Source organism: Arvicola amphibius, chromosome 10 (assembly GCF_903992535.2).
Source record: "Arvicola amphibius chromosome 10, mArvAmp1.2, whole genome shotgun sequence".
Classification (NCBI taxonomy): Eukaryota; Metazoa; Chordata; class Mammalia; order Rodentia; family Cricetidae; genus Arvicola; species Arvicola amphibius.
Window position 1 is genome coordinate 58,156 of NC_052056.1, and position 144,179 is coordinate 202,334.

Here is a 144,179-nt window from a genome sequence, read left to right on the forward strand (position 1 = left end):
AAGTGTTGTCAGAAAGCAAGAGGACCATGTTTGTGTCAACAGCAGCAGCGTCAATGCCAAGTGAGCCTGCCAGCCTTGCTGTAATTCCTGATTCAGACAGAGGAGGCCGAGGGAGGGACCAGGAGCATGCTGCTTAGGGGGACAAACTGTATCAATGAACTCTGGGTTTGTTTGGAAGACTCTGTCTCGAGACCCACATTGGAGCACTGGACTGAGCTCCCAAGGTCCATATGAAGAGCAGAAGGAGGGAGAACATGAGAAAAAAAGTCAGGACTGCGAGGGGTGTGTCCACCCACTGAGACGGTGGGACTGATCTAATGGGAGATCACCAAAGCCAGTTGGAATGGGACTGATGGAGCATGTGACCAAACCAGACTCTCTGAATGTGACTGACAGTGGAGGCTAACAGAGAAGCCAAGGACAGTGGCACTGGGTTTAGATTCTACTGCATGGATGGAATCTTTGTGGGAGCCTATTCTGTTTGGATGTTCACATTTCCTGGACCTCGGGGAAACAGGGAAGACCTTGGACTTCCTACAGGGTAGGGAACCCTGACTGCTCCTTGGACTGGAGAGGGAGGGGATGGGGAGTGGGAGAGGGGAGGGAAGTGGGAGGAGGGAAGGAGGTGGAAATTTTCTTTCTTTTTTTGTTTTTTCGAGACAGGGTTTCTCTGTGGCTTTGGGGCCTGTCCTGGAACTAGCTCTGTAGACCAGGCTGGTCTCGAACTCACAGAGATCCACCTGCCTCTGCCTCCTGAGTGCTGGGATTAAAGGCATGGGCCACCATCGCCCGGCCTGGAAATTTTCAATGAAAAAATAAATAAATTTTTTTAAAAAAAAAGACTGTCAACGGAATAAGGTCGAAGAAGATTATAAGACAATTTCAACAACGACATCTTTGTTCTACGAGTACACATACACACACACACACACAAAAAATACCATACTGAAATTGGCATGCTTACATTTATGTATTATAGGGGTCAGAGGCTCGTCAGAAAAAGGTACTTGCTATTAAGCCTGATGACCTGAATTTATTTCCTGAGACTTCAAAGAAAACAACAGACTTCAAGTTTAACTCAGACCCACATGGACTACAAGCCTTGGCAAAGAAACATACCACATACAATGAATAAAAGCTACTACATGTAGCTAAATACTAGCCAGATTCCTGATTATGTAATGTGAGATGGCTATGTCCCCGTGTGCACTGTACAGAATGGTGAGCTGCAGCGCCACAGCTAAGTGAAAACTCCCACCACTATGAGCACCCCCCATATTCAATCATAAACTAGTATAAGAAATATAAGGCTAACAGTGCTCATGAGAACTGAGAAGCAAAACAAAGCAAATAAATAAAAAGAAATGGAATTTAATTCCCTCCTTTGCTGACATATTTACTTTTTTTGTTTGTTTCTGTATTTGTTTTTATTTTTCCAAGACAGGATTTCTCTGTGTAGCCCTAGCTATCCTATGCTCTGCTCTGTAGACCAGGCTGGCCTCCAATTCACAGTGATCTGCCTGCATCTGCCTCCCTAGTGCTAAGATTAAAGGCATGTGCCACCACTGCCTGCCTCACATATTTGTAAAACCCATTTTCAAAATACTTTTTTTCAAAGGAAAAAAATCAACATTGTAAGTTTAGCGAGGTTTGGGATTTTTTTTTCTTCCTTATGAAGAACTGAAGGAGGGTGAGAAATGCATCTGCCAGGTGGGCTTTTTCCAAGTCTTGATTATTAAATGGTAATTTCCATCAGATATCAAAAGTCCCTATCAATAGCAAGGCTGTGGGAAGATGATACAGCTAACACACTGCTGGTAGACAATTAATGAAGTCTGCCATCTCAAGCCAAGATTGGCCGGCTCCACGGCTCTACTAATCAAATTCCTCAGCCTTCAATGCAGGAGGACTGAGTTTCCCTGTTAATGCTATAAGGCAGTGACTAACAAATACAAATGGCTTAATCTTCTTTAGCAGTCACAGCCTCCCAAATGAGTCTATATAATTTGGAAAATACTAAAACTCATGTCCTGAATTATGAGTATAGCAGATTGTTCATCAGTATATTTACATGGCTTGTACAAAAGTATTTAAATTTGTGAGCACTCTAAGATTTCTTTCAAAGAATATCAACACAAGGACAATACCTGGATGTGTGTTACCAGGTCTGTGGCTTCTTGGTGTGTTTACAGTATTGCTTTGAGAATTGTTCTATGAAAAATTCTGCTACAGCAAAAGTTGAAAGACAGACAGACAGAAACACACACACACACATTGTTATCCATATCTGATTGTCCATCCATATATGAAAAATAAGCGTGGAGTCCACAGAATCTTGAGAAAAAGGCCTGTTCACAAGCACACTAAAATGCAACCCCTAACTCAACTAAAAGTGAGATCTATTAAAATGCAACAAAAAGCATGTCGCGTAATGCAAGTGTATGAAAACTCATTGCTTGCTGCTCCTTATGCTTTGCACCAACATAACAGTGACTTTTGACAAAACACACTGAATGAAAGATTGATAAGAAGTGTAACAGATCTCATTTGGCCAACAAACCATAACCCTTCTCTGTCTGCCTCACGCACAGGAGCAAAACGATGGTGACGCTTCAGCATGTCAGTGTGTAGTGACTCGCTGGACTCACAGTTTCAACAATGGTGACGCTTCAGTATGTCGGTCTTTAGTGACTCACTGGACTCCCTGTTTAAACAATGGTGACGCTTCAGCATGTCAGTGTTTAGTGACTCGCTGGGCTCACTGTTTAAACAATGGTGACGCTTCAGCATGTCAGTCTTTAGTGACTCACTGGACTCACTGTTTAAACAGTGGTGACACTTCAGCGTTTCAGTCTTTAGTGACTCGCTGGACTCGCTGTTTAAACAGTGGTGACACTTCAGCGTGTCAGTGTTTAGTGACTCGCTGGACTCCTCACTGTTTAAAAATTATTAAGAGAATAAGAATAGCACTTGACTAACAGTGTGATTTGTTTTACTCCCTGTCACTCATGCAAACAACAAACACGTGTCTTTATAGTATCTTTGTACATATGCGAAGGGATGTGTGCCTGTACTTTCAAGGATATGTTTGCAGATGATATAGAAGAAAATTATGAACATGACTTCTTAAATAAAGTGGGTTTTATTTCATAATTAAAGGCATATCAAGGAATGGCAATGGCCTAAATATTACAAAGCAGAGAAGTCTGACCCTGCAAGAAGAGCTTGTAGGTCTTACAAGTAAAAAGGATGCAAATCTTTAAGAAACCCTGGCAGAGGCTGGAAGAGCTGGGCTAGGAAGCAGGAACCTGGTCCTTTTTTCTCTATAACCTGCACCTTCTCTTTTACCTTCCAAAGTTGTCACCATGGATTGAGACAACAATCAGGAGACTCCCAAAGCTGTCCTTTCTCCTAATCTATTCTTTCACATAATTAACTGCCTGACTCGTTTGTCCTCTGATTTTATCTGAGAAACTGGCAGGTTTTGCTAGTTTCTACAGTTACCACATAACAGTGTTAGGGAAATATTTCATTTCCCAAATGAAAAGCAAACACTCAGAGCACAATAAGAAAGGCTGAGACACTGGGAACTTAATGAGCTTTGGAATCATTCTCCTCCCAACCACTCACCTTGCTTACATGCCTGTGATAGAAGTTAATGACATTTACTGTTCTAAGCCAGGCATCATTGTGATCAAGGTGACAAGTCTCTGCTACAATTGGAAATGGTGTGAAAGGTCCAGGATGTTCATAGCAAAGATACTCTGAACCATGAGAACACAGAATTGTGGAAGGAACTGAGACAGTTACACAGTGAGTATCCACAAGAGTGTTGTCCCTGTGTGACATGCACCTAGCAAAGAGCATTGAGTGCAACAAGTCAGTGAAAACATGTAACAGACTTTCCAATCTACTACAGTGATTGAACGTTCCAGAAAACACGAGGAAATTCAACAGTTATTTGGCAAAGCACACACCAAATAAAGACTGGGGCAAGGGACTTAGTTTGCATGGATCTGATTTCTGTTCCTCTGGTTCTTTCTTCTTTGAAAGACACCAACTGTTTTTTGCATCCCTCTCCTATATCAAGATACTCGCAGTTAGATATATCTTATATACAAATGCATGGAATTTTAGTACAAAAATAAATTTTCATCTATTAAACTGTTTAACAATGTTATTTGCAAATAAACACAGAGAATTTTTTTGAAGGGAGGAGTTTTTAAGAGAATACTATAGCTGTGTGTAGTTGTACATACCTTAACACCAGCACTTGGGAGATAGTCAGGTGTACCTTGAGGCCATCTTGATCTGTATAAGTTCCAGGATAGGCAGAGCTACATAGTAATATCCTGTAATAAAATAAAATAAAATATTATTTCAGTTTCTAAGATTGCAACACAATTGTATCTTTTCTGCTTTGGGGAGGTCTAACAGGGACTATTTTGACTAGGCTATTTACTGTAAATGCACATTGAACTAAAACCTAAATTTTCATTTCACTATCAATTACTAAACAATTTTACAAGGCATTGTTTAATTTTTAGAGACATAAGGAAGACATGTAAAATGTAAACTCAATTGCTATATTGACTCTGATGTACAAAAGGAAATAAGCTTTGATGTATTAGGGGGCTGGTGATGAGGAAGCACACCTGTGTGCCTAGACATGGGCTTAAAGAAGTCCTAACCAGAGAAGGATCTAATACATTACTAAGGTGAAATATTAATAGAACATTTGCCCGCTTGAAGGCTGCCACACATCTGCAGGGTCAGATGGGGAGGCTGCAGCCAGCAAGCATGGTAATGAAGTGATCTTGCCACACAAGAGGGACCCCCACCCTTCTGTGGCCAGTAGAAACTGGTAACCCAGGACATCTGGTTATCGGAAGGATCAAACGAGGGGCAGTTCGAACTGGCATAAAGAGAGGGCTGAAGCAGGACAGTTATCTCACTTCTCACAATGGCTCTGGCATCAGGTCCCCGTGGAAAGCGAGATCCTCCAAGCCTGCCTCCCGAAAAGCAGAAATATTAAACGCCTTGCCTAAACATTTAATGCTCTGTCTCCCAAGTACAGAGCTTCATCTCCCGAAAACAGACATTTAACGCCTTGCATCCTGAATGCAAAGCCACATTTCCTGGGAGTGGACATTGAAGGTCTGTCTCCCAAGAGCAGACAAGATACTCTCCCTTTCAGAACACTATGCCATCCAGAGAGCAAAGCTTCGTCTTCTGAGCAGACAGGAGAGCAAAGCTTTGTCTTCGAGAGTAGAGAACTTAAAGCCTTGTCTCCCGAGACTCAGTCACCGGAAAAGCCAAGTCCAAAAGCCCTACATTCTGAGATAGACTAGCACCAGGCCAAAGACCACATGGTCAAGAATTGATTCAGCACCCGGTACCAGCCTGGAACAGGACATCGGAACCTTATCTCCCGAGCACAGACTACGGGGTCAAGAATAAAGCCTCGCTATCCAGCCCCCAGTGTGGTCAGGCATCCAGCCTGAAGAAATTCAAAAGCCCTTTTTAAGCTGAAAAAAACCAGGTAGTATGACGCTATTTCATGTATGTATGAGATATTAAGAGAAGATCATAGGCATGTTAATACATATGTTTAGTGTGTGAAATGTTAAGAGATATCTTATGAATAATTGATAAGATTAGGAAATGTTAATGGATAAGTTAAGATTAAGAAGTGTTTTATAGATAAAGTAATGGAGAAGTTGTATTAAGAAGTGTTTTATGGATAAGTGATGCTAGATTAAGGTTATGAATTGCTTTTATGTTTCAGGATTAGTAGAATTAATAATTGTGATATTGTATTGTCTGTGTGTTGCCCATTATCAATCCCCCATGCCTTTTAAGATTGTAAACCGCATTGATGCATTGGATATTGAAGTTGCTTAGTAAAGAATCATTATAAAAACAATTGTCTTGCTTGGTCTTCTCTTGGGAGAAGGGCATAGAGTCCTCATAGATATTACTCGAAAAGAACCAGAAGATAAAGTCCCCCAACTCATAACAGATATCAATAATTGTTTGGCCTTTTGTTTTAAATAAGGAATTTTCTTTTTCTTCCCTTCCTCCTGACATCTCTTTCTCTTCCTCATTTTTCTTTCCGAAATTGTTGAGGTTTCCACATTTGCGGAGTTCTACACTTTCATAACGATGCACAAAATATTTAATTTGTACTTACCAATTCTTGTGTTTTTTTAAAAAATGCTGCAAGGTCCCTGGCGGAAGTAGGCAGCAGAAATGCTGGAGGTCTCCAAATGGTTGTAACCGGTCATGTAGCAGCAGGCAGTGGGCCCTAGGAGCAACTAGTTCCAGCAAAAGACGCTGCCGCTTCCCGGAGCGGTGGCTGGGGCCAGTCAGAGAGACATGTGGCTCCCAGCTAGCTCAGTGGTGTGAGGTAGAAGGCACATGGAAAGCATACAGAACTGGATATTTATCACTTAGGAGAGAGAGAGAGAGAGAGAGAGAGAGAGAGAGAGAGAGAGAGAGAGAGAGAAGGGGGAAGCAGGGGAGACAAAAGCGAAGCTGCCTCTCTGGGAGGCAGAAGGAAAAGAGCAGGAACTGGGAAGAGCAAACTGGGAAGAGCTCAAACTCAGGCAGGAAGCTGAAGATCAGCCTGCCTCAGCGGCTTGGGGAGGGATTGGGCGTGGCTTGGGATGCCTCTCTGGGAGGCAGAAGGAAAAGAGTGGGAACTGGGAAGGGTGGGAACCGGGAAGGGCGGGATCCGGGAAGGGCGGGAAACGGGAAGGGCGGGAACTGGGAAGGGCGGGAACTCAGGCTGGAAGCTGAAGATCAGCCTGCCTCAGCTGATGGGGGATGGAGTGGGTGTGGCTTGCCACTAGACCTGCTATCAGCATTTGGTCACCTACAGCATTTCCGCTGCCTCCTGCTGCCAGGGATCTTGCAGCAGTGTTTTAAAAAAATCATAACACTATTTATTACAAAGTTCCACTGGCGCTTGGTCAACATTCTCTCAAACTATGTGTTATTTTCATTTTGGGATACTTTCATTAAGGTTTTATATGAAGACTAATCTCTTTTATTTTTCATTCAATTTTGGCATTGTTAATATTGGGAACAGGACTTGCCAGGTAGAATAATTGTATCTATTCTTTCTCAACATTTTTTTAGACATTTTTTTCTTGGTTTTTTGAGAAAGAATTTTTCTGTAGCTTTGGAGCCTATCCTGGAACTAACTAGCTCTTGTACACTGGGCTGCCCTCAAACTCACAGAGATATGCCTGTGTTTGCCTCCCAAGTGCTGGGACTGCTTGGCCCCTCTTCTTAACTCCTGTAGCACCATTGCATTAGCTTTTTAAACTGTACTTTAGCTAGTTTATTGTTTTTAAATTAGCAGGCACCATTTTGATTTCTCAGTCCCTTATATTTTGTGTCTCCTTCATATTGTCTCATGTATATTTTTAATGACGATATTTTCAGGTTATTCTAGACATTTTTTAAATTTCCTTGTTGAGAGAATTTTCACAGGAGAAAATTCTATTTCTGTTGGGCAAAAATTTTTCCCATTTTTCCTTATTTTTATTTACATCTCTCTCCTTGTAAGCTTTCATCAAATGACAAATGAGTTCCTCAATTCAATAAACAGGCATTTGACCCTTGAGGCCTGAGTTCAATCCTCAGAACGCCTATAGTGGAGAGAGGGGCCGACTTCTGCAAATTGTGTTCTTTGACTCCACGTGTCTGTAGAGGTGTGTACCCCTGACACACACACACACACACGCACACACACACACAAACACACACACACACACACACACACACACACACGGCTTGTAAGTTTTTAAGTCTATGTGCTGAGGCAGATGTAAACCGCTCTCCAGACTGGTGAGGTTTATTGGCTGGCGCAGCAGGTGCAGTGTGAAGATCTGCAATGCTGTCGGGGTCCAGTGCTTCAGTTTTCTCTAAGAAGGTTGTGTAGTGGGGCGAGGAAGAGAGTTGGGGAGAAAGATGTAAAGACCTTTTTGTTTTTCTGCTCTACCTCAGTCCCAACCTGACCTCCTCCTGTCTACAGGGAAAGGACACTAGGGAGCCATGTTCCCTGAATTCAGACTTACACCCACAGGGAGTCCGGGGGCGGGGGGCAGGCTCCAATAGTGCTCTGCTTGATCAGTTCTTATTTCCCATCACCTGCCTTGCTTCAACATACTGAAAATTCTAATAATTTCCTGACTGTCTACATGTTCTGTCTCTTATGATGGGACATCGTCTTTTAAACATCCTTTACTGATGTCATGCTACCACATACTAAACCTGAGAGGAAATGAAAAGATTCTATACTCAGACTGCACTCACTTCCTGAAGTTTATTGCTAGTACATCCGACATTAGGACATTTCGTATCCTTTATTACAATTGATGATTTGATGTCTTTTAGACTCTCGAGGCATGATTTTGAAAAATGTTCTTAATTTTAACTGGCACATAGTAATTGTCCAGAAGAGCGAGTTTGACATTTAAATACATACATATAATGCACCATAATCACCTGTGACTCTGGACACTGAGCCTTTCTGTGGGAACATTCTACATGTACTCTTGAAAATTCTCTAGTGGTTTGTTATACAAAATCCTGTAAAATGCATGATTGAGCATGAACCTAACTATTAAAATACTTAAACAACAATACATAGAAAGCCATCTCACCAGCTGACTGGAGTGGTTGTGAAACAAAATTAGTAACCAGAATTGGGTTACTAAGAGCAACAGAATTACTCATTCCTTGGAACACTTTAAGAAGTTCCCCCAAAATCTCTCCTCACACAGTACCTTTCCTAAACTAAGAGATGTGCAGTGTGCTCTGATTGGCTTATACAATCTGAAAGCTGGCCTCTGTAGACTGGGCCAATGAGGGGTCCCCCTACCTCACAAGTCAAGCTGGGGACCTCAGCACACACACACACAAACACACACACACACACACACCAAAACAACAAAATATCAAAAGAGGTGCTTGGAAAAGGAATGCTGAAGAGGTAACCAAAATATTCATTTATCTTCCACCTATTTATAGCAACTAATTAATTAATGGTGATGTATTCAGGCTACCGCATCACAGAAAGTATTTAGTTAATGTCACAGGATCAGTCGTGATAGTGAAAACGTTTATATTAAGACAGTGACCTTGGATACAGGGCAGGATCATCAAGAGGGACCTGGATATCTCCACATCAAAACTCGCTAAAAACTTTCTGTAATGAAGTGTGACACTGTACTTTCAACTTGGAAAACTATCGCCATGCAGCTGCTTGGTGGCAGAACCTGCTCAGCCCAGGAAGAACTGAGAAGAACCCAGATGCCCTTGCTTGTTGACAGAAACTGCTCAGCCCAGGAAGAACTGATAAGCACCCAGATGCCCTTGCTTGGTGACAGGAACTGCTCAGCCCAGGAAGAACTGAGAAGCACCCAGATGCCCTGTTTGGTGGCAGGACCTACTCAGTCCATGCAGGACTGAGGAACCCCCAGGGTGCCCCTGCATAGCTTACCCTCAGGTCCTGTACTTAATCTCTGTGCATCTATTGTTCTCATTACTTTGGCTCAGTACTAATGGCAAACATAGGAACCCAGATGACAAAAATTAATTTTAATACACTGTAAAGAAAAGAAAGAGGGGATGACAATCAGCCTATTTGGAAGTGTTTTCTCTTCACAGATATAAGCAATTCTGATACTTTGGGCTGTTACAGATAATGTATCCACCTTTGCCTTGCTTTCGTTTCCTGGGGCACAGGCTGTTTAATCTATATTTGGATCTCCAGTATGATTAGTTTCACACATAGTATATTATATATCCTTCTTTCTATCATATTTTTGTTAAAATTATTCACTAATTTAGACTTCTAATTTTAGGTATTTTTGAAAGAAAAATACAAACTAACATAAATAAGTATGCCTGAAATCATGAGGTTCTTCTGAACTCCCACTATGAGTTTTACACAGCCTAATTATTTTCTAAAGTGTATCTGCTTAGAGTTTTGCAACACTCCCATAAACTGGCATTCTGTATTTTGATACGGTTGTCTGAAATTTAAACTTGACTTCTGCCCATGAAAAAATTAAAAACCTCCAAAGACAACAGCCTCCTCTTATCGCATATTACAAAGTCGCTGCTAATGGCTCATGAAATTCAACCAATTATACACAGTGACAGAGGGACAGACCCAGACAGGAAGCCCATGTTAAAACTGTGCAGAACAGTTTTGCAGGAGACCCTGCAAAGGAATGCCTTCTGGGGATCATAGATTTTATTCTGATTAGCCCATGCAAAATATATAGCCCCAGATAATCTGTAAATACAGACAAAATAATATTTTTTGTTTTTGTTTTGTTTTTTTTGTTTTTGAGACAGGGTTTCTCTGCAGCTTTTTTAGAGCCTGGCCTGGAACTAGCTCTTGTAGACCAGGCTGGCCTCGAACTCACAGAGATCCGCCTGCCTTTGCCTCCTGAGTGCTGGGATTAAAGGTGTGCACCACCGAATTTTTTTGTGAGACACTGCCAGAAACGTTCACATGCATCTTCATGCTAGGCTCCTCAGTGCCAGCTCTGTCTGGCGGTCCAGGGCACATAAGGCTGTCAGCCCAGGTGCCAGGGGAAGATGATTGTTGGGGGGGTGGATTTGCTGCTCTTTCTATTTGCCTAATAGGAAGGCTTGTGCTCAGCATCTCCTAAAGCAAAAGAGGAGAAATGAAATCTCTGGGCACCTCACTGCCCCTGCCTCTCAAAGATTTCCTGTCAAAATGAGCCTATATTCAAATAAAAGTGAGATCTATTAAAATGCAACAGAAAGCACATCGCGTAATGCAAGTGTATAAAAACTCATTGCTTCCTGCACCTTATGCTTTGCACCAACATAATAGTGACTTTTGACAAAACACACTGAATGAAAGATTGATAAGAAGTGTAACAGATCTCATTTGGCCAACAAACCATAACCCTTCTCTGTCTGCCTCACGCACAGAAGCAAAACGATGGTGACGCTTCAGCACGTCAGTGTTTAGTGACTCACTGGACTCACTGTTTAAACAATGGTGATGCTTCAGCATGTCAGTCTTTAGTGACTCCCTGGGCTCACTGTTTAAACAATGGTGACACTTCAGCACGTCAGTCTTTAGTGACTCACTGGACTCCTCACTGTTTAAAAATTATTAAGAGAATAAGAATAGCACTTGACTAACAGTGTGATTTGTTTCTCCCTGTCACTCATGCAAACAACAAAATTACACGTGTATTTATAGCGTCTTTGTACATATGCGAAGGGATGTGTGCCTGTACATTCAAGGATATGTTTGCAGATGATATAGAAGAAAATTATGAACATGACTTCTTAAATAAAGTGGGTTTTATTTCATAATTAAAGGCATATCAAGGAATGGCAATGGCCTAAAGATTACAAAGCAGAGAAGTCTGACCCTGCAGGAAGAGCTTGTAGGTCTTGCAAGTAAAAAGGATGCAAATCTTTAAGAAATCCTGGCAGAGGCTGGAAGAGCTGTGCTAGGAAGCAGGAACCTGGTCCTTTTATCTCTACAACCTGCACCTTCTCTTTTACCTTCCAAAGTTGTCACCATGGATTGAGACAACAATCAGGAGACTCCCAAAGCTGTCCTTTCTCCTAATCTATTCTTTCACATAATTAACTGCCTGACTCGTTTGTCCTCTGATTTTATCTGAGAAACTGGCAGGTTTCGCTAGTTTCTACAGTTACCACATATCAGTGTTAAGGAAATATTTCATTTCCCAAATGAAAAGCAAACACTCAGAGCACAATAAGAAAGGCTGAGACACTGGGAACTTAATGAGCTTTGGAATCATTCTCCTCCCAACCACTCACCTTGCTTAAATGCCTGTGATAGAAGTTAATGACATTTACTGTTCTAAGGCAGGCATCATTGTGATCAAGGTGACAAGTCTCTGCTACAATTAGAAATGGTGTGAAAGGTCCAGGATGTTCATAGCAAAGATACTCTGAACCATGAGAACACAGAATTGTGGAGGGAACCGAGACAGCTACTCAGTGAGTCTACAAGAGTGTTGTCCCTGTGTGACATGCACCAAGCTAAGAGCACTGAGTGCAACAAGTCAGTGAAAACATGTAACAGACTTTCCAATCTACTACAGTGATTGAACGTTCCAGAAAACGCAAGGAAATTGAACAGTTATTTGGCAAAGCACACACCAAATAAAGACTGGGACAAAGGGCTTAGGTTGCATGGATCTGATTTCTGTTCCTCTGGTTCTTTCTTCTTTAAAAGACACCGACTGATTTTTGCATCCCTCTTCTATATCAAGATACTAGCAGTTAGATATATCTTTAATACAAATGCATGGAATTTTAGTACAAAAATGAATTTTCATCTATTAAACTGTTTAACAATGTTATTTGCAAGTATGAACACAAACACAGAGAAAGAAATTTTTTTGAAGGGAGGAGTTTTTAAGAGAATATTATAGCCAAGTGTAGTTGTACATACCTTAACACCAGCACTTGGGAGATAGTCAGGTGTACCTTGAGGCCATCTTGATCTGTATAAGTTCCAGGATAGGCAGAGCTACATAGTAATATCCTGTAATAAAATAAAATATTATTTCAGTTTCTAAGATTACAACACAATTGTATCTTTTCTGCTTTGGGGAGGTCTAACAGGGACTATTTTGACTAGGCTATTTACTATAAATGCACATTGAACTAAAACCTAAGTTTTCATTTCACTATCAATTACTAAACAATTTACAAGGCATTGTTTAAATTTTATCGATGTAAGGAGGACATGTAAAATGTAAACTCAATTGCTATACTGACTCTAAGGTACAAAAGAAAATAAGCTTTGATGTATTAGGAGGCTGGTGATGAAGAAGCACACCTGTGTACCTAGACATGGGCTTAAAGAAGTCCTAACCAGAGAAGGCTCTAATGCATCATGGAATGTACTCCGCTGAACAGGTGTCATCCCTCCTCTTAGGGTGGTCGGAGGCAAAGGTCATTTGTTTGCCTCATCAGTCCGTGATGTCATGATCATCATCACCCCTAGTTCTTATGGCTATTGGTTGGATTATAATACTTTGGACTTCCTACTTAGACTCCCAGTGTATTTTCTGATACAGGGAAATGGTTTGATTATTTGAGTGGTACTAATGTATGAATAAAACCTGGGAAGTGTTTGTTATATCTGGAAGCTAGGTCTTGAACACCTGAAGACCTGAAACTGACCAAGCCTTTGCTTCATTCACAGCAGCAGCCATAGGAAGATGATTATTTTTGTACTGCTACCCAGAGATGTCCATCATTCAGGGTAGCATGACAATTGTCAAATAATAGACATACAACCAGTGGGTAATGTTACTGGGAATTGACTAGTTCATATTTGTCCTTTGCTCCAGACATAGACACAGTCTCCACTTTCTGATGTAAAATTTACACCTATTCTTTGATAAGCAAAAAAAAATAGTATACTCATGGAGACCCATCATCAAAAGCATAAAAAATACATCACAAATGGATGTGTGGCCAAAATGTGTATTTTAAATACATACTCCCTATCTGGAAAGCAGTATAAGTCTATCTCATCATTTTTCAGTGCTTAAGGGTAGATTTAATTCTTTAGAAGCTTTGGTATCTAGACTCAAGTTATCTTATCATTTGATGAGAATGTAATCATTAGCTGTGGAGTCGTCAGAACTGGGCATTCTTTTGAGCAGCATATATGCTGAACAAAGACACCAAGGCATTAAAAAAGAGTTTTGTCCATCAGAAATGGAAACCGTGAATTTAAGGCTACTATTACAGGATTCTACACAGTTAGACATTGCCATATGGGAAATGGATTTGAGTGGTGGACTGTCTCAGGAGACACCCTTACACTGATAAGCTTACACTTTTCTCTTTTGGATACTTTCTCAGATTATACTCCTGTTTTTCTGCTCTTTCCACTGCCAACCTGTAAAAGGAAGGGTTTACAGTGATCCCCTTAGCTTCTTCGAGAACTCATTTATTCATGCCCTAATCTCTTAACGCCACACTGTTATTAATGAACCCAATGAACCTCTTAAAAATCAACAGTGAAGTTTAAATAATCAAATTCAGTGGTTCTCTGAGTCTTCCTCCACTTGGAATTTCAGCTATATTCTTTGCCTCAGGAATGTATATACCTTGCTGTTTCTCTATTCATTGAAAATTAGACTTCCAATGTCTCTCACTTGGTCCTATCTCTCATCCCACCTCTTAAATGTGAGTCTCTTTAAGGTCTTTTATCTTTCCTTTTTATGCTTCCTCAATCAATGATCCCAGGGTTTAAGTCTTAAATCTACATGGACAATGTTGAGAGGTATATCGTGGGGCAAAGGAGATGGCTAAGTCATTAAATTACTTGCCACACAGCCATAAGGATCTGATTTGGGATCATTAGAACCTACAAAAAGATGAGTGCAGCATTATGACCCTGCAATCCCAGCACAGGCAAGGTAGGTATATCCCTCAAGTTCACTGGCCAGTCTAGTCAGTCTGTGAGCTATTGGGCCAGTGAGATCATCTCCAAAAACAATACTCTGGCCAACACACACACACACACACACACACACACACATCCACATCTAACCACATATCACACACACACAAGAAAAACAAGCCTCCATATAGATTTTTTTCACCCAACTTATTCTCTGGTTTCCAGAGCTCTAGAAGGCTCTCCTGAATGTCCTAAGGCTATCCCAGACTCAGCTATGAGCCACTTGTCCCCTCCATCCATCCCTCCAAATTTTCATTTCTCTGGCTACTCAGTTCCAAGTGCACTCTTGTACCACGGCCTCTCTCCTGGCATCTTCTCTAAACCCTGCTACCACTTTCTTCCATGTTAGTACTGCCCTGGTTAACTGCACTTCAGCCCACTCTGGGGCCTGTGCAGCAATTTCCCAACAGCGTCCCTGTTCTTCAGGTTTGAGGGAGACACTCCCCGTAGCCCTCTGCTGCCTGTTGGACAAGCACATGGCTGTTAGCTTCGTCCCTTATTTGTTGTTTAACACATATTTAACAAATTAATAATGTGATCTTTGGTACAGGGAGAAGCGGAGAACTGACACTAGATTATTAATAACATATTATTTTTATGTGTTCTATGGTCATCTCCTGGCATGCTCCACCGCATACTGAATGTTCTAGACAGGTTAGACTGCTAGAGATCTACCTTCTGTTTCCTTCTCCTCTCCCAAGAATTGTATGGTGTGTCCTTTCTACCTTCCTTTTCTTCCTGACTGTCTCTGAAGTGTTTCCTGTACACGAGGCCCAGCTCCAGTGCAATGACTCCTCAATTCGTTCACTATTTTCAATACTCCTGAACTAACTGGAGTTCTTTGTCTATGAAACTCACTGCAGCACACTCTTCTGGAGCCACTGCACAAGGAGCCCTTCCCTGGCCCATTGGGAAAAAGCTTGGGGGCTGGCCCCATGTTTTAACATTTAGCTGTATGCTTTAGAGCGGTGGTTCTGAACCTTCCTAAGGCTGCGAAGTTTTAATGATTCCCATGTGGTGCTGATCCCCAACCATAAATTACTCCATTGCTACTTTATAACTGTGAGTTTGCTACTGTTATGAATTTAATGTAAATATCTGATATGCATGATATTTGTTATGTGAAGGGTCAGGACCCGCAGGTTGAGAAATAACTGCTCTAAAAGCTTAAAATAGTAGCTAGCTCATAGCATATCTTCAATATTTGTTGTTTAAGTGAACAAATTAATAAAGCATGCCTAATTGCTGGCGTGTTTTTCTGACAATCTTGCTTCCCATAAAAGGGCTCCCTTGCTGGTGTGAGGAGAGAGGGACTCTCTGCCAGTAAAGATGTTAACAAGGTATTCCTGGAGACATTAATTTCATCTGGAAAAATCTCCATCCAGACTCACCCAATTCCTCCCAGATCTGTTTGAAATAGATCAATATTCCAATGAATTGGTGGCGGGGGAGGGGGCTGGGGCAAGGGCATGAAGTTCACTAGAGCAAGAGAAGCCTGTAACATAGCATTATCACCTCCCTGGGAACCCAGGATTTCTAGAAAGAATAGTATCAAAATCAATTGCTGAGCAATCCAGCTCTTCCCATACGATTCTAGGAGAAGCTATTTGCAGGAACATTAAAGTAGAGAAAGCTTTGCTTGGTCTCCAGACAGTCTTATCCGAAACCAGAGGCCTCCAATTTTTTAAGCTCATTGAATCACTCTCTAATTTTATGCCTGTGACATACTGCATATGTAGTTTAAAACAATCGTAAGATTTAGCATATTTCATCTTCAAAGCTCTTTGCACACATCAAGTAATTATCCATATAATACCCTTGTGAGGTGGGTGTTATTATTCCCATTTTGTAGATAAGGATATTGAGACACTAGAGAACTAATAATTTGCCCACAGCAGTATAGTCGACCAGCTGCAGAAACAGAATTAAAACCGAATTTTCAGAGTCTTTGCCCTGATTTCCCAACTCAAGAATACACAGGGCACGGATCACGCTTCTGTTTACACACATTACAACGGCTACATGGATGTGTACTAAATGCCATGTAAGCTTGGGAGAACAAGCATCATGACTATGCCAGAGACATGTCCGATTTCATATGGTACACTCTTCCAGTGCACGATAAATAGCACTGTCCCCATGTGCGTGGAATTGTGCACCAGCTGCACAATTCTATTTAATAATCTGCTGCTCTTGAAGACATATCATTCCACACTGCTAGGAATTTTAGCACATTTGCAATGAGTTTGTGTGTTACACAAGGCAAAGCAGCCTCACAGAGCATCACCGAACACCCTTTATAGGAAGTTAGCAGGTGCGTGCATCTCTCAGTTCCAGAAGTCTCTGCTACTATTTTTCTAACACTTATCTTGGGTAGTGACAGAGGCCAGGACCACTCTGACAAAGAAACACCTACACCTAAACATCTGTCTGACCCAGGCCCCAGCACCCCAGCCTGCGGGTGGTCAGAATATGATGACAGAAATTAAAGACACCTGTCCTGCAGTAACAGCCCACACAGGTGGGAGGACGCTGGGAAGATGCAAGGGCCTCCTCGCAGGAGCTCTGCCCCGCAGGAAAGGAAGGATCCAGGCCTCTATCTATTTGCATCAAATTCTTTCACCTTAACTCTGTTCCAAAGTCATAAGAAAACTCTTCCGTCTTAACCTTGGCACAAGGTCAGGAGAAAAGACATTAGAGCGGCACATTTATGATTTGCATCCCTAGGTCGCAGGGGCCTGTGCATTCTCTCACCAGCTGTACCCTTTGAAGTCTCACAGAGGCTCGGAACTTTTCCTAGTTACAATTTCCTTGTTTGTCCTTTTCTTTTCTCTCTTTCGCTTTTTAAGAACCAAACTGATTAGTTAGCAGTTGCTAGTTACTTTTGAAAATGTGTGTGTGTGTGTGCGCGTACGTGTGTGTGTGTGTGCGTGTGTGTGTGTATTTTACCTGAAGCAAGTGCTTTAAAGCTTAAACTGAACTGTCTGCTCTCAGGTCTCCTTTTCACACCAATAGCATCATCTTTTCTGCAAACCTACCTCTGCTAACTTCCCAGTGCCCTGCACTTCCCGTGTAGTGCTATACAATGGTAGGTAGTCAGACCCATTACACAGGGAAGTGAATCCATTCACAGTTAAAGTAAATGAGTCAGAGAGGAGAAAAGATGTTTTCTGGTTTCAGGGTGAAGGAGAATATCTAGATATTTCTGTATTTCATTCACGATACTTTTTGAAGCAAGAAACATTTAGTGCCATTCAAAAGACCTGGCCATATTTCAAACATATTTTGCATGAGCTGTAATGTTTATAGTATATATTCTTATTTGAGCATGTATTCTTTCATCATGCATGAAGGATGAGACAATAATTCTAAAAATCCATCCAAAAGATTGTATTTCATTCACCATTGTTTTTAAGGAAGGGTGTTCCTTTCTGACTCAGTCTTAGGTAGCTGTCAGGCTGAGTGAGGCTGTGAACCTTCTGGACAATGGTGTCAGCTTCTACTGGGCTCTCCAGCAGCAATCTGCAATTACGCAAGACTAACCCTCTGCAGTGATGTTCCTAGGAGTAAGTAAATCTTTATGTGACTTTATAAAATAACTGAACAGACAAAAAACTAAAGAGCAATTTACAGTGTCTAAGGAATGAAACCCCCCTCGATTCACTTATCTGTGTACTAGGAGGACGATGTAGCCAACTGACAATGTGTGCCATTTAATGTTTGTTTTCTTTGCTTAATTTCAATATCCTAAAGCAAGAAAACATTAGAATCACAAAATTCTCAAAACAACAAAAATGATAGTCCCCATAAGCAATTATCACTTTAAATTTGATTTGGGGTAATTATAAAAAATTATCTAGAAAAGTGCCACAGGACTCTACAAACCAGAAACACAAAGGAGAACACGCTCGCGAGCGCGCGCACGCACGCACGCACACACGCACGCACGCACGCGCACACACACACACACACACACACACACACTGTTTAAACGGCTTTTGGTTTATGTAACAAAGACTTGTGATTTCCCTAACAGAAACTTAGCAGCGAAAAGAAGTAAGAAAGAGAAGGGCTTTAATCTTCTCGGTTTCCGTCAGGGTGGACTTCTTCAGAATATCTTTTCTGACATAACCTCAGGGCTATGAAAGTCTAACCTCTTCAGGGACTGGTAAATGTGGAGCTGGGACACACTGCCACACTGGAAGCAGCAGCCAAGTCAAGCTTGCGGACTCGGGAACGAGGTGCCCCAGGGGCGTCCACCAGAGTCTGAGTTACCCGTTCTTTAGTACGGTCCATACAGTCAGAAATGAAGTAAGCTGCATTGTGAGCATGGCTTCCAGCTATCAGTGGGCTGGATTTTCTCTGGAAAGGGTGTATTTGAGTAATAAATTATAAAAAAAAAAAAATCTCTCTCCCACTCTCACTGTTAAAATGCAGACACCCGATCTGCATCCTCTGACTCCCTAAACTCACACAGGACTCTGTTGCAGACGTCTCTGATCTATTCCGATAGTTACAAACATGTTTTCCCACCTACATGAACACAAATGAACTGGGGCAAGAGCAGAGCTTGGCCTGGACAGCCCCTCGCTGTTTATAGAACCTGGCGAGGTGAGGACCTTTACATTTGGCTTAATTCATCTGATAATAATAAAGTATTTGTTTCATAAGTGGAGTAAAACAGTGAGGATACAGAGTCTGGGATTGCAGGTAATACAAAACATGTGTTCCTCTCGAACACTCTGCAATGAATCTTCCTTTTTTTTTTTTTTTTTTTTTTTGGTTTTTCGAGACAGGGTTTCTCTGCAGCTTTTTTTAGAGCCTTGTCCTGGAACTAGCTCTTGTAGACCAGGCTGGCCTCGAACTCACAGAGATCCGCCTGCCTCTGCCTCCCGAGTGCTGGGATTAAAGGCGTGCGCCACCACCGCCCGGCTGAATCTTCCATTTTTAAAGGATTGTTTGATCAAGAACAAGAGCATCTTATTCTCTGATTTGTTTCTATTAATTTTTTGATGTTAGAAGAACTATGAATAAATAAAAACTAAAATGCTAAATACATAGATAAGTAATTAGTATATTTTAAAACAGAAACGAAAGGCCATATTTGGAGAATGTAAGGCATCTGATGGGATTATTTCAATAGTAGTTAAAATACACAACTTAAACACCAGAAAAGCAACTTTGTTAATGGTTTAGCATTCTGTGAAACAGATACCATATCATAAAATCAGATTAATGGGATTTACTAAAGCCACAAACAGATTTCTTTGTTCCTAACATGAAATTTAATCGGTATGAAGCTTTCGAATTTGGACCAATCTGAAATTATCTGGTAACAAAATAAGTGGGATTTTTTTTTATTACTAGTTGTGTAAGTAAGAAGCTATCTATGTTTTTAAAATATGGGGCAATCCTCAGACTAGGAATAAAATTGACAAGATTCCAAAATCCTGCTCGAGGCTGTGGAAGCAAATAAAAAACAAATGAAGTGAAAGAATGTGTGAAAGAACACAAGAACTAGAAAAGCGTCTAGAAGCTGCAGGTTGATCTTTCAGTGCAGAAGGGGGGAACACTTAGAAGTGATTTCCTCCGGTTCCTTGAATCTTGTGTCCTCCCTAATGTAGATCACCTTCCCAGGCTCACACAATCAGTTTCCCAAAAGGAAAAGAACGAGTTTAACTGTGAGACTCTTGCTGAGAATCACTGGACTAAGAATACATATGTATTTTACTTATTTTTTGGTGTCACAGGCAGGCTGGTTATTTGTACTTTTTTTTTTTTTTTTAGAAAAGAGACAGTTTGAATGTACGTAAACTCATGCTTTTCAATTTCGAGGTTTACTTAACATAGCTATACTGTTTTCATTTACATTTCTATATTTTAAAAATTCCAGATTTTACAGGAGAATTAGTCTCTACAAATTAGCCTTGTGTTAAAAGTCTTTGTCGGTACAGACTAAAACAAAGAAAATGTGCCATCCACAGTACTTAAAAACATTGATACACTTAATTGTTAAAATGCTGGAACCACAAGAAATAGCATTCAAATTATATTAAAGAAGAAAGTAAAAATCATTCAACCACACATCTCTCCAATGTATCTGAAAGGCAGAGTATATTACAAAGGAGTTCCTCTTTCTAAAACCCTCTGTGCCAAGCCAACACCAGCAAGAAGGGATTCTCTCTCAATTCTGACTACTTTCAACAATTGGTGGGTTTCCGGGGATGGGGAGGTATGGTTGTTCGTGTTTAACAGACTTCATTTCATGTATATCTCAAAATTATTAAACCCAAAGCCTAAATACATCAAAGTCTGATTTGAATGAAATCAGAACATTGTCTGTGTCACCGAAAAACAAAACATCTGATCAGATATTAGCAGTAAGGCACAAACGCCACCCGCCTTGTTCGCAGAGGACCCGAAGACGCTGAACTGTTTCCAGCTTATGGGACAGGCGCACAAATCATTGAAGCAACAGCTTTAACAACATTCCCTGGAGCCCTTAGCCCTGTTTCCTATACACCAGCATCTCTCTTTCCTATCACATCAAATCCAAACAGGTAAACGGGTCCCATCCACCTTAAACACCAGTGAACTCTGGTATTGTTTGTCGCCGACATCTGCTTTTACCATGTATCCCTTCACTCTGGGGACACTAGAAGCAGGTTCACTTCAGCATGCAAAGGAGCCAGGGCATACCTTCCTTCCTGTGTATGAACATTTCACTGAAAATAAGAAACAACACCCCGGCACCTTGTCATTTCAGTTCTTCACACTGTGGCCTGTATTTATTTTATGTCACAACAAAGACTTATCTCCCCAAATCACTACCACAGGATAATTCTCTGTGACAAAGCTCAGTCTGAGACTCCAACAAAATGAAAAGGCCAAATCCCCAAAGAGAAAAGTCACAGTCACAGCCATTAATATGGGTCCCAATCAATCACACGGAACCAATCAGAGTTCAGGACGACCAGAACTGAGCAGGGGAGACCTCAGAGGCTTTGGCAGCTCTGTAAGGGGATTTGGTGTGAAGAATATCTTTCTGAGCCCTCCAACAGAGACAAGCATTTCTTACAAGTGAGGAAGCTGTGTTACCACAACAGACAATATTTTCCAGCTGGGCAGAGATGCAAATAGCCACCCCTGTGAGAATCTTAGTGCCTGTAGCAACAGGGCCTCCTGACCATTCCTTCTCTATCTTTCATGTGACAGCCTTTCCATGGGGAAAGAAGGCAACATCTGGGAGACACATTCTCTAGGTAGTTTTACAGCACTCCAAACATCGAGTCCTCAGAACCACTCCATGCCCTTCTCCTTTCCTGACATCTAGGATGCCCTTGCTTTCAAATGCCTTTCTAAATCTTGCTTGCCAGTAGGGCTGTGTAGTGAGCACATTTACAACCTCGGACACACTATTTCCAGCCACATCCCATTTGTACCCACACCACACAAAGTGCACAGAACATCAGCAACAGTACTTCCGTGTGCTAATAACGTCTCTGTGTTTCAAAGTTACCAAAAGACCAAAAGTAAACACCCCACTGAAAAATCCCTTTGAGACCATCATCCAAGTTTCAAAAATAATGTAGTCTGACTGCTTAAATCAGTAAAAAGGGATAGTTTGAGTATATGAACTTTATGAACGGTAATTAAATCATTTCCCGTCTATGGTAGTTGTGTACAAACTCAACACCATGAGATTAGGAAAGGAAAGTGTGGCTAGACATTAACCCCGCGTGCTCCTGAGTGGAGAACTCATTTCAGCACCTGTCTTACCCCGGGAGCAGGAGAGTAGACCTGTGATCAGCCTGGACTTTCTAGGACCCTGGATGCAACCTAGCCTACTTAGCATACTCTTTTGCATGTAAAAAGAGATACAAATTGTAACCTGAGGCCAGGCCCATCTTAATTAACATTTCAAATCAAGGACTCAGAGCTGCTATTTTAAGGGGGGGGGACACCACACACAACACACAAACCCAGTAAAAACCACCCCCGATGGGGTAAAGCCAAGCCTATGGAGGCCTAACTTAAAAGTTAAAGTTCGATCTGAAAACCGTCTAAATCAGTCGCCATCTGTTCTTGGATAAATTGGGATTACACCAGCTGGGAACTGGTCTAATCAAACCAAAATGGACATAACCGACATCCCAGCACAGAAGTACAAATGAAGGCAGCGGTAACAGACTCTGAGCACATCCAAGTGCAGACTCACTTTTATAGACTCAATTCTCTGCCATGTGAATTCACTAGAGCAGAGGCCTTGCTTTTGAAGCTAGGTGGAACACTGCCTTGGTATCACTGGGCAACCCTGGCTCCCAAGGCAGTTTCAGGTCATTGTAGTAAGAGCTGCGGGCAGGCCTGCTTTTTTTTGTCCTGCCCGGCTCCCGGACACCTGGCTAGCTTATGCCCTGAAATAACAACACACAAACTGTATTCTTTTAAACACTGCCTGGCCCATTCATTTCAGCTTCTTACTCATATCTTGACTAACCCATATCTAATAATCTTTGTAACAACACAAGAGGTGTCTTACCGGGAAAGATTCAGCATGTCTAACCTGGAGGCTGGCTCCATTGCCTCCGTCCCAGAGAGGAGAGGCACTGCATCTGCCTGAGGCATCTGCCTCACTCCCAGCATTCTGTTCTCTTTACTCCACCCACCTAAGGGCTAGCCTATCAAATGGGCCAAGGCAGTTTCTTTATTAACCAATGAGAGTCCTCCATCAGGTTGTAGTCCCACCTCAGTAGAAACTTTATTCCTTGGTCATGTACCTACAGCCATCTTGGAGTAGAAGTTCATTTTTGTTCATCTATTAGTCTGAAAACTAAGTCAATCCCAAGGTGGCTTCCTGGGTGGGTTCTGTGGCTCACAGGGAGATCTGCTGAAAGCTTCTAGCGGGAGGCAGCAGCATTGACCCCCAGGTGCTAGAAGAAGCTTCCACCTCCCCCCCAGAGCTCCTTGGAACTATGCCTGAAGCAATGCAGAAACTCCATAACAGTATGATAAGCTGAGTAATAAGGAGTTGAGGAGGGCAGGGCAATAAAGGGCAATAAATGCTCGGGCCCCTTCCTTTGAAACAATTGTCAAGTCCTGGCTGCTTGAGGTATGATGTGTGGCAATGGTGAGCATCCCTGAGAAGTGTGTATGGTCACTTTGCTCTATGTTTCTGAAGAGCTGCTAGCCCACACTTACTAATAATCTCAGCACCAGATAGCTGACTGACCATACTTGGTATTTGCTTCCCAACATTCTCTCATTTTTTTGTACTATTAAGCTAAGAACCCCTGTTGTATTCTAATTAAGAACTCTGGCTGGGCGATGGTGGCTCACGCCTTTAATCCCAGCACTCGGGAGGCAGAGGCAGGCAGATCTCTGTGAGCTCGAGACCAGCCTGGTCTACAGAGCTAGTTCCAGGACAGGGTCCAAAGCCACAGAGAAACCCTGTCACGGAAAAAAAAAAACAAAAAAACTCTGTCTTTGAGTGTTTTTCTATCTTTCTGCATTTTACTATAGACATTCAGGAGAAACGTGAACCATTTTAGAAACATCTCCATGCAAATATCCAATCCTTTATCACTCTGAAGGCTGGTACTCAGAGAAAATACTGGAACACAGGAACAATGTTGTCAAGGTCATTGACTCTGTGTGACAGAACCTTTTCCAGTTCCCAGTAATGTGTCCCTCACCTGCATGGCTTCTACCATCCATGTTTCTGCCCATAGTCTTATCACAAGCATTTGGACAGTCTCTAAGGTGATTGAGTCTTTGTGCCTTTCTCCATCTATGTTAGTCTGGGTCCACGTTAGAGCTTCCCTCAGTGGTCTGTCCATGGAGAGGTACGCTGTTCACAATACCATAAAACATTGTTCTACATCTACGTATTAACCCAGTCTCAAAAAACGCTCTTAGGCTTTGGGGTTCTGGCTAAAGCAATATTCTCACTCTGTGGTGCCGGTTTATCTTTCTCTCAGACTATTAGGAATGCTTTAGTAACTGGGTGGTGTGTGTGTGTGTGTGTGTGTGTGTGTGTGTGTGTGTGTGTGTGTTCTGAAGGCTGGGTCATTCAAGTGCAAATGCCTGCGTATTTGCTGTTTCCTAATAACCTCAGTCCTGGTTCATAAATGGCCCTCTCACGTGATTATTTTATGAGGCCCCTAACAGCGTTTACAAGGTCTCCTCCACCCCATGACCTAAACACCTCCCCAAAGGCTCCAACTGTTCTCCCATTGCCCCCAGGATTAAGACTCCACCAGCTGACTGAGAGAAGCAGCCCCTTCACACCACAGCCTCTGCTCGGGCTTATCTGTGGAGAACTGAGAGAACCAGAGTGACTCCCCACCCCTGTCAGCCTCACACTCAGTGAATTCAAGCAGCTCACACACCTACGGACAGATGGAAACCATCCCTTTGAAAAGTTAATTGCATGCCGTTTCGATATCGAGGACTTCTTTTTTCAATTTACCTTTAAGGAAGAGGGATAAGAAGCAGGGGGTATATTCTTTGAAAATATATTAAAAGGGTGGTTGTGAAATTTTTATGGAAATATCTCATATCATTTAAATAGAGGAACGGACTGTGTGAAAAAATATTAAAATATTCTTTTACTTAATGGCTGTTCATATCAATCTTCTGGGTTATACCAGGGTCACAGAGTGAGTATTTTCTTATAGATCTAATACAACAATTTCTGATGACACATTCTTAGGATGCAACTAAATATAGAACTGTCTAAGTTCACAATAAGGTCACTTTTCATAAATCCGTAAAAACAAAGCAAACCTGAGGATTAGTTCCATATGAGCAGTAAGCACTACCAGAGGCAAACCTTAGTTACACATTGCTAGTGCTCTCAGTGGTGCTCTCCTCAGCTGTGCCAGGAAACTACAGACTGCGTAATTTATAAAGAGCGGATATCCATTCAGTTCATAGTTTTGCACACTGGAAATTTCAAAAGCATGGTGCTGGCATCTCAGGAGAGTCTTCGTATTATATCACCTCACTGCCAGGGCAAAAGGTCAGGAGAGGTCAAAGGTGAGGCAGGCAGTGAGGGAGCTCCCTTGTTTTATGGAAATCCACCCCCTGCAAAGAGCATTCTTGAGGGCAGAGATCTCTTGATCAAATCAGCCTTCTCTGCCTCTGTCCAGGTCTCAGCACAGCCAGCCCTGCTGGGGATGAAGTTTCCAACACAGGAATGTATGGAACACTCAAATTCTAGAAAACTCTTTTTCCTTCCAGCTGAGGAAGAAAGACTCCTAAACATATGATTCTACCACTGCCAGGAAGCTGTTACCATTTCAAAGTAAAGTCACTCTGTAAATCTGCAGACATTTACAAATGCAATGGATCTGCTTTAAAAAGGTACCAGCAAGTAATGAATTAATGTTCAGCCACAATAGTGTTGTTTGTTAGTATAACCCACTGGGGCAAATGTTATCTTCATTTTACAAATGAGGATGCCGAGACCATTAGCAATTAAACAACTTGCTCAAGATAGCATCAAATGGGCCAAACTCAAACTCAAATGCAGGAAATGGACACAGCTGAAGGGCTCGCGGACTAGAAGAGTCTTTTCTGTGCAAGCAAGGGTAGCTGCAAATGATCGTGGGAGATTTGTCCACTAATGCATGGCTTACTCTCTAGGAGATTCTGTCTACTAACGTGGAGCATAGTTTTTAATTCTTCTTTAGAACTTCTAAACCTGCAGGTTGTAGCATCCATCGTGACTCAAAACAAGGCGAATGTAGTCCGTCATGAAACTGCTAACCTACAAAAATTTCATGATTGTTTAAGTCATTGGTAGAGTGCTGTGAGAGTCAATTGTGTGGCTCTTGAGCATTAATCTGTAGAGAATAGATAGCACTGTGCAATTTCAAAAGGTTGGACACACCTGAATATGATTTCTTTTAGCAAGCTAAGGATCTGGCATATAGAAAGATTCTGAGTGGCACTTAGAGCCCCAAGTTTCATACACTAAAACATGAAACAGACACCAGATGTGACTGCAGAAATTGACTTAGGTATGAAAACCTTTCATTTCCTTTGTATTTTAGTCAAATTTGAGAATGGTGTTTAAAATTGGCTATGTTTCCTATAGGTTCAACTGAAGAATCCAGAAGTTTCTGTTTCTGTCCTAAAGTCAGATCCTGGTTCAGTCAACTACTCACCTGCTGCCCGATACTTGGGTTCTCTCCAGGTAAGTTACAATAATGTTGTCATGTGCTGTTGTGTTGTTGAAAGCAGACTTTGGGAGTAAGAAAAGACTCCTTTCCCCTCCTCCAGCATGTTGATTTCAAATGTCCTCCCTTAGAATGTACTGTTTCTGAAATAGGTCACTGACTTTTACCCTCACAGCATCAAAGGGTCTGCCGTGGGAACAAGAAGCCCATCCATGAAGGAACCTAAGTTCTCTGCCCATCCCTCAGTTCGGAACCCCAGCCTGATTGTTTAGGTGGAATTCCCTCACTGGTTTTTGTTGGATGTGGCAAATGTCTGTCTCAATGGTATCGCTACTGTTTGCTCTCTCAGTCAGCTTACTACATCTTATCTGATAGATGTTGGATGTGACCCATTTGGTGATTTTCTGCTCTCTTTCTGCTATTAGCTGTTTGTTCTAACATTTTTACTTGGTACACACTTAAAAAAAACTTTGAGACTGAAAATATACTACTCATAGGTCCCTACCAGATAGGATAACACTTCTTATTATCTGTAAATGGGCTTCTCTTCAGGGTGATTATAACAGTCCAATTAAATACACTTTGAAATGTTCAGAATAATTCCTGGAGAATGGCCTTCCTGACCAATACTGGCTCTCTTTAGTAATTCACACTGTAGTGAAGACCTTTCTCTGAGAGCTATTAGTGTCAGTTACTACACTCTTACCTGAATGAGGAGATTAAGTATCTTCAGGTACCATTAAATGTTATAAAATCTACAGATCTCAAATCAGATAAGGAATTGATAAGTGACACTTGCTAATTTCATCATTTTTTTTCTGAGTATGAAGTAGTCAAATGTATTTCATTCCCGTCATAGTATGTGAAGAGAACCCACAATGAGCAAACAAGGGAACTCATCAGAAACAACACTCTGTGATGATAAGAAAACTTGCTTCCCACAGACTCTTCTTGATCAAAAATTAAGTGCTGTGCCCGGCGGTGGTGGCGCACGCCTTTAATCCCAGCACTCGGGAGGCAGAGGCAAGCGGATCTCTGTGAGTTCGAGACCAGTCTGGTCTACAAGAGCTAGCTCCAGGACAGGCTCTAAAGCTGAAGAGAAACCCTCTCTCGAAAAACCAAAAAAAAAAAATAAGTGCTGTGAATAGAATTTCATAAAATTTTACAAGAATAACTTAAAAGGCCGGGCGGTGGTGGCGCACGCCTTTAATCCCAGCACTCGGGAGGCAGAGGCAGGCAGATCTCTGAGAGTTCGAGACCAGCCTGGTCTACAAGAGCTAGTTCCAGGACAGGCTCCAAAGCTACAGAGAAACCCTGTCTCGAAAAAAAAAGAATAACTTAAAAGTAAAAGAATTAAGAATAAAGAGGATAAACGTATAAAAGTAAGATTTTCAAAGTTCTAATTATGAGCAGTAAACACTTAAGTAGAAGTAGCAGAAGAGATAAAAAAGAAATATGATTCACAAATCTATAAAAGTTTCCTTATAATCAGAGTATTTATCATGCTTCAGTTGAACAAAAAACTGAAACCATATTCAGAAATTTCAGTTGGATTGAATCTGAATGGCCTAATTTTTAGTTCTAAGGTGCTTAAGAACTCAATAAAACCTCCAGTAACAAGAAAATACACACACACACACACACACACACACACACACACACAAACACACACACACGCACACAAGGCCTAGAGAAAGTATAAACTCCAAGTAGAATTATATGAACTTCTAGGAATCAAACCAACAACATCTGTATTAGAAAAAAGAAATCCAGCCATGATTTTATATTGGTGGAACTCAAAAGCATAAAATAAAATGGAGAGAATACTGCAGCATCCTAAAGAAAAGCATTTCAGCCCTTCTCTTTCTATCTGTTTTACATTTATTTATGTGTGTGCACTCCCTTGCTGGAGTGCCCATCAAACTGGACAGGCAGCAAGTAACCTTTTCCACTGACTCATCTCATGAGACCCCTAAAAATTATGCTTCTAAGAAATTCCCATCCTTTTGTAAGTGTGTGAAATAAAACCTTTCCTAGGGAGATACAACATATGCATGTCTACTCACCCCACATCAGAACCCACAACAGACCAAAGTACAGATAACACCAAAACCCAACTTGGTGAACCCATTAGTTTTACTGGGGTTACTTACAGGAATATGGGTGAGGGGTTACCCACACAAGTTTGGGTGACACCTCATGAAGCTGGGGACCTGGAGCATGCTGCACAGCCTGCAGGCAGCTCAACAGGTTGCAAAGCATCCTTTCCAGGTGCCTCAGTTTGTCCAAGCCTTTTCCGGGCTGCTCTGCTGATTTCTGCCTCTTCTTGAGAGCTGGTGTGGTTCGAGAGTCTTCTTTATAGCTTAGCTCTGTTCAGTTTGAGAAAAACTACCATTTTTTATTACGTCCTCTGGCATTGAGAGACTCAGAGAATCTGGGTGGTTTCAGGAACTTCCTGAAGCTATTTTGAGTTGTTTATCTACCTGATTAAGGAGCTTCCTTGCAGAATGCAATGTTTCAATCTCAGGGGAAACTGCTACACAACACCAATTGCAAGAGAAAGGAGTGCCTTGTTATATGATGGCTTCAAACTATGCTATCCTGTTGTGTTCTTTGTAAACTATTAACCTTCCAGATCTACTTCAAACTGATTAAAATAAAATAAGAATCAAATTATAAGGAAGACATTTTGGTTGAAAATATAATCTAGCTGTATTGAGATCAAGTGTAGTGGTTCTTGACTATGACTAAGAATTTTAAGACAGTTTTTATTCTCAATAAGAAAAGAGAAAGCTAAAGTTGCAAAGTTCAAAATCTCAACTGAGAAACAAGTGTGAGAAAGTATATTAGACAGGGCTGAGTTAGAAAAAACTCTAAAGTCCTTATATTTACAAGACAAAATAGAAAACAAGATCAAAGTGATTCCAATTATCAAAGTAAGCACTTTAAATTTAAAATAAACATCATTAGAATTAAAAGGGGATGTTATTGAAGGAAAATCAACTAAAGGACAGGATAGATAGATGAGCGGTTGAGAGCTGCTCTTGCAGAAGACCTGAATTCACTTCTGAGCATCTACATCCATCAGGGTGTTCACAGCCACCTATAACACTGGTTCCAGGAGTATCCAATATCCTCTTCCGGCCCCTGTGGCCAGCTTCAAGCATGCATATGCACACCTCACCACACATGCACATATAATATACACCTATAATTAAAAGCTAAAAATAAATCTTAAAAAGGCAAAAATAAGTCTATCTAGATTACTTGCCCTAGGCCTTGGGAGAGCTGAGAGCTTTGTTACAGGCAAGCCACCATGCCACTGTGTTTTACCTTGGGCTCTGGGACTCTGAACTCTGTGCTCCTCCTTTAACGGCAAGCATTTTATCCATCAAGAAGTGTCTGCAGCCCTGACATAACTATTAAGAAGGGAAGACAACAGGAGCTAAAACACAGATAGAAATGAACATGTGTAAGGCAAAATATAAATAAGCAAGTCAGCTATTTCCATAATCAGCATAAGGAAGGAATCATATTTCCTCACTCTTTGTGAAGCAGTTCAAACAATAGGCAGGAGATATTTTCAGATATTGGAGAAACTATTCTCAGTAATAATAGAGTCATGGTTCAAAGTGTGACCCAAACCATGATTCAGCTTTGAGTCGTTGGTCAAAGCCTGGTCCCTGGTTGAGTCATGTTTCCCATGAAAATACATGGTTATTCTGTTTTTGTCAATGTCGATAACATGCTCATTTTCTGTAACGACAACCGGCCATCACTTTATCAAAATCTTATATCAGTCTCCATCATTCTTTTCATTCTTCTACAGAAGGATTCTAGGCATTGCCAGCAGGAGAGGATATAGGGTAACTAATCTGAGCAGTGTTTGTTTTTAACTGATAATACTTACTCATTTTCCAGCAACACTAACAGATCAGTAAGCTTTTTATTCCTTATCTGTATATTCTAATTTTACTAGGCATAAAACATAACAGAGGGACTATAATTTTTCCATAATGAAACAGAAAAAGCAAAGACCAAATTGCTCCTTTAGGCCTAAATTAGGAAAGGCCCTACTTCTTTAGTGGGAGACACAGCACACCGATCATATTCGCAGGCCCTAGCTTCAGGGATCTGGAATTGTCTGGAAATTGATAACATTAAACCAACCATGCCTGTTTAAAGCCCAAATGACAACTGGGCCTGGTGGCAGTGACTTGCCATCCAAGATAATTGGTTTTTTTTGTTTTGTTTTGTTTTGTTTTTTTTTGTTTTTTTTTTTTTGGTTTTTCGAGGCAGGGTTTCTCTGTGGCTTTGGAGCCTGTTCTGGAACTAGCTCTTGTAGACCAGGCTGGTCTCGAACTCACAGAGATCCGCCTGCCTCTGCCTGCCGAGTGCTGGGATTAAAGGCGTGCGCCACCATCGCCCGGCTCATCCAAGATAATTGTATGCTGAGGGAGAAACAGTGTAGATGCAACACCAGTTTGGGCTAGTCAGTAACACCCTGTCTCTGAGTTTTGTTCCGTTTTCATTTTAATCTATGGCTGTAGTACAGTGGTAGCACTTACATAGGCAATGATCTACTCTCAGTCCCCAGTACTGTGGGAAAACAAGTCCATGGAGCCTTTCAACAATGAGAGGAAGAATTTGTTGGGTTTTGATGACCAGTTGTACCTACAAAATATGCCCTGAGACTGGGGTGCACTGTCGTTGGTGACATAAACTTTGATAAGGAAGAAAATATAATCAGAAACTTTGTACTTGCTATGCTCAAATGCAAATATGATAAAGTCCCGATTTCATTTTCTTTAATATTTAAAAAATTGATTGATCGCCATTTTCTTTTAGTTATACGTAAGTGTCTGCGTGTGGGTATGTGACACACATATGTGTGAGTGCAAGTGCTCATGGAGACTGATGTGTCTGGTATCATTTGAGCTGGATTTTTAACAATAATTGCCTTTAAGAGTCTCTGAGTCCCTTAATCTGGAATTTAAACTCGGGCCCTCCACAAGGCAGCACAAAATCTTAATCCCTAAACCATCTTTACTGCCCAGGGAGTCCAGTAGTCTGGTCTTTGGCTTTGTGTGATCTGTATTCAAGTTACTTAAATATGCTTCGCAGTTTGGGGGTTGGTAATGGGAACTCTAACTAAGACTTAGTTCCTAGATACACTGAAAATTTAGAGAGACAAAATATTAAAACTTTAAAACAATTTTTACATGAATGTAACAAAATCCCAATAGTGTCCACTAATGCTCGTAGTTATTTGGGCATAAACTGCCACTTGCGTTTTGGCCTCCGTCTTCTGTGAGATAGATAAGCGTGACAGAAGTCACTTGACCATGTTATAGAATATCACTTAAAGTTATTCAGGCAAAATGACAGAAGAATCATTTATAGTAAGGTATAACCTGAGGTGCCTTAGCCCTGGGGTGGCAAAATGTGTCACAAAGGCAGATCCACAAGACACAAATTATCTGGTTCCTTCTCGCATTTGCACCAGTGGGAAGTAATTGTGTTACGTGGATATTGATAGCATTCAGGCACCTGCTCTGGCCTGCCCTAGGGACCTGGCAGGATACACACATGTGCTTGCCAGTCCTCAAGATCCTGACTACTTGGACTTGTGCATGCATTATGCCCCCCTTTAAGAGAGAAGCTTCCCCCTCTCTTTCCCACCACTCCTCCAAAAAGGTGGGCAGGTCTCTGTCCTCCCCTCTTGTTCTCTGCCGCCCCTTTCCATTTCTCTCTCCCAATAAACCTTCCACATTGAGCCCTGTCACATAATGGTGTCTGTCTCTCTCTCTCTAGTGCCATTTTTAAAAATTATATCAGTTTGAGTTTTGGTTAAATCCAAGTTATAAGTAATCAGCTGGAGAGAACCATGAAGGGTTGGTGGGACTTCAATAGTACAAAGATGTTGTAGAAGGTCAGTCATCCTCAGGTGACATTTGGCTCACTCATTCATACAAGAGAATGTAAACTTAATCTATAGACAATTCTCATGGGCAAGGCTGATATGCACTTATGGAGGAAAGAGGTATTTTCATACACTCCAGTTTGTCCAGTCAGTAAGATACATGACTCCGATTAAATTAAGCTGGTAAGATCTTAAGTGGTGCAGATCTTCAGTGCTTTTCCATGGAAATCTATCTTCCCCCAATCCTCTAATAATAAGAGTGGCCGTTCCAGAGTCTTTTGTAGATAATATATTCCCGCAGATGCAGTGAAAGTGTGCGGATCCCACGTCATTCCTGAGCTGGGATGAAGATATAGGGCTGCCCAGATACAGCAGACACATCCCGAATACAAGGCTTACACCTGAAGCTCAGGGACCATCACAGAAGTGGGAGGACAAAGATGGTAAAACCACAAGGACCAGGCTGTCTGCTGCTTGATGCTGTGTTCTGGACAGGACTGAGATGTGGCTCCCATGAACAGCCAACAATATGGGTGTCTACACCAGACCTGCATAGCCTGCACCAGTCAAGACATCGACATGAACGTGGGAAACCGTCACAGCACCCAATCTGCAGGGAAAGAGCTGTGGACAGAACTGGCTGCTGAAGAAGGAAGACTCGACATGAACGGGGGAAGCCTTCACAGCGCCCAATCTGCAGGGAAAGAGCTGTGGACAGAACTGGCTGCTGAAGAAGGAAGACTCGACATGAACGGGGGAAACCGTCACAGCGCCCAATCTGCAGGGAAAGAGCTGTGCACAGAACTGGCTGCTGAAGAAGGAAGACTCGACATGAACGGGGGAAGCCTTCACAGCGCCCAATCTGCAGGGAAAGAGCTGTGGACAGAACTGGCTGCTGAAGAAGGAAGACTCGACATGAACGGGGGAAACCGTCACAGCGCCCAATCTGCAGGGAAAGAGCTGTGCACAGAACTGGCTGCTGAAGAAGGAAGACTCCACAGTTTTGGTTCATTTTGTTTTATTTGCTTTTTTCAGGAACCCCAATCTTTACTCTTCAGCCCCAAACACATGCACTTAAGGGCAGTGTTGGGGGGATACATGGAGTGTCAGAAGAGAGAGGAGAGTAGATTTGACTTACATGTAGTGTGCTCTCGTGTAAAATCCTCAAACGACAAGCCGCTTCACACTACAGCCCGCCGCTTCACACTACAGATTGGCGCTCCAACGTGGTGCTAAATCCACTTAAAAACCTTGCCCGCTTGGGATCGGAAAGAAAGTACTCTGAGACCATGCCAATGGCTCACTGCTCCCTGCCTGCACCTGGGCAGATGGCGGAATCAGGCTTAGGCGAGCGGGACAGCATTTGCGGATTCCTGCCGCCATAGAGAGAGAGATGTTTTCAGACTGCACGGTGCTCTGCATGTCAGATTTGGCTGTAACTTGGATGAAAAGAGTTTTTGTGCTGCACGCTCAGTCTCAGAGTTAAAGTGCTGAGTGCGGCTCCTACCTGGCGGCCCCAGAGCTAGTAGAAAATGGTACATCCTCCATTTTGAAATTGGAGAGAGGTGGAGCCAACATCCAGAGCAGCCCGCAGCTCTGCAGCTCAGAGCTGCAACCGATTCAGAGTCACAAGCGGCTCAGCTATGTTGGACTGGGCGTGGCAAGCTCACAGTACCTGTTTTTTGACCTAGGAATGTCACAGCTTAGAGTCTTAAGCGCTTAGCAATGTAAAGGCTCAAATCAAACAAGTTTCTCGACAGTAAAAAAGTTACAGATTCACAATAGGACAGATTCAGACATAAAAGACTTTTAAATGAGTCACAATGTTGGATGACTGTACGTAGGCTTGAGAGAGAGAAAAAAATAAATATATAGAGAATAAAGTTAATGCCTTAAAAAAAAAAAAGGTTAAAGTCTTTAAAGAGACAGAGTACAGATAGTTATAGATTAAAAGAAGTAAAGTGATAGAGTAAAAATAAGCCACGTAAAAATGGAAAATTCACAGAGAGTCTGGATTATGTATTTTGTTGTGTTTTCTTTGATTTTTTTGACTGTAAAGGAGCTAAGTACAGAGAGACATTTCATTATATGGGCTGCCAGGCTAGACCAGAATGGACATCTTAACGGTATGACTTCAGGATTTGGATCTAAGAACATGATGCTTTGGAAGAGTTTCTTCTTTTGTTTTCACAGAGGACGAGACTCTGTGGATTGCTTCTATCCCAATATGGTATGATAGACCACGCCCTCCTGAAAGGTTGCTGTGAACATCTTCAAAAAATTACTTCACTCAACTGCCAACTGAGAGGAACCTAGCACACAGGTTATACCATGAAAGACCTAAATAACAACGCCCCCACTCAGCAGGAAGCAGTTTGGAGAGAAATAACTGCGCCCACATTCCCAAATATTGTTTATAAATGTTCTTTTACATTTAAAGGGGGAGATGATATAGATATGAATTTGCATTGGTATAGATTTTAAGGTCAATTTTGTTATATGTATATGTATTTCTGATCTTGATTAAGCTATTGTGATTGTAGTTCATTTTAAAAACTGTAATGTATAATTAGGAAATATAGGTTGTTAATGGATAATCATTGATAATAGTTAAGCTTGTAGTCATGTTATTAGATTTTCTAGATATGTAGAGATATATTTCAGTTAGATAGACATTCTTCATATCTTTCAAAGACTACAGAACATGGCATTTAATGTTTTAATAACTTAGGGTTTTTCATGACAATGAGTCACGTCTGCTCCTGGCAGCACCAATCTACTTCGAGAGGAAGATGGGCATCGAAGAGGCTACTTATGGAGTTTGTTAGCCATTTGGGCAAGAAACTGCTCTTGCCTGGACTGTTGCATAGACTGGACACAAAGAACCCGCAGAGAGAGGACTGCTGAACTTGCCTAAAGGTGAGATGGTCTTTCGGGGTTCCTGATTCATGAAAGAGTCTTCGAGACGTTCTGCAGGACACAGCAGAAAGTGACTGAACTGTCTTTGGAATTTCCTGCTTCATGAAAAAGTCTGCTGGACACTATGGGCCTGAAGGCTGAAGATGGATGCCCCAACGGTACAGAGGAACTTTGGGTGACTGTCCAGGCAGCGAGTTGTCTCTGTCATTTCTAGAGTTTTATAAGTTACTTATTTCTTATTTACTTAGGTAGCATTATATCCTTCTGGAGTCTTTGATGGAGTTGAAGAATAAATAGATAGTTATAGCTTTCCTTAGTTATGATAAAAGATAAAATAGATTTAAATATTGTAACTGTAATACTTGCTTGATAACTGTTTTGTTATGTGTAATTTTGCTATGTTGAAGTTGAAGCCTTTCTTTTTTGTTTAAACAGAAAAAGGGGAAATGATGGAGGAGAGTTATCTGTCTGTGTTTCTTTCATTGGTTAATTAATAAAGAAAACTGCCTTGGCCCTTTAAGAGAAAATTAGGTAGGTGGAGTAGACAGAACAGAATTGTGGGAACAAGGAAGTAGAGTGGGAGAGACGCTTCAGGCAGTCGCGTGGTGAGTCTCCATGCTGCTCCTCTCCGAGATGGACGCAGGTTAAGATCTCTCCTGGTAAGCCACAACTCGTGGTGCTACCCAAATTACTAAATATGGGTTAAAGGAAGATGTGAGAGTTAACCAATAAGAGGCTGAAACTATGGGCCAGGCAGTGTTTTAAAAGAATACAGTTTCCGTGTAATTATTTCGGGTGTAAAGCTAGCCAGCGGCGGGTGGCAGCCCGCCGCTTCACACTACAAAAAAGAAATGAGACTGGCTCACACACCTTCATACCCACATGCTCTTGACAAGCTGTAGATAGCTCAGCTTGAACAAGGCAAGTGTAGACGACATTCTCATGTACTGGGGAAAACCAAGCTGGAGAAACCCTGGATCCTTCCACGAGCCTGAAGTCCAGACTGGCACCTTTAACCTAGCTGCACACGTAGGACTTGTTGTAAAATAATTAATGCCTTCTTTCCCTCCCCAACTGTATCTTTTACACTGCTGATTGGTCCTACTGGGCAGAGGTAAGATTTCTAATGCACAGGAGCCGTATGTGCTGATTTCTGCTCTGGATGACATAAAAGCACCTCTGTGTTCTCAGAAACGTAGGAAGGAGGCTCCTGTGGGAAGCCCACTTTAGCTCCTGCACTTCTCTTGTGCAACTACAAAATAATGTGCCCCACATCGAGCAGGGTTTTTTAATGAATTTCTAAGATGATGGAAATGGAGCATGTGTGGATGACATTGAGTGGCTGGTATTGCTTACATCTCGGGAGCCAGGAATAGTTCAGTGCGAGCTTGATAAATTAGGGAAATTGGCAGGGAAAACCCGAGGAACACAAACAGGGCAAGGGCAAGGGCAAGGGCAAGGGCAAGGGCAAGTTGTGACCATCAGAAGCCAGGTACGAGCAGCAGAGATTAAAGAGCAGCTGTCTACATCAACACAACCACATCAGGAACTCCGGAGCTACTGAAGAATTAGGACTGAAGACCAGTCAGCAAAACGAGGTTGTTCTTTAAGGGAAAAAAACAAAACAAACAAAAAAAAAGGGCCTACGATGCTTATATATTAAGAGGAGCATGACATTTCAGGTCCAGCACATCGTGTTTCTTCTCTGCTGGCAATGCTGAAGACCTTATTAAGGAAGGTGCCTAGTTTTATTCTGAGTGCTTTAAGAGCAATGTGGCAGAACCAGAGGAAGTCCAACACAGAGCAACAAAAATGATAAAAGAGTGGGAAAATAAAGGCTGAGAGGAAAGGTTAATATCTATGATTGTTTAGCCTGGAGAAGCAGGAAGGCTGAAGGGTGACTTGCCGTCTGTTTGAATACATGCTTGGCTATTATAATGAGCATGCTGAGTTCCACGTGGACATAATGAGGAAAAGGAAGCAAATTTACCCCGCAGTTTTGGATTAGTATGGTATCAGGAAATATTGGGGGTGGGGGTTTTTACACAGAACACATGAAGAGAATTGGCACAATAATTTTTCCTAGAGATGTAAAAAAGACTGCAATGCCGTGGGCACTCACTTGCCTTAGAGGCAGAGAAGAAGCCGAACTGAAACAGACAGGGTGAATTACCTAGCCACTGTTACTTAAAAAATAGATATATTTCATAAGGTTCAATGGTCATGTTTTGTAGAACTTCTATGATGGGGTGGAAACGGATTTTTATGGCCATTAACAAATTTTCTTGGATTTGTACATTTAGTCCATTTTGTAGCTGTAATTCAAATCACAAAGAATAGTTAGAATTTTAGTCTATACCCTCTCATTAGCCCTGATGAAGGAAGAAACTCAATACCCATCATTACTAAGATAATGCTTTTTACCCTCAAGCCAATATGGTCTAGCACAATAGATCTTAAGATGTAATTTACCCATTCCTAGGCACAGCTGAGACATTTTCAGTTTTCAAAGTCATAACTTTTTATGCAAAAAGCAAGATTATATTTCCTAATTTTTCTGTGCTTGATTTTGTGACAAAAAAGAAAAAGTGATGGAGAATGAAAGACTTCATGGTCTAGCACACAAAAACCAGGATCCCAAGCCACAATAATGGTCCTTTCATTTCTCATGGGCGGGGAGGGTGTTATTGGTACAATAATAAAGTGCTTATTTCACTCCAAAATACCAATGCAGTGGTACAAATGAATTTAACTAAATCAGCCCCTTTTTGTTGTGCTCTCTTTTAGAGTGTTGTATGACAAAATGTCACATCCTATTGTGTACTGTCTGATGGCTACCTCGTGAAGACAAACTCAAGAGACTGAGTTGTGGGCAGAACCTATGTCATTTGTCCTGGAATGTCGTTTTTGTTTAAGAGAATGATTGGCAGACAAATCTTGTTGTTCACACTTGGATATTTGGCAGATGTTCTGTCAGAAAGGAATGTGGTAAACCTGTCACTCAAGGGAATAGTACAGTATACTTGGCAGTCAATACCACCAGGGCTTTCGTGGAAAATTTAGAATTAGGACAGATTCCCAACCATCACTTCTCTGTTGAAGTATGTAGTGGTATTCTTGAATTCTTCTATTTTTAAAGTAAGAAAATCTGTCAGTGATTAGGAAATTGGTACTAGTAGATATACCAATATTTGACAATCCACCAATGTATATTTAAAAATGTATACATTGGGGGCTGGAGAGATGGTTCAGAGGTTAAGAGCATTGCCTGCTCTTCCAAAGGTCCTGAGTTCAATTCACAGCAACCACATGGTGGCTCACAACCATCTATAATGAGGTCTGGTGCTCTCTTCTGGCCAGCAGGCATACACACAGACAGAATATTGTATATATAATAAATAAATATTTAAAAAATAAAAATGTATACATTGAATAAAAGACATATTCAAAATTTATCAAGCCAAATAATTTTCAATAGCATAAAATATGAAAAATTCCCAATAAGGTTTTGGACTTTACATTAAAACTAGAATTTAAAAACTAATATAGCGCCGGGCAGTGGTGGTGCACGCCTTTAATCCCAGCACTCGGGAGGCAGAGGCAGGTGGATCTCTTAGTTCGAGGTCAGCCTGGTCTACAATAGCTAGTTCCAGGACAGGCTCTAAAAACTACAGGGAAACCCTGTCTCAAAAATAAATAAATAAATAAATAAATAAATAAATAAATACTAATATAGCATTGCAACATAATATCAAAGAAACAGTATTGACAGATAGTTAGATATTAAAACACTCCTACACTCCCAGCTGCCTCTTGGCATTAGGCAAGGTTGGCTATATACATTTCAAAACAAGGGATCGGAAAGAATTAAACACAAAAGTCAAATATGCCACCTTCTCAAAATCTTTTCTTGTCTTAGAAAATACTTTTACTTTTGAATGCATGGATTTATTACTATAATTTTAGAGAAACAAATATTTTTGAAATGTATGATTTCATTTCCAGCACAGGAAATATTAACTCATTTAACTTCCATCAAATGTTATTTCAATTCCTTCTTTTTTTTTCTTTTTCCACTGTAAAGGTGCCTGGAAATAAAGAATTTTGTTTTTGTGAGTCAGGATTTCTCTCTCCTAGAACTTGCTTTGTAGATCATGCCGGCCTTGAACTCACAGAGATCTGTCTGCCTCTGCTGAGTGCTGGAATTAAAGGTGTGCACCACCTGGCTTTTGGAACCAATAATAAAGAACTGATTGCCCAGACAATTACTTGGTTTTATCTTTTTGACTATATTACTGGACTGTTTTCTTTAGTTGGAGTGTGCATTGTATGTGTGTGTGTGTGTGTGTGTGTGTGTGTGTGTGCGTGTGTGTTAAACATATATTTGCTTGTGTGTGCCCATGTGCAGGTCAGAGGTTGTCCTCAGATGTCTTTTTCTATCATCTTTTACATTATTATTTGAGGCAAATTCTCTCCTTGAGCCTAAAGCTCATCAATTTGCCGTGGTTTGCTGGCCTTCCAATGAAAGGATTGTCCTGTCTCCACTCAACATTTCTGGGGTTAGAGAAAGGTGTAAAGGCCACCACTAGCCAGCTTTTGTGTGTTTGAAAGAGATCCAAAGTCAGACAGTTATGCCTATTCAGCAAGCACTTTACTGGCCAAGATGTCTCCTCAGGCCCTGGGCTATTATTCTTTTTTCTTTCTCATTTTTTTATTAAAAATTTCCATCTCCTCCCCTCCTTCCCCTTCCCTCCCCTCCCCTCCACCCATACCCCTACTCCCTCCCTCTCCAGGCCAAAGAGCCATCAGGGTTCCCTACACTATGTTAAGACCAAGGTCCTCCCAACTCCCCCCAGGTCCAGGAAGGTGAGCATCCCAACTGACAAGGCTCACACAGAGCCCGTCCATGCTTTAGCATCAAAGCCCATTGCCATTGTCCTTGGCTTCTCAGTCAGCCTCCACCGTCAGCCACATTCAGAGAGTCCGGTTTGATCGCATGTCTTAAATACCTTCATTGTTGTTGTTGAACTGTATTCTCTCTGGAAGAACTCATACAGTTGTATGAGGGAAGCTAAATGCTTTGGTAATGTTTTGATCTAAACTTTATTTATTTGATAATAGGTGGCATCTCTCTGCACTCAGGCTTTTAGATGATTGGTTACTTGACAAATAGAAAGGCAGCTGATTTCATCAAGATAGAGAATGACTTGAAGGAAGAATATGAGTTAATTAACTTTCTGGACGTTCTACTTACCCATAATACTCAACCTACTGCTGCCAGTTTTCTTTGACATTATCATATAGAAGTTGTAGAACTTGTGAACTATATATCACTATGGACGATCTGAGTGCATTCCCTAAGAGATCATGTATTGGAAGATTCATTGGTCCCCACTGTGATGGTAACTACAGGTAGTGCTTAGTGGGAAGTCCCAGGCTACTTAAGGGAGCGGCTTGTGGATGTACCTCGGGGGTAGAGCACTTCTCTAGCGCATGTGAGTTCAATTCTAAGTTCTGTAAAACCAATTAAGAAGCAAACAAATGTAAAACATGCCTCATATCCTCAGGAGTGAGTAACAGTTCCCAGTGTACCTCTGAGTTGGTTATTGGGAGAGACTGGTTATGAAAGGGCAAGGGTGGCATTCCCCAGCCTCATCATCTTCCCATCTGGCAATGATTTCTTCTCTTGCAAGAACTCTGGTCATTGTGGTGTCACTGGCCAGGAGACTCTCACCAGAAGCCATTTTCATGCAGTCCCTGGAGTGTAGGCTCTATAAACTCTTTTTAGATGTACCCAGCCTCAGGTATTCTGTGTAGAAATAGAAAACTGAGAAATAGAGGAAACTGATACCAAGTAATGTGGTCATTGTTGAAACTGTCTCTGAACATCTTAGAGCAGTGTCTGGAGAGGGGACACTAGAAAAGGCCTAGAAGCCGGGCGGTGGTGGTGCATGCCTTTAATCCCAGCACTCAGGAGGCAGAGGCAGGTGGATCTCTGTGAGTTCGAGACCAGCCTGGTCTACAAGAGCTAGCTCCAGGACAGGCTCTAAAGCTGCAGAGAAACCCTGTCTCAAAAAAACCAAATAAATAAATAAATAAATAAATAAATAAATAAATAAATAAATAGAAAAGGCCTAGAATTGTATCCATTGTAAGTTACAGAAGAATCTGGTGACAAGTAGACCAGGAAACTAGTCTCAGATGGAAATGATCCAATTGTGTATGGGAGAAAAGTCTGTCCTTTTACACAGTTGCAAAGAACCCGAAAGCACTGTGCCCATGACCTCAGATTTTATGGAAGATTGAACTTGAAAGTGAGGAACTAGTTTATCTGACAGATGACATTTCTAAACAAGATACAGACATAGCTGGCTTGGTGCTTCTGATTGATTTCCAGCACAAAAGAAAATGTAGAAACATTTGGGAAATCTGTAGCCAAAGAAAATGTGCCAAGGAAGAACAGTGCTGCAAATGAATAGCTTGAGCAACAGGATGGTAACTGTCAAGGCAACCAGAAAAGGGCCTTGTGACTGTCTCTGAAATCTTCCAGCCTCCATAGCTCCAGATTTCTGAAACAAAATTCTTTTAGGTGGTGATCCTAGGTTCTTCATACAGAGTTCCTAGGGCAGGGAAGCATTATGGTGCTGCCTTACTTTTCACTGGTGAAATATGCCAGTGGGGTAGCCGTGGTTTGAGTGGACTGTGTGTACCTTGTACTAGGGGCAGGCACATGGTACTGGTTCTGTCGTGTGCAGGAAGCAAACACTGCTGAAACTAGTGGAGAGGAGAAAGGCCTGAGAGTAAAAAGGGAACCAGTGAGGATGAAAAAGCAGATCAGCAGAGATGGAAGGGGGACAAGAGAAAGTAACAGAGGGGGTAAATGAACACGACCCAAGTATATAATATACATATATGCAAATGTCAATAATAAAACCTATCATTTATAGTTAATATACAGTCACAGAGAGAAGATAAAGACCGAGGCATGATGATACAAACCTTTAACCTTTAACAGGCAGAAACAAGTGGATCATTTTGAGTTTCATGCCATCCTGAGCTACAAAGTGAGTTCCAGGCCAGCCAGGGCTACATAGTGAGACCTTGTCTCAGAAAATAGAACATGGAGTCATGGTGGTGTTCATAACAATTTTATTTTTACTTATTTTAAATTTTATTTTATTTCAAATATTTGTGTGTGTGTGTCTAAGCACCCGAATGAAGGAACCTATGAAAGCCAGAGGAATAGGCATCCTTGGAACAGGAGTTACAGATGGCTGAGTGGTGGGAATTAAGCTTGGCTCCTTAGCAAGAGCAGCAAAAATCCTCAACTATGAAGTTTGCCACAGGCTTCGAGCTTCAACAGAGAGACCCACAGGGCTCTATAGCTATGCAGCTGTAGGAATAAGGCTCCAAAGCAGCCCCAAGAAGGCAATGGCCCACCTTGTGTACACTCCATACTTAAGTAGAGACACAATAGTCACAGAGGCAGGATGGCTCAGGCCTTGGGCACTAGAGTGGTGCGTGGGTCCACTTGAATCAGGCTGAAGCTGTTGAAGGCATGGATCAGGGTACATGATGAGGTTCCAGATTCCTGTAACTCAGAGCAAGAAATTGGACCAGGACAAAAAGACAGTGGCTGAAATGGTTAATTGAGAAAGAGAACATGTACAAGAAAAACATTGGGTCTGAGAATGACAAATATTGAAAGTTCAGTAGCCCAGGGACATAGCAGTTGGGACCCTGTGTCATCTACACAGCACCTGCCTTCTGTCATGTGAGCTCTGTCCCTTATGTGTAAGCACAGGTCAAGCGGGGTTGGGTGGGGTTGAGCTCCTCTTTTCCTCTGTCATTGGTTTCTTTCTTTGCAAATCTTGATGATTCCCTTCCTTCTCTACTCTCCTACCACAGCCCATGGCTATCCTGGTGAGCAACTCTGCTTAGGACCCCCAGGGACAACACCCAAATCCCTGCTGTGAAGAGCAGGGAGAGCAAAGGCTATCTGACAGGCTGGGCTTTATGTGGACATGCATCGGGCCTGTGAGTGTTATCAGTTCCCCTAGTCCTTCCTTGCAGAATGGGAAGTACACACTGCTACTGTGGCATCAGAATCTATGGGAAGCTGACAATATATCTTGATTTTATAGGTTCACAGCTAGGAGTTTGCTTTGCATACTATAGACAGGACTTTGGAATTTTGAAGTAATGATGTACTGTATGCTGTATGAAGAAAAAGTTCAGGAGCCAAGCATAAAATCAGACAGTTTCAACTTAAATTATGTGTCTCCCTAAACCCCATATTACAGGTTAATCTTCAGTGTGTCACATTAAGAACATGGAGAGTAAACCCAACTTTGCTGTTTAGAGATAGGGCCCCTATGAACTGAGTAGGAGTAAGGAAGGTCACCTACATGGTCTAAAATGCATGGGTTTGTAGGAAAGAGACTGGCCAGAGGGAAAACACAGGCATACTTTGTCTCTCCCTTTGTGAAGGTTTGTGCTACCTTAGGGCTTCACAAGAAGAGCTACATTATGACAGGAGACCCCTTGATCTTGGGCCAGAACCCTGTGCTCAAATATAGCTTTTTTCTTTAAAATGCACACAGCTGTGCTGTTGTGTTATTAGCAGCAGAAGATGATCTAATCCATATAGAAGTTTTTATATGACCCACGTTCCCAGGAGGGACATTTGTGACAGATCCAAGCAACTCGAGCAATGTCAGCAAGGCACATATTCCAACCACAAGCATCATTAACATAGCCAAGCAACTTAGCAACTTGAGAAGATCACTTTCCCTAGACCTAGGTCTTGATATATAAGGACTTTGATATATATGGATCAGGTAGGGTCCCTGTTTCCTTAATGCCTAGGTGTTACGAGCTGGGGGACTTCAGCTCCAGGTTCTTTTCGAGTAATATCTATGAGGACTCTGTGCCCTTCTCCCCAGAGAGCGATGAGTGACCAGACCAAGCAAGAGAATTGTTTTTATAATGAATCTTTAGTAGCAACTTCAATATCCAATGCATCAATGGGGCTTACAATCTTAATAGGCATGGGGGTTTGATAATTGGCAACACACAGGCAATTCAATATTACAATTATTAATCCTATTAATCCTAATACATAAAACCAATTCATAACCTTAATCTAACTTATCACTTATTCATAAAACACTTCTTAACCTTAATACAACTTATCCATTACTTATCTATAAAACACTTCTTAACCTTAACTTATCTATTAACATTTCTTAATCTTATTAATTATCCATAAGATATCTCTTAACATTTCACACACTAAACCTATGTATTAATACATCTATGCTCTTCTCATAACATCTCATACACACATGAAATAGCATCATATGACCTGGTATTTCCTGGCTTAAAAAGGGCTTTTTTAATTTCTTCAGGCTGGGCTCTTGTCTGCACTGGGGGCTGGGTAGCGTAGATTGACTCTTGCACTCGGGAGATAAGGTTCCGATGTCCTGTTCCAGGCTGGTATCGGGTCGTCTGTGGCCTGGTGCTAGTCTGTCTCAGAATGTAGGGCCTTGGACTAGGCTTTTTGGGTGACCAAATCTCGGGAGACAAGGCTCTTAGTTCACCATTCTCAAAGACGAAGCTCTGCTCTCCGGATGGCAAAGCGTTCTGTCTACTCAGAAGACCAGAAGACTAAGCTTTGCTCTCGGGATAGCAAAGCATTCTGAAAGGCAGAATATCTTGTCTGTTCTCAGGAGACAGACCTTCAATGTCCACTCTCAGGAAATGAGGCTTTGCATTCGGGAGGCAAGGTGTTAAATGTCTGTTTTCAGGAGATGAAGCTCTGTACTCGGGAGACAGAGCATTAAACATTTAGGCAAGGCATTTAATATTTCTGCTTTCCAGGAGGCAGGCTTGGAGGATCTCTCTCTACAAGGCTTGGAGCCCAGGCCATTGTAAGAAGTGAGATGCCCATCCTGCTTCAGCCCTCTCTTTTAAGTTAGTTCGAAACTGCCCCTCGTTTGATCCTTCCGATAACCAGGTGTCCTGGGTTATCAGTATCGACTGGCCACAGAAGGGTGAAGGTCCCTCTTGTGCGGCAAGATTACTTCGTTACCACGGTTGCTGGGTGCAGCCCCCTCATCTGGCAGGGCCAGATGGGTGTGGCAGCCTTCAAGCGGGCAGATGTTCTCTTAATATTTCACCTTAGTAATTTTCCACACCACACACAAGAAGAAATGCTTTTACATTACACCAAGTTGCATTCATTCTTACTCTATAAATTTCCTGCTCTATCTACACTACAGATTCCCCTTTATTTATTCATTCAGAGGAATCTGTTTCCATGCTCATTACACTAGGTTTCTACCTGCTTTCTCCCTCTGTAAACAGAGAAATAGACTGAAATAAGATAAACCCAATCCTTTGGGTAAGAAGGAATTTAGAACATTTGGTGAATAAAATTTGGACTTTGATCTTCAGTAGAAAGCTTCTAATTTTCAAGTTATTTGGTAAAAACATCCTGCCAATTATTTTCCATTATTTGATGATCACAAATGTGGTAGAACAGGTTTCCCGGGAGACAGGCTCTGAAACAGAGTGTTACCTGCAGATGTTTTATTCTCAAGGAACAGCACCTATGACAGTGAAGATGGCAGGGTTAGGTAGAAGGAAAAATGATGATGAGCCAATTCTTTGGGAATCTCAGGAGCCAGGGTGAACTTTAGAGCTGTGTTAAATTAAGAATGGATGGTCAGGCCATTGAATCCTGAATGCATCAGTAACTTGATACATACTGCTTCCAGAGAGGAGAATCTAAGCTTTTAGAGGCCAGAGAAGGAATGTCCTGTAAGAGCCAGAAACACTGCTGACACATGTGGAAACAAGTGTCAGTTTTGAAGGGTGAATGACATGTGTAATCTACTCTAGTGGTCACTCTGGACTCTTCTGTTTCCTCACAAAGGAATTAACCAAGCTAGCTCAGCTATCTAAACCCCTGTTTCCTTTAACTTACTTTCTAAGTAATGTATATGCTGTATGGTATAATAGAAATGAGGGCTGTAACTATAAAATGTATTGGTAAATTATCTGTTATTATAAAAAAAACTGGGAAAAACTTAAAAAGAGGAAAGTCTCATTTTGGCTCCAAGTTTTGGAGGTTTCCATCTATGGTAAATAGGTCCTGTTACTGTGAGCCTGGGTAGAGGCAGAACATCAAGGCAGGGCACAGGTGGAAGAGCTAGTCTACCCGTCTCATATTAGCTGGAACTGGAGGGAGAGGGAGAGTGGGAAAGAAAGGGAGAGAAGGAGGGAGAGGGAGCAAACAAAATATACTCTAAGGGCATGAGCTCAGCAACCTGATGCCTATAACTACACAATTTGACCCAATCTCCAAAACTTTTCATTGTCTCTTACCAGGCTTTGAATCCACCAAAGAGTAGATTAAATGATCCACTCACTACCTACAGAACACTGTAGAACTGGAGAGCAAGCCTTTAGAACATGAACCTTAGCTCAGAGTATTTTACCACAGCAGCAGAGAAGGAACTATTACACCAGTGATGAAGGGGAAAAGAGCCTCTTACACTGCTAGCAGTAAAGTCCTAGAGAAGACTTACTAATTCAAGCAACACTCACACTGACAACCAAGAACAGTCATCGCCTGGAAGGTCTTAAAACCAAACCAAACCAGAAATTTAGGTGTCATATTATCCACCTATTCTATCCCCGAGTGTATATTCAAGAGAACTGAAGTTAACCCACAAAAGAAATGCCTACATGCTTTTTTTTATTGAGAAAGTTTTTTCAATAGCAAAGATATTGAATCAACATAGATGCTTATAAATAGATGAATGGTTAGAGAAAATATATACACAATTGAATATTATTGAACTATGAAAAAATGAAATCTTGTCATTTACAGTCAAATAAATGCAATTAGGCTATAACATTAAATGAAATAAGCTAGACACAGAAATCAGAGTACCACATGTTTGTTCTTTCATGTGGAAATCAAAGCAATCAATGTCCAAGTAGAATAATTTTTACTAGGGGTGAGGAATGATATGAAGGCACTGTGAAGGTAAATAGACAAATGGTCATGTAAGATCAAGCTTAGTACATAGAAACATAACATTGTCTTGGGGCTGGAGAGATGGCTCAGTGGTTAAGAGCACTGACTGCTCTTCCAGAGGTCCTGAGTTCAATTCCCAGCACCCACATGGCAGCTCACAACTGTCTGAAAATCCAGTTGCAGGGGATCTGACACCTTCACACCAATGTACATAAAAGTTAAATAAACCATAAAAAAATTAAAAAGACAAAAAAGAAACATAACATTGTCCATTAACTTATATATATATATAATTTGTATGAATTAATAAAAGACTAAAAATATAATAAAAACAAACAATTGAGTCTTAGAGAATTCCCTTTGGATAACAGTACCTGAAATTGAAGCAAAAGCCAGTTTTTTTTAAGATTGAAAGATGCTAAATGGAGATTATTTTATTTCTGAGATAGCTAATGGTCATTTTTCATCTTCACAAATATCTAAGTTCTACAGAGTCATTATCAATGGAAAGTCAGATTGCACAAATGTGTCACCTTTCCTTGGGATCCATAAGGTCTCTGCTACAGATAGGAAGACCTTGGTGAGAGCAGTGTAGAACATTTAGGAGGTTGACATTGAATGAGTCTTGAAGCTGCATTCAACCTCCATACTGTATTCTTTATGGGTAGAAACAAGCATTTGTCAAGTGTGCACAATGTCTTACAAGTTGTGTTATTCAAATATATTCCTTCTTATCCATACCATATTTCTGCTAGGTAGTTTCTACGGCCATTCTGTAAGTGGGAAAGCTGGAATTCACAGAGAAGTGATCTGTGCTCAGGCCTCACAGCCAGTAAGTGGCTAAGTGGAAGTCAATACCAAAGTCCACTTGATTTGACCCTCAAACCTGCCCTCAAGTACTGAAGCACAGCACTTGGATAACCCAAGACAGGATGCGTGCGTGTGTGTGTGTGTGTGTGTGTGTGTGTGTGTGTGTGTGTAGGTCTGAGGACAACTTGTGGGACTCATTTCTATCTCTCCTGTTGTAGGGCCTGGGTCTACCCCTGCTCCTGGGGTTCATCTTGAGTACAGTTTCTGGTCAGCCAGATGAAACATTCTGTACAGGTATTCCCTCTGCCCTGCCTGGTGATCGGCTGTAGGGCATTGTTTACTCCATCTTGGGTGTTTTCCCACCTGCCTAGGAATTCCTTGTGCAGCAGCTAGGTATTTAAGGATTTCCCCAAAGTTAAATAAACAGCATTCGACTGATCTCCTTTCGAATGACCCAGGTGTTCTGTGTGTTCTTTCAGTCTACAGGCCCTTGCCCACCTCGCATACAGTACAGCGGCGCACGACCTGTACTGAAAGGGTAACACAGAATCAGGTGTTACAATTGGAGGCAACGCTGGGATGATTAGGAATTACAGTCAGAGGCCCATCAGTGAGATCGGGAAGTAGGGAGATTGCTCTCGGAAGGCTGGCCAGCAGGTAAGAAATTGAGTGGTGAGGGTGAATTGATAATGGATACAAGGAATTCTGTTTCAGTATTGTCGGTCGATTAAAAGGCCAATTGATAGTTCTTTTAAAGAAGCAAGGCAAGGAAGGCATCGGTATTAAAATAAGACAGCACAAGAGTTCCTTAAGACAGTTTTCTTTGTGTTAGGTAGATTATTGCCTAATTTTTTTTGACAGAGTTTAGTCCCTGGTTTCTACACACAGGGGCTTTAATATTACTAATTGGGAGCAGGTAAAGGCTGACCTTCAAAAAACATTGAAAGAGCGAGGGCCAGAAGAATTCCCCATAGTGATATTTTCACTATGGTGCTTAGTCAGAGATGCTCTTCTCAGTTATGATGTAAAAGTAAAAGAGCAATTAGAGAATTTGACCAAAACCTTTGAGGAGATTCAGGATGTAGAATCTGTGAGTTCTATTAAGAGTTTTGAGGAGTGGGAAGTTAAAAGTCATAAAAGGGATTTAAAAGAGAAAAAAGAAACTTTAGAAAAGGAGATTGCACTGATAAAAAAGAAGTTATTAAAAGAAGGAAAGAAAGCTTTGCAGAGCCTGTCTTTTGGGAAGAGATTTTTGTGGAGAGGTAAAATGCAGGACGACTGTAAGGCTGCGGTGGGGTTTCCCCACAGCGTGACCTAGGCATGTTGGCTGGTGCAGGAAGGTACCTGGGTTTAGCAGCACAGCTTAAATTATTGATCCACAAAGACAGAGGATCAGGCAGCATAACCCTCTGGCCTTTTAGGACATGAAGTAACTAAAAGAAGCAGTTACGGCCTATGGAACTCATGCTGCCTTCTCTGCAGATTTAATGGAATCTTTTGCAGAACTCAACCTTACACCAGTGACTGGATGCAGCTTTGCAGGTCTTGTCTTTGGGGGAGGGGAGATTATTTGTTATGGAGAGGTGAAATGCAGGAAAATTGCAAAAATACCACACTGAGTAATGCCACTGCAGGTTTCCCCCAGCATAACCTTGATGTGTTAACTGGTGCAGGACAGTATGCTGGTTTAGCAGCACAGATCACTTATGATCCTGCTGTTTATGCTCAGCTGCGGTAAAGCTTAGAATGCTCTACCTAACAAAGGAGCAGGAGAACTGCTGTCTAAGGCCCTTCAAGGACCTTCAGAACCTTACTCTGAATTGGTTGACCACCTGTTACACCTGGGAAGTCCCATTTTTGGGGTTGTGGACTCAGCTATGCCGGTCATAAAGCAATTAGCCTCGGAAAATACTAAGAAATAGTGTCAAGAGGATATATGCCCCCTTAGAAATATTAATTTAAATGACTTTATTGGTTGTGTGGAGACTTTGATGGCACTCACATGTTGGTCAGGTAATTGTTTCTGCCCTTAGGGAGAGTCAGGTGGAGCTAGATCAAGGAATTGTTTTTGCTGCAAGAGGTCAGGATGTGTAAAAAGGAATTGCCCTGTGGGTAAAGGGAAGGTTAATCAGCCCCCCTCCATGGGGGGGGGGACGGGGAAGCCAGGTGTGGCGGCACAAACCTTTAATCCCAGCATTTAGGGAGGCTGAGGTTGATTGGGTATCTGTGAATTCAAGACCAGCCTGGTCCACACAGTAAGTTCCAAAACAGCTAAAAGCAGGACACTTAGTGCCGTCCACTTCTCCCTGGAAACTCCTATCTTTGTAATTAAGAGTGATTTTCAAAAATTTCTTGGAGACCTCAGTTGGATCAGGCCCAGTCTGGGAATTCCTACTGGAGTCTTAAAACCACTTTTTGACATTTTACTGGGGAATCCAGATCCAACTTCCTTTCATAAGTTGACACCTCAGACAAGGCAATATATTACTTTAATTGAGGAAAAGCTTGCCTCTGCTCATATTCATTACAGTCAACTGCTGCTGTTGATAATTTTTCCCTCTCAGCATAGTCCTACAGGAGTTTTTTTGGCAGCAAGGACTCATCCTATGGGTACAATATCATGTATCACCTGCAAAAATTGTTACCTCATATCCATCTACTGTCCTACGTGTTAATCAGAAAGGGCATAAACTTAGTTAGCAAACCTTTGGAATGTTACCTGATAAGGTTATTACCCCATATACTCAGGCAGGAATAACTTGGCTGAAAAACTTTGCTAAAGATTGGACCTTGTTTTTATGCACTAATCCCTGCAGGCTTGATAATCATTATCCTTCTAATAAGTTGATCACCTTTTTTCAAAAATCATCTGGTATGCTTTTCTAAAGTCATTTTTTGCAGCCTCTTGCAGGGGCACAGAATGGGTCTTCCATCTGGTGAGCTATGGTGGCTTCCCCTCCTGATTTTGATATTCAGTCTGTTAATGCTAAATCTGCTCAGGTGGCTGAATTGATCACTGTAGAAATGGCCTTAGAGAAATATGCTGATATTCCATTTAACATTTTTACTGACAGTCAATATATAAGCAAAATTCTTGCACCTTTGGAAACTGCAGCTTATATTGCCTCTGTATCTCGAGTCCATTTTCAGTTATTAGCTATTCAAACTTTGCTTTGGGTCCAATCTATTCCCATTTACATAGGGCATTTGCAGGCTCATACTGACCTCCCTGGTCCCTTGAGTGAGGGGAACACATTGGCTGATCAGCTTACCCACCAAATTGGTACAGTGAGTCAAAAATCTTATAAAGCTACAGAAAATGCTCATAATCATTTTCATCTCAATGCTGGGTTTTTAAGATTTCATTTTAAGATTTCTTGAGAACAAGCCACTGATATTGTTAAAAATGCTCTCTGTGGGGGGCTGGAGAAATGGCTCAGAGGTTAAGAGCATTGACTGCTCTTCCAGAGGTCCTGTGTTCAATTCCCAGCAACCACATGGTGGCTCACAGCCATCTGTAATAAGATCTGGTGCCCTCTTCTGGCCAGCAAGCATACAGACAAACAGAACACTGTATACATAATAAGTAAATAAATCTTAAAAAATGCTCTTTGTGTACAGAACTTTTAACTGTTCCCCATTTGGGAGTTAATCCTCATGGGCTTGCTCCTAATCATTAATGGCAAATGGATGTTACCCATGTTCCTTCTTTTGTACTCATGCAATATGTTCACATAAACTGTGGATACATATTCTCATTTTATTTTTGCCTCAGCAACATTTAGTCATCCATTAGGGTGATAGTAATTCTTATTTTTAATTCATGGTATCATTTAGCTTAGGCTCTCCTTGTACTTACTATGAGGTAGATCACTAGTTGAACTACTGATCTTCCTAACTCACTTCCCAACTGCAGTATCTTTTTCCTGCTTGTTTTCAATAATCCAATTAGGCATTTGACAATTTAACATACACACATATATATGTGTGTGTGTATATATATATGTATATATATATATGTCTGTGTGTATATATGTATATATGTGTGTATATATATGTATGTATGTGTATATATATATAATCATTCTGATTACTTCAATGACTTGGTTGTGAGCCTAGGCTGAGCCACTCTCCCAACTGCATTATTGCTACTCTTGTCAACATTCTCTCTTATCTGTTCCCTAACCCATTTTAAACACTGCCTTTCTACTAGTCTCTTTCCCATAGTGGTCTCTTCCTCTTCCTCCTCCTCTTCTTCTTTGACTCATTGAGTTTAATCAGGGAACTCAAACTGATCTTGGAGATATGTATATAACCTTTGGCATCTGGTAGGTTGACTTGTGGGTACACAACTGAAGTCAATAAACTTTCTGCTCTCAGCATTCATTGATAGTGTGCATATCACCATGTAAGTTAGGGATATGTGGATTTCTTCCTGCTCCATGACTGACTTCACATGGCCTCTGTGGATGTTCATAAATATAACCTGGTAAGTCCATATAATGCTAGTTTTATCCAACATTTCAAGGCATGCCTTTTGATATATATAATGCATGTATGGTATTCCTGTTTAATTTTTCACATTCTATAGGTTTACTTTTATTTGCAGTATGTTTTGGTGCTCATCTATCTATATCTTTAACCATATCTGTATCTATGCTATGATTATAATAAAATCTTTGGGGTACTGATTTACCTTCTACATAAAATTTGATATTGATAAATTCCACAAACAAATTCAATTCCTAACATATCATTCCTAACAGTACTTTTTAAAAATTTAGACATTTAAAATATTATATGGCAACTACAGAAAAAAGTATCTTGATAGTCAATATTTAAATAATTTTTATTTTAGCATGATCTTAAGAAATGTGTAGGTAAGGTCGAGGTACCAATCCCCTGTTGTCATTCTTCTGCAGCCCTGTGCTGTTATGTGTCTATTTAGAACACATGGAGAAGTAAAATACATTGAGTCCATCAGGAAACCATACAGAAAAAATTGAAAAAGTGGAGAAAGCTATTTAATGTTGTGTTCAAAGAATTACTAATGCTATGTATAAAACACATAATTTCTTCTTTTCTCCTAATTGTACAAGTCTTTGTTAACATGTATTATTGTTTTACATTTTTTGCTAATAAGGTAAGCTTATTCAAAGTAGCAGAACGATCATAGAATATTCTTTCTGACAGCTCACACTAGTACTGTATTCTCATGGTCTTAGCCTTCTTTTAAGTCTCAAGAGTTTCACTTCAATGCTGTCCTTCCATTAAATTTTTTTCCATTAAAGTTGTTGTTGACATGGTTTTGAAAACCATATTTATCAAAGAAATTTTGATTTTAAAAATTAAATAAAAGACTTTCAGAAAATATGGTTTAGAAAATGAAAGGTATGTAACTAAATAGGGGTAATTAGATTACTCAAAACCTCATTACACCAGCTTCTGTGTATGTGAGAATGATAGAGAAAGAAAGGGAGATAGTGGGTGTACAGGGTAGGGGAGGCAGAGAAGGAGAGAGGTATAGAATAGAAGAGGAAGAGAAAGGCAGAGGGGCAGAGGAGGGGAAGAGAAAAAAGATGGAAAGTGGAGAGAGAAAGCAGAGCAGATAGATAGAAAAGGTGAGGAGTGAGAAAGAGAAGAAGGGAGAAATTTATTTTAGCACTGTAAGAATAGAAAGATAAAGCCGGGCGGTGGTGGCGCACGCCTTTAATCCCAGCACTCGGGAGGCAGAGGCAGGTGGATCTCTGTGAGTTCGAGACCAGCCTGGTCTACAAGAGCTAGTTCCAGGATAGGCTTCAAAACTACAGAGAACCCCTGTCTCGAAAAACCAAAAAAAAAAAAAAAGAATAGAAAGATAAAAACATACAGTATGTAGGTGATATGACAGTCATAAAGGGACTGTTTTAGGTAGAAAAAGGAGACAAACTAGTTGGGGTGGGGTGGTAGCAGGATAGAGGAAGGAGCCTAAGTGTATGATGGGAAAAGTCTACATTAAAAGGGCAGTTAAGGGAACAAAAGCATTTTCTCTGTTTCCTGGACTTGGATGTAACATGGCCATCACTTTGTGCTTCTGACTTCATAGTTCAAGTCTGTCAGGTGACTATGACTTCTCTGCCATGATTAAGTGTTAATAGATTTGCTCAATTGTAGAAAAATAAATATAGTGTGTCTGAGCTCTTATTTTTCTGATAAGCTTTTGCCTGTACTGCTCCTACTGATAACCCAGATTCATTTTAATCTGTAGTCTATTAAAAATAAAGTATTGTTTTTTTTAAACATTTATTTATTTATTATGTATACAATATTCTTTCTGTGTGTATGCCTGAAGGCCAGAAGAGGGCACCAGACCTCATCACAGATGGTTGTGAGATACCATGTGGTTGCTGGGAATTGAACTCAGGACCTTTGGAAGAGCAGGCAATGCTCTTACCTGCTGAGCCATCTCTCCAGCCCTAAAGTATTGTTTTGTAGGGGAAGACACTGAGATGTTGCTAAAACATGATGTAATCCACTTATTCCCTTTGTTTTCAAGATGTCAACATCACCATGGCTAAAACATTCTCAATATGCAATTAAAAAAAAACAGGATATGTCACTAGGAAATTAACATGTCTCTGGAGTGCCTCCAGCATGTCAGTTGTTAGCTCTTAAACACGCCTTAAGATTTTTAGAAAAATATAAAGATTGTACTTTCAATTTAAATGCCAGACATAGTTACCTCAAACTTTATTCTTAGACTCTCTGTGTCTTGAGCTTTGTTGGAATTATCCAAGGAGAGGCATGTAAACACTTGTCAGATAAATCAGGCTATTTCACTGGTGTGATTAAGAGCATTGCACCATTTGAGAAATGACTATCAATTCCACGTGATGAATCAAATGCTAACAATGATTTATTATATTATAAGAAAAAATGTGACAGTTAAAAGAAATTCCCAAAGATTAAATATTTCTGAAATGCCAGATACAACATAATATAATACAATTCTTACTTATTTGCAAAAAAGGAAAATAAGTAGAATCCTCCTTGTTTGTAGAAAATATGACAGAGTAATTAATATAATGCCATCAAGAAAAATATGCAAGGCTTACCTGCTTCATATTAATTGATTTATGTAAGTCACTTACACCTGACATTTCTGTATTTCTTCACAAATTAAATGTTTATCTGGACACAAATCATTTGTTCCATTAAAGTTAGAGATATATAAAATATTTATAAAGTATCTATGCATAGAATATTATTATTCAATTAAGCCTGGGAGTATAACTATACATGTTTACAAAATGGTCAAATTAATATGTATATAAGCCAATATGATGATTATTATTCAATTTACAAATCCCAATTAACTAAAAAATTGATCATCATTGCTTCATTTATTTTCTTTTATTTCAGAAGAACTAAGTTTCAGGTGTGCTTTGCTTACTCACTAATGGAAAATCATAAATATGCCACTGAGTTCGTTTTTATGGGCCTTTGTGAAAACAGACAAGTAGAGCTGCTGTTCTTCCTCTTGTTCCTGCTGTGTTACAGGGCTGTCTTCATGGGAACTCCGTCATTCTAGTCAACATCACTTGCAGCCACTTAACTGAACAACCGTGTACTGCTTTCTTTGCCACCTTTCCCTCATGGACCTCTGCTGCACCTCCACTGTGGTTCCCAGGCTCACTAGGGACTTGGCTGCTACAAGAAAGAACATTTCCTATAATGAATGCATGACCCAGCTCTTCACTTACCACTTGCTGGCAGGTGTGGAAATCTTCATCCTGGTGTCCATGGCCTTGGACCGCTTTGTTACCATTGTCAAACCTCTGCACTACTTGATAATCATGAACAGAAGGGGATGTCATGTACTGATTACTATGAAATGCTGGGCAGTGGGTTTCTGGCACTCTATTGCTTTACTTCTCATGGTGCTCAGTATGCCTTTCTGTGGTCCCAACCACATCGATCACTACCTGTGTGATGTCAAGCCTCTTTTGAAACTGGTCTGCATAGGTTTGTGGGTTAAGATCCGGGTCTTCTAGGTAGTAAGGCTAATTTAAGGCCATACGTAGAAGCAAGGATTCATGATTCAAATTCTCTTGTACCAATAATATTTTTTACTATTTTTGTTGCTACTATTGTCTTCACTACCCATTCATACTTTTTTTTTGCTTTTTTCTACTCTGGCAACTTTAATGCAAATTAAAATACCTTTGTACCATAACTCCTGTCTTATTAGTGAATTCAAAAACGGTTCATTTAATATTGCTATAGTCTAAACAGACAGTGTAGATTAGATGCATTAGAGTCTCTGGAGTGGTCTGACTATCTGGAGAGGAGAAAGTTTAGGTGGTAGTGCTACCAACAACATCACTGTTCTGTACCAGTACGTGCTAATAAAGTCCCTCTGGAGGGCAGAAGAAACATTTTCTTTTAAGCATCCTGTGGGATAGCTGCTATCAAAAGGTGTTGGACTCATGTAGCCAGTCCTCTAACAGGTGAGAGATATTATTTACACATTGTGAGTTCAGAGATATATTATTACAGTTTTAGTAAATATGCATTTCTAATGTGTTTCAATATGCTGTGTGGATATATGATTACTTAGCTAGCCTTTGGAAAAGAAACATTAAATTTAATATCTCAGTATATTTTTAAAGGGTTATTTTATGATAAAAATGCATTCCTATCTTTGAAATGAAGCAGTGCTCTAAAGTCAATGAATTCCATATAAGAAACAGGTATGTGAAAGTCCATCAATATTGTGTACAAAGAAAAGGATGCATTTGATATATTAAAACTTAAGATTGTTTCTTTTTTTTTTGGTTTTTCGAGACAGGGTTTCTCTGCAGCTTTTTAGAGCCTGTCCTGGAGCTAGCTCTTGTAGACCAGGCTGGTCTCGAACTCACAGAGATCCGCCTGCCTCTGCCTCCCCAGTGCTGGGATTAAAGGCATGCACCACCACCGCCCGGCCTTAAATTGTTTCTTGACATGATAAAGTACAGAAAAATTCTGAAATGTGTTCACGTAAAGTTTCTGGATGAAATTAGATTGACTAAGAACTATTCATGTACACAAAAAAACTAAAACATTATATCTATAACAAAATTTGGAGAAAAGTTTGATATGAAGTAATGGACAGCACTTCTGGGAAGTGGCAGCTTTGTGATGTGTGAGTACAATATTTGAGCAGAGTACTGTATACAATAGCATAGTATAAATGTTCTTTACATGTTTCTAAAATGAAATTACAAATCTTTGACTTACAATAGACATACACCTGAGATTTACTTTAAAAGTTATTCAACTCTTTAAAGTAAGATAAACTTCAGACAAACCAAAAAGTGAGGAAATTTTTTAAATATGTAAATAATAATAATAATAATAGAAAAGATTATTAACACTGTCAAATTTATTTCTATAGAAGAAATAGTCTTGTGTTGTAGGCAGAGGATGTTTGTTCATTTCTGGCTGCTCAGAACTGAAATAATTACACAGAAATTTTATTAATGAAAACACTGCTTGTCCTATTAGCTCAAGATTCTTATTAACTAAATCTGATATCTTAAATTAACCCATTCCTATTATTTTGTATTTTACCACAAGACTCATGATTTACCAGTAGGGTTCCAGGACATCTGTCTCCTTCAGCAGATATATGGAGTCTGACTCCACTTTCTTTTCTCCTCTATCCCTGCTTGGAATTCCTGCCTTGCTCTATTATGCCCTGCCAGAAGCCCAAAACAGCTTCTTTATTAAACAATGGTAACAAAATACATTTACACCATACAGAGGGGAATCCCAAATCATTGTTTAGCTGATTGTAAGTGTTTTGGCTAAACATCTTACCAAATACTTTATAATAAGAAGTCCTCAGTATCTTTTTCAGGTAGTCAATGTCTATTGCAATATGCAAAGATTTTAACAGATTGTTGCACACAAAAAGTTTTACTCCTATATAAAGTACAAAACTTTATTACACTGAATGCATTTATAGGGTTTCTCTGCAGTATGATTTTTTTCTCATGATTTAGATTATTCATACATGCAAAGGCTTTAACACACTCATTACACTCATAGGGTTTCTCTCCAGCATGTGTTAGTAGATGACTATGATAAACAAAGCCTTTACCATCCTAATTACATTTATAATGTTTCTCTCCAGTATGGGTACTTTTATGTTTTTGGAGACTACTGTGACATGCAAAGGCTTTACCACACTGATTACATTCATAAAGTTTCTTTCCAGTAATGTATTCTTTCATGCCTTTGAAGATTACTGTGATGAGCAAATGTTTTACAACATTGATTACATTTGTAGGGTTTCTCTCCAGTATGGGTTCTTTTATGACTTTGTAGATGACTGTGCTGTGCAAAGGCTTTGCCATACTGATTACATTCATAGGGTTTCTCTCCAGTGTGGGTTCTTTCATGTCTTTGAAGATTATTGTGTTGTGCAAAAGATTTACCACGCTGATTACATTCATAGGGTTTCTCTCCAGTATGGCTTCTTCCATGAATTTGAAGCTGACTGTGCTGTGCAAAGGCTTTACCACGCTGCATTTGTAGATGACTGTGCTGTGCAAAGGCTTTACCATAATGATTACATTCATAGGGTTTCTCTCCAGTGTGGGTTCTTTCATGTCTTTGAAGATTATTGTGTTGTGCAAAAGATTTACCACGCTGATTACATTCATAGAGTTTCTCTGCAGTATAGCTTCTTCCATGACTTTGTAGATGACTATGACATGCAATGAAACACTTAGGAACATATTTAGCAAGCCATACAAATTTGTACACTAAAATCCAGAAGACATCATTAAAAAAACAAAGAAAACCTAATTTGAAAAGTATCCAATGTTAGTATCCAATGCAATGGAATACATGCCTTAATATTGCTAAAATGACAAGTTATTCAAAAAATCTGCAGATTCAACACACACAAAAAATAAAAGTTTTTGGTGAGGACAACATTGTAACATTTCTCAATTGTGAGATTTTAAGCTATTATACAGGGTAAGAAACCAGTCATTGTTTTGGAACTTCACATACTCAATAGTGTTATGGATAGACACATTCTTATCTGTAACAGACATTACCCCTGAGTTGCCATAATGACAGGACCCTTCTGCTCTCCTTGCTAGCATAAGAAAGAAGTACAGAATCTGATAGTGTGCAACTTGAAGCACTTGTTTGCAATAGATAAAAGCAGTGCAGAGGGATAACAAATTGTCCAATGAAAACAAGAAGGGTTCATGAAGTCAGTGCTCATTAAAAGAAGTTGTTCATATTTGTAACAACATTTAGAGAACATAACAATTGTTTTGTGTGCTATTTCCTTGGAAGACAAAAACTCTCAAATTTAAGTCAAGGCAAGGCCATGTAGTTTCTATTAAAGTAACACAGGAGAATCATAAAATAAGATTGATATTCTTGCCTGTAATCCAGAGTCCCACTGTGCTGACAGTATGGAGACTGGTTGTTTAAGAAGCTGCATGCCCCACTTTGCTCCACACTGTAACACATGAACTATCAGTGGAAGAGAAGCTGACAGATGCCTAAGTCTCAAGCCCTCTAGAAAGGCAGGAAGAAGGCAATCCATGGCAAGAGATAGACTAAAAACTGGCAATGACAAGATCTCTTTCTTCCAAAAAAGTCAAGAAATAAGAAGAAAGATTAAAATAAACAAGAATCCCCAGAGAACTGGGAGCAGCCTTCCCACACCCACAATCATCACCACCACATCTGTTACCACCAGAGCCTTGACCCTGATTACTCCTGAAGAGGTGAGTATCTGGATTCATGGCTGGAAGATCCAGGTCTCCAGGGTCTAGGGTCTAGAGGCACATCCCTTTCTTAACCACCAAACCTCAGTGACCCCAGAGCAGCCTCCCCACACCTGCAGCCATCCCCCCACTGCACCTAAGACCAACTGAGCTTTGGCCCAGACTGCACCTGGAGAGAAGCCAGAGCTGCATCAGCAATTACCAAAAGTATGGTCCTGCCAGCACCAGGAGGAAGAGTGATCATTTAAATCACAGGCCTAACCTGCACCAATTGGAGGAAGAGAGATCCCCTGAAGCACAGGCCCTACCTGTTCCCCTTGGAGGAAGAGAAGGGTAGGTGCCAATGCAAGAACACATTCAACGACCTAAAGAGCAACATGGCTACACATGAACCTAGTGATCCTAAAAAAGGAAGATCTGAACATCCTAACCCAGAAGAAGCAGAATAAAATGTCCTTAAATATAACTTAATGAAGATTATAGAGACCCTTAAACAGAAAATGAAAAATTCCCTTAAAGAAATGGGGGGAAACACAAAAAAAAATGGAAGAAAGTGTAGAAGGAGGAGCAGGGCTGCATCCCGCCATCCGGCTAGCTTTTCACCCGAAATAATTACACGGAAACTGTATTCTTTTAAACAATGCCTGGCCCATTAGTTTTAGCCTCTTATTAATTAATTAACCCATATTTAGTAATCTGTGTAGCACCACGAGGTGGTTGCTTACCAGGGGAGATCTTAACCTGTGTCCATCTCGGAAAGGAGAGACATGGCGACTCACTATGGTGACTGCCTGAAGTGTCTCCCCAACTCTGCTTCCTTTCTCCCACAATTCTGTTCTGTCTACTCTGCCTACCTAATTTTCTGTCTCTTAAAGGGGCAAGGCAGTTTCTTTATTAATCAATGAAAGTAACACATAGACACTCCTCCATCAAGAAAGCAATAAATCTCTTATGGGAATTCAAGAAAAAAACAATCAAACAGGCAATGCAAACAGTTCAAACATGAAAACTGAAATAGAGAAAATAAAGGAAACACAAACCAAGGTAATTCTTGAAATTAAAAATCTGGGTAAATGAACAGGAACTACAGATGCAAGCATAATCAACAGATTATAAGAAATGGAAGAGAACCAGGTCTTCTATATGATTCCATTGGTCGACTTCTCTGTTTTTATGCCAATACCAAGCTGTTTTCAATACTGTAGCTCTGTAATAGAGTTTGAAGTCAGGGATGGTAATACCTCCAGAAGTACCTTTATTGTATAAGATTGTTTTGGCTATCCTTGTTTTTCCATATAAAGTTGATTATTGTCCTCTCAAGATCTGTGAAGAATTTTGATGGGATCTTTAAGGGGATTGCATTAAATCTATAGATTGCCTTTGGTAGTATTGCCATTTTTACTATGTTGATCCTCTCAATCCAAGAGCAAGGGAGATCCTTCCATTTTCTGGTATCCTCTTCAATTTCTTTCTTCAAAGACTTAAAGTTCTTGTCAAATAGGTCTTTCACTTCCTTGGTTAGAGTTACCCCAAGATATTTTATGCTGTTTGTGGCTATCGTGAAAGGTGACGCTTCTCTGATTTCTTTCTCTGCTTCCTTATCCTTTGTACATAGGAGGGAAACTGATTTTTTGGAGTTTATCTTGTATCCTGCCACGATACTAAAGGAGTTTATCAGCTGTAGGGGTTCTTTGGTGGAGTTTTTCGGGTCACTTATGTACACTATCATATCATCTGCAAATAACGAAAGTTTAACTTCTTCCTTTCCAAATCGAATCCCCTGGATCCCCTTATGTTGTCTTATTGCTATTTCTAGAACTTCAAGCACTATATTGAAGAGATAAGGAGAGAGTGGACAGCCTTGTTGTGTTCCTGAATTTAGTGGAGCCAAAAGTACACAATGGAAGAAAGAGGACATCTTCAACAAATGGTGCTGGCATAACTGAATGTCAATCTGTAAAAGAATGAAAGTAGATCCATATCTATCACCATGCACAAAACTCAAGTCCAAATGGATTAAAGACCTCAATATTAATCTGAACACACTGAGCTTGATAGAGGAGAAAGTGGGAAGTACTCTACAACATTTGGGCACAGGAGACTGTTTCCTACATATAACCCCAGCTGCACAGACATTAAGGGCAACATTGAATAAATGGGACCTCCTGAAGCTGAGCAGCTTCTGTAAAGCAAAGGACACTGTCACTAAGACACAAAGGCAGCCTACTGACTGGGAAAAGATCTTCACCAACCCTGCAACTGACAAAGGTCTGATCTCTAAAATATATAAGGAACTCAAGAGACTAGACTTTAAAATGCTAATTAACCTAATTAAAAAATGGGGCGCTGAACTGAACAGAGAATTCTCAACAGAAGAAGTTCAAATGGCCAAAAGATACTTAAGGTCATGCTAAACCTCCTTAGCTATCAGGGAAATTCAAATCAAAACAACTTTGAGATACCATCTTACACCTGTTAGATTGGCTAAAATCAAAAACACCAATGATAGCCTTTGTTGGAGAGGTTGTGGGGTAAGGGGTACACTCATCCATTGCTGGTGGGAATGCACACTTGTTCAACCACTTTGGAAAGCAGTGTGGCGGTTTCTCAGGAAATTCGGGATCAACCTACCCCAGGACCCAGTAATTCCACTCTTGGGAATTTACCCAAGAGATGCCCAATCATACTACAAAAGCATCTGTTCAACTATGTTCATAGCAGCATTATTTGTAATAGCCAGATCCTGGAAACAACCTAGATGCCCTTCAGTGGAAGAATGGATGAAGAAACTGTGGAATATATACATATTAGAATACTACTCAGCGGTAAAAAACAATGACATCTTGAATTTTGCATGCAAATGGATGGAAATAGAAAACACTATTCTGAGTGAGGTGACCCAGACCCAAGAAGATGAACATGGGATGTACTCAATCATAATCGGTTTCTAGCCATAATTAAAGGACATCGAGCCTATAATTCGGGATCCTTGAGAAGATAATAAGAAGGTGAACCCAAAGAAAAACATATAGTTATCCTCCTGGATATTGGAAGTAGACATGATCGCCGGGCAAAAATTGGGAACTTGGGGGTGGGGCGAGACTGGGCCAAGGGGAGATGGGGAGAGAAAAGCGTGAAGGGGAGAATGGGCAGAGCTCGGAGGAATGGGATGCTTGGGATATAGGAAGGGTGGATATGGGAGCAGGGAAGCATATATCTTAATTATGGGAGCTATCTGAGGGTTGTCAAGAGACTTGACTCTGGAAGGGTTCCCAGGTTTCCAGGGAGATGCCCCCAGCTAGTTCCTTGGGCAGCTGAGGAGAGGGAGCCTGAAAAGGCCAGTTCCTATAGCCATATTGATGAATTTCTTGCATATCACCATAGAACCTTCATCTGGCGATGGATGGAGATAGAGACAGAGCCCCACACTGGAGCACCGGACTGAGCTCCCAAGGTTCTGATGAGGAGCAGAAGGAGACAGAACATGAGAAAGAAAGTCAGGACCGTGAGGGGTGCGTTCACCCATGGAGATGGTGGGACAGAACTAATGTGAGATCACCAAGTCCAGTTGGAATGGGACTGATGGAACATGCGACCAAACAGGACTCTCTGAATGTGGCCAATGGTGGAGGATGACTGAGAAGCCAAGGACAATGGCGATGGGCTTGGATTCTACCATGTGGACGGGCTCTGTGGGAGCCTTGTCAGCTTGGTTGATCACCTTCCTGGAATTGGGGGGAGTTGGGAGGACCTTGGACTTAACAGGGAGTAGGGAATCCTGATGGCTCCTTGGCCTGCAGAGGGAGGGAGGGGAGTATGGGTGGAGGGGAGGGGAGGGAAGGGGGAGGAGGAGGGAAGGAGATGGAAATTTTTAAATAAAAAAAAGAAAGAAAATTACAGACCAATCTCCCTTGTGAACATTGATGCAAAAAATATTCAATAAGCCGGGCGGTGGTGGCGCACGCCTTTAATCCCAGCACTCGGGAGGCAGAGGCAGGCGGATCTCTGTGAGTTTGAGGCCAGCCTGGTCTACAAGAGCTAGTTCCAGGACAGGCTCCAAAGCTACAGAGAAACCCTGTCTCAAAAAACCAAAAAAACAAACAAACAAACAAAAAGTATGGCTATGGGGCTAGAGAAAAAGCTCAGAGGTTAAGAGCACTGACAGTTCTTCCAGAGAGCCTGAGTTCAATTCCCAGCAAACACGTGGCTCACCATCATCTGTAATAGAACTGGTGCCCTTTTCTGGCCTTCAGGGATACGTGCATGCAGAACACTATATACATAATAAATACATTTTAGATTAAAAAAAGAGGGGCTAGAGAAATGCCTCAACAATTAAGAGTACAGGGTTTTCTTACAGAGGACCCAGTTTCCATTCCCAGAACACACATAGTAGCTAACCATTTACTGTAACTTTTTTATTGTTAGAAAAAGGAAAGAGTGAAATTCTCTACAGTGATGTCACAGGTCTGGGACAGACAGCATGCCGGGGACAGTTAAAATGAAATCCTTTTGGTCTTTCATGGAAGCAGTTGTGGCCTTCTGCAGAGCCAGCCTGCTCAGAAGCAAAAGCAGCTGTGTTCTGAGCTTAACCGAGATCATCATAACCTTTCATCTAGGAACAAAGGAAACAGTGCTGTTAAGTGAGTTTTCCTTGAAATTTTCTGGATATATGGTCTCTATCTTTTGTATCTGTGAGAATCATGGCACTGGTACGGTTAACTTTTAGATCAAACACCAAGATTGACAGGTCACATAGGCTCCAAACAATCATCTTTTTCACAGTGTCATTTACTTGATTTTCAGCTAAAACCTGAGGTACAAGATGAATATGGCAGAAGCATTTCTTTCCATCATTTTAAAAATTATTATATGTTGCTGCATGACTTTGAGGTAAGAATGTCCCTAAATGTTTCTGCTTTGACATTATGATCATGTTCAGAAGTGAATTTGTTAGCTGGACATGCTTAGGGTTAGGCAGAACTCGTCACAAACATGGCCAGATCCCTTAATAAAATCCACATGTTTCCTTTGTCTAGGAAAAGCATTGTTTTGGAAATACTCCCATGCTCTCTTTGCCTCCTGCAAGTAAGAAATCTTTTTCATTTCTTCTGTCTTGGCTGTTGTGATGGTTATTATTGGTAGTCAAGTTGACTACCTCTAGAATGACCTAAAACCCACAGAGTGAGGTAGACCTGTGAGGGACTTTTCTTAAAGGGTTGGAAATTAAAGACCCATATTTAATCTGGGTCATTTAAGGTGATAAGATCCACCTTTAGCTGCTTAGTGGCAGTACACAGCTTTAAGCCTAGCACTGAAGAGGCAGAGACAGTTGGATTTTCTGAGTTTGAGACCAGCATAGTCTACAGAATGAATTTCATGACTACATGGATAAAACCTGTCTCGAAAATACCAAACAAACAATCAAAAAAAAAAAAAACAATCAAATAAAGAATACAATCCACTTCTAAAATGGATCACACCTTCTGGTGGCAGCTGACATATATAACATATATGAAGAATATTGAAGAAAGAAGCTCCCTTTTATTGCCTGCTTGCCCTAGCTCTGGCTACTAAGCTTATTCTTTGACTAGCATTATAGCCCATTTTTCTGGATTTTGGTATATACTGAAGACCAGCTGAGGCATCCAGCCTCATGGTCAGATCAACTAACCACTAGATTCTTCAAATTTCCACTGGTAATTAGCCAGTGTTGGACTACCTGGATCACAGCTTGTGAGACATTCTAATAAATCCACTTTCTATATCCATGGTGAGATTCATTCTACCATTCTACCAGTTCTGTTCTTGTAGAAAACATTGAATAACACAGTTGTGTTTATTTTTCACCTGCCTACTGAGGAAGATGTATTTCATAAAGACATTCTTCCTAGCTCCATTATTCTCTAAATATTCAACTTTCCAGGAAAACTACTTGTTGCTATCATTCATTTGTCATGAGTTTGCTCTGAATTTTAGGGATAGAATTTCTAAAAGAATAGACCCATCATCCAGTCTTCTGATGGAAGAAAGAACTATTATCTTGTTTGAGATCTGGTTCCTACTTTTATTTCCTGGATGTCTGAAGTTCGTGTGACAACCTGGTAAAAAGTACCTTCAGTTCACCTGACTCTGCATGCAACCACAGAATAAACATCTCCTTTTGTGTTCTTAAATCTCTCTTTAATTGTTTATATTCTGGGCTTCCTTCCATCTCTGGGACAGGGGTTCTACAAACTAGCTAGCCACAACGCGTCCGGGAGAAGGAAGGGGGAGTGCCTGTGGAGTGCAGGAAGATAGCAGGGTCTGCTATTGGAGACAGTGACAAGAGCCATTTGAATGTGTATCTCTGCAGATCTGGAAAAGTTCTGTGTCCAGCTGGAAGTCGCGGCCAGGAATCATTGTGCTGTGTCTTTAAGTATACTGTACCACTAAGGGAGGTGCTCTTGTCACTCAGACCTCACTAGCCAATCAGGCTTTCCAGGCGACCTGCCAGTCAGAAATGGTGCAGGACCCTTCCGGCCACAGGCTGCAGGATTGGCTTTGAAGAGGAGCTGGCGCCAGCGATTTGGGGACTGCAGTGTGATCGCTGCTGCAGGGAGCTCCGCGGAGAGTTTGGGAAAGCTGAAAAACCACGACATGGTGAGAGCGGGGCTGCTGTCCTCAGATGGGGCGGAGCAGATGAAGAGGTGCGGGAGCCAGTATGGTGGGTCCTCCCCGGATCTGTGAGAACCTGCAGCCAGATTCCCTGTCCTGTGAGGTCTTCTGCAGCCCTTGCAAGTCCTTGGACCAAGAGGCAGGCCTTTGAATAACAGCTCCGTGGGCTGAATTTGCTTAGAGCATTAGGAGTAGGGAGCTGTGTGTAGAAACATCTTTCTATTCAACTCCTGCATGCTTTTGGTGCTTCCATGGAAAGCAGGTTGCCAAACTCGGAGAGGCCTAGATTCCCCCAATATCTTCTAGACCTTCAACACATTGCATTTAACCTCTACCTGTAAGATCCATTTGATTAATTTTGTGAAGGTTGTAAAAGGCATCTCATGTGTTGTGTAGCACTCAACTACTGCGAGTCTCACAAAATAGAATTTAGCTGGGGGAGGACCCAGAAGTATATGCTGACCAAGCCTATTAGAGATGCTAGAATACACATTTGTTCACCAGGATTTTCCCAACATTTGACTACAAATCATTACAAAGAAGCCCTCCCACCCCTGTTATACAACCAGCCACTAGACCCATCCCCATATCAAAGAACAGGCCTCTAAGCTGCTCAAGGAGGCATTACAGGGTCACAGCCAACCTTAAGGCCTGGTGTGCTATAAAGTTGCAGTTTTCTTCGTGAGAAAATCTTAGTTCTAACAGATCCACACTAAGACACCAGGTACAAGTATTTGAAAAGTAGAACACTCATGGTAAGGAGTGACCTGATCAAGCAAGGTTTTCATTTAGGCCCTCAGGCAGGGAGGTGGAACAGCCTGAGGCCTAGGCCTTGGAAGCTTTTCCTAGGGCCTGAGGTATTGATGATAAATCAGAGCTCCTCTGAAACCTGAAACATGTTTCGGAGAGCTGGTAATGGTCTGGGACCAGGGCCTTTGTGGACAGGTTGCTTCAGATCCTGAGAATCCAACTCTTTCCACCAGATGGAGCTATGGTTCTCAGTCCCAAGGCTACTGTGGGCTTAGTAATTAATGTTTTGAAATACTCTGCTCCCCTTGTGTAGCATTGCTTGATTAGCTTCCTCCTGAATTTGTCCCACTACTGACTTCATAGAAGCCTCCCATTTCCTTCCATTTCCCTACTGGAACTAGTAAAGATGCTATTTTTCTTAAGAAGCTGACTTGGAATGGAATGTAGCTTGTGGAAGACCTCCCCAGTCCAGCTTTTATCTTATCTTTCGTATACCCTGTGACCTTCACCTTAGGACCCTGCCACTGAAGAATGGTCTGCTGTCCCAGGTCTCTGAGAATATCTTTGCTGTGCAACTCTCCCATCTGCCTAAGTTCCTAGACTGGCAAGTTGCCTGTCTCTATTTAAATTGTTCAAAGTGTAACCTGGAGTGTGAACCTAAAAGACACCTAAGGATGATGGCATATGTGGGATGAAAAGTCTGTCTACGATGCCTTCTCTTTGAGCATCAGTTAGAGATGGATGCATACCATCATTAGATTAGATTTTTCTCTATTAATCTCTTTAAGTGTGTGAAGTGATTTATCCCTGGGCAGGCATGTTAATTGTAGAATAGCTGCATTTCCATCCCATTAGAAAAAAATGTTTCTGAGACAAGCTTTCCTATGTTGACTCAGGTTGGTTTGATTCCAGTCTGTTGCTCTCTAGGGCAGTGACCTTGCTGTCCTCTATATTACACCTTCAAAATTCTTAAGTTAAATGACTGTACAACCTCAGAGTTTTAAAATTATCCATTTGAGTCATGTAGTCGACTGTCCAATGCCTTCACAAGAAAAGGATTCACATGTGGAACATTGCTTCTGTCTTCAGACTAAAATAGGAGAGATAGTTTATTATGTTCTCTGTAGGGAAAACAGGCTAGGAAATCAGCTGCTGGAGTCACCTTTATGAAACAGGACCTGACTGTGGTACGGGGTGGGGAGTGGTGATTTTGTAATTTCCCAGCATGTTTTAATCTATGTCATGTAAATGAAAACAGACCAGATTGTGTGGGTGTGCAGTTTGGGAAGGTTATCTTGAGCCAATGAATATTGAATTTCTAATTAGGCAGCTCTCCTATGCAGATATATATGTTCAGTCCTGCTTGACACAGTTATGTCAGCTCAAAGGTTTGAGAAACCGGCCATTGACTATAACTCTATGTGTCAGGTTACAGACCTCAGCAGCCAACATATACATATCAGCAATATCAGTCAATCTTATTAATGACATTCCCTCTACTAGGAAAGAACCTACTCTTTTTCAACATCAATATATCTAAGTTTTTTAGTTCTTAAAATACATTATTTTTATCATTTTAAAATCACTTATTGGTGTCATTTTTAAATATTTTCTTTAAGTGCATTATGCTCTTATCTCCATTTGTTTCTGTTCTCTAGTGTTCTAGGTACTTAATAGTCTTATTCCTTTTCTCTCAAGTGATGTTGATTATTGATTTCTGTGTAGAGCAATGCCTCCTATAGCTTAGGCTTGCCTCATGCTATGTAACTGAGAATTGCTTTGAAACCCTAACCCTGCCTCAGTAAGTAGGAAAAATGGACCAGTTAATGAGTGTCCTCAAATCACTTTGACTTTTATTGGGGACTTATAAATGAAGAGAGACCTGTGTAATAATTGAGTTTATTGACCAACTATGAGTCATAGTGAAGAAAGGGAGAGACAAGTCAGAGGATGAGAGCTTTCCTGCCTCAACAGTAGATGAAATTAGCAATGTAGAATTAGGTAGTCAATTTTAGATGCTACATAAATGTCCTGATTGGTCATTTTGTATGGTCTACAGGCCAGGGTAATCAAAAATCTGCATAAAGTATTGACCTTATCATGAAACCAACTTCCTATAATTAAAGTATTTCAACCAAAATTCAAGATCTGAGTAAAATGTTATGGCCCTGTCTAACAGTACTGTTATTTTTCTGGTTTAAGATGTTCATCCTTCAAGAAAAGGTGTGAGAAATCGCTAGTCTCTGGAGCACATGGCCATAAAGCTTATTTCAACTTTTCAAAATAATTTTTGAGATTATAACTACATCATATCCACGTTCTCTTTCCTGCCTTCAAGCTCTACCATGATCCCTCATTTTTTTTTTCTAATTCATGGCCTGTCTTTCTTTAACAACAGTTACTGTGTGAATGTGACTTTTGTTTGTCTGTGGGACTTCCCGACAAAGGCTTCACTACACTGTAGATTGAGTGTGTAATGGATTTTGCACACAAATAACTTTGTGTTTTGGATGAGGAGTAGGATGTGCTCTAGGATAGTGGAAGAATGTCTGTTAAAATACAAACTTTCTAGACTAGGGCCCTGTCTGCTGAGCAAGGAGGGCAGAACTGGAAGGACTGTACTGTCTAAATCATTTAATCTCTGGTCACCCAGTAAAGGAGCTGTTAATATTCTGAGGCCCAGCTGGGTGCCAGTATCCCATGAGGGATTCTGGGGAAGCCTAGCAATCAGGAGTACTAGTGGCAGGTAGTTTGTGCATTCATTCCATGATTTTCCTCTGCTTTTGCTGTAGGGAGTTGAAAGGACAATCACAAGCCATGCCATGGTGGGTATAGGGTGTTCAGAGCAGGTCTGCTGAGCTGTCATTTCTGCTGGGATTTGGATGGACCAGAGCCAGACTGTGGTTTTCTTGGTCTATGTTGCGACCTGGGAAGTGGCCCTTGTCCTCTCTGCCTCCCTGTGTATGGATTTCCTGAGGAGGGGGAGACTCTGCAGCCCTGGCATGGGAGGAGGATAATGCTTGTAGTATCACTGTCCAGTGCCCACACATGGGCACTGCTTTTGGTGTGCAGTGGGAAGACAGATTGAAAAACTGAAGAAGGTGTGATTTCTAGAAGTTCTGAATGTTGAATTCCACTTTCAGGTTTGTCTTATTGTTGTCACAAATGATTTAGAAATTGGTAGAAAGATGGTGATGTGAATCGCCTTTCAGCAATACAATTAGAATGCTTTTAAATTTCTGTTACCACTATCTACAATGATGTGGTTCAGTGAAATTTTGTTCAGGAGACAAAAGGAGTTTCTGATCTCAAAGATTTCTCAAGTGTGCATGGTTTGGGGCAGGTAGATAGGGCAGAATCCACATTTTGTGCCATAATCTATGTAGCAGGAAGCAGCTTTTATTCTTATTTGTTGTTTTGGGATTGGGCATCAGTGGGGCTGGATTTACCTAAAACACAAAAGGCATAAGGGACTGCAGAGTCATGACAAGAAATCACCTCCATTTGCAGAGAGAGCTCTAGGTCATTGGACTTTGTCTTTGAATGAAATATTAGTAGCTGGAGGGTCAGAAACAATAGTTTAAAGATCACTTTGAGTTGATTTTGTGAAAGTTGTGAAGTCTGTGCTTATTTAATTTTTATCCATATTGAATCATAGATAGCTGGATAACATTGGTCAAGATTACATTTTTCCTGGCTATGTTTTGATTAAAAATTGACTATATTTTCCTGCCTTTGTTCTTGTCTTTTTCTCTCCATCCCCTTTATTCTTCCACAAATATTGTATCTTGATTGTTGTATCTTTTTGTAAGTATAGAAGTCATATTACGTCAATCTGTGTCCTATTTTTTCATAATTCTATTGAGCATTCTGAGTGTTTCCACTGTGAATACAGCTTTGTAATCAACTTTTCTGTTTTGATTGTTGGACATTGTTATTGAATTGTATTCATTTTATGGTGTACATTTACTATACACAACAAAATTTTAGTTTTGATGCATCAAATTACTTCTTTATTTATTTAGGTTTTGTTGTTACTAATCTGTGAAAGAATTTTATTTTATTGGATAAAAGGTATTATGGTCTTGGCAGGTAGCTCTGCACATATTATTTTGGGGGATGACCTGAGTTCAGATACCTACACTCAAGTTTGGAGGCTCATAACTCTACTATTCCAGATCCAGGTGAACTGACACCCCCCGTTGTGTGTCGCCTGTATACATATGGAAGACATTCTCTCTCATGCACAAACATACACAAAAATAACTAGCAATAAACTTATTTTCAGTCGTGCTTGTGACTTATAAAGCAGTTAAAGTAAAACATCTTGCTTTAGGTGTGTACTGGTTCTTTCAAAATCTGTTATCTTGCATTTTGTTATAAAATGTTTTTGTTTCCTCATTCTGATGCAGACTTACAGTCAGTCATAGAAAACAAAATGATGTCTAAGTGATCCTGAAAGGCATCTTTTTCTTTATCATAGGAGACTGAGATCCTTTTAGTAGTCAAACTATTTTCTATAAAGCTAAAATATCAGAAGGCTTCAAGTGAATCTCTTATTTTGTTGGAACAGCCCTCCTCACCCAACCCATTTTCTGTTATTAGTAAAGAAGAAAATCAGAGTGTAAAGAATAAGTGCTGGTCAATGATTTCTTGGATTTTGATTTTGATTAGAAACTTGTAGTTCTTGTTTAAGGTCTTGTAGGTCTGTCTTTGTGTCTTCTTTTGTCAGTGGTGCCATCTATGTTTTTGATTTCATTAATTGTAATCTGGACCTTCACCAATTTTTATTCAGAAAATTTCTTATGAGTTCCTTGAGTTTTTATTCGTTTGGGAAATTTCTGGGGAGAGACATTTTTAGTTTTCTTGAGCATAGACACTAGCCTCTTCTCATTTCCTGGCATATCTGTGTTTTCCAGTTGTTGCTGTCTTCATATTTGTGTTTTTGCTGCTTAAGTGGTTGATAGGATGGGTACATTGGCTTTGGATCTTTAAAACCTTCTTGTATATTCTTGTCTCTTTTTCCTAATTGACCTCAGCTGTCAACATGACATAGCCTAGAGTCATCTGAGGGAACCTGAATTGAAGTGGGCCTGGGCTGGATAAAAGAACTAGCTGAGCATAATAAAGCAAGAGATGAAGTCAGGAAACAATAATTCCATATGTTTTGCCTTCAGTTATTATCTTGAGTTTCTATCCCAAACTCCCACAAGTAGGGACTGTGACCTAGGGGTATCAGCCAAATAAACCTGTCCATTATCTAGTTACTTTTGGTTAGATAATTTAATCACAGTAACGGAGAAGAAAGTTGGAACAAAAAAATGGTACCCCAAAAGTGATTTTGTTGCTATAAAGGACCTGGGAATATTGACTTTTGGAAGAATGTTGAAGATATCAGGACTTAAGATAGCAGAAGCCATAGAAAGCTAGATACAAAGCTTAATCAGCTGTTCTTATAGAACTTGGAAGATGGGTTCTACTGTCAGACAGTAGAGGTCAAGGTCATGGGATTTGAGTGGGTAATAGGCTCTGCCAGGAACCATGGGGTTGTCATGGCCTACCTACCTTGAGCGACATGTGACATAGGTTTTTCTTGTTAGAGTCCATGGCTCCTGGGATATAATGTACCTTTCAGTTCCTGACAGACTGATGTACTCCCTCAGGCAGTGCAACATTCAAGCTGATTTGTGTTTCTCTGTATGTTCTCTTAGTAGTAAGGAAGCATGGAAACTGAACAGGACAATTGGTCTTAGACATGAATCTTGTGTACCTGTATAGCTTGCAAACTTCATTGTATCCTGGCATCTACAACTTCATTGACCCTGGAAATTGTTGTCATCTTCTATTTCTGATAAAGACATAAAATGTCTGATTAGTAAGCACAAGTGCTTAGAAACTTTCATGAAAAATTTAGCAAGATTTTATTTATATGATATTTTGGCTCCAAATCTTTCTTATTCTCTCCATTTCCCAAGAAAGTAAGGCAGAATTAAAAAGTAATGGACTGATATAATATTTCTTAGACAAAATATTGCTTCTATTGGATGGTTATTTCTATTGATTCATTCAAGTCTACGGTGAAAAAGAAACATGTAGAAAGAAATTAAAAGTCTATGTCTTGTTGAAAAAAACTGCATGAGGTAGTTTCAGATGACAGTCCCGTGGTGGAAAAGTGGTAGGAATTTTCAAGGACTTTAGCACCATTAAGGGGAAGGCCCTTGCTCCGCATTTATATAAGACTCCATCCATCTAAGCCCTTAATTTATGAAAGGAGTATGCAAAGTAATTCCTTTTCCCAGGAGCAAGATCACACAGAACCTGCAGCAAATTTGGTCCAATCTTGGTAGGGTCATCTGTGATGACTCTGGAAACAAGAAAGATTTAAAAAAAAATGTAAAGGTTATAAATTCTTCATCTGTTGTCACTTCATCATTATAGTACCCATCTATGTTTGGCAGAGTCAGCCCCAGTGAAAAGATTGTGAGAGTTCATTGAATGAAGCAGTGAAGATGAAGTTGGGTTGCATTTGAGACCACAGGGTGTTGAGATATCAAAGCTATGAGACATCTGCCATGGAGAGCTGAAAATACAGGAAATGGAAATAGCAAAAGAGCAAGACAGATGAGAAGCTGCAGGGTGTTGTGTGATCTCTTGATCATATTTTGATAATAAGGCTTGTTTGGAGTCAGAGCCATTAGCTGACCAAAAAGTACTATAGAAATTTGGAGGACAGTGGACAGATATGAGACAGGAAGTAGTAAATTGCGCTGAGAGAGGATCTTTCACTTTTTTGGATGGAAGAACTAAAGAGGTAGGAGTTACTGGTGGCTGCTCCACTGCTTCTCTGATCTTTCTTTCATGTTTTTACCCCAAAATCTGACTCCCGGTTTTTTATTGATAAAGGTTAAGTAGATTAACACTTCACCTGAGACCTTAAAAGATATACTTAATAAACAGAAGGGGTAATTAAGATCCCCAGAGATAGATTACATAATAGTTTATTAACTTTAATATTTTAAATGCTAATGAAAAGGAAATGACAGTTACAGAGAAACATAAGATAATAAAAAACTGCTAAATTAAATCAACCTGTATACTTGAAAAATATGTTGACATCAGAATAAAAACCAGGATATGTGTTATGTTGGGGAAGAGGTTTTGTTTTTGTTTCCACAGGGGGGAAAATTATAGGTACCATCAAAATTGATAAAGATTAGATTTAAACATAAAAGATCTCTTGATTAAAAGAGACAATAGTTCATTAAACAACATGATCATTAAATTTAAACTAACTTACAAGATTGACAGATGCTTTTCATTTGAACAAATATAGCTTGCCAAAAATAAAACGCCCCAAAGTTAGGGTTGAGGCAGGATTTTGTTTGTTTTTTTTACAAAAAATAAAGATATGCAACTAAGGAATCTAAAGACCAGTGGACAGATGAGACTTCTAAAAAACAAAACAAAACAAAAAAAAATCATCCAAAAAGAGTAAATTGGCCTACTGATATATCCCATTTCCAATGGGATAAAATTTCACAAGTCTTCCCAAATGTTTGTTTCTGCTGTTCTCTACAGACATATAAGACAAATGGTCATTTTACAGTCCCAGTTCAATTAAAAAACAAAAGCAGGCTTTAGAGTTGGAGCATGGCTCTCTTCTTCTCTAAACTCAAACATGGTTGTTAAAAGAAAATCCCTAATCTCTGTCTCATACCAAAAAAAAGCCACTTGATATGGGACAGAAGTAAAGCCAAAATTAAGAGACTATTTGATTGCCTCTAATCTCATAATTCTTAGGTTTCATTTTTAACTTTAAAACTTTTCTCAAGGTATAAATATTGTCTCAAAATTTATAAAATTAATATATATATTAAACTTTCTGTCATTATATTAATGGTCATATAGAATACAACTAATTCTAATAAAAGAGTTCGTCTAACTTCCTATCCGTGATTTCAGGTTAAGTGTCTATTATGTAACTAATAATTAAGTGTTTATGCTCTGGATGTACATAACAAATTATGGCCCTTTATCCTCTTTGAGATTTACTACATATAGCATTTAAAAATCTTTAAATTTTTTACAGTAAACTGTTCATTCTCAACAGCGACCTTTAAAGTCTTCAAAAGGAGCATGGGGTCCCACAACAATGATTCCATCTAGTTTGTGCTAATACCACTAAACTGACAAACACCACCCAAAGATCAGCTTTGAACTACAAACTACACAGGAAAATTTCATATACACTACTCTAGCCAGGATTTGCGATAAGCCCTAAACTTTCCCATTACACAAAGATTGGACAACAAATAATAGGGCTAACTCTCCTATAACTTGATAATTATCTCATTTTTTTCAAGGTCCCCTAAAGATGCTGTCACCCACAGACAACAAAAAATAACTTTAAAAACACCATGCCCACATTCCCAATAGGTGGGGTGGACAGTTTTTGGTCATTCAGTAGGTTATGATATTTGTCATCATTTAGGGGGCTTGGTTACAAGTTGTTATTGGTAATGGACAAAAATAAAAAGAAAAATTAAACAAAGAAGATTGGATTCAGTGGTCTTGTTCTGAAAAGAAAAAGGAGAGATATAGAAATGATAGAATAAAAGAGTAGATTGTTAAATCTACTTATAAACAAAAACTACTAGTCTTTAATATTTTACATTGGTATGAACTTTTGCATGTTGATACAAATTTGAGGTTATTTTTCTTATACTGTATATTTTCTACTCTTGTTCAACATATTTTGTATGTTGATACAAATGTCAGATTACATACTGTATGTGCATTTCTACTTTTGTTTAAAGTATTGTTCCCATACAACTCATTTAACAATATAATATAAATTTCTAGTTCTTAAAAGTTATTATTGCAAGCTATTTAAGATAATAAAGAAATACAAGTTGGTAGTAGTTGCTTATTATAATCAAACATGTTAGGGATGTTTTCAAGGTCAAACAAAATACATTTTAAATAGACAGGTGGTCTTCAAACACTTCAGAGATATACAAAATATGGCATTTAAGATGTTTTAATAATATAAGGCATTTTATGACAATGAGACATGTCGGCTCCTGACAACACCAATCTACTTCAGAAAAGATGATGGACATCAGCAAAACTCCATATGGAGTTTTCTTTCTTTGTGACAAAAGTTCACCATTGGACAAAAAACTGCCCTTACCTTTACTACTGACTGTATGCTGTCCAAATTAGACAAACAGGACACAGAAGAAAGTGACTGCTGAACTTTTTTGAGACAAGGCAGGAGATGCCCCAATGGTACAGAGGAACCTTGGGTGACTGTCCAGGCAGCCAGCTGTTTGCTCTGCATTTCCTGTTTACTCAGGTAATATTAATTCCTTCTCAGATCTCTAATGGACTAGATAGCTATAGTCTTTCCTGTTACCAAATTGAAAATGGAAGCTCACAAAAAAGGTATAAAGTATATAAGGTTAAGAGACATGAGATAATTTTGGGTTGGTGATACAAGTTAGAATAAAAATAATTTAGGCACAACACCTTTGTTGTGAATTAGGTCGGTACGATAAATAACCAGGCCAGCTCTAGAATAACAATTATATTTTAATGGTTATAAGGGGAAACTCATGCTACAAGAGTGGGAGGTCTGACTTCCTATCTGTCCAGTGGACGCCGCACAGAGAGAGAGAGCGCACGCTCACATCTGAGTCCTCCACTTTTTCTTCCTGGGCTCCAGGTAGCCACGCCTTAAGTAGATGTGATTGGTTGACAGAGCTTCCCCATCACACCTTGGACTCACCAAGATAAGATAGATAGTAAAATATTTTCTCTAAATTTACCAAATACAAATGGACTGGATATTGTTAATATAATTCTTGCCTGTATATATTTATATATGGTTATTATACTTATTGTATATAATTTCACTATGCTGGTTAAAACCTTCCTTTTTTATTTAGACAAAAGGGGAAATGTGATATTTTGATCATCATTTGTTCTGAGGATAATAATAAAGCTTGCTTGAAGTCTGAGAGCAGAGCTAGTCATTAGATGATCAAAAAATACTACAGAAGTTTGGAGGACTATGGACAGATAGGAGACAGGATTAGTCAGACGGGGCTGAGAGAGGATCTTGGCATTTGTTGGTTGGAGGAAGTGAAGAGGTAGGAGTCACTGGTGGCTGCCCTGCTGCTTCTCTGATCTTTCAGGTTCTTATCCCAAAATCTGAATCCCAATTTTGTATTGATAAAGGTTAGCTATATCAGTGTTTCAGTAGGGATAGAGCTATCTAAACCCTTTGGAAATGAAGCCCCATGTGTCTGAGACAGAGCCACAGGAGTTTGACATTTGCCTTGCTGAGTTTTCAGTCCCATCTTCTCTCACTTGTCCACATTCCTGTCTTTCGTTTACTTTCTACTTTTTGTTTATTATTTCATCTTTACTTGCAGTGTATCCTCCCTCCACTCCTATCAGTCCTCCACATCGTCCCCCAAACTCTTCTTCCATTTACCTTTAGAAAAGAGCAGGTCTTTCAAAGATCTCAACCAAATACGGTGTCTTAATTAGGGTTTCTGTCGATGTGATGAAACACCATGACCAAAAAGCAAAATGGGGGAGGAAAGGGTCTACTTGGCTTACACTTTCATATTGCTGTTCACTATTAAAGGATGTCAGGACAGGAACTCAAACAGGGCAGTATCCTGGAGGCAGGACCTGATTCAAATGCCATGGAGGAGTACTGACTAACTTCATATGGCGTGCTCAGCCTCCTTCCTTTTAGAACCCAGGACCACCAGCCCAGGGATGGTACCACACTCAATAGGCTATGCCCTCCCCTACTGAATTGAGAGATAAGAATTGAGAGAATGTCTCACTGCTGAATCTCATAGAGGCTCCCTGCTCTCTGATATGTCCAACTCGTTGTCAAGTATATACTTAAAACCAACCCGTACACATGGTACAACAAGTTTCAATAAGACTAGGCAGAAACCATCATATTAAGGCTGGATACGGCAACCCAGTATGAGGAAAAGTGTCCCAAGAGCTTAGATTAGTCAAAGTCACTCCCTCCTGTACACACTCCCACTCTTAGTTTAACCAAACACCAAGGTGTGAATTCATAGCATGTATGCAAAGGACTTAGCACAGACCCCTACAGGGTCATCAAGGTCATGACTGCCGCTTCAGTCTCTAGACATGCAGGACTCACAGGAAAGTGGCTGCTGACCTTTGCCAAAACAAGATGGGTCAGTTGTTCAGGGTTCCTGCTTCACAGAAGAGTCTGCAGGACACAGAGGAAAGTGACTGATGAACTTTATGAATACAAGACAGAACAGTTCTTCAAATTTCCTGCTTCACTGAAAAGTCTGCCAGATACTCTAGGCCTTTAAGCCAAAGGTGAATCCCCCAGTGTTACAGAGGAACTTTGGGTGAGTGTCCAGGCAGTTGGATGTCTCTGTTATTAGGTGACATTACATCCTTCTGGGGTCTGATGGGACTAAAGACTAAATAATTAAGAGCTATAATTTTCCTTAGTTATGATAGAAAGTAAATGGGTATATTTACTTTGGATCACAAAGTTAGAGTAGATAATGGAGTATTTTCTCTGAATTGGCTAAATACAAATGGACCAAATATTGTAAATGTAATTCTTGATAACCATTTTTGTTTTATGTAGTTTTACTAGGTTAAAGTTAAAACCTTTCATTTTTGTTTAGACAAAAAGGGTAAATGTAGTGAAATATTTATGCTGTGAAGTATTTGTTTACTGATACAAAGATGTGTTGCATTCTTTTATGTTGCATTTGTTTATTTAACTCTGTGAAGCCATGTTACTTTGCCTGCCTAAAACACCTGACTGATTTACTAGAAATCTGAATAGTCAGTAACTAGTTAGGTAGGGCTGCCAGACAGAGACAGTAAACAGAAGAAGGAGAGAAGGAGCTAGAAGAGGAGAAGAGGGTATCAGGGGGCAGCCATGGACTAAGAAGTAAACAAAGGTATATAGAATAAAGATAAAAGCTGAGAGGCAGAAGTAGATGGGATAATGTAAGAAAAGCTGGCTAGAAATAAGCCAAGCTAAAGCTAGGCATTCGTAGGTAAGAATAAGCCTCCATGTGATTTATTTGACTGCTGATTTATTTGCTGCTAAAAGAGCCAAAGAGTAATAAAAACAACTATGGGATGGAACATCCTTTAGGTATATGGCCAAGAGTGGCATAGCAGCATCTTGGGGTAGATCTTTTCCCAATTTTCCAAGGAACTGCCATTTTGATTTCCATAGTGTTATTCTTTTGGTCCCCGCTTTTGGTCCCTGTCCCTTTAAGAGACAAGCCACGCCCATTCCCTCCCCATCCGCTGAGGCAGGCTGATCTTAAGCTTCCGGCCTGAGCTCACTCTCTTTTCCATCTTCCTCTCGGAGAGGCAGCTTCGCTTCTGCCTCTCTCCCCACTTCTCTGCTTCCCCTTCTCTGTCTCTCTCTGTCTCTCTGTCTCTCTCTCTCTCTCCCTCCCCGTTCCCCCTTCATAACTCCCCTGACCTGAATAAATATTCAACCTCACCATGTCTCTGTCTTCTGCCCGCCTGCCATGTGTCTCCCTGCCTGGAACCAGCCACTACTCGGGGACCGGCAGCCATCCCTGCCTAGGACTGGCTGCTCCCAGAGCCCACTGCCTGCCACCACATGGGCCGCCACCACTGCTCAGGCCACCGCTCTAAGACCGGCAGCCTTCTCTGCTTGGGACTGGCTGCTCGCAGGGCCCACTGTCTGCCGCCACATGGTCTGCTACCACCATTTGGGACTTCATAGCATTTGCTGCTTGCCTTTTAAGAGTGATCTTCGGCAAAGAACCCTGAGTCCTCTTCTGTGTCACTAATGTATAATTTCCTTACTGCTCTCTTGCCAGGCCTCCTTAGCCTTATTCCCCAGGGAAAGGGTTGTCATCAGCCCTGCAACCATTATACATAAAACTGAAAAAAAAAAATCAGACTCAGCAGGTTGTCCTCATATATTTTAGCAAAGTATTTGAGATGGATGGAGTTGAGAGAAAAAAGGAGAAAGTGATGTAATATCTTTTAAATAAAATGTATAGAAATAAATTTTAAATTAAAAGTAGGAATAGAGAGATGGCTCAGCAATTAATAGCACTAGATGTTGTTATAGAAGACCCAGTCCCCATTCCCAGAACCCACATGGTAACTAACCATTTGCTGTAACTCCAGTCCCAGGCGTCTCCTGCCTTCTTCTGGCCTCAGTGTGTATGTGCACAGATACATGCAGCAACACACACACATAACTAAAAGTAAAAAGAGATTTTAAAAAAAAAAAAAAAGAAAAGAAAATAATTGAATTGAATTCCGTACAGTGATATCACAGGCTTGAGACAGACAGCAGCCAGGGATAGTTTAAAATGAACTCCTGTTTCCTGCATGGAAGGAGTTGTGGCCTTCTTCTAAGCCAGCGCCATGTTCTGAGCTCACAATCACTCAACAGAGCCATCCAACTAAGCAGTGACCACAGACAGTCCTGACAGGTTTGACTGTTCCTTGATGTGTTCTGAATTTGTATTCTCTGTCCTTTATTGATACATCTACCTTTTAGATGAATCATCATGATTGACAGGGATCACAAGCAATCTAATTTTACAGTGCCATTTTCTTGATTTTTAGCTAAGACCATGAGGCAGTTCTTTCCATCACTTTTATAATTTATATATGTTCCTGCAAGACTTTGAGGTGATAATTTCCCTAAATTTCTCTGTTCATGTTCAGAAGTGGATTTGATAACTGAATATGCTTAGGAAGAGGGAGAATTCTACATGAACATGTCCAGACTTTCTAAGTAAAATCCCTAAATTCCTTTGTTTAGGAAAAACATTGGTTTGGAAATAACTTCCATGCTTTCCTTGTGTCCTGCAGACAAGAAAATTTTCTCATTTCTTCAGTTTTGGCTGTTGTGATGGCTATTCTTGGTAGTCAAACTGACAGCTGCTGAAATTAACACAAAGAATTGGGCATACCTATGAGGGGTTTTACTTAAAGTATGGGGAACACTTTCATTAATCTGAATCTTTTGAGGAAATAAGATCTAACTTTAATCTGAATCAGACCTGGTAGCAGCCTACATATATAAAGGATACTGAAGAAAGAAGCTTTTTCTCTTTGATCGAGAAAGGTCATTACTCTCTTTAGAGCCCATTTCTTAGGAATTGTGATGTATACTAAAGGTCAGCTGAGACATTCAGTCTTATGGATTGAAGAACTACTGAATTCTTCAATTTTCAATTGGTAGACAGCCAATGTTGAACTAGCTGGACCACAGCCTGTGAGACATTCTAATCAATTCACCTTCTGAACACATACAGATATGTAGTGGTGCTGTGGGCAAGCCTGCTTTTCGTCCCGCCCGGCTCCCAGCCACCTGGCCAGCTTTACACGCGAAATAATTACATGGAAACTGTATTCTTTTAAACACTGCTTGGCCCATTAGCTTCAGCGTCTTACTAGCTAACTCTCACATTTTGATTAACCCATATTTAGTAACATGTAGCACTACGAGGGGTGGCTTATCAGGAAGATTCTAGCCTACGTCCATCTTGGGTCGGAGCTTCATTGCATCTGACTCACTTCCCTTCTTCCCAACATTCTGTTCTGTCTACTCCACCCACCTATGTTCTAACCTATCAGGCCAAGCAGTTTTCTTTATTAATTAACCAATGAAATCAACAGATTGATAGAAGACCCTCCTCCATCATTTCCCCTTTTTCTGTTTAAGCAAAAAAGAAAGGCTTTCACTTTAACATAGTAAAATTACATATAACAAAACAGTTATCAAGTAAGAATTACAGTTACAATATTTATATCTATTTTATCTTTTATCATAACTAAGGAAAACAACTATAACTATATCTATTCTTCAACTCCATCAAAGACTCCAGAAGGATATAATATTACCTAAGTAAACAAGAAATAAGCAACTTCCAAACTCTAGAAATGACAGAGACTGTCTGGACAGTCACCCAAAGTTCCTCTGTACCGTTGGGGCATCCATCTTCAGCCTACAGGCCCATAGTTTCCAGCAGACATTTCCATGAAGCAGGGAATTTCAAAGGCAGTTCAGTCACTATCTGCTGTGTCCTGCAGAATGTCTTGCAGACTCTTTCATGAATCAGGAACCCCGAAAGATCATCTCACCTTTAGGCAAGTTCAGCAGTCCTCTTCTCTGAGGGTTCTCAGTGTCCAGTTTATGCAACAGTCCAGGCAAGAGCAGTTTCTTGTCCAAATGGCTATCAAAGTCCATAAGGAGCCTCTTCGATGCCCGTCTTCCTCTTGAAGTAGATTGGTGCTGCCAGGAGCAGACGTGTCTCGTCCTAAAAAGCCCTAAGTTATTAAAACATTTAAAATGCCATATTCTGTAGTCTTTAAAGATATGAAGAATGCCTATTTAACTGAAATATATCTCTACATATCTAGAAAATCTAACATGACTACAAGCTAGTATTATCGATGATTATCCATTAACAACCTGTATACCCCAAAGATAAGTATATGCTAATGAGGACTGTTAGAGATCAGGATGCTAGGATACACATTTGTTCATCAGGATTGTCTAGACATCATCATTCCAAACCATTACAAAGGAGACACTTCTGATTTACAACCAAGCAGTAGGCCTGTCCACATATCAAAAACAGGCCTCTGACAAGCTGCTCAAGGGGGCATTACAGGGTCACAGCCAACATTCAGACCTGGTGTGTCATAAAGGTTCAGTTTTCTTCTTGAGAAATGCATGGTACTGATGGATGGACAAGGGCACCACTGTTTGAAAAGGAAAACACTGTCATGTTGAGGCCTGATCAATAAGACTTTCCCCTTACGCTCTCACACAGGGAGAAAGAATATGCTTGGTAGAACCAGAAATTGTCAGACACCTAGGCCTTCGGAGCTATCCCAAGGAACTGATGTTTTAAGAATAAAAAGGAGTTCTTTCTCTACAACCAGGAATATGTTTGCAGTATAACAGTGGTCTGGGTCCAAGGCCTTTGTGCAGGGTTTGTTTCAGATTCTGAGAACCCTATTCTTCCTACTACATGGGGCTATGTTTATCAGTCCCAATGTTTCTGTGAGCTTAGTCAGTAATGTTCTGGAGAAACCCTATGTTCCCTTATGTAGCATTGTTTGATTAGCCTCCTCTTGTGTTTGTCCCATTGTATGATACTTTCTACTAACTTGAAAGAAGTTCCCAATTCCTTCCATTTTCCCCTGTTCAAACACTAAAAATAAATGCTGGGTCCACTACTAATGAGCCCTCAGACTGCCCCAGCCATACAATTGTCACCCACATTTAGAGGGCCTAGTTTGGGCCTCTGCAGGTTCCCCACTGTCAGTCCAGAGTCAGTGAGCTTCCACTAGCTCAGGCCAGCCAGCCCAGCTTTTATCTTTTCTACATTATGCGTCTCCTATCTCTCTCATGCCTTGGCACCTCCACCTCAGGATCCTGTCACTGAAGAAGGTCCTGCTGTTTCAGGTTATTGGTGTACTTAAGAAATAATTCTGGGGGCTGGAGAGATGGCTCAGAGGTTAAGGGCATTGGCTGGTCCTCCAGAAGTCCTGAGTTCAATTCCCAGCAACCACATGGTGGCTCACAACCATCTGTACTGAGATCTGGCGCCCTCCTCTGGTGTGTGGGCATACATCGAGGCAGAATGTTGTATACATAATAAATAAATAAATCTTTAAAAAAAAAGAAAAGAAATAATTCTGGGAATTTCTTTGCTGTGTAAGTCTCCCATCTAAGTGTTAAACTTGCAGTCTTCAATCCCTATTTAAATTGCTCAGAGTGTAACTCGGATCCTGAATCTAAAAGACACAAGGATGACAACAGCATATGTGGAATGCAAAATCTGTTCTAGGGTGGCTCCTCTTTGAGCATTAGCCAGAGATGAATGCACACTATCATTAAGATAGTTTCTTTATTAGTCTCTCAAGTATGTGGAGTGATTTCTCCCTGGCAAGGTACATTAATTCTAGAAAAACTGCACTTCCAGACTTTTAGAAAAATTATTTCTAGGACAAGCTCTCTTAGGTTGACTCAGGGGACTTTGATTCCTTTCTGTTGCTCTGCAGGGCAAAGACCTTGCTGTCTTCTATATTACACCTCCAAAAGCTTAAATTAAATGATGTACTACCTTAGAGTTTCAAAATTAACCTTTTGAGTTATGCAATTGAATATTTCAGTACAAGGAAAGGGATTTGCATGTGGAACATGATTTCTACATTCATAACAAAATAGATGGAATAGTTTATTGTGTGCACTGCAGAGGATACAGGGTAGGCAGTCAGCTGCTGGAGTCACCATTATAAAAAGGGACCTGATTGTGGTTGAGGGAGTGATTTTATAATTTCCCAACATTTACTAATTGATGTCTTAGTGAATGAAGACTGACCAGACTGGCTTAGTGTAATTTGGGAAGGTTGTCTTGCACCAAAGAATACTGAATTTTCCATTAGGTAACACTCCTATGCTCAATCCTACTTGACACAGTTATGTCAGCTCAGAGTTTTGAGAAATCTAGTTACAGATGCCAGCAGCCAACATGGGCATATGGTCAAAATCAATCAGTCTCTTATTAAAACTACATTCTCTCCTCTAGAGAAGGTCTTGCTCTTTTTCAAAGTCAATATAGCTAAGCTTTTTCATCTTAAAAATAACATTATTTTTACCATTTTTAAATGTCAGTTATTGGTATTATGTTTTAACATTTTCTTTAAGTGCATTACCACTTTTATCTGTATTTGTTTCTGTTCTCTAATGTTTCTAGGTCATTAATGTTTAATTCCTTTTCTCTCAAGTGCTATTTATTATTTATTTCTGTTTAGGGCAATGTCTGCTGTAACTTAGTCTTGCCCCATGCCATATAATTGAGAATTGCTTTGAACACCTAATCCTGCCTCAAGTTACCAGTTCTGGGAAGACAGTCCTGAAACTCCTTCTAGTTTGGACCTTAACAGCTCAGTGCAAAGGAAAAAATGAACCAGTTAATGAGTACCAAGCAGTCTCTCTGGCTTTTTTCGGAGGACATTCTAATGAAGAAGATCCATGCAAGAATGTGTTCACTGACTGACTGTGAACTTGCTGTAGTGCCGGTGCAGAAAGGGAGGGGCAGGAAGGAAGGTGAGAGCTTCTGCATATGCGTTGCTTTTATTAGTTAATGAATAAAGCTGTTTAGGCCAGTGGCTTAGCAGAGTAAAGTCAGGCAGGAAATCCCAACAGACATAGAGAGAGAGAATAGGTAGAGTCAAGGAGAAGCTGTGTATCTGCCAAAGGAAAGGAGAAAGTTGCCTGCCAGATCCTTACCAGTAGACCACAGCCTTGTGGTGATACACATTGATAGAAATGGATTTATTTAAGATGTAAGCCTTAGCTAGGAATGTATTTGAGCTATTGGCCAAACAGTGTTGTAGTTAATATAGTTTCTGTGTGGTTGTGAATGAGTAGTCTCCGTTTGCACTTTCCTGCTTCAACAGTAGTTAAGATTTTTCTTTTTTTTTCCCAGATTTTTCCTCCCATTTATTCTCTCTGCCTACCAGTCGTGCCTATCATTTCACATCAAGGTTTTGGCCATTCAGCTATTTATTAGACCAATAACATATTTTATACAGGCAAAGTTTCACAGCTCCACAGAGTTAAGCAAATGCAACACAGAAGAATAGAATACATCAGTAAAGCAAATGTTCCACAGCGTAAACAAATATAGCACATCTTATAATAATATTCCACAACAGCCTGGGTTGCATTTTGAGACCACAAGGTATTCAGATACCTAAGCTATGAGACATCTTCCATGGAGAGGTGGCTACATATAGGGGGTAGAAGTAACCAAAGAGAGAGATGTTGCAGGGATAGGGCCATCTAAGCCCTTGCAACCCGAAGCCCCATGCATCTGAAACAGAGCTACAGGATTTGATGTTTGTCCTGCTGTGCTTCAGTCTTTGCTTGATCCAATCGTCCTTCACTGTCTCGATTTCTGTCTTTTGGTATATGAATGGTATTCTGTGCCATTGTATGTTGGAAAGATGTAATTTGCTTTCTGAAATTACAAGATACCACTGTCTATGGGAGGCGGGGAGGAGGCGGAAATTTTTTAAAATAAATAAATTAATTAATTAATTAGAAGATATCACTGTCTGAAGAGACTTTGGGCATTTGAACAGTGTATAGACTGTTGCAGACTATGAAGATCACTGAAATGACTAAATGCATATTCTTCATGGATGACCATGAGCCTATAGTGACTTGGGTCAGAATGTAACTGATTGATTGTAAAACCTACCAGATAGGATGATGTATTTGAACATGTATCTCTCCTTGGTGACTTTCTTTTGATTGCTTGTGAAACCTTCAGTAAGAGGAGCCTTTCTGGATAAAATTCATCATTGGGGATGTGATAGGAGTCTCGTAGCCTCAACCCATTTTCTGTTTGGGTTGTGGTTAAAACTAATCAGCCAGCTTCCTGCTTTTGCTGTCATGCCTTCACCACCATTATAGACTCTCTTTAAGTCACATAAGATACAGTAGAAGCAATTGCTGTTCAGTGCTAAGACACTTTGGTAACTTGCTGTTTTAATTTCTTGGTTTGTTTGGTTGGTTTTGAAGACTAGGTTTGTCTGTCTAGCCCTGGGTATCCTGAAAGTAGCTCTGTACACTAGGCTGGTCTCTAACTCAGAGCTCCCCCTGACTCTGGCTCTCAAATCCTGGGATTAAAGGTGGGGCAACATTCTTGGAATTTTTGTTTTATGTCATTGGGTGATGAACCTGGAATGTAGGTTTTTGTATATGTCAAGCACATACTGTTGTACTCAGCTTCACTCCTTATCTTGAATTTTATAATTTTGTAGAGGGTATCATTCTGTTTTCCAAGATGGCATGTATTCATGCCATTAATACTGGCTGAGCCTTCTGAGTCATTGGATTACAGGTGTATTACCTTCTTCCTGCCTGTTATGTTTGTTTTGAATTTTTAATGAATATGAGTATTTTACCTGTATGTCTGGATATGCATCACATGGGTACCTTGTGATCAAAAGATGGTCTCAGAAACTCTAACCTGGAAATAATGGATAGTTGTGATCCCCCATATAGGTACTGGCAATTGAGGCCACCTGTATGCAAGACCAACAAGAGTTCTTTACTATTGAGCCACTTCTCCTGCCCTGTGTTGATTAGCTATAGTCAACATTTATATTCTTAACTCTTTGTAGAAGCTTCAGTAAGCACCTGTGAGTTCTTTCTATCTTTTGTTTGTTTGACTGATTTTTTTTTATATCCAAAATGTGTTTATTGGGATGGTTCCCACTCATCTCGAATCAGGTGCTTTCCAGTGCTGCTTCCTCCTGAAGGAGCATCCTTCTGTCAGTCTTGCTTTCCCGCCTGTAGGCTGACAGAGGACAGTGGAGCAGCCGACACACAAGACTACTGTCTGTGCATGGCTAAAGACTGTGGTGATTTTATAGCATCCTGAGCACTTCACATTCATAAAGTAGAAATTGGGGCTCTGCACCAGGCGCTTTTTCTTGTGTTTCCTCTTTTCCTCCTCTGGAGAGGGATGAAGGAGATCCTTTGCGAGAGGCATGTTCTCGTAGGGAGGTCGTCACCGCCGGACTTTTTGCATGAGAGACGGGGTCTTAATATGTACTTCTAGCTGTCTTGGTCCTGACTGCATAATCTAGGCTGGCATTCAACTCAGAGGCAGGTAATACATGCCTCTGCCTTCTGAGTGCTGGGGTTAAAGGCATAAGCCAATATAATCAGTTTATCCATCTTATTTTTCTTTTTTATAGTTAGTTTTTCATACAATTTCTTTTACATGTATTCTGTACTGTTGATCTATTTACTTTTCTCTCTATGTTTGTTAATAGATATTTCTCTTCCAAGGTAATATCCCACTTAAGGGTACAGAAATGACAGAGGTGACCCTCCAGTTTACTTCTAAAGTGACTTGGTAATTATAATATCTATGCCATGGAATTAGTGTGGGGAGCACCAGAATTATATGACTATACTATTAAAGAATATACATTTACAATGTTGTCAGTATCATACTTTATGTTGTAAACATGTATGGGATGTTTTAGAATGCTGTGACCTATGATGATGTGCATGTCAACTTCACTTGGGAAGAATGGAGTTTGCTGGATCCTTCCCAGAAGAATCTCTACAAAGACGTGATGCTGGAGACCTACAGAAACCTCAGTACTATTGGTAAGTCTGCATTTTTCTTCATGTTTTAAAATAAGGGGACAACTATTTCTTGGTTATTAATGCTCTTACTAGAAAGAAGAAGAATGAGGTGAATAAATCAGGCATGGTTCTAAGGTTTACTGAAGATAGTAACTTAAATTTTGCACAATAATATAACATGCATTTTTTGGTACTGTATTTCAGGATACAGTTGGGAAGACCATAATAATGAAGAACATTGTCAAAGTTCAAGAAAACATTTAAGGTAATTTTTATGTGCAAACTGAAACAAAATGTGTCTCTGAAGAAATTGTATGTACTGGAAGTTTTAAACAAAAGCAGCAATGTAAATAAGCACAGTTTAAAGTGCATTGATGATCATTAAATTCTTACACAACAGATGTCCTAGTTCACTTAGCAAATGTAGTGTGACTCGCAGTATAGGAAAATTCGTGAATGCAGTAAGGGTGGTAAAGCTCTCAGTTTTTCAGTTCTCTTCAAATGTGAAAAATCTCATATAAGAAAATGCTATAATTGTGAACTATGTAAGAAAGGATCTTACCATCACAGGTGTCTTAAAGAGGCAAAACAACCCTTAATGAAGAACAACATGAGTAATAAAACTTTTAAGATCTGCCTCCTCTTTACAATTAGACCAAATTGTAAAATTAATTCATACAGATATAAATATTGAACAGTGTATTGAATGTGTTAAAGTGTTTACCTGTGCCAATTATTCTTGCAGGCTTGAAAGAAGTCACATTGGAGAAAAACCTTCTGTATATACTAAATGTGTTAAAGCCTTTGCCTATGACAGTCATTTTCAATGGAATGAAAGAGCACATTCTGGAAAGAAACCCTCTGAGTGTAATCAGTGTGGTAAAGGCTTTGTAGATCTCAGTACTCTCCAAAGACATAAAAGAACACATAATGGAGAGAAACCCTATGAATGTGACCAGTGTGGTAAAGCCTTTGCACGTTACAGTAATCTTCTAATGCATAAAAGAACACATAGTGGAGAGAAACCATATAAATGTGATCAGTGTAGTAAAGCCTTTGCACGTTACAGTCATCTTCTAATGCATGAAAGAATACATACTGGAGAGAAACCCTATGAATGTAATCAATGTGGTACAGCCTTTACATTTCACAGTTCTCTTCAACGGCATGAAAGAACACATACTGGAGAGAAACCCTATGGATGTATTCAATGTGGTAAAGCATTTTCACAACTCAGTAATCTTCAAATGCATGAAAGAACACACACTGGAGAGAAACCTTATGAATGTAATCAGTGTGGTAAGGCTTTTGCTCATCTTGGTCATCTTCAACGGCATGAAAGAATACATACTGGAGAGAAACCCTATGAATGTATTCAGTGTGGTAAAGCCTTTGCACATCTCAATACTCTTCAAATGCATAAAAGAGCACATACTGGAGAGAAACCATATGAATGTGATCAGTGCGGTAAAGCCTTTGCACAGCACAGTCAACTTCTACTGCATAAAAGAACACATACTGGAGAGAAACCCTATGAATGTAATCTATGTGGTAAATCCTATGCACATCTTAGTAGTCTTCAAATGCATGAAAGAACACATACTGGAGAGAAACCCTATGAATGTAATCAGTGTGGTAAAGCTTTTACAAGTCAGAGTTATTTCCGAATACATATAAGGACACATTCTGGAGAAAAACCCTATGAATGTAATCAGTGTGGTAAAGCCTTTGCATGTCACAAAAGTCTTCAAAGGCATGAAAGAACACATACTGGTGAGAAACCCTATGAATGTATTCAGTGTGGTAAAGCCTTTGCACATCTCAGTACTCTTCAGATACATAAAAGAGCACATACTGGAGAGAAACCCTATGAATGTAATCAGTGTGGTAAAGCCTTTGCACGTCCCAGTCATCTTCAAATGCATGACAGAACACATACTGGAGAGAAACCCTATGAATGTAATCAGTGTGGTAAAGCCTTCGCACAGCACGGTCATCTTCAAATGCATAAAAGAACCCATACTGGAGAGAAACCCTATAAATGTAATCAGTGTGGTAAAGCCTTTGCATGTATCAGTAGTCTTCAAAATCATGAGAAAAAATCATACTGCAGAGAAACCATATAAATGTTGTCAATGTGTTAAAGTTTTGCACTTTATTCAGGAGTAAAAGTTTTTGTTTGCAATCAATCTGTTAAAGCCTTTGCATATTGCAGTAATCATATGAAAAAACTAATACTAAAAATCTTGTTGCTATAAAGTATTTGGTAAGATCTTCAGCCAACTCACGTATATTCAGTTACACAAGAGTATTCTGGAAAAGAGATTTTGACAGTGTCTAACCTGTTCAAGCATTATTATGTCTGTCTCTATTTTGTTTGCCAACTCCATGGAACAAAAGCCCTGTGAGTTTAAATAGGTAACTATAGCAATATTTTGTTTATGACCTAACAAATAAAACTTGCCTGAAGATCAGGGTGCAAAACTAGCCACATTATTAGCCATAGAGGCCAGGCAGTGGTGGTTTATATGTTTAATCCCAGACAGAGGCAGATGGATCTCTGTTGACTCAAGGCCATCCTGAGCTACATGAAATTGATCCAGTCTAAAAGAAAAACAAAGCTCACACAAAGATAATCTCAGCATTTGGGATTCCGCACAGGAGTGATATGATTGGGCAGAGGAATATAAGGTGGGAGGAGACGGGAGCTCAGTGGAGTCTGAGGAGCATTGCAGTCATAGGACAAGATCACCGCTTCCATCTGAGCATTGGTAGAGGTGAGAACTCTCTGGTGGCGGTGGCTGTGCTTTTGCCATCTTCAGCTTTACCCCAATATCTGTCTCTGGTTTGTTATTATTAATAATGACCAGAATTTGTGCTAAATCTGGCACCCAACTTTTGGGGTACAGCTATTTGCCTGTGGCTTTGCAGCCACCAATATAGGTTGAAGTACATAAAGTCGGAGTCACTACCCTGCCAGCTGTTTCCTTTCTTCTCTCCTGTTGGGCTTTTCCTGAACCCCTTTTTGGGATGTTGCCAAACTAGGTAGCTGCCTTGAAATTTGGTCAGGCTTTTACTGTTGTACACAGCAGCAGTCAGCCTCATGTTATAATTATTGTTGGCACATTTGGTGAGAAAATTGTTAATTCTTAAAGGGAGGAATCAGGTAAAAGTTTTCTCCCCCACTTTAAAAATTAGGAAACACTATTACAATGGAGAGTTAGGTCTCTGTATGATTACACAATGGATGGTTTAAAATTAGAACAATTAGATGAAGAAATTTGAGAAGGGATGGAGAGGACAAGGAGGGGGGAAAGTGATATAATATATTCTAATTAAAATCTATAAAAATAAGTTTTAAATTAAAAGCATAGCTTGAGAGATAGCAATTAAGAGCACTGGACTCAGGTTATATTGCCAGAGACTATGGTTGCTAATCATCTCCTATAACTCCAGTTCCAAGAATATGATTTCCTCTCTGGCCTTTGCAGGTACTGCACACAGACAGACATGTACAGGCAAACACCCATATACATAAAATAAAGCTTAAAAATGAAATTCTGTACAGTAATGTCACAGCTTGAGCAAACAACAGTCAGGGCTAGTTAAAATGAACCCTTTCTGGTCCTTCCTAGAAGCAGCTGTGGCCTTTGAGCCTGCTTGCTCAGAAGCAAAAGAAGCCTTAATCTGAAGTTAGAATAGGCAGAATAGCTGTTCATTTAAAAATATCATTCAGTGTGGAACGGTGACCCTTCCATTTTTTTTTTTTTGGTATTTGTGTTCTATATCCTTTGTATGTGTGAGGGTTGTAGCATTGATACTTCTTTCAAATGTACCTTTGAGAGCATGCATTATGATCTATTTATCTTTTAGATCATACATAATACATTTATATTTAGATCATAATGCATGATCTAAAAGAGTGTTTTGCTTTGTAAATACACTCCATATGCCTAAGTGATTAGATTTGCATTCTCCTCTCCCTTTTTAAATTGTTCAAAGTATAACCTCAGGCCTGAGCCTAAAAGAGGCTTAAGAATGACAGCATATGTGGAATGCAAAATCTGTGCCAGGCTGCCTCCTCTTTTAGCATTGAACACCCCTGGATGCATACTCTTATTAAAGACATTTTCGCTTATTAAACTTTTAAATGTGTGGGATGATTTGTCCATGGCAAAGCACATTAATTCTAGACTAATAGTACCTCTAGCCTTATAGAACAATGTTTATGAGACTTTTTTTATTTTTGTTTTTGTTTTGTTTTTGAGACAGGGTTTCTCTGTGTAAAAGCCCTAGCAGTCCTGGAACTAGCTCTTATAGACCAGGCTGGTCTCAAACTTAGATCTGCATACCTCTGCCAAGTGCTGGAATTAAAGGCATGTGCCACCACCACCCAGCAAGACAAAATTTCTTATGTAGGATCAGGTAGCCTTGTTCCCACATAAGGATCATGTTGTGATTAAACCAACTAAATTCTTAGATTAAAGACCTCAACCACCACTAAGTTTTAAAATTACAAATTTGAGTCATATAGTCAACTGTCTATTTCAGTAGCAGGAAAAGAATTTGTGTGTGGACATGGCTTCTGCCTTCAGACCAGAATGGGAGGAATAGTTTATTGTATACACTGTAGGGGGAAGCAGGGTAGGCAAACAGCTGCTGAAGTCACTGTTATAAAATAGGATCTGATTGTGGCAGGATTGGTGATTTTTTAATTTCCCAGCATACATAGATAGATCCATGTCATGTGAATGAAGGCAGGCCAGATTTTGGATGTACAATTCGGGAAAGTTAGCTTGAGCCAATGAGTACTGAATTTCTAACAAGGGAACTCAGATACATTCAATCCTACTTGTCATGGTTACATCTCTTAGCTGTAGTTGTGTGTGTCAGGATCTCAGCAGATAACATTGCACCAAGCGGCATGGTGGAATAATATGAATGCCATCCCCTGCCAGAGGCCATGGGAGTATACAGAAGATGACAACTAATATTCAACAAGTCAACCCGCCAGAAGAATAACTCTATGATGGGAAGCCCCACTTAGCAAAGACCGTGGGGCCACTGACAGTGAATCTGTTTCTGTCATGTGCCATTACATTTCTTCCCTAAAAACAGTTATGAGTATTTTCCCCACTGTGTGTTTTATCTCAAATACATTCCATCTATTGGGCGTGTGTGTGTGTATGTGTGTGTGTGTGTGTGTGTGTGTGTATGTGTGTGTGTGTGTGTATGTATGTGTGTGTGTGTGTATGTGTGTGTGTATGTATGTGTGTGTGTGTGTATGTGTGTGTGTATGTGTGTGTGTGTGTGTGTGTGTGTGTGTGTGTGAATGGTTAGAAAGATGATTTCTCCTTAAGCTGTATAATTTTGGTGAATAGAAATAACGGTATTTTTCATAGCTCAGACTAATAGGAAAATAACAATATTCTCAGTTACAAAGACAACTTTTTACACCATTACCTGATTTAAGACCTCAAAAGCAATTCAAAATAAACTAGTTGCCCTTTGGAGATGAATTACACAAGGACAAGTTCCCAAGTGTCTTTTTGTTGAATCAAGTTCAGGCACAAACCAACGTTAGTAGACATAATTCTCTCAGCAATTGACTCTGCATGCATTCCTAACCACTCAAGGTTCAGAAACTGTTTATTGTTTAGGTCCTGTATTTCAATGCCACTCTCCATGATGCCTCAGGCTACATGCCTCCCACCTGCACAACCGCACATTGTCATGGCTGCTCACTGGCTGGTCAGTGTGACATACCTAGCCTGTGAGAAACGGATTTAAAGCAGACGTTTTCTAAAATTGTAGACCAGGATATGGAGCCAAGGGTTGGGGTGGGGAATTGTGTGCATGCCTGGGATTTTGGGGCAGGCTTAAATGGCTTTGGTGGGCAGTGGATAGTGTCTTCCCTGGGGTTCCTAGAAGCAGACTCACTTTCTGTAAGACTTCCAGGGTGATAGGCCCTAGTTTGAAATTCAGGGGAGGGTATGCTGCCTGGTGTTACTAGGTCAGCTTTAAGAAGTGTTAGCTGACTATGGGCAATGTCTTACCTGGTTCCTTAAAATTTCCTGGTCTCTGAAATAGTCGAGTTTGTTTTGTTTTTTTGTTTTGTTTTGTTTTTTTAAGTAGTAGGCTAGTATATGGGATCCAGGGACAGTGTTGCTGTCTGGAGTTGTTGGATAGGCTTAAAAGGGTTTAGTGGTGGGTGGGGTGGGTAGTGTCTTCCCTGGGGTCCTGAAGACCACTCTGATCTCTGGTACAGCTGCTGTGGGCTGTGGGCCCTAGGGTGGAGCCAGAGTAAAAAAAAATGCAGTCTGGGGTTGCTGGGTGGGTTTTAAGGAGTGTTAGTGGGTAGTGTCTTACCTAGGGTCCCTAGATCCAGTCTGGCATCTGGTAGAGCAGAAGTCTTCAAAAGTTTTAGACCAGAATATAGAGCCAGGGGTAGGGGGATGGGGATGTGGTGTGTGCAGTCTAGAATATTTGGTTAGGCTTAAAGGGGTTTATTATGTCTGGAGTGCAGAAGATCCTTTAGGGCACCTCTTAGTGCCACTGTGCCCTGTGATTAAGGTTAATGGGAAATTATAACAATCTAATCCAGGAAAAGACCCACACCTTCTCAAGTGCTTGCAGAGGATGGAAGAAATACAGACTGAGTAGTAGAAGAAGGTAGTTCTAAACACCTTCTAAGGCCACGTGACCAGCTGCAGAAATGAGGATTAAAACTGACATAGGTGCTCGCTGCATTTTCTTAATAATGTATTTTACAGATATTTGTAGTTCTTTCCATTTCCTTTTCATGTGTTGCAACATCAATTAAAAGAATATCAGTGCTTTTCAGATGTAAGTTTGAAATACTAGAAAGATGTCTCCCAAGGGATGTTGACGCTATTCTAAATATATAATGCATTTGTGATTTATGTGGTATAGTTATGGTATATTTAGGTATAATTATTACCTTGTTTTTCATTTGGAAATTAATCATGGGCAATGTGATTGAAAGCAAAGTTGACAAGGGGTGGATTGTGATGGCTATTCTTGTTTGTCAACTGTGACCTCCATTTCTGAATTATAGTTCATTCCAGGTAATTCAGAAATGGAGATCACAGTTGTGATCTGCACCTTAAGGCACGAAGGCAACATACATTTGATACAGATCCTGAGGCTGGATGACACACTCCTTTACTTCGGACCTTGAGGCTAGAAGGCACACCTTTAATTTGGGTAACACATTCTGCTGGAAAAACAATAGAAAAGGAAGGTAATGTGTTAGTTCTTCACATCCATTTTTTATGGACATTGAAGCCTACTTCTTTGGAATTCCAGTACATACAAAAACCCAGCTGAGATGCCCAGCCTCATGGGATTGAACAACTACTAGATTCTTGGATCTTCCATTCACAGCTAGCCATTTTTGACAGCAGCCTGTAAGTCATTCCAATAAATTCCCATATGTGTGTGTGTGTACGTATATATACATACATACATACACACACACACACACACACACACACACAGAGAGAGAGAGAGAGAGAGAGAGAGAGAGAGAGAGAGAGAGAGAGAGAGAGAAAGAGAGAGAGAGAGAGAGAGAGAGAGAGATTCTTTCCATAAGTTCTGTGACTCGAGAATCTTGACGAATGCACTGGAATTTCCAGTCGATTACATTTCTATACTTTTAGAACCTAATTTTTCGACTTAACATTATAACTACACATCTGAAACATTTTTAGCAAATACTTCAACACCACATTACATACTTTTGTAGAAAATAACCTTTTCTATTGTATAAAGCTAAAGAATATGGGAAGTAGTGGTATAAGGGTTGGGTGCTATTTCTGGTATTTTTATAAAACAGCATGAGCCAAAGACACACGGAAAGATTTTGCTATTTGTTTTGATCAAGTTGATAGGTACTTGCTACTTAATGGGAAACTATTAATTTAATTTTATAGGTATTTATGCCTTAACCTATTAAAATTCAAAAATTAAGAAAATTGGAGTGAGTGAGCCAGAGACTTCTGAGGGCCCAGACATGAATCTGGGACCTTCAAGGGAGTAGACCTAAGCCAGGACCCCTGTGGGTCTGGGCATTAGTCTAGGATCTCCCAGGAACTAGGCCTGAGCCAGGACCTCTGCCAGTCTGGGCATGAATCTGGGACTTCTGGGGGAATAGACAGGAACCGGAGATCTCTGCAGGGCCAGGGGTGAGTCTGGGACCTCAGAGGGAGTAGGCCTGAGCCAGGACCTCTGTGGGTCTCAGCATTGGTCTGGTACAACAAAGGGAATAGGCAGGAACCTGGAATGTCTGCAGGTTTGAGCTTGAGTCTGGGACCTCTGAGGGAGTAAGCCTGAGCCAGGTCCTCTTCAGTTCTGGGTGCAGCCAAGCCTGAGAACTCTTAGGCAGTAGACAGGAGCCAGAAACCTTTGCAGGGCCTACTCAAGCCAGGGACTTCTGCAGGAGGGAATCCAGACCAGGATTTAAAGAAACAGGTCAAGCCAGGAACCTAGACCAAAGTAGGCCAGAGACAGCAAACTCCAAGGGAGCAGAGCAAAGCACTGGAGCCCTGAGCTACCTCCAGGAACACAGAGTAACCAACAGGGTAACTAGAACTGTGTCACTGATTGTCCTATAAAGAACAACCATCTGAACTTTGGATTCACTGGCACCGAGAAAATTATTCAACAGAATCTCAGACAGCACCAACCATACCTATTAGAGGAAAAGATGAGTAGAAAAGGTAAGAATACACGCTACTCCACAAAGAGCAACACAACACCAGTAAAATTTAAAGACCCTACAACAGCAAGACCTGAACAAACAAATACAGATGGAGCAGAAGAAAATTACCTAAAAATAACTTCAGGAGAATGTTTGAAACTCTTAAAGAGGAAATGAAAAATCCCCTCTGTAGAAGGGAGCGGTGGGGCTGTGTCCCACCACCCGGCTAGCTTTACCCAAAATAATTATACAGAAATTGTATTTTTTTTAAAACACTGCCTGGCCCATAGTTTCAGCCTCTTATTGGCTAATTCTCACATCTTCCTTTAACCCATATTTAGTAATCTGTGTAGCACCACGAGGTGTGGCTTACCAGGAGAGATCTTAACCTGCATCCATCTCAGAGAGGAGAAGCATGGAGACTCATTATGGCGACTGCCTGAAGTGTCTCCCCACTCCTGCTACCCCTACCCAGCATTCTGTTCTGTCTACTCCGCCTACCTAATTTTCTGTTCTCTTAAAGGGCCAAGGCAGTTTTCTTTATTAATTAACCAATGAAAGTAACATAGACAGATAACTCTCCTCCATCATCCCTCAAAGAAAAAAAAAGAAAAGACAAACAAAAAATTGGAAAACATCAGCAAATCCATCCAAAAAAAAAAAAAAGAAAAAGAAAACCAAGAAAAAGAAATCAAACATACGAAGGAAACTATTCAAGACTTGAAAACTGAAATAGGGACAATAAAGAAAACACAAACTGAAGGAATTAGAAACAGAAATCATGAGAAAATGGTCAGGAACCACAAGCACAAGCATGAACAGCAGAATACAAGAAATGGAAGAGAGACTCTTAAGCACTGAAGATACAATAGAGAAAATAGACTCATCAGTTAAAACATTAAATCTAACAAAACCTTAACCCAAAACATCCATGAAATATGGGACACCATGAAAAGACCAAATCTTAGAATAATAGGTATAGAAGAAGGAGAAATTCAATTAAAAAATATATTTAACAAAATCATTGAAGAAAACTTTTCCAACCTAAAGAAAGATATGCCTATGAAGATACAAGAAGCTTACAGAACACCAAATAGACTAGATCCAAAAAAAATTCTCTCACCATGTAATAATCAAAACACTAAACATACAGAGTAAAGAGAGATTATTAAGAGCTGCAAAGGAAAAAGGCCAAGTAACATATAAAGGTAGACCTTTCAGAATTACACCTGATTTCTCATTGGAGACAATGGTCAAGCATTTGCAGATATTAAGAGACCATGAATGCCAGCCCAGACTACTATATCCATCAAAACTTTCAATCACCATAGAAGGACAAAACAAGATATTCCATGACAAAACTATTGATTTCACCAATACCTAGCCACAAACCCAGTTCTACACAAAACGCTAGAAGGAAAACTCCAACCTAAGGAAGTTGGCTACACCAGCACAAACACAGACAATTGAAGGTCTCACAGCAACAAATCCCAAAGAAGGGGAAAATACATAAATTAACATCACCAACAATGAAAACTAAATTAACAGGAGATAGCAATCACTGGTCATTAATATCTATTAATGTAAATGGACTCAACTGACCTATAAAAAGGCACAGGCTAACAGACTGGATATGAAAACAGATTCCACCCTTTTTCTGCATACAAGAAACACATCCCAACCTCAAAGACAGACATCATCTCAGAATAAAGGGTTGGAAAAAATATACCGATCAAATGGACCTAAGAAACAAGTGAGTGTAGCTATTCTAATATTTAACAAAATAGACTTCAAGCTAAAATCAGTTAAAAGAAACAAAGAATATTTCATATTAGTCACAGGAAAAATTCATCAAGACAAATTCTCAATACTGAGCATCTATGGCCCAAATAGAGGGCACTCTCATATGTAAAAGAAACACTTCTAAAGCTTAAATCATACATCAAACCCCACACACTAATAGTGGGAGACTTCAACACTCCCCTCTCACCACTAGACAGGTCAGTCAGACAAAAAAATGAACAGAGAAATAAGAGAACTAACAGATGTTATGACTCAAATGGACTTAACATACATCTATAGAATATTCCATCCAAACAGAAAAGAATATACTTCTTCTCAGTACCTCAAGGAACCTCTTCAAAAATTAACCACATACTCAGTAACAAAAGAAACCTCAACAAATACAAAATAATTGGAATATCACTATGTATCTTATCAGATAACCATGGTTTGAAACTAGAAGTCAACAGAAATACTAGTTCCAGAAAACACAAAAACACATGGAAATTAAACAACGCTCACCTGAATCATCAATGGGTCAAGGAAGAAATAAAGGGAGAAATTAAAGACTTCCTAAATTTCAATGAAAATGACTACACAGCATACCCAAATTTATGGGACACAATGAAAGCAGTGTTAAGAGGAAAGTTTATAGAACTAAATGCCTACATTAAGAAGCTGGAAAATTCCCACACTAGTGAATTAACAGAACATTTGAAAACTTTAGAATAAAAAGAAGCAAACTCACCTAAGAAAACTAGATGACAGGAAATAATCAAATTGATAGCTGAAATCAACAAAATAGAAACAAATAAAACAATACAAATAATCAATGAGACAAAGAGTTGGTTCTTTGGGAAAATCAACAAAATAGACAAACCTTTATCTAAAATAACCAAAAGGCAGAGAGCAAATACTCAAATTAACAAAATCACAAATGAAAAGGGAGCCATAACAGCAGACACAGAGGAAACACAGAGAATCATCCGGTCATATTTTGAAAACCTGTACTCCACAAAATTGAAAACCTTAAAGGAAATGAAATACTTTCTGGATAAATATCACTTACAAAAATTAAATCAAGACCAGAAAAGCAAATTAAACAGACCTATAACTGCTGAAGAAATACAAACAGTCATCAAAAGTCTCCCAATCAAAAAAAGCCCAGGACCAGATGGTTTCAGCTCAGAATTCTACAAGACTTTCTAAGAAGAACTAATACCAATACTCCTCAAATTGTTCCACACAATAGAAACAGAAGGAGCAATGACTAACTTCTTTTATGAGGCTACAATTACCCTGATACCCAAACCACAGAAATACGTTACTAAAAAGGAGAGTTACAGACCAATCTCATTCATGAACATTGATGCAAAAATACTAAAAATACTGGCAAATCAAATCCAAGAACACATCAGAACTATCATCCAACATGATCAAGTAGGCTTGATCCCAGAGATGCAGGGATGGTTCAACATACAAAAATATGTCAACATAATCTACCATATAAACAAACTGAAAAATCAAAACCATATGATCACCTCTTTAGGTGCCAAAAAGCTTTCAACAAAATACAAAAGCTCTTTATGATAAAGGTCTTAGAGCAGGGATACAAGGAACTTACATAAACATAAAGGCAATATACAGCAAGCCAACAGCCAACATCAAACTAAATGGAGACAAACTCCCAGCGATTCCACTGAAATCAGGAACAAGACAAGGTTGTCCACTCTTTCCATGTCTGTTTAATATAGTTCTTGAGGTCCTAGCTAGAGCAATAAGACACCAAACAGAGATCAAGGGGATACAAAGAGGAAAAGAAGTCAAATTCTCACTGTTTGCTGATGATATGATTTACATAAGTAAGTTTACATAAGTGAGCTCAAAAATTCTACCAAGGAACTTCTACAATTCATAAACACTTTCAGTAATGTAGCAGGATACAAGATTAACTCAAAAAATCAGTAGTCCTCCTGTACACAGATGATAAAAGGGTTGGGGAAGAAATCAGAGAAACAATACCCTTCATAATAGCCACAAATAGCATAAAATATCTCAGAGTATCTCTAACCAAACAAGTGGAAGACTTGTATGACAAGAATTTTAAATCTTTGAAGAAAGAAATTGAAAACATCAGAAAGTAGAAAGATCTCTCATGTTCTTGGGTAGGCAGAATTAACATAGTAAAAATGGCAATCTTACCAAAAGCAATCTACAGATTCAATGCAGTGCCCATCAAAATCCCAGCAAAATTCTTCACAGACCTCAAAAGAATGGTACTCAACTTCATATGGAAAAGCGAAAAACCCAGGATAGCCCAAACAATCCTGTACAATAAAAGAACTTCTAGAGGCATCACAATCCCTGACTTCAAACTCTACTACAGAGCTACAGTACTGAAAAGAGCCTGGTGTTGGCATAAGAACAGACAGGAGGACCAATGGATCTGAATAGAAGACCGGATATTGATCCACACACCTTTGAACACCTGAATTTGACAAAGAAGCAAAAAATATCAAATGGAAAAAAAGCATATTTAACAAATGGTGCTGGTATAACTGGATATCAACATGTAGAAGAATGAAAATAGACCCATATCTATCACCATGTACAAAACTCAGGTCCAAATGGATCAAAGAATTTAATATAAAGCCAGCCACACTGAAAGTGGGAAGTACACTTGAATGCATTGGCACAAGAGACCACTTCCTAAATATAACCCCAGCAGCACAGACACTGAGAGAAACAATAATTGGGACCTCCTGAAACTGAAAAGCTCCTGTAAAGCAAAGGACACAGTCAACAAGACAAAACAACAGTCTACAGAATGGGAAAAGAACTTCACCAAACCCACATCAGACAGAGGTCTGATTTCTAAAATATACAAAAAACTCAAGAAATTTGTGATCAAAAGAACAAATAATCCAATAAAAAATGGAGTACAGACTTAAACAGAGAACTCTCAACAGAGAAATCTAAAATGGCAGAAAGACATGTACGAAAATGTTCAACATCCTTAGTCATCAGAGAAATGCAAATCAAAACAACTCTGAGATTCCATCTTACTCCTGCAAGAATGGCCAAAATCAAAAACACTGATGACAACTTATGCTGGAGAGGTTGTGGGGAAAGGAGAACACTTCTGCATTGCTGGTGGGAAAGCAAGCTGGTATACCCCCTTTAGATGTCTGTGTTGCGATTTCTCAGAAAATTAGGAAACAACCTTCCTCTAGACCCAGTAATACCACTTTTGGGTATATATCCAAAGGATGCTCAATCATGCCACAAGGACATGTTCTAAACTATGTTCATAGAAGCATTGTTTGTCATAGCCAGAACTTGGAAACAACCTAAATGCCCCTCAACCAAAGAATGGATAAGGAAAACGTGGTACATTTACACAATGGAGTACTACATAGCAGAAGAAAATAATGACATCTTGAATTTTCCAGGAAAATGTATGGAGCTAGAAAACATTATTTTGAGTGAGCTAACCCAGACAAGGAAACAATAATCACTTGTACTCACTCTAGGTAGTTTTTAAACATAAAGCAAACCAGCCTACAAACCACAATCCCAGAGAACTTAGACAACACTGCAGACACTAAGAGAGACTTGCATAGATCTAATCTACATAATAAGTAGAAAAAGACAAGATCTCCTGAGTAAATTGGGAGCATGCAGACCTTTGGGGAGTGCTGAAGGGGGGAGGGGAAAGGCAGGGAGGGGAGCAGAGAAAAAATGTAGAGCTCAATAAAATTCAATAAAAAAAGAAAATTGATGCTTAAAAGGGAAACACTATCATCAAAGCTCCAATTATCAAGGAAGGGAAAGCAAACTCTGTCTCCAGTTCTAAAGTCACCATTTAGAATTGTAGTTAAAGGACTGAATGATGGGGCTGGAGAGATGGCTCAGTGGTTAAGAGCTCTCCATACCTGGGTTTAATTCTCATCACCCACATGGTACCTCACAACTATCTGTAGTTCCAGTTCTTGGGGATCTGATACTCTCACACAGACATACAAGCACCAGTGCACATAAAATAAAAAAAATAAGTAAAGTACTGAATGAAATTCAATATCACTTTCTAAATGGAGGTATCTTATATTAGTATCATCCTGACTTGACAGATTTCCCAGATGTATGTGTATATCCTTCATTTGATAAACCTGAAGATACAGATTTGGAACATAAAAGCTTTAAAACTGTGGGTCAATAATGAAGTTAGGCTCTATAAAACAATGTGCACAAAAAAATTTTGGGGTATTTTTGGAAGTGAATGGAATAATGAAATGTATTTCACAAATCATATTACTTATAAAATGTAAAGTAACTTAGACATCTTCAAGACAATCCCTACTATGCTCTCTTCTGCCTAACTATTGGCCCATTAAGCTCTTTATTAGCCTAATCAGGCATATTAGGCAGGCAAAATAACACAACTTTAAGATAAACAAATGCAATGTAAAAGAATGAAACCCATCTTTGCATCATTAAACAAATATTCCACAGCATAAACACATATAACACATCTTAAACTAATATTCTACAACATAAATTAGTTCATAATGTACTATAGACCTGAAGTTTTTGTAAAATTTACAGTGACTGATCTATGCCTATGTTAAGATACATATGTTATTATGTGAGTTGTAAGTTACGGTCTCAAAAGGAGCTGATATAACTAAATACTATGATTGATAAATCACCATTAAACTTAAAAAATTGTAATGGCATTTTGCCTTTTGCTGTTAAGTCAAATGTGTCTTATAAACTATTTGATATGTTCTAAGTAGAATCTTAATGACTTTTAGTGGTAGATACTAAGTACTGCAGAAGTGCTGTTTTGAGTGCCAAGGATCAGCAGGTGAAATGGTACTGGCTCCCACAGCATGTATAAGTTCAACCTGTGAGATCTCTGTAGTTATTTAATCAGAATAAGCTAAAGGATCAGGAATGCTCTTGCTAATAAGTGCAGTATTTGGTAGGATAAGTAATACGGTGTCTTTTAATAAAATGTAAGCCCTCATGAGTGAAACTTTTTTGCATGACTTGTATATATTAAAGATTAGTTTGGGGTTACATATTTGTTTAGTTAACAAAGACTGGTACCTTATTTCTCTGAGTTTAAGACATAAATAAAATGGCAACATTGTTTAAATCCTGAGTGAAGGGATTAAAGGTGTGCATTACCACCTCCTGGTTTCCAGCCTCCACTGTTTCTGTCTGTTTTACCTTGGCCTAGTTGAAGCAGGTATTGGATAAGAAAGATAAGGACAAAACACCAAGTTATCAGTGAGACCTACTATGTGTCAGACTGAATGCCTTGTGCTTTCCTGCTTTCAATCATGGGACTCTCAAATCTCCAGCCTGGCAAGGAAGGGTGTGTAGGATGAAGAAAGGAGTCTAATGACTTGATTTTGGTTGCAAGAGGTGGTAGCTACTTGGAACCTCCCTCCCTCCTTCACATGTAGCAGAGAGGAGCCAAGGCTCAGGCCTATGATGCAGCCCTTGGAAGTCTCCAAGCCCTGGACTGTCTCTCACTATTTCCAAATCCTGAGCTATGTCAGACTGAAGTATTCCTCTGAGCCTGCCTCGTCTCTTCCTGAAGCACTGGCCCCAGAGTCTGAAGTATAACCACCCAAGTTCCTCTAACCATTGGCACAATAGAGACTGTATTCCATGATTACAGTATAGTGAGTTCCTGGAGGTCAAGTACATGAGCCCGTGTGGCTTCTCAAGAGCTGTCTCTGTTTTGAATCTGAAACAGAAAGTTCATCTTCTGACAGCAGTGCAGTGGGCAGTGGAGCTTGAATTAGGTCTGGCCTGAAAGCAAGGCCTTCATGTTGCTCTTTCCTGCAAGACAACATGGCATCTATTGGTAGATGCCAGGGTTTCTTGTTTATGTACTACAGGACCAATCCATCCAACACAAGCTCACATGTGGCATGATCATGGCAGACCAGCTATCTACTGCCACCAAGTCTCTTGTGTTAGTGTGCCTGAATGACTCTAAATGCATTTCTGAGGCCTCTCAGCTCTAAAGACATTTTCTGAAGCCTCTTAACATTTGAAAACTGGACAGTCACCCACACACACATGCTGGACTGCTCATCCTCCTGTGTCCTTGTAAATAACCACATGCTGGACTGCTCATCCTCCTGTGTTCTTGTGAATAATCTTCAGACATAACTCCACTGAGGCAAATACAACCCACAGATGTTGACTCAGTTCCTGATGTATTGATTTAGTCACTAGAACAAGGTCAGGAAGACCACAGAGATGCTCCCTTATCTCACCGGATCACACAGCTACTCTACTGCCCTGGAATAGACCAATCACTGCTAGTAACCCTTTGAATAAGCCAATCCAATAAGTTGGAAAACAACCTTCAGGTCCCCCCCCCCTTGTATCTGTGGCTTTTTGCTTTAAAAGATGGACTGTAACAGCTATCGGATGTCCTTCATATCCCGAACCTGAAGGGCCCTGTCATGACAGAATAAAAATCCTCTTGCTTTTGCATCAATTGTGCTTATGTGAGTGGTGTCTGGAGCAACTCCTCCCTGATGTTTGGACTTCTGGTCCAACATGCCCACTTCCTTATCCACCTGGATATCACCTTTCCATCTGCTTTAGGTGAACAAGTACTGCAGACTGACATTGATAACAGCTGATTTTATTGTTCCCAGGAGAATGGAGGTCCTAGGAATGTAGGAAATGGTCGACATATTTATGCAAGTCACACACAGGAGAGGGGGGCCTATAATTCCAGAATTCGGGAAGCTGAGGTAAGAAGTTGGTAGACTGAAATCTAGACTAGGCAATACTCTGCCTCAAAAACTGGATGGAAAAAGTGCCAGGTTCAAGCCCAGTGAATTGAGGAGGAAGCGAAGTACTTCTACCACCCCGATGCTGGGACTTAAGGAGCAAGGCTCTTTTGTGTGCCAGACCTCTTAAAGGAACCTGGATAGAGGTAGATAGCCTAATAAGGGTAAGTGAATGACTATGTCAATCTTTACTGGTCCCATTATCAAAAGTGCAACAGAGGCCAACTAAGTCTGGCAATGGGGTCTGTCCAGCGCTGGTGACTCAGACTCATGATGCTCAAAGCACTGGCTGAGCCACAGCTGCCTAGTGGTTCTACCATGGTCAATAAGTTCTCGAGCTTGCCGTGTCTCAATCTTCAAGGAAGGAAGTGCTGTGAGGTCTGAGGCCCAGTTTAACACAGTGGGAGCCTGAAGTGGGGCTGCAGAATTGGCAACCCAAGTTAGATCAGATTAGAAAACTGGAAGTGGGAAAAGAAACCAGAGAGACAGATGGAGCTCAGAGAACAGTACTGATCAGAAACACTGATGCCAGCTCTGGAACACTAGGGTGGAGTCCAGTGAGTGTAGGTAGGGAGGGTTTAGCTGCCACCACCAGCATCATCATTGTCCATGCCATCAGAAACAACAGGATGAACTCAGAGGACCCCACCCTTTTACTTCTAAGTTTCATGTCATTTTAAGACACTCTTCAAAGTTGCTTTCAACTTTCCCTTAAGTGTTGACTATCGGTCTTGTGACAGTATTTAACCTTACATAAAGTTTATCACATACTTTGGGCTACATTCCCAAGCAACTCAACTCCAGGTAGACCCAACCTGCTCCAGGAGCTGCTACTGGGTTGACACCAACCACAGGCTAGGTCTTGATCAGAAGGACTTGGACCCCCCCACCTCAATGAGCAGTACCAGGGAGTGGGTCCATATGTCCCATTTCCCCACACAGTGTAGATTTGGCACTGGGATCTTCCCTGTTCACTCAGCATTACTGAGGGAATCCTGGTTAGTTTCTTCAAGTCTGCCTACTAAATTCAGTGAGTCACCATATCTATTCTGAGGTCCAGTCTCTAGAGAGGCCTTCACTTTGGCACCATGTACAAATCCCAACTTACAGATCTGAGATCCAGAAAGGCCTGATTAAGTGACCAGAGCCTGTAAAATGTGGTGTGGGTTTGAGAGGCACCTCTGTATCAACCTCTTGAATCAAACGAATGGTCAGATCACAGCAGACCATCTGCTGGAAGGGCTGCATCCTCTGACTGCAAGACCTGACACCAAGTTATGGTCACTACTGTTGAGACACAAGTACACCCCACACATCTAGCATCTAATCCAAACCTGTTTCTGAGGTTGGTCACGCTGCAGGATTCTAGAGAGTTCAGCAAGACCAAGACCTGAGTCGAGGCAGCATCTTTGGTAGTGAAATCCTACAGCTGATGTGGAGAGATGGCTAAGTGTATGGCTAAAATAACCCAAGAGAGAGTAATGTGTCCTGAGGTGCTCTGAAGCCAAAGTTCTCTAGGGTTCCTCATCCTCCTGTCTCCCCATCATTCTACTGGGAACATTTCCCTTTCCAGAGTTTCATAATGAGGTCAAGAAAGACAAAACAATCCAGAGGCTGTGTGGGTTAGAGGATTTAGTGGGAATTAGCTGATCTACTCCCCAAAACAAATCTGCCAATACCAGTCCTCTTGAACAGTACAGTTGAGGAAACATAGGTTCTAGGGGGACACCCAAGTCTAGACAGCCCCTAATCCCAGGTGGTCTTGCTCACATATCAGTTATACCTCACCCTGACAGGCGGCCTTTCCCAGAGCCCTCACTTTTCTCATTTCCATTCTAGTCTGTAGGAGAAGGGAGGCAGCTTGTTAGTTTCTGGCTGCCTGGTTAGCTTAGACCCGAAATAATCACACAGAAACTGTATTAATTAAATCACTGCTTGGCCCATTAGCTCTTGCTTCTTATTGACTAACTCTTAGGTTGATTTAACCCATTTCTCTTAATCTGTATATTGCAATGTGGTTGTGGTTTACTGAGTAAGGTTCCCAGGGTCTATCTCTGGCTCTATGTCTTCTCTCTGACGCCACCCTTCTTTCTCCCAGCATTCAGTTTAGTTTTCCCTGCCTACTTCTGTTCTGCCCTGCTCTGCTATAGGCTCAAAGCAGTTCTTTATTAATCAATGGTAATCACAGCATATAGAGGGGAATCCCACATCACTAGTCACAACTATAAAGGGTGGGGGAAGTCCAGGCCCCAGTTGGCCCAAGTGGAACCAGAAACCTGGAGGGAAAGGGGATATTAGGCTCAACATAGGATCCTAATCTTCATGTCCCAAGATCAGAACAAGTTAATGAACCACTGGGAGGGCCTGCAGAGCTCAAAATCCAGCCATGCCTAGGAGGGGTTGGTAGACCTGCAGGCAATATGCCCAGGGAGGTGGAAAGCCCTTCTCCTGTTACCTATTACCACAGATCAGAGTGGGGTTCAACCTCTAGAGTAGCAATTCTCAACCTGGGAGTCACATGACCCTTTGACAGGAGTGGCTAAGACCACCAGAAAACATGGATATTTACATTACAATTCATAACAGTATCAAAATTGCCTGCCTCCTGAATGCTGGGATAAAAGGCATGTGCCACCACCAACCAGCCAAACAGCATTTTTAAATCTCTACAACAGGAATCCGTTCTATAGCATTTTTCTTTAAAACTTGGTTAACTTAATGTTTTAATTTGATTTCTTATTTGTTTGAGACAAGGTAGTTGCAGCTGCACAGTTTTTCTCATCTCTTGATGATTCCTCTAGTTGTTTTTTATTTTGGATTTATTTATTTATTTGTTGTTTGTTTCAGGATGAAAAAAACTGTGCTGCTGCAACAATTTGAAATAAAAGATAGCCAGGACTGCAGAACTACATAGAGAAATTTTGTTTCAACCAAACAAGAATCTGATTATTTGTTGTACGTTTGTTTGCTTGTCTATTTATTTATTTGCTATCTTTTCATTTGTTTACTTGAGACAGGGTTTCTCTACATAACCCTGGAATTCAGAAAAATAAAATGTTAATGCATAAGTTTCTCTTTTTCTTCTAATTCATGGTGTGTGTGTGTGTGTGTGTGTGTGTTTGTGTTTGTGTGTGTGTGAATGGCCCAGAGCCTACACTATGTTTGTGTTGAATATTCCTCAAGTTAAAGAAATAGAAGGAAGCCAGGTGTAGTGGTGCATGCCTTTAATCCCAGCACTCAGGAAGTAAAAACTGCTGGATCTCTGAGTTCAAATTTGGCCTGACACACAGAAAGAATTTCCAGACAGTAAGTTTCACACATTGAAAAACACAATCTCGAATGAACTAAAATAAAAAGAGATGTGATTGGCATGGAGCTGCCTGGAGCCCAGGGCTGACCTCTTCCCTCATAAATCAGATCCCCAGCACTGATGTTCCTTGTTTGTTTGTTTGGATTCCAAATTAATTATATTTGTGTTTATGACTATTTATTTGATTTTACCTTTTTGTTGTTCTTTTGTTTTGTTTTGTTTTTGTTTTTTGAGAAACAGGGTCTGTGTCATCCTGGCTGTCCTGGAACTAGCTCTGTAGACCAGGGTGGCCTCCAACTCACAGAGATCAACCTACCACTGCCTTCCCAGTGCTAGGATTATTAAAAGAGTACATCATCACTGCCTGGTTAATTTTATTTTACCTTTCCTGCCTCCTTTTTTTTTTTTTTTTTTTTTTTTTTTTTTGGTTTTTCAAGACAGGGTTTCTCTGTAGCTTTGGAGCCTGTCCTGGAACTAGCTCTTGTAGACCAGGCTGGTCTCGAACTCACAGAGATCCGCCTGCCTCTACCTCCCGAGTGCTGGGATTAAAGGCGTGCGCCACGGCCGCCCCCCTTTTTTTTTTAAATATTTTTTTTCTCTATTATGTCTGCCCACTCCAGAGAATCCACAGCCACTGGCCTCCCTACACAATTAAAACTAAAATAATTAACCTGGCATTGATAAAGAAATGAATAAAAGCAAAGGGGACATGGGCTGGGAATGTGATGAAGCTTCGGGCGTTGGGTTGGAAAGCTGAGCTAGTTTAGGGCTCTGCAGTATGTGCGTACAATGGGGTACACACAATACACAGAACAAAGCAGTTCTGGTGGTTGTTGGGACCTTGGGTAGCATGAGAAGCTTGGATGTTGATTGCAAAGCTAGTTTTTCTTTCTCTCCTTTTCTTTTTTAATAAGTAAAATAAAATAAAAGGGACCTGAATGCATTGCTGGACCCACGTGCACACATGGCTTGGATGCCGCCTGTCCCCCACCCCTACCGCATGCCTGCAGTCTCATACACACATATAAAGGTGCCCACTCTCCCACCAATGCATGCATGTAGGAGAAAAATCAGGCCTGGAGAGATAACTCAGCCCTTAAGAGCACTCTTCCCTCTGGAATTTTCAGCAACCACATGGTGGGATCTAGTGCCCTCTTCTGGTAAAAGGGCTTACATGCAGACAGAGCACTCCTTCACAAAGAATTAATATGCAAATCTTTTTAAATTAAGGAGCCTAACAAATCAGAGGGCAGTGACCTGATATTCGCACAGAACTATGGGCATTTTCTGCAATTCACCAAGTTCTAAGAGAGTTCAGTGATCATGAAAGATAGAGTCAGGACCCTGAGGACTCCTCATCTTATGAGCAGAGAGTCGGATTCAAACACATTTTGCCACAGTATGCTGCTTGAAAAAAACACAATTATTGAAGTTTGAATAATGCAACAATTTCTGAAAGAGGAACTGTTATTCCTTTCTGTCTGCCAGCCTCTTTCTCTCTCTCTCTCTCTCTCTCTCTCTCTCTCTCTCTCTCTCTCTCTCTCTCTCTCTCTCTCTCTCTCTCTTTCTCTCGTATGCCTGTCCACTCTAGTAAATCCAATGCCTTTGGCTTCTCTGGGAACCTGTACTAATGTGAGCAAATCCACACACACTTAAACAAACATAATAAAAATTGAAGTGATAAGTTAATGTGGCATTTTTAAAAGTAAATAAAAGCATAGGAAACAGGGCTGGAGACTTCCATTGGTATTGGATCAGGAACTGAGTTGGTCTAGGGTGTCCTGAGCACTGCCTTGTATCCTCAGCATTGCATAAACTGTGATGCTGCTACAACACGCAGAACAAAACCACTTCTGGTGGTTGCTGAGGTGGAGAGAGTAGAACGAGAAGAAGCAGCGATATTGGTCGCAAGTCTGTCTGTCTTTCTAAAAAGAAATCCCACACTAGTTCAGAATTGAGTACAATAAAGGGTTATTTATTTAGGGGTAGACTCACAGATCACAGTCTTCTGCTCGAAAGGGAAAACAGCAACCGAATTCAGCAGCTGGAAGAGAGAGAGAGAGAGAGAGAGAGAATGGATGTGCACTTTACATTGGCATTTTATAGTATAAGAGGCCATGCCCAAGTGGTTGGGTAACTTAGAGGTTATTGGCTGAAGAATTTCCTACAGCACCTCCCCCTTTTGTTTAAAAAGAGAATTCTAAACCTAAGACAAAATTATATACAATAAGAAAAATTGTCAAGTATAAAAATTAGAATTACAACCAGCATAAACAATATCAAGAATAACAAGCAAGAAACAAGTGATAAATATTTCAATAATTACCCTATCCTAAGGAGTCTAAGTCTTGTATTATAAATAACTTGGCCAAGTCGTGAGACAAAAGAAACTATGACTATCTAGTCTTCAATCCCATCAAAGGCCCAAAAAAGGAAATAATATTACCTGAGTAGGCAAGAAGTGCAATCAAGCAACTTCCAAAATGTGCAACAAATGACAGAGGCAAATGGCTACCTGGGTAATCACCCAAAGTCTCATTTGCAACGTCGGAGCAACCAACTTTGGCTAAGAACTAGAGTAACTGTCAGGCCATTTTCAGAGGCAGAAAAATTTTCAAAACTGTCTTACCCTGTTTTGGCAGGATTTGACAGTCTTTTTTCTTGTATCCTGCCTGTCCTGGCCTGACATCATGCATTTTTTCAGTAGTCATTGCATGGGCAGTTCCTTGCTCAAAGGCCAGTTTTGCCAAGAAGAAAACAAGCTCTACGTGGTGTGTCTTCAATGCTCAGCATTCTCTTGGTAATAGATCAGTGCTGCCAGGAGCAATCGTTTCTTACGTCAACAGAACCCTAAGTTATTTAAATGCCATATTCTATAGTTCTTTGAAGTGGTTGAGTATTACCTATCTATGAAGAATACAATCTCTATGTATCTAAAGAACATAATTAGTCTAAGTATGACAAACATAGATGACTATTGATCTATAATCCTTAATACATATATAACTCATAAACTAAGACTTCATATTAGAATATTATACAATAAACAACTTCTAACAAATAAGGACAATGACCTCAAAATATAAATAAAGTATAAGTATCTTGATCAAAGGTAGAAATGTATATTGCAATATGATAAATAAATCCTAAAATTGTATCAATAAACAAAATGTCTTAGACAAAAATAGGAACATATTCAATATAATTTGTATGTATCAATATACAAGAAGTTATACCAATGTACATTGCCTATAAATAATGCTCACAAGTATTCACTCTGTTACTCACTACTATTATTAGTGTGAGCTAATATTATCCCATTCAATTTTCCTTTCTTTTTCAGAGACCCCAGAGCCTTCATAATTTCCCACAAAACCTCCAACCCTATGCCAATTATAATCAACCCCTAATTGATATCCTTAACCTTGAGGACAACCTTTGTTGGGAGAGGGGACATCGTCTTCTAGAATTACATCCAGCTGTCATGGAAGTGATGTTCTTCCTATGGGATCACAGGAGAAACAGTATCAGAGCACACACCCTGATCTTCTGGCCCTTACTATCTTTCTGTCCCTTTGGTAATTTTTTTCCAGAGATGTAGGTGTAGGAGTTGCATTGCAAATGTATTCACGGTGGTTGTACTCCCAAACAACCATCACAGGCACTGGCTAAGACTAATGACTCTTTCTCTTACTTGTCAGCTTGCATAGTATTTCATGGTACTGTGGCAGCTAGAAGATATTTTTGATATATTCCTGTAATATTGTTGCTAGTATTTTATTTAGAATTTTTGCATCTGTATTTCTCAAGGATATCACCCTGTAGTATTCTCTTTTTGTGTTTGTCTTTACCTGGCTTGGGCATTCAAATTTACCTTGACTTTGGAGAATGCATAGGGAAATGCAGTCCCATTTCTACTTTTATTACAATAAATTAAGAAGTATTTGTTGTAGTGCTTTAAAAGTCTGGTAGAATTCTCTTGTGAATCCTAGTATTGTTTCAAATCTTTCTTTTTGGCCTGTTTAACTTATTGATCTCTTCTTTCCTTAGTATTAATAGAGGATGAAGTTAGGAATTTTCCTTTCCTTTTACATTTTCTAACTTAATGATAGGATAGTATAGGATAGTATTTCCTTATAATCCTTCAGTTTTCTTTAACATCTGCTATAATGTTTCCTTGTGGAGCCAGCCAGAACTTAGAAGACAAGCTGTGTGTGCTGCTGCGGGTGGAGCTGGACAAGAACTGACCCAAGCCTTTGGAGGAATCCAGAAGATCATGAGTGGATCCCAGATGTTGGATGATTTGAATTTGGTTTTGCTTGATTTGTTTGTGACTGTGCCTAGGTTTTTCCCTCATGAAGTAAGAAAACAGTTTTAAATGAGCCCACAGATGAAAAACTTGAACTTGTAAAAGAGATTGAATATTTTAAAAAGATTGAAATTTTTAATGTGTTTGAATTTGTAAATACCATGTAACCTTTTGATTTTGATGTGAGATCTTCGGGATGAATAAGGAAGGGTTGTGACTTAATAGTGATGTGTTTGCATATGAAGTTGGCAAGGGGTCAGTTGTACTGGCTGCTTTTGTGTATCAACTTTACACAAGCTATTGTCATCAGAGAGGAAGGAGCTTCAATGAGTAAATTCCTTCATGAGATCTAGCTGTAAGACATTTTCTCGATTAGTGACGAATGGGGTAGGGCCCAGTCCATTTTGAGTGTTGCCATCTCTAGGCTCGTGATCCTGGGTTCAATAAGAAATCAGACTGAGCAAGTCATGGTAAGCAAGCCAGTAAGCAGTACTCCCCCAAGACCTCTGCATCAGTTCCTGCCTGTTTTCGTTCCTGTCCAGTCTTCCTTTGGTGATTACCAGCAATATGAAAGTGTAGGCTGAAAAACCCTTTCCTTCCCAGCTTGCTTTTTGGTCATGGTGCTTGGTCTCAGCAATAGAAACCCTAGGATATTTTCAGGGCACTTTTTCATAGTGAGTTTCATTGTAATGCTGTTCTTTTAATATTATCAGTGTGTTCCTGAGATAGTGAACACTAAGGTATATCTGGATATAAAAAGTGGTAACTTTTATAATTATTATTCTTTGTTAATATTGTTGAACATGACAAAAATTTGCTGGCGGTTAGAACCACTGACTTTGGAATCAACCAAAAGTACACTAAATTATGCAGAATGCATCAAATGGGGAGAATGCTAGTCAAATAATCCCAAGCTAACACCAAATAGAGTATGTTAAGTTTATTTATTTGTTTGTTTGTTTGTTTGTTTGTTTAAAAGAAACTCATAGAGCAGGAACGGGGGTCCAACATCTAAATGTGGAGCGTGAGGGAAAAAGAGGGCAAACTAGCAGAACCGCAGCTTTTTGGTACCCCAAAGCCATGCCTCAACCTGGTCCAGCCTCTCAAAGGCCATTGGCTGAGAGAGGTTCCCCATCAACTAAATGAGCCCATGGTCAAATTTTTCATGGGATATACTACTTAGGTAGTTCATTAAAACATTGCCAAAATGAAAGGCCAGTTGGCCCATTCCTTAAACCTCAAAGGAAGTTTATTAAAACTTTTTTAAACTTTTGTCCATGGTTGCCCTACGACAGTAATATTGGATAGCTGTGACAGAATACTTACGCACAAATTATCTTTGTCCACAGGAAGAAATACTTGCCAATGCCTGAACCCTATGAAGTAAATGTATTCTCTATGTACATAGTTGGATCTTTCAAATTAGAAAATAATCCCCAAATATCTTTAAGATACTAAGCCACAAAACAAATATCCAGTATTTTTTCTCTTACAGGATCTTCAAAGACAAAGACTATCTATTGCCATTTATAGGCACTGATAACAGGCCAGTAACATGTAGGCTATAAACAAAGGTACCCAAAGAAGAAAAAGGCAAGAGTAGAGAATTTATTATATACACTATGGTACAGCAAATATGGGCAAGGTTTAGAGGAGTGTCTATGCACCTGAGAAAGGGTGAGTCAAAGTCCACAGCATCTGGGGGAAGATTTTTTGATATTACTTCATGAGTTCTTCATGTAGATTCGTATCTAAATATACAGGCTGATTTCTTGCTATATTATTAGGAAAATTACAGCATCTCAACATTAAACATACAATTCTCCTTAAAAGGGATAAAATATAGTATATTGTGGTACCAAATATGATTGAACATGGCCAGGGAACATAGACTCAGATTACATGATGACTAAGCACTCAAATATATGAGCTTATGGGAGTCATTCTTATTTAAACCACCACACCCATCAATACTGAATGAGTGTTCAGTTTTCATGACTCCCTTTACAAATTTGTTCCTGGTTGTTTTGTTAATATTTGCCATTCTGTCTGTTGTAAACTACAATCTAAAAGTTGTTCTGATTTTCATTTTTCTAATTTCTACCATATACATCATATATTTGGTTAAATATATATTTATATAAACCATATGTGTGTGCTATGTGTGTGTGTGTGTGTGTGTGTGTGTGTGTGTGTGTGTGTGATTTTTGAGACAGAATTTCCCTGTATAACAGCCCTGGCTATCATACAACTCACTCTGTACACCAGGCTGGCCTCAAACTCACAGAGATCCACCTGCCTTGCCTCCTGAGTGCTGGGATTAAATGCTTGTGCCACCACCACCCAGCAAAACAGTGTTTTTTTGGTTTGGTTTGGTTTGGTTTGGTTTTTCAAGACAGGGTTTCTCTGTAGCTTTGGAGCCTGTCCTGGAACTAGTTCTTGTAGACCAGGCTGGCTTCAAACTCACAGAGATCCACCTCCTTCTGCCTCCTCCTGAGTGCTGGGATTAAAGACATTTGCCATTTTTCTTCTTTTGAGAATTCTATTCAGGTGCAAGGCCTATTAGAAAAGCAATGAATCATTTACTTTTTAGATATATTTATTATGTATACAGTGTTCTGCCTGCAGGCCAGAAGAGGGCTCCAGGTCCCACTATAGATGGTTGTGAACCACCATGTGGATCCTGGAAATTGAACTCAGGACCTCTGGAAGAGCAGCCAGTGCTCTTAACCTCTGAGCCATCTCTCCAATCCTGTTCTTTTTTCTTTTTTTGCTTTGTTTTCTAGTTATTTATATATTGAAGATATACATCCTCTGCCAGTCATCTAAGTAGCAATGATTGTTTCTCATTTGTTGGCTTCCTCTTTTATTGATTGTTTCTTTTGCTATGCAAAAAATATTTTGTTTCATTAAGTCCCACTTGTCAATTCTTGGCATTACTTCTTGGCAAATGGTGCCATGTGCAGTACTTTTTTTTTTAACCTATATTATATGGGGTACTGTCTATGCTTACTTCTAGGAGCTTCAGTGATTTAAATTTCAGGTTTAGTTCTTTAATCCATTGAAAGATAGTTTTTGTTCAAAGTAAAGGATAAAGATTTAATTTTACTTTTCTGCATGTGGATGTCCAGTTTTTTGGAGCAACTTTTGTAGATGCTTTCTTTTTACCAGCTTATGTTTGGGTGTCATTGTCAAATATTAAGTGGCTAAAGTTCTCTTTACCTATGTTTGGGTCTTCAGTTTTGCTCAGTTGAAGCACATGTATGTTTTGGGTAGTACCGCATTGTTTTTAATACTATGGTTCTGTCATATATCTTAAGATCTGGAATTGTCCCTCAGCTTTGTTCTTTTTGCTCAGAATTACTTTGGTTATCTAGGGTCTTTTGAGGTTTCATGTGAACTTTAGGATACTTTTTTCTGTATCTGTGAAGAATAAGAAGAGGCCTTTTATTGGGATTACATTGAATCTGTACATACCTTTTGGAAGAGTGGTCATTTTCACAATGTTAATTCTATTAATCCATAAGTCTAGAATGTCTTTCCTTTTTCTAGTGTCTTTCTATCTTTCTTTAGAAATTTAAAGTTTTTGTAATCTAACTCAAGAAGTTTTCTGTAAGAATTTTGGGGATTCCTAATGTATACTACTCATGTCATCTGTAAATAGGGATTGTTTGACAGCTCATTTAATTGTTTGTATCCCTTTAATTTCCTTCTCTTGCCTTATTTTTCCAGCTAGTATTTTGAGAAAATTATTGTAAATTTGTGAGAATAGTGGACATCCCTGACTCACTCCTTACTTCAACAGGGTTGTTTCCAGCTTTTATCCATTTAGGATAATGTTTGCTGTGGGTTTCTCATATGTATAGCTTTCATTATGTGGCGGGATGGTTCCTATACCTATAGATTCATCATAAAGGAATGTTGGTTGCTTTTTGTCAAAGTCATTTTATTTATATATTGAAATGCCCATATGATTTTTAGTCTTCAGGTACATTTATGTGGTTTCTTAAATTTACTAACTTGTATATGTTGAACCATTCATGCATTTCAAGGACAAAGCCAACTTTGTAATGGTGTATAGTCTTTTTGATGTGTTGCTATATTGTTTGCAACTATTTTGTTGGGTGTCTTTTAGTCTATGTTCATGAGCAATACTGGTCCATAGGGTATGTGTGTTGGGTATTAGGTATTAGAGTACTATTAGCTTCAGTTCTTCTGTTTCAAGTGTTTGAAAGTTTAAGAAAGCTTGGCTATAGAACTTCTTTGAAAATCTGGTACAATTCTGTTATGAAGCTATCTGTCCCTGGATTAATTTAAACTGGAAGATTTTTTTTATTACATTTCAATCTCCTCCTTTGTTATGAGTCTGTTAAGATTGTTTATTTCTTCCTCATTTAATATCAGTGGTCTGGCTGAACCTAGAAATTCATATATTTCTTTTAGGTTTTCTTGATTAATGGAGTATATTTTCCTTAGTGTATTCTGAATTTCTTTGGTATCTTTTGAATGTTCCCCTGTTAATTTCTGATTCTGTTAATTTTGGGTCCTCTCTTTTTGTTAGTTGGGTCAAAGTTCTGTCTGTCTTGTCTATTTTGTCAAAAAAAAAGCTGTTAAAAATCATTGATTTTTTTCCTATTGTTTTATTGTCATTTCTGTTTTATTTGTTAACGTTCTGATTTTTATTACTTCTTACTGTTGACTAGGTTTGGATTCAATTTATTTTTGTTTTTCCAATAAATTCCATCATGAAGGCATTTATGTGTGCTTTTTCTGACTTTCTTTTAAACTTTTATTGGTTCTTTATGGATTTCACATCATGCATTCTGATCCCACTTACCCCCATTTTCTCAAATCTGACCTCTGTCCTTGAAACCACCCCCCATATCAAAGCCAAATATAAAAGAAAATCCCAAAACCAAGCAAAAAAGAAACAAAAACAAAGAAGAGAAGGAGGAGGAATCTTGTCATGGAAGCTGTAGCGTGTTCTGTTGAGCCACACAGTTTACACTAAAATAAACCCATTCATCTTTACTTCAGAGTGTTCATTGCCATGAGTCATTGGTCTGGCTCTAGGCCCCTGGTTTCTGCTACACCACTGAGCTATCACTGGGGCTCCTCTTGGATATCCTGCTGTTGTCCTATGTCATGGAGAGCCTACAATTTTGGATCTGTAGATTCACCCCCTTCACATGCTTTAACAGTTCAGAGATTCAGTGGATGTTGGAGTGGGCCAGCTCAGAGCCTGTTTCTAAGTCTGGCTGGAGGTTGGGTTGGTCAGCTTGCTAGCTTTCCCTCATCATCACTATCTGGCAAGTGCTCCGGCACTGCCTCAGGTAGCTCACCCAAAGCAGCCTACAGCAAGGAATAGGGCCAGTTCTCTTGCTCTTGGACCGTCAGATGTAGGTCTCCCTCACTCATATTACCAGGGCCCAGGGCTCTACTGTTTTGCCCAGGCAAAGTCCAAGGCCCTCTCTTTCGATTGCTGTAGGGGGCTGAAGAAGGGATCAGCTCTCCTGCTCCCATGCCCTCAGGGCTGGCTCACCTGCATCTCCAACCACAGGGTCTGCTCTAGTGTGCTTCCATGGTGAGGTGCAAGTTTATGGTGAAGGGTGGGGCGAGGAGGGGTAGGACAAGCTCGCCTATGGCAGTATCCAGCATGGGGCAGGATCAGACATCCCAGGGTCATTGAAGGGAGGGTCAGCACAGCACAGCACGGTTGCAGTGACACCATGATAAAATAGGGCATGGGTATCACCACAAACCCCAGCTGCAGCAGGACCATGGCCCAAGACGTGGCACTTTGCAGCTGCTCAGGGCCTGACACCACGACAACAGGGTAACAGCACAGACGCTCAGAACAGCATGACCATGGCAGCAGCGTGGTTCCAGGGGGCTGGCCAGGCCCTGGGCATCTGTAGAGTTCTTGGTGGCCACTGGAGCCATAGACACCACACCAATCCCCAGCCTCTGCACGGTCACAATTCTGTACAACTTCTGGAGGCATCATAATCCCTGACTTCAAACTCTACTTTAGAGCTGCAGTCCTGAAAACAGCCTGGTATTGTCATAAAAACAGACAGAAGGACTAATGGAACGAAGTTGAAGACACGGAATCCACCCACTTAGGAACACCTGATTTTTGACAAAGAAACAAAAAAATATAAAATGAAAAAAAGAAAGCGTATTCAACAAATGGTGCTGGTATAACTGAATATCAACATACAGAAGAATGAAAATATATCCATACCTATCACCACGCACAAAACTCAAGTCCAAATGCATCGAAAACCTCAATGTAAAGCCAACCACACTGAAACTCATAGAAGAGAAAGTGGGAAGTACATTTGAACGCATTTTCATAGGAAGCCACTTCCTAAATATAACCCCAGTAGCATAGACACTGAGAAATAATTAATAAATGGGACCTCTTGAAACTGAGAAGCTTCTGTAAAGCAAAGGACATGGTCAACAAGACAAAACGTCAGCCTTCAAATGGGAAAAGATCTTCACCAACCCCGCATCAGACAGAGAGTTGATCTCCAAAATATACAAAGAATTCAAGAAATTGGTCATCAAAAGAACAAATAATCCAATAAAAATGGGGTACAGACCTAAACAGAGAATTCTGAACAGATGAATCTAAAATGGCTGAAAGACACTTAAGGAAATGCTTTACATCCTTAGCAATCAGAGAAATGCAAATCAAAGCAACTCTGAGATTCCTTACACCTGTAGGAATGGCCAAGATAAAAAACACTGATGACAGCTTATGCTGGAGGGGATGTGAGGTAAAGGGACACTCCTGCATTGCTGGTGAAAGTGCAATCTTTGGAAATCAATATGGCAATTTCTCAGAAAATTAGGAAACAACTTACCTCAAGACCCAGCAATACCACTTTTGGGTATATATCCAAAGAATGCTCAGTCATACCACAAGGACATGTGCTCAACTATATTCATAACAGCATTATTTGTCATAGCCAGAACCTGAAAACAATCTAAATGCCCCTCAACCAAAGAATGGATAAAGAATATGTGATACATTTACACAATGGCGTATATACTACACAGGGGGGAAATAATGACATCTTGAAATTTGCGGGCAAAAGAATAGATCTAGAAAACATCATATACAGTGAGGTAATCCAGACCTAAAAATAAAAATATAACATGTACTCATTTATAATTGGCTTTTAGACATAAAGCAAAGAAAAACCAGCCTACAATTCACAATCCCAGAGAACCTAGACAACTAAGAGTACCCTAAGAGAGACATACATGATCTAAGTAGGAAAGAGAAAAAGATAAAATATCCTGAGTAAATCGGGAGAGAGTAAAAGGAGAGAGGAGAGGAAGGGAGGGAAGCAGAGAAAAATGTATAGCACAATAAAAAAGGAAAAATATCCCTTGATAATCCATAATTATACTATAAATAAAGTCAATTTAATTAAATTTAATTACAATTAAAATTTGTGAACATTATTTCTAATCATGAAAATTCTCTTGACATTCATGAAAAAATTCATATCAGCAGTTCTATGAACAGTGTCAGATGATAATCATTTGTATCACCCAGTGATTCTCAAACTTCACTGTGTATCAGCATCATCTAATTAATGACAAAACCCAAGGGCAGGCTCTTAAAAGAGTTTAATGAAATCCAAAGAAGCATTAATCAGTATTTTAAAATATATTCCCAAAAGCTGAGAAACAAGAAACAGGTAAATTCATATACAGTCTGCCATAATTAAACCAAGAAGATATATACAACTTAAATGGACCCATGGGGATCAGACAGGTTGAAGCAATAAGTAAAAGTTGATTGTTTCCGGAATCGTTATCGCATCATAACAACATTCATTTGTCTGCCACAGTCCATAGGACTGAAAAAGAACCAAGATGATATTGTCAATGCCTATAATGCCTAACTCAGGAAGCAGTGACAGGAGGATTTCTGGGAGTTCAGGGATATACAGCAAAGCCTTTCCTAAAAAAATAAAATAGAAAATGGATTTGTTCTTCATGCATGGTATACACAATAAAACAGTGCTTGAATTAACTGTAAAATTGAGGTCTGGGGTTCAAGGAATCCAAAGAAAACCAAGTCTTGAGGGCTTAGTGAAGTTACCAGAGGACACTTAGACCAGTGGAGGTACAAAGTTAACTGTCAAGTCTAGAACATAAAGCTTGTGTTGAGCTGAGTCATGTTCCTAACCAGCTGTGGTGCTGCAGTGTTTCCTGAGTTCTGTATTTGTTGGAAGAATTGTATTGGTTGATGATGGCCAAGGTGTCTTTGCCCAGCTTAGAACCAGACTGTCGGTGGCACCCATGATGTCTTTCCTGTGCCCTATAGAGGGCTCTTTAGAACACTCGGGTCCATGGTGCATCCTGCGGATGACTTCAGGAGCACCCCACTTCATGGAACATCCTGTGGAGTATTGACAGAGGTTTCTGTCCTACCCAGTCCTACAGCTGTTCAGTCCAAAAAAAAAAAAAAAAAAAAAAAACCACAGAGGTCTACATTAATTATAAACTGGTTGGCCTATTAGCTCAGGTTTCTTATTAACTAATGCTTACATCTTAAATTAGCCCATAATTCTTGTCTGTGTTAGCCACATGGCTTGGTACCTTTTATCAGCAAGGCATTCTCATCCTGCTTCCTCTGTGTCTGGATGATGACTACAGACTGAACCTTTCCTCTTTCTAGAATTCTCCTGTTCTAGTTGCCCCACCTATACTTCCTGCCTGGCTACTGGCCAAACAGCATTTTATTAAAGCAATACAACTGACACATATTTACAGGGTACAAGATCATTGTCTCACAACAGCGGAGGGTTGTGAAAAGCATGCAGTTCCATGTAGAATGTAGTGGAAGACTCAAAGAAGCAGTCAACCCCATGATACATGCTGTGGAAGGTGAGGAGCCTCCAGTTACCAATGCTGCCTATCTTGAAACTGACCAATGCTTCCAGCTGGAAAATAGGGAAACCCAACCTACTCTTCCAGTATCAAGCCTCTCCCCATTAGCCACCAACCCTGCCTCACCCATGTGACCAGTGCTCAATAACAACTAAAGAATAAGGCTAAATCTTAGGTTCCATGCTCAACACCACATAGTGTTAGTGTTTCTGATATGAACATCATTCATAACCATCAACCAAATATGAAGGTGTGCATGACCTGGAGAACTTCCCATACAAGACTACTCAAAATATTAAGGGCCTGCCCTTCTACTGCAGGTAAATGTGCATTCCTGCTTATGCAGTCTTTACTTAAAACAAATTCTACTGAGATGTGTTTGCAATTTCTTAGTTTTCACAGGAACTTGACTGAGAATTCTCTTGTTCTAGAAAACGACTTTCTATTGCTGCTATAAAGTTCCATGACTGTCCTAGTTAGAGTTACTATTGCTGTGATGAAACAACGAGATCAAAAGCAAGTTGTGGGAGGGAAAGGGGGGTTTGAGCAACCAGCTCCCCGGCTCTTTTAAATTCCAGCCGGCCTTTTCAATTCCAGCCATGGCATGGTGCAGTGTTTTTGGTTCCAGCCTTTTGCTCCCTCTCTGCGGCTTATGGTATGGCATAGTGGCTCAGCAACTGAGCAGATCACGCATTTAGGTCCCTCTTATTAAGCTTAAAATCCTTACAGCTCAAAAATTGTAACTTTTTTCATACAACACGTGGGTGCCGCCATTTTGACTGGGGTCAGGTGACTTTTTTGCCATCTTGGCTGAGAGCCAGGTCAGGTGACCAAGCTCTCCCAGTTTTATTTATGTATACCCTGCCTTTCCCACAGTTTTCACTAAAATCCTCTTGTTAACTCTGCTACATGTGTTTTGTGCAGTGGCATGCCTTTGATAGGGCCCATCAAAAGCATCCACGTTGCCCAATTCCTGTTCACTCTTTCTATGTATAATAATTGTTCATTACATCTCATTTCAGACTACAAAATTGTAAGTCTCATATGTTAAACTGGTATGTACTTCTAAGTCTTTTAAAGATATATTAAGCTGTTCTCTACCATTGTCAATTCTGCTATTAACCTTTTATTACAAACGGTTTTTTTCTTCTTTCTGTCTTTTTATGAGTATAAATCTTACCTGTTAAGAGCCAGTACAGTCAAGCTCAGACCCAACCTTCCAGACAGATTCTATACTGCAGCTATACCTAATAAACAGCCCTCAACTGCTCAGAGATCTGAGGAATGTGATATTTAAATATTTAATTATTAAAAAACTTTTCATAATAAAAAGAGACAGGTTGGCTCCTAGCAGCGACACACTTATTTCCTCCAAAGAAGACAGAAGACAAACAGGTGCAGAACAATGTCCTTCTGCAGTTTGCTTCCACTGCTGAGCACTGACCATTGGGCAAAACTGCCTTTCATCTAAACTAATGACCTCCAGACGTGGACAGAATCACTAGAATTGACAGCCTAGCTGCTCAGGTCAAGGTAGGCCCGTCTTCCTACAGATTTCTTAGCCCACAAGGTCTCCTGGAGCCTGACAAGCTTGGCGCTAAACAGCAAAGGTCAAGTGCAACCTTCAGCGACCATGGAGGACCCCAAAAAGAGTAGCTCTGGGTGCCAACCAAGTAAGTTCTCTGTCATTTTTTAATCATTAACTCAAGTAAAATCTTATCCTTCTCAAAGATCTCTGACAGTTTGATAGCTAAGAGGTTTTGCCAGGTTACCTCACCAAACAAATTTCAAATCAAATTTATCTCTTATGCTGCCTTCCATAGTCTTAAAAAATACTTTTCATTGTACAAAAATATGCCATAATAATTATATGTCTAAAACTTCTGTTTTCACAAATTCAAGGAGTTCTTGTGAGTTCCAGCTGAATTTAAAAAAATCCATCTTAAACAGGTCAGATACCCCCTCAATTCCCTAGTCCAAAAAAAATTCCTTAATTTAACTTTGTTCTTTATTCTGCCAATACCTTAAACAGGATAAGGGACACCAGACATTTCCATGTCACAGACACCTGGTCGGGAGCAAAGAGACCAGCTATGCCAGGATGTGGCCAGCACCCAGCCTTCTCTCAGGTTCCCCCCCGCCCAAGATGATGCCCACAAATCAACAGGAAGCAGTTTTGAGAATTTGCCGCCCCAATTCCTTCAAACTGTGGTGTCTGATCTCCTGGTTTTTATTATAAGGAAGACCTGGGAATGTTTATGGGTTTGGTCCCTGGTCCCTTTAAGAGACAAGCCACGCCCACTCCCTCCTCCATCCGCTGAGGCAGGCTGATCTTCAGCTTCCAGCCTGAGCTCACTCTTTTCCATCTTCCTCTTGGAGAGGCAACTTCGCTTCTGCCTCTCCCCACTTCTCTGCTTCCCCCTTCTCTGTCTCTTTCTCCTCTTCTCTCTCTCTCCTCTCTCTCTCTCTCTCTCTCTCTCTCTCTCTCTCTCTCTCTCTCTCTCTCTCTCTCTCTCTCTCTCTCTCTCCCTCTCTCTCTGCCCCCTTCACCTTCCCCCACCATAACACCCTGAATAAATATTCAACCTCACTCTGCATGTCATGTCTATCCATGTCTCTGTCTCCTGCCCGCCCGCCATGTGTCTCCCTGCCTGGGACCAGCCACTGCTCGGAGACCAGCAGCTATCTCTGCCTGGGGCTGGTTGCTCCCAGGGCCCGCTGTCTGCCGCCACATGGCCCACTACCACCATTTGGGACCTACAGCATTTCTGCTGCCTACTGCTGCCGGGGATCTTGCAGCATTTTTTAAAAAATTATAAAATGCATCATAGTCCATTAATGAAGGAAGTCAAGGACAGGAACAAACAGGGCAGACACCTGGAGGCAGGAGCTGATGCAAAAGCCATGAACAGTGCTGCTCTGCTTAGTCACTTGCTTAGCCTGTTTTTTTATCTGTTTTCTTATAGAGCCCAGGACCTCCAGCTCAGGGATGGCACCACCCACAATAGGAGAGGCCCTCCCCAATCAATCACTGATTAAGAAAATGACCTCCAGGCTTGCCTACAGCCTGATATTATGGAGGCATTTTTTTTTTGACTGAGGATCCCTTTAAGATGACTTTCTTGTGTCAAGCTGACATAAAACTGCTCAGCACAATTGACCCTTTGTCAACTTGACATGCAAACATCTCTGTAATGCCACAACCTTCCCTTTCTTGTTCATCCCCAAAATCACACATGAATAGAAACATTACAATATAAATGTTTTACAAATTTTAAAAGTCCCACTTTTTTCAAAATGCAGGTTTTTTTTTAATCCAAAGTCTCTTTTAGAATCAAAATCTCAACTTTGGGTTTCAATAAAATAAAAAAAAGTTAAATACTTTCTCATTTGAAGAGGGAAGAAACAGGGCATAATCACAATCAGATCAAAACAAAACCAAACAGTGTATACCATTCAACTTATAAAATCTGGTATTCACTCAGATCTTCTGGGCACCTCCAAAGGGCCTGGGGCACTTCGCAGGCCCCACCCTATGCAATACACAAAGCTTGTCTTCTAGACATAGGCAGGTTCCACTCTATGGCTGCTGCTATTCCTTTTTTAAAGATTTATTTATTTATTATGTATACAACATTCTGTCTCGATGTATGCCCGCATGCCAGATCTCATTACAGATGGTTGTGAGCCACCATGTGGTTGCTGGGAACTGAACTCAGGACCTCTGGAAGAGCAGCCAGTGCTCTTAACCTCTGAGCCATCTCTCCAGCCCCATGGCTGCTGCTATTCTTGGCAGACATATCATGATATTGGCTTCTCCAAAATGCCCAGGTCTTCTGTGGCATCTGGATCGCACTTCCACCAGTAGTTTCACCAATACTGCTTCTGTGTTCTGGTTCTGGTTCAAAGCCTCAGCTTTTTTCCATGACCCTTTCAATAATTCTAGGGCTTCCACTGCTAACTCCACCTTCACCAATGACCTCTCACATAGCCAAGCCTCTATGACCCCTCATGCTTTCAAAACCAGTATCACCTGTGATACTCATATTAACAAGTTCAGGTCCAGGACAAGATACAATTATGGTCACTTCTGGAACACATCTTCTGTGTGCTGACACTAAGAAAACACTTCACAGAATTCTTCAGTGACACTGTCTCTTTTTAATTATAGCTAATTCTTCATCCCCAGCTAACCAGCATTCATTATTCTAGCAAAGCAAAGGTTTTATTTCAATGTTTCTGGTCTGATGTTAATCATGGCTGATTCTTTGGCTACAGATGAGCAGACACCACAGATTCTTCCCCAAAAAAAGTCCCAGTAGAGTCTTTGCTTCCCTCTGAAATGTCACAAGCCAAACCTCCACCATCTCTACTGCTCTCAACATTGTTATCTTCCAAGCTCCTACAGAACAGTTCACCAACTGAAATATTCAATGGTTTTTCTAGTCCAAAGTTGCAAAGAAGTTTCACAATCCTCCCCAAAATGGTCAGATAGTGGTCTACCCCGATACTGTTACTAACTTCTGTCCTAGTTAGTGTTACTCCTGCTGTGACGAAACGCCATGATCAAAAGTAACTTGGGGAGAAAGGGGTTTATTTCACTTACACTTCCATCAGTGAAGGAATCAGAACAGGAACTCAAACAGGGCAGGAACTGGAGGCAGGAACTGACACGGAAGTCATGGAAGAGTGATAATTAGTGGTTTGCTCAGTCAGTTTTCTTATAGAACCCAAGGGCTTTGGCTCAGGGATGGCACCACCCACAGTGGGCCTGGCCTCCCCCACCAGTCACTAATTAAGAACATGGCCTCCAGACTTGCCCACAGCCTGATCTTTTAGAGGTGCTTTATTTTTTAAAATAGTGTATTTAAATTTATTTTAAGTGCATTGGTGTCAAGGTGTCAGAGTCCCTGGAACTGGAGTTACATACAGTTGTGAGGGGCAATGTGGGTGCTGGGAGTAGAAATCAGGTCCCCTGGAAGAGCAGCCAGTGCTCTTAACAGCCAAGACATCTCTCCAGCGCCTGGTGGCATTTTTTAAATTGTGGTTGCCTCCTCTCAGATGACTGTTGTTTCTGTCACGTTGACATAAAACTATTAACACAATGACCAAATGTAACTGAGTGAACTGGGAGGCGGCAGACCAGGCTCTCCTAGTAGCCAGACAGAAATCTAAGCCTTGGTTTTTGGTTCACTAAAATGGGACGGAGTTAAACAGACAGTCCTCAGAAAAACCAGAGCCTTCTGCTAGCTCAGCAGGCACCTCAGAGCCCCTTCTGCTGGCTCATGAGACCCCCAAAGCCTCTTTGCTGGCTCAGCAGACACCTCCCAGTCTCCTAATAACTAACCAATCAGTCCCCATACTAATCTTCCCTCCACCAATCAGCCTCAGATTAATCCCTCCTATCTGGAATTCCCCTAACTTCACTTAGAAGGAGCTTGTGACCTTCTTTGGGGGTCACCAAGTGCTACTCCAATGATGGAATTAATAGAGTGCTTTTGTTATTACACGGCTGTTGGTCTTCTTTGGGGGCTTCTCTCAGACCCTAACAGTAACCTGGAAAGGAAATGATTTACTTGATTTACAGGTTGTAGTCCATTGTTCAAGACTGTCAGAACAGGAAGCAAAGGCAAGAACCTAGAGGCAGGAACTGAAGCAGAGGCCATAAAGGAATACTGTTTACTGACTTTCCCAGCTTGCATTCCTACACAGTCCAGAAACATGTGACCACAGGTAACACTGCTCATAGTGTCCTGGGCCCTCCCACATCAATAAAAAAATTATCTGACAGACTTGCCCACAGGCCAATCTGATGGAGGCATCTCCTCAGTTGACAAAAGCTAACCAGACCCCTCCCTAACAAATGTTAGGTGTTGTGATTAATATAATGAATGAAACACACATAGAGAATAGAAATATTTCTGGGCACTAGGTATGTTCATATACTTTTAAAATAACTTCTATGGACTAAGATGTTTTCATTCCACCTTAAATCATGGTACATGTTAGGAATCAGTTCAGCTGAATACAGGGATTGAACTATCACTGAATGCAGGAAAACTACCTGAAGGCAACCAGTGTTGGAGGAGTGCCCACTTGTTCATCCCAGCTGCCCAGCTAGCTTAGCCCCAGAATAACCACACAGAAATTGTATTAATTAAATCACTGCTTGGCCCATTAGTTCTATCCTCTTATTGGCTATCTCTCACATCTTGATTCAACCCATTTCTTTATATATTGTATATCGCCATGTGGCAGTGGCTTACCGGGAAAGATTCAGCATGTCTGTCTCAGGCAGCTCCATGGCGTTCCTCTGACTCTGCTTTCTTCCTCCCAGAATTCAGTTCTGTCTTCACTGCCTACCTAAGTTCTGCCCCTATCAGGCCAACGCAGTTTCTTTATTCATTAACCAATACAAGCAACACATAGAAAGAAGGACCTCCTACACCAAACCAGTCTAAGATAAATAGGGCAGGGAATCCCAAATTTCCTGCAGCATGTTTCTGTGGCCATCTCTTAGACAGAACATCAAATAGAAGCCAACAGGTTAGAAAGAACAGTTATTTAGTGAAGCAAATTGCCATCCCAAATAAAACCCAGTGGGCACCGGTGATCTCTACCACAGGTACTTTTTATTCTGTTCAAAAGATCTTTTGCTGGGTATGGTGGCTCATGACTGTAATCTCAGTAGTCACTAGGCTGAGGCAGTAGTGTTAATGTGAGTTTGAGGGCAGCCTGGGCTACAAATTGAGACCCTATCATAAATCTCATTCCTACTTTTCTGCGTCTCTATTCTTTTCCCCCTTTTTGTTATTTATTTTATATTTTATATTATAATTACATCATTTCCTCTTTCTTTCCTTCATCCAAATAGTCTCATATACTCCTCCGTGTGTGTGTGTGTGTGTGTGTGTGTGTGTGTGTGTATTCTTTTCTAAATACAACCTGCTCAGGCTGTATCATTTTACTTGTATGTATGTTTTCAGGGCCATCCATTTGGTATTGGTGTTCTCTTCCATTGGACATTGTTTTAGGCAAGGTTCTTTAGAGAAACAGAACCAATGAGTACATATATGCTGTAGAAACTGGCTAGCCCATCAATAGCCGTGCATGCCAGAGAGGCTGAGAAACCCAGTTCATGAAGACGAATACATCAGCAGTCTCTTTCACTACTGAGGGCTTGGTCCATTCTGAAAACCTAAAAACTCTCTGGAGAGTCACTGGTGTTCAGTCCATGTGGGAAGACTGAAGAAGCTGGAATCTGATGTTAATGGAGGATGGTGGCCATGGTGGCAGCAGCAGCATCAACACAACTCACTCAAGAAGAAAAGCTGCAGACAAACAAGTGTCACTGCCTTGTTCTCGAACCTCTTTGTATCTGAGTGTTAGAAGTGCTGGAGATGTGGCTCTGGCTTGGGGGTCAGAAGGCTGCCACACAGCACATCTGCCTCTTCAACACTTTGGAGGAGAACAAAGGTTTCCAGCTCTCCTGTCCTGAACAGGACAGCATTCCACATACAGATCATGTGCCCCAAAGGAGAAAGAAAAAGCCAGTTCTAGTTAATGTGAACTACAGAAGGACAGCTCTTGTATAGCCCTGGGAGAGGAAACTGAGCATCTCTGATAATCAGTCTGTCATTCCCTTTATCACAAACATCTAGTCAATTTGGGAATTCTGTCAAAAGTGAAAGCCACAGCAACTTGTCTTACAGATCTTAACTGGCTCCTATTCAACAATGAGGCTGCTCCTCATTCCATAGGAGACATGGAACATCCCACTGAGCCAACAGAGAAGGACCTTACTCCCCTGGGGCAGCCACGCCCCTGAACGCAGGGATTGGGCCAGCTGCCCCAACACGGGAGGAAAAATATTTCCTCAATAATTCTAAACCTCATCAACTTAACAGTGAAATCAACCATCACACTTTTCTAGCATCCAACTTTAAAATATTATATGCTAATATGGAATTTCTTTGAATTTTTCTGTAAGCACTACGTTCCACTTTTTCAGCTTTTATGAACACGAACATACTTTATCTTCTTACAGTGTTATCTCCTCACAATTTATTTCACACAGGTTTTCCATTTTATCTTACAGTCATGAGTTAATTAATGTAGTCACCATTTTCTAATCAAATATCAGAATCATCTCCCTGGAATGAGTTTGTACAGATTCATCTCCCCCCAACACACACACACACACACACACACACACACACACCCTGCCACTCTTACCATGTGAACCACAATCATATCCACCTTGATGGTAACTTATTTCAGATCTGATCACTTTTTAAAAATGTCTTTCAGTATCAAGTCACACTCTAAGGTAGAGGTTGTGATGGCTTAGCACTGCCTCCGGTTCAGTGCGTGCTCTGTACTAAGCACTTGGTCCTTGTCATATCACTCAGTCCTCATTCACAAGCTAAGAAGCAGACTGCCAATTTCCCCTCTCACTGATGATGACACTGTGTAGGTTCTAACCCTTTCCAGGGTCACCCAGCTGCTATGCTGAAGAGCTGGCATTTGAGGCTACTAACCCAACACCAACATGGTGTATTCTGCCTTTTGATGTAAACTATACATTTGTGTGTCTGTATCTCAGGCACAGTACTTGTGCCTAACAAAGCTAATTTCATTGTTCTTCTTCCTTAATTTCTCAGTCTCCGAATGAAGCTTCCTTACAGGACAGTGAGTATCAGTCCTTAGACCTGAAGGCCTTTCCAGTCCCATAAGCACTCTTCATTGTCACACATCTTTGTTCTCCGACAGTTTGTTTTTATACTTGATGCAATGCTCATGTATGTTTTGTCTGTGTTCTCCACATTTTGGCCTGTTCTGAACATCACTTTTCACCTGCTAGGAAAACCAAAGCTGGGCATGCATTTGGTCCCCAGCAACAAGCAAGCAACTGGTGCTCTCAATAGTTATCTTTCTCATTGCTGTGGTAAAATTCCTGACAAGCAGCAAATTGAGGGAGCATGTGTTTAGTCATGTTGAAGGGACACAGCCCGTTGTGGTGAAGAGGCACAGTGACAGCACACTCCATGGTGACAGGAGTTTCCTGCTGGGACACCTAATCTCCCATTGGGGCAGAACAGGAAGCAAATAGTACATAGGAAGTGAGACCCAGATTTAAACCATCAAGGCTCACCCTTAATGATCAACTACCTCTTAGAAGCTCTGCCTCCTGAAAGTTCCACAGTCTTTCAAAACTGTCACTGTCTGGGGATTACACGTTCCAACAGTCCACAATCAAACCCCAGACACTTTATTGCAGCAATTGTTTTAGAGCTGCTTGGGACTCTTTTGTCACTTGATGCTAGGATGGACCCCTGAACTGACCTGCAGATACTTAAAGCTGCAGTGTCCCCTCCTTCATTTTAATACTGAATTACGATGAGCTAACTTCAAACCCAGAAGAGAAAAGTGCAGGGTTTACTTTTAGGAGATCGTGGCGGGGCCAGAGGGTGGCTCGATAAAATGCTTGCTGTGAAAGTATGGCAGCCTGGTTTAGGTGCCAACACCACATAGACCCTAGACGTGGGGTGGTGGAGACAGGAAAACGTGCTTGTCAGACAGTCTAGTTGAATCAGTAAGCTCTAGGTCCAAGAGAGGCCCTGCCTCAAAAATAAGATAGAAAGAAGAGTGTGGTGGCATATGGACATATTTGATCTCAGCACTTGGGGAGCAGAGGCAGGTGATCTCTATGAGTTCAAGACCAGCCTGTTCTACACAGTGAGGCCCTGTCTTAAAAGGGGGGGGGGGTGGAAAGTGGTTGAACTCTGGCGTCTAGCACACAAATTCATACCTATAAATATATAACACAACACATATTTGGCTTAATGCCAAAGAGATTTTAATATTCAAATGTAACAATCAAATGTATCTTCCGTCTTTATTCCTGTTTCCTGGCATATAGTTCCTTAAATTCTTAGACTCTTCAAGGTGGTAATGGTCATCTTTCTGTTAACTGTGAGCAGAATGCTGGCTAGCAGCCTTTAAGTGGCTTGAGGGTTGAGGCAGGTCACAGAAAGACCAAGACAGAACCAGAGGGTATGGAATTTCAGCATCAATGTCCAGGTAGAGCTGATGGACTGAAGCTTAAGACCAACCTTGGACAAATGGCTAATTGAGGTGCCCATTAACATACCAAAGCAAATGCTGGATACCATTACCTGAGTCCTGCCTCCTCTCAGAACTTCTCACTCCCAGCCCTAAACCTCCCCAACCCATGAGCTTGCTTTCCCTTCCTTCAGCTTCTTTTCTCCTAGATAACTCGGGCATTTTGCCTATGCATTCTCTTGGCCCTTGGTCCTTCTCTTGGCCTCTTGGTTCTTCTTTTTCCTCTTCCTCTCTTTTTCTCCCCTACCCTCCTCTCACGACCCATCTATTCTGCTTGCCATGTTCACTCTGTACTCTTCCAAATGCCTCTGGCTGTGCTCTCCCTCATATCTACAATAAAGCCTTCTGGAGTAAGTCAATCCTTTGTGAGAAGACTTCATACCAACCCAAGACGAGAACTTAATAAAGGTTCATAGAAGGTAGGATCTCAGGGGATTGTCTAGATGATAAGTGTCTCCCCTCCCCTACGCCTCACCCGCATCCCTCTCTTCTTCTGTGCCCTTTTGTAAGGAACATTATATTGGTAATCATTGGATACTGTTTGAACTCAATGAGAAGCTGAATTTGGAAGTTGGGCACCCTCTCCCCCTATTTAAACACAACCATGTTTCTATCAAATGTCCTCTAAGACCTTCTGTCCTCAGTCAGCACATTAGCCCCAGCTCTGTAATGGGGAGAAGGAAAATCAGCCAACAGCAAAAGGGGTTAAAATAATGTGGCCTTAATATCAGCTACAAGGTAAACCCTATCCAGCTTTGTTACTATTGTTTATCCTATAATATAAAAGTGCCTACAGAGGGAACGGGATGCTGGGCTCTCATCTGTACTTAAAACTCTTTAGCAATGCTATAAATTGCAAATGTAAATAAGTCTTCCTCTGGGTTCTATGAACCATTCCACCAGTCACACCTTAGGACAGGGATGTGGAACTCCAATATACAACCTGCCATTAGAAGAATGGGTTGGAACCTGGAGTTTGTAATCGGTTGAAAGTGGTGGATAGTTTGGGGGATTGTGTGCTAGTCCCAGGTAGATAGTGTTCAAAGTAGAGAATTACAGATGGTACCTACTGCTCAAACCATCATGGAAGTAATGTTGGTGTTCTAAAGAAATGTGTCCCACCCTTTGGCTGTCCACAAGAAACTGGAATTTTCTCAGGAGTCTCCTGCTGAAGAAGGAAAAGCCAGAGGCCAGACAGAGAAGGAACAGACTTCACACAGTTCTGAAAACTTGTCAGACCCCTTGCAGAAGACAAGGGGGGTGGGGGTGAGGCAATGAGGCAGGATTACACCTTGACTAGGACTGCTCATATTTATTATGTATACAGTGTTCTGTCTGTATGTATGCTTGCTGGCCGGAAGAGGGTACCAAATCTCATTTCAGATGGCTGTGAGCCACAATGTGTGTTGCTGGGAATTGAACTCAGACCTCTGGAACAGCAACCAGTGCTCTTAACCTCTGAGCCATCTCTCCAGCCCCGCATACCTTTTTTTACTTAAACCTAAGCCTGTCCAGACTCTAAAGGAGTGTGTTGTGTGTGTGTGTGTTTGCTGTACCTTTGTTCCTCCTCCCAGAACAGTGACACTGAGTAAATTTCCTTTCTACACTTGCCTCTTTAATTGGATTTTGAGAACAGGTGACCAAGCTTGTTAGAGCAGTCAGGACCCAGGCTCTGACCCCGAATGCCCCCATAATACTGCCACAATTTAGCTTCTACAAATATTTCAGGGAGATGGATATCCTTTGCCCCAATAACTGTGGCAAGAATCACGTTATTGGGTAAAAATGAGGTAAGAAAACCAATTCATGTTAGTTTTTCCTGCAGCTTGACCATTACGATGGAATCAAGTGATCACTCTTATCCACTGATGGTGAGGGGAGAATTGAGCATTGACAGGAAAGCAGGTTTTGTCAGGAGGCCAAGTCTTGTTCCTTCTGCAGCTCTGGCACGTGCTTACACCATCTTACTGTAAAACCCTAGCTGATTTTTGTATGGGGAAAAATCTTGGGAATATTTCTTGTATTATTAGGATATTCTAGACTTCTTCTAGCCAAGAGTGTGTCAAATGAATTCAACACACAGACTTTGCAGAACCACAGATGATGTCACCATGGTTTCCGTTTGCCAGGAATTTCTTCCTAACAATTTCCAAAGTGCAGGGACATTCGTGGCTATTAGCCTGTCTCAGGAGCTAAGTGGGAAAGGGGCATTCACCTATTTTTAGAAGTTATTTCAGACATATCAGAGACCTGATGCCAGATTAACTGAGTCACATCCCGGGAGGAGGGGAGAAGTAGAAACTGTTCATTAATATAGGAAACAGTCATTTGACCTAGTTTCAATGAATATGCTCCAGAGTGCTTGCCTAGCATATACAAAGCTATGAGTTCACTCACCAGCACCTCATAAGCCTAGCACTCATACGGTGGAGGCAGAAGGATCAGGAGTTCAAGGTCATCTTCCTCGGTGGCATAGCAAATCTGAGACAAGAATGAGCTTCATGAGACCCTGTCATAAAAAAAAAAAAAGTCTAGAACTGAAATGTACGATATTAGGAGATACATGAATAAAACTATAAACATCATATTTACAGTGTAAGCATGGTAAGCTGGAATGTGAATGCTGGTGAAGATGCAATCAGTAGCTACCATCTCTGTTCTCAATAATACCGCAGTCAGTCAGATGATTCTCACCACAAGGGTGGCTAAACCCTAAAAGCTCCAAGAATAAAAACAAAGCCAGAAAGTCAAACCAAAACCAATCCCCTTTCTGGTCTCAAACTGTTCTGGGGCAAGGACACTTAGCATCAGTACATGCTGATGGCTGAAATACAGGAGTGATGTCACTTCCAGGAAGGAGCTGACTGAATGAGTGTCTCTAGTGAGTCTGTTAGTTTTGCCACACATTTTGAGGACTCTGCCACATTCACACAACAGCAATGGTCAGCTTCTTTCTGTCTGCCCAGAAGCCAGTGTGACCTCTACCAGAAACAAGGTTGAACCCCTTTGTGTATGGCCACTGCACAGGGAAGAGCTACTGATGGTTCCAAGTTCTTCTTCACCAGGCAGTCCAAGGCACCAGAAGACAAATCCTGGGTTGGTCATCACTGGCCCCAGGCTCAGCTGGTGTCTGGGTTCCTGAAACAGGCAGGCAGATTTCTTCTGAATCGCAGCCCTAAGAGCACAGGCTCCTGGTATTTGTTTCTGGAGACGACACCAGTTCCCTGATGGCAGAGACCATCTTCACGGTATTTATTTTCATAATGCCACAGCCCAACAGACTAGTAAGTAAGTGAAGATGGAGAGAGAGTGACAAAGAGATGGGCTGGCTGCGTCCCCACATGCCTCTTCATAAAACAGCTCATCCGCAAGTCACTGACCAAACACAGGCCCTGCAGTAGGAAGCTCTGTGCTTCCTGTTTCGTTCCAGCTTGTTCCTGGTTGTGCACATATTTCTCCCTTCCAGATTCATTGTACAAGAGTGTTGTGCTCAGTTAGGTAGTGGTGGCACACACCTTTAATCCCAGGACTCGAGAGGCAGAGGCAGGCAGATCTCCGTGAGTTCGAGGCCAGCCTGGTCTACAAGAGCTAGTTCCAGGACAGTCTCCAAAGCTACAGAGAAATCCTGTCTTGACAAAAACCAAAAACCAAAACAAAAAAAAGTGTTGTACTCTAAACTCATCTTCTCCCATCAAGGGAAAACTAAGCTATGGGCTGTTAGGTTAGTACATTTAACCTCATGGATCTGAAAGGTTCTCAGAGTAGCTTAACCTGAATATCCTGAATGGGTTCACTAGATGTTCTCATGCCCATCTTTGTGAGCCTCACTTTTTCAGTGTGTAAAATGAGAATTACTACACTTAAGTATGATAGCTGTGCACATAGTCACAGTTGAGGGCAAGGGTGGATACAGCTAAACTAGAGTTGCCATCCCTAACCCCATTCTTTGGGGTTTACCAAAGAAACCCTACGGTGCAGAGTTCAAAGGCATTGTATTCTGCATCCTCTTTCCTTCCATCTCAAACTGTCTTCTTATTGTGTACAAAGTCCATAACCAGTTAGGCACGGTGGCTATGCCTGCAATCCCAGTACTCAAAGAATTGAGGCAGGAAAACCATGGGTTTGAGGTAAGCCTAGACTATATGATGAGACACTACTTTAAAATAAAATGATAAACAAAATAACAAGAATTACTAAACACACACACACACACCTACTTCGTACTTAACTAAATGCTGAAGGTTATCCATGCAACCCAGTTATCAGTTGTGTCATTTGCTGGCTTGCAGATACAGCAAGGCTGGTCTCAAGGTGATGAGAAGTAGGCTGGATACTGAGGGGAAGAGAAAGACACAGCAGTGATTGCTGTTTTCTTAGGGTGCCGTCCTTCGGCCTATTATCCATTCTATTGAATCATATTTTTAAAAGATGTATTATTTATGTGTGCGTGGCTGTGCAAGTTTATGTGTACTACGTACATGTAAATGCTCATTGAAGCCAAAGGGTACTGTATCTCCCAGAACTGGAGTTATAGTGAGAAGCATGATATGGGTAAAGAGAACTGAACTAGATCCTCTGCAAGGGCAGTAATATCTCTCCAGCCTCTTTTATGTGCATGCTATTTTTAAAGACCATTCTTCTCAGCAATGAAATAAACATTTAATCCAATCCAATTTCACCCATGTCAAAGGAACCATGATGATGCAAGTCTCCTGGGTTTTGTGCCTACCTGGATCTGAGCTGAGGAGGCTGAGATATGGGGATGGGGAATTCCTCTTCAGATATTTTTATACGAGGCAGAGGAACACTGGGCAGACAGGAGAGCCCACTTGATGGTGGAGGCAAAGGCTTCAGAGACAGCTATAGGCAGAGTTGTCAGTAACCACCAGAAGTGGAGAGGCTATAAGAGTACTGTGCCAGTACCCTCCATGGGAACAGGACCCTGCAGACACAAGACTTCAGTCTAATGGTACTAACTTCAGACACTTGCCTCCTGAACTGTGACTAACTTGCAAAAAGCCTCTAAGGTTGGGGTACTTTATCATAGCAATCACAAGACACTAATATGACCACCTCTACCCTCTATCCCAGCCTAATTCTTTAGAGGAACAACTACTCAAACCACAAGCTGGGCAAACTTAGATGTCTAGGTATGTGTTCAAAGTGAAGTGATATTTAAGAGATGCATAACTGAGTAAACTTTTCCACTTGCAAAGATGCAGAAATTTGTTTAAACTCCACCTAAAAGTGCCTCCCCCAGTTTGCAAGAAGAATGTGTTTGTTTAGCACAAGAAATTCAGACAGAATTTTATTACACCACAGCATTATACAGCATTGTAACCCAGTTTCTGAGGGAAAACTCTAGCCATGGGGAGCAACTGGGCCAAGACACAGCCCTAGCAACGAGCCCAAAGGTCTGGGAACACCCAGGTTACCAGGCAGTCTCAACACCAAAGGAACATTCATGCTAGGGAAGTAAAGGGCCTTCAAACAGTCAGAGATGGCACAGATGTTACAGAGACGCAACCGAAGCATAAAGGAGGCTGTGGTTTGACCACGAGAGGGAATGCGGGTCTGCTATGTAGGGACCAGGGAGCTGGTTAGGAGTACGTGGAAAGGGGTGGTGAGCACTGGTCTAGGGCAAGCAGAAATGCCTGGGGTTGCTGAGGCAGCAGACCACTGGACGCCACAGGAGAGTGTACCTGAGTACATGCTGATAAGACATGCATTTAAAAGGATGTATTCAGCTAAAAACAATACACTGGGGTAAGGAGAATCAGAAATAGGACAAGTAGCTTCAGACTGGCCAGAGTTAGGACTGGAACCCAGGAAGAGAAGAGTTAAAGCCAGTGAGGAAAGACCTGAGGGATAGTTGAGAGGTAACCTGGTAAGACCTAGTGACAGCTGAAGGTAGAAACTGAAAAGTAATCCCAAGTTTCCAATTGGGTAGTAGAGCAGGCAGCAGCCCCTTTAAATAGGACAGAGCAGATATATTCAGCTCAGAATCCCCTCCATGGACTCCAGCTTGTGAAGCCCATGGGTAGGGGTTATTCAAGTGGTAACTCCTAATGAGGTGGTTAAGTAAACAGCGTGTGTATAAACATGTACATGGAGGCAGAGCTAGAGATCCTAATTAGTGCTTATCAAGGGGTAGAATCATAATGGACTTCTACTTCTATTTCAGGCATTTGAGAAACAAATCCAATGGTACATACAGGAAGTAACAGTCAAACCCTACAAAAGACACTAATGAGCACAAAGGTGTAGCGTCAATCCCAGAACAAAGTTGAAGTGATCGCAGGAGGGCAGAAGTGGCAGCATCCCAGAGCAATTACAGATGACAGAACAGGGTAGAAGGTACAACTTAGTTCCAGTGGAGGAAGCAATATACCTGAAGCTCAGAGGTGAGCTGAGAGGAGAGACAAGCAAGGCTTGCCTGCATAAATATGGGCCAAACTAGGATGAAGTTCAACTCTCACCTAAAAGCAGTGGAGAACCTAGTGTTAACACTAGAGCAAAAGAACATTTTAAAAGACTTGTTTGGTTGCAAAGTCAGGGTGGAGTAAAACCTGGAGACTGCAAGAGCAGTTATAAAGTGTGTGTGTGTGTGTGCGCGTGTGTGTGTGCGTGCGTGTGTGTATGTATGTGTGTGTGTGTCACAGGGGGTAGTGCTTAAAGTGACTAACTGCATTGCCAGAGCATCTTCCCTGCCATGGATGAAGTGGCACAGAGTAAATGTAACAGGACAGGCAAGGCCACAGCCCTCAGAAATCCAAAGTGTAGGGATGGGCACAGGGCAGAGGAAACAGCACAGAAGGCCAATAAGGTGCAAGTCAGGGGCAGGAAACCCAGGGCACAGTGACATAGCTCCTGCCTTTGGGTCCAAAGAAGGAACAGATAAAATATTACATGCCAGAGGTCACCTGAAAGATCCAAAAGTTTCTTTTGTATTTGGGAAAGTTATGTCAGATTCAGAGAACTGGCAACCATAGTTGAACATGGAGGCACCAAGTGTACAGGCAGCAGGCATGGAGACACAGCAAATGAGCTGCAGCTAGCTGGAAAAGAGAGGCTGCTTTGCACTCCAGGTGGTTAAAAACAAACAAACAAAAACAAGCTTAAGGGTGAAATTCTAAAATCTTGAAACTAAAGAAACTAAAATATTCAGAGCTAATTATTTGAAGACTTTTTTTCTCACTAGGATCAACCCTCATGCAAGATTCCTTCTCCCACATATTTCTAACACACTTCATAAATCTATTTTACTTTGATTCATATGGCTAAAAACACACCTTCAGAAGTAAATTTGAAAATCACACGCTTCTTGAAATTTAGGACACCTAATTTAAGATCTAGGCATTTTTAAGGTCTGTTTTAGAAATGCCTCTCGGTGAGACTGTCTGTTGCTATGATCCAGTCTCTAGAGAACTGTCCTGCTGTCCTGTGGCCGGAAGTCCCTTTCTTCACAGCTGTGATTTGCAGTTTGGCATTTGTTACCCAGCTGTCTGGTTTTGGCTGAATACAATGTCATCTGACAATGGAACTGTAATTTTCATACAAAGAAGCTAAAAGAGAATTGGTGTTGCCGGAAAAGAGTTGTGTGGGCGCTCTCTCTCTCTCTCTCTCTCTCTCTCTCTCTCTCTCTCTCTCCCTCTCTCTCTCTCCCCTCTCTCCTCCCTCCCTCCCCTCTCCCTCCCTTCCCCCCTTCTCTCTCTCTCTCTCTCTCTCTCTCTCTCTCTCTCTCTCTCTCTCTCTCTCTCTCTCTCTCTCTGGAGACAACGGTCTCACTCTGTAACAGAATTCTGCCTCAGCCTGTCAGCCTGCTTTGTGCTGGGATTACTTTCATAAACCAGCTCGCCCAGCTTCGACACCGTTTTAAAAGGGAGAGGTTTGAGTCTGTGATTGACAGGCAGAAGCCACAGAGGGATTAAGAGAAACTGCTGATCAGAAAGGGGGCGAAGCCTGAGAGCTCAACTTGCTCACTACAGCTCTTTCCAGGAGGAAGAAATGGAAATGAGCCACTTTCCGATAGCTCCGAATTCAGGGGCTTCCCACATCGCCACCTACCCTCGGGGCGTCCCCGAGCTCCACCGCTCGCCGCTGCACCTCCTCGGAGAAGCACCCACGCTCGGGACCCAACGCGGCCGCGCTCCCGCAGGCCCGCCCCCAGCCCGCCCTCCGCCGCCCGGCACCCAATCCCAGCGCCGCGCACGTGACGAGCGCTGCCTGCGATGACCTCATCCCTGGTGTGGGATGACGTCAAATTCAAGATGGATGGAATCACAGCGGCAGCGGCGGCTGCGGGTTGCGCGAGCCGAGTGTGAGAGGAGAGGGACCCGGCGCCTGCCCCGGGGCTGAAGAGCGGTGAGTAGCCGTCACGTCCTGCGCTCTAGGAGGACGTCGGGCCCTGTTCGGGGCTACGGCCTCCCCGCAAAACGCGGCCTTTCCTGACGTAACTCTGAGGTGATTTCTCTCCTTTTTTCCTCCACCAGTGGGTTGCGGGCGCCGGGCCCTTCTACGCGTGCGCGGGGCCGCGGGCCTCACCGAGCATGCTCAGACTCCCACGTAGCCGAGTGTGCCTTTACACTGCGCATGCTTTATGCCCGCACTTGGCCTCGCCCTCGCTCCTGCGCATGCTCGGCCTCCGGCCCGCTGAGCTTCTAACCCTAGCCGGGGTGGCCTGGATAGGCAGGGAGTGCAATCGGGGCGCGCGCCCCCACAGAACCGTTGAGACGCCGCTGCAGGCAATGGTGCACACTCCGGGCCCGGCGGCACGCGCGCTCGAGACCGGGTAGCCGGGCGGCACCCTGCACCTGCCGCGGTTGGAGCGTGACAGCCTGTCGGTCAGCCCCTCCGCGGACACCTTCTGAGCCCCTGCCGCCCTTCCCCCTCCCCAGAAAGACCCTCCTGGCCCAGAGACTTAGTGCGGAAGACCTCCCTGCAGCCCATTCGTTGGCCGGGTCTTCCGTCTCCCAGGCCTGGTTATCAGCAGCACCTTGAGTGTCCCTTTGAAGAGAACGCACCTTGTAATCAAAGAACCGTGCGCTGTGCATCCCTGAGACCCTGGGTGCTGGAGAACCACACACTTCAGCACTTTGTAGGGAGCTTTAGACAGATACTCCTTGAGGTTGCCTGACACAGGGTGCGGTGTTGAGGGACACTGAGTTGCCCTCCAAAGCCTGGAATTTTTGTGTTGGTGCATGAGCTCCAAACTCCTCTACGAACTCCTCTACGTCCTCAGACATCTGTGTTACAGCATAGTCCGGTGATTGTTCATCAGCATGACCCTGAGTCATGAGTTCCTGGATTTGTTTCATGAACTTCTCCACCTTGTTTAAAAGGGCCAAAAATAGGTTAATCCATGTTAGCGTTTCCACCAAAAACACTCCTCCATGTCTGGCAATTAATCATTATCCTTAACCTTACCCCTAAATATTGGCGTTAAAAAAGAAATTTGGCTTACTTAAAAGTGACTCTAATTCAGCCTATCCACTTAACAATATAGCATTTTTATTTAGTGAAAGTATAGGGAGGAAATAGAAATTGTCAATAGAAGCTCTCCCTCAAGGAATTGACAGTATTATGTAGTGGGGGAAATTAGGTATGGGAACACTAAAAGCAATAAAAGAGGGGTCTCCAGACAAGGTGATAACTTGAGAAGCCATTTTAGTTGTCCCTGTACTAGAGCTGATTGAGGACTGGATTTACAGGTATCAGAGATTGGCCAGAGGGCAAAGGAAAGAAAATACCTTTCTGCCTGAGGAGACCTGGCTGACATCACCCCAAACTAAGGAGGCAAAGTATGAAGACAAGCAGGTGTGTGGGTGTGGATCACAGTGCCATGTAGGACAAGTGGGATAACTGAAATGGATCTGTTCGTAAGGCAGCCAGGGAGTCTGAGGAAGTCTGAGCAGAGATACAGATGGAGTCATAGTTCAGTTGCTAGTGTAGCTACAAAAGCTCAGAAAAAACTTAGAAAATGCCCTGTGCTGGGTTCTACAGGGCTCTGAAAAGATAAAGGTGAGAAGTTAAATCCTCAAGTCTAGTGAACTTTCTCTGCATGGTAGACCCCTGTCAAACCTTGTGCTAGGAATTCACAGATGAAAACAAGGACTTTTTGAGGAGAGCATGTGGGATCTTCTGAGGTATCCACATACAAAAGCTGATGCATTGAAATCACTAGGGCATTATTGCAGAGGAATGTAGTATTGCTGTTGGCAAATTGCAAAAGCTTTATAGTTCCACGGTGGCCAAGTAAAGGAGAAGTAGAAGTTACTTTTAGGTTTCAGAAACTGGAAATGCAGGTTTATAGGTTACATGGTAAGGAGTGCCACCCAGGTACGGTACAGAGAGAACTGATATCAGTCAGAGACGCCTGTGTGTTAGTCTGTAGTTTGGGTTTTTCTAGAAAATAATAATTTAAAAAACAAACTGTAGTCTAAAACAGGCCAGTAAAGTGGCCAACTTTATTTAGAGAAAGCAATCAACGGGCTTCATTTTTACTCCTTAATTTGAGTAGAGAGTAGAAAGTAATCACATATTTATTCTGTAGGATCCCAAGTTGGGCATCATGAGGAGTGTCAAAAGTAATGTATTGGACCTTAAAGAGCTTGCAATCCTAGTGGGACACACAGCCAGCTAGCATACGACAGTGAATAAACATGTAGTGGTGTGCCTGTTCAGTGTGGCAAAGGATGACAAGGGTTTGTAACCCACATTGGCCTGGACTCATCATCCTCCAATGTCAGCCTCCTAAGTGCTGGGTGTAGAAATGTGCCACACTGTATTTGGTTTACTTGTTCTAAGCATAAGTAAGTTAAGGCTGTGTTTATTGACCTGCTTTAATTTAGTACAGACCCAATGACCTAAACAACACAGTTACAGAAACTGGAAATTGGAGATAAGGTGTTGTTGGCAGGCCAGGTGTGTCCTGTGGTCTCTGCCCTTGGCTTGTAGACAGTGTCTTCTTATATCTTCATAGGATCTTCCCTCCATGTTTGTCTGTGTTCTAATTCTTTGTTTAAAGATATCGGTTTTATTGGACTAAGGCACAGTTTAATTTAATTAGCTGTGTAAAGACTTCAGCTCCAAATATGATTGCCTTTTGAGGTGCAGAGGTTAGGACTTCTACATATGAACTAGGGATGTTGGCTGGGAATGTTCAGCCCTAAGGGATTCCCAAATGATTAGAACTTCAGCCAAATTGGAAAAGGAGTTTATCACAATCTAGGATGGTTCAGGTTGAGTGGTGGAGGTGATCAGGTGGGCAGATTTGTGTCTCTAGAACAGAAACAGGGAAAAGTCACAGTAGGTAACTAAAGAATTTTAAAAGTAGTCTGAATACAAATGTCTATAGAGACTT

The 144,179-nt window shown here is 40.8% G+C and overlaps 2 protein-coding genes and 2 pseudogenes across 7 annotated transcripts in view; 3 read left to right on the forward strand and 1 right to left on the reverse strand.

Annotated features, from left to right (window-relative positions):
* The first annotated feature begins 55,848 nt into the window (after nt 1–55,848).
* Nucleotides 55,849–56,443, forward strand: LOC119824967 (annotated as a pseudogene).
* A 10,292-nt stretch (nt 56,444–66,735) lies between these two features.
* On the forward strand, nt 66,736–93,007 carry LOC119824829 (annotated as a pseudogene).
* LOC119824596 (40S ribosomal protein S27-like) lies at nt 87,940–88,215 on the reverse strand. The gene has a single exon (XM_038344842.1). The coding sequence runs from the start codon at nt 88,213–88,215 to the stop codon at nt 87,940–87,942; it is 276 nt and encodes a 91-aa protein (XP_038200770.1).
* A 48,065-nt stretch (nt 93,008–141,072) lies between the features above and the next one.
* Zbtb21 (zinc finger and BTB domain containing 21) overlaps nt 141,073–144,179 on the forward strand; it is a 14,646-nt gene continuing 11,539 nt past the window's right edge. The window contains exon 1 of one of the 6 annotated variants that reach the window (XM_038345758.1): nt 141,073–141,181. Coding sequence is in view for 3 of the 6 variants with exons in the window: in XM_038345755.1 (XP_038201683.1) it covers nt 142,620–142,633 (14 nt within the window). In the remaining 3 variants the exon portion in view is untranslated. Of the gene's footprint in view, nt 141,182–141,221 lie in introns of those variants that run through there. The other 5 variants (XM_038345756.1, XM_038345757.1, XM_038345755.1 and 2 more) reach the window with 5 other exon arrangements.

What these genes read in the sequence shown, in the direction of transcription:
- LOC119824596 (XM_038344842.1), bottom strand. Translation starts at nt 88,215, where the DNA reads ATGCCTCTCGCAAAGGATCTCCTTCATCCCTCTCCAGAGGAGGAAAAG.